Below are 124592 nucleotides of genomic sequence, written 5' to 3'. Positions count from 1 at the left end.
AAAACACACTGCAACACAATGACTCAACACTTTGGACAATGCAGACTTATTATCTCTTTGGACATGAATTGAAGAAAGTCTCTATTGGTGGGTAAATAAAATTGAAGAATTAAAGTGGAGAACATGAACATTGCCTTGGTGTTTAGTTGTTATTTGAGTACTTACATAACAAACTAGCAGTTATTTTAATATGAACCTTGAAGGAGATGTTATCACGATACTCTATGTACAAATGTTTGACTGGACTCCCATGCGACACCAGATATGGAACAGCCTGTATCACAGAGGTAACTTGAGAGGGATTTTGCCAAAGGAGGAATGTGTTTAGTTTTCTCCAAAACCAACTAGAGTTGCACATGGGATGTTTGAACAGCATTGAAGTAGGTCAATTTCTGTCTGGGCTGCCAAGGACACACTCTTTCATCAGATGGTGCAATTTGAGAGGGTAGAACTCTAAACTGGTGCAGCATTTAACCTAAGAAAAGTGAGTGATGTTACGATTTCAGCAGCAAAGAGATTAACTATGACTCATGTGTTTTGACTGAATATACTAAAAGTGGTTTCACAGTGAAGTAGTCTGGACAGCATTAAGACTGCAGAGATGGTGCAAAAACAGGCTATCAAGTATTGAGTGGCTTTCTTTGGTATTAATTTTATGGTATTATAGTTTGTTCCATGACATGACACAGCAGTGACTCAACTATTATTACTTTTTGAAAGCTGAGCTCTCGGTGTTGGGTTGTTTTTCCAAAAAAAAAAACAAAAAACAAAAATAAAAAAATGTAATTCCACCCACAGAAATCAGAAGCTGAATCATCAAAACATCCAAACAAGAAAAAGCAAAATTGATCTTGAATCTCTGGCAAATGCAGGATAAATGCACCAGATTAACATATCTTGTAACAGAAATAAATACTTTACATATACATGGCACTTGGTTAGCAAGGCTTAAAAGTAGCTTGAGAAGTAATCTTTTTGAATCCATGTGAATTACAGCATTGCAGTTGCACACCTCTGCTAACCAGTAACATTGTAGTTTTCACTCATGTCTGTCCTAGGTTTATGCATGAGTCTAAGTGGGTGATTGTGCCAGTAATGAATATCCATTCATAAGAATGAAACATACATGAGGTCACAGTGACCTTGACCTTTGACCTTTGGCCACAAAAATCTAATCCTCAAATATCATGTTCACAAGAATTTGGTGGGCAAGCAGCCAGCCAGCTGGATGACCCCTCTGACCCTGGCTATTCACAAAAATAAACACATAGCACGAACTCTTTCAATGAGACCAAAAAATAATCGAGACAAACAGAAGTCAAACTAACAAATTAGTGGAGAAAGTTAAATGTGAAACTATGATGGTATCATGCCATCTCAGATGTTTTCAGTGCCCGTATTCTTATGTCACCAATCACTGAGTTAGAATCATTCCCATGTCACATTTTGTATATGTATGTAATGTCTGAATAAACTGTTGATGGGAACAAATAAGAGAGGCCATATATTGCGAAGCTGGCCTGTGTAGATTCAGGAAAGAAACAGCATATTGACACCAGCTGTGGGTTTAAATGAGGACATCTCTGAACTGACAGAAGGAGCAGGGAGAATGAGAAGGACAGTGAAAGACAGACCCGATAGCCTTGCACTTAAGCACAACAGGCCATGGCTGCGTTGGCGTGGCTGGTTAGTTAAATTATAACTAAATGAGTCTTCAGGTCTTCCTGTACCTGCACACATGAACCTTTACAGTGTGTCGTCTTTTATGGTACCTCTTCAGCTATCATGATGTTCTTCAGACACAGGTGCTGCAGGCGGCTTAGGTGCTAATACTCATCAGTACATCATGTGTCCAGCAGCTGATAATAAATACAACATTCTCATACCTGCCATAAACGCTCGCCATAAAAGAGCAAAAGAGAGGTGAGTTGTCTTATCTTCAAACTTGAGTTATACAGGTGACTGTATTAACAAATATAATCACAAAGATTACATTTTCTGCAAAAGCTATTGTTTTAAAGTTAGATTTCTATGTATATCTTTATGCATAATTGGAATAAAAGTTAATCTTGCAACTGACCATTACTTACTATCCCCAGAGCCGCAACTGGCATAAACAATGAAGTAGTCAAAAGTTTCATAGAAAAATGGGAGCCTACGATAATGAAAGGGTTTTTGTAGGAGTTTGTGGCCAGGTTTCCGACAGAGCAGCCTCTCGGCACAAGGCTGTCCTGTCATGCCTGTTTCCTGCCCACAGGGTTGATGCAAGGACATCTGTTCCTGTGGGCAGACACAAAACAGTGGCACAGGCACAGTTAATCTCTGCCACAGCTTAATACCTCAGCAGACCTAGCATTATTTAATTAAATAAATGTCTTAAAAGAAATTACAAATGTCAAATAGTATGAGAAAAGTAAATGATAGTGTGTAAGAAAAAGTCTCAGACAACCAAAATATCAGCTACTCAGGAGCTTTTATTAGGCATCAAAATCCTTTACAAAAAGAAATTAAATTAAATTAAAAACAAGTTACACGTTTTTAATATTTTGTCCCCTGATATGTAATGATAACATAAATTCATACAAAAAGGAAAAAGAAACATTATCTTATTAGGAATAATAGAAATTTAGTTATATATGGTAAAAAAAAATGACCCACATCCATTCTCTTAATAAATATATAAACAATAAGTACTGAGATACAAAAGAAGGGATCATACAGATCCTTTTTTCAGTGGATATATACAACAATATCCCATTTAAAAATCATTTATACCAGTTAATTTGTGTTATATACTGTAGTAATGGCATTAAGAGGATTTTTTCTGAATGTGACTAAACCTTAATATCATTTGGCATTTCCAGAACAGTACTTGTATAGTTTGGCCTAGACATTCATTGACCTATTCCATCAACATTCAGAAAACTACTCTACAGGGGAAGGGTATGTGTGTTTTAGCATTGTTATGAATATATTTAGAAACTATTTAATACTTACAAAAGGGGCCATTTTAATTGATCTGAGGAAAAACATCTCTTACGTAATGTTATTCACAAACAATGCCTATCCTGTGCAGAAAAAAACAAATACATTTACAATACAAACCCTTTTTGTATAATAGTTGAAGAAGGTTTTACACACTAAATACTGCCAAGTTGTTTAGTAGTAATACACTGAATCACCGGGGCTCCATCAATCATTTCCTGTCTTCATTTGGTGGACTAAATGCCCATCTTTGCAGACTGTAATCAGTGCTATGGCTTTAGGAAAGATAAATGGATTTTCCTCATAAAATTCAAACATGTGAGAAACAATGCTGGTTGCATAGCTTGAGGTATAGCACCACCACAAACACGCTGCATATTTTGAACAAAATTTACAAAAGCAGGCACTCAAATCTGAGGCACAACTCAAATTATTACTAAAAAACAAAACAAAGGTATCACAACAATCAAATGTGTCATCACTTGTTAGTTCTCATGCACATTAAAAGTCTTAAAAATAATCAAAATGTATATAACATACACCTCTAATTAACATGCCTTAAGAGCTTTTGCTTTTTAAATATTGTTTTTTTGAGCTTTGTGTTTTGAAACCTCGACACTAACACAGCACAGACACGACTTGATTTAAGTCTCAAATCAAGTCCATAATCACTGCATAGCTAGACGTGTAAACCGCTCTTTGCTGTTGGCTCAATTTGTCTGCCGGCGCTCTGTTCAACATGATATCACCTCCTCCTGTCCAATCAGATTTCAGTGAGGGTCAGTTTGTACATGCCGCCCAGCTCCTCCATCGTGATCTGAAACGTGTCTTCGTTGGAGTAGTGTTTGATGATGTTGTCGTCCATATGGACTAGAATACTGTTTTACGACAAAGATTGGTGTTAACGTCTTGTTTGCTTCATCCTCATCTCAAACAAAACTAACTCTATTATTAAAATAAAATCGTCAACTGGTAAACTGGGTCTGTTCCTACAGCTCGTGATCAACTGATATTAATCACAGCAGCTAATGCAGTTTGATGGTTGATGAGCTAACAAGTCACAAATTAAAATGCAAAATACCTATAGAAGCATTTTTGATTGTTCAAATGTCAGTTTTGTTTGGTGTTTGGATTAAGAGTGTCTATTGTGATTATATTCTGCTTGACTTCTCTGTAAAAGGGATGTGGCACCAGTTGTTTCAGACGCTCTATAAATATGTTAATCGCTGATACTCACCCTTTTTTACACTTCTTGTACACCTTTCCAATCTTATCCAAAGGCAACTCATATTTCTCTGAGATCTGAAAAATACAAATTATAGACATTTTGTTAAAAGAATCACTAAACTATCGATACACCCATTTTCCCTAAAGTCACTCATGAGCTCTTTTCCTTTTTCCTTTCCCTTCTCTTTTTCTCGCTGCTCAAGATGCCTCCACCTGTTTTTTTTTTACACCCATCAGCTTCCTATGCTTTCTATCTTGACTTTACCACCACGTTGACAAGACCCAAGACCACCATGAAACAGGAATATGGAGTATAATACAAGCTATTAGTATCCCAATGAGCCGAAAACAACTTACAGCTTCCACCAGCCCTTTCAGCGTGGGATTCTTCAGCATGAGGGCATCAAACACCTCCTCTGTCTCCTTGCGTACATACAGCAGGACTGTGTAATGAAAAAAGAAAGAAGAGGCAGGTAGGCATTAAAGGAAGCACATATGTTCATGAATTGGACACAAACCTCAATCATCAGGCCTCTGGCAGAAGTCACTGGCAAGCGTACAGTGTATATTTGTGTCAGACCAAACAGCTTGACTGCTGGTTTATTTCATTCACACATACAGTATATTTAACCTATTAGTTCATTTCTCCATATAGCTGCAGACCATACTAACTAAATACACCCCCTGCCAGAGTGCAGGAGCACGTATCCAGACTGAAAGTAGTGGCAAAGGGCCCACACAAAGCACATTCACCATGATGGTTGTCAAGAAATACACACATACAAACAGAAGGGCAGATCCAGCTCTCATTCACTACACTCTTCTCAAAATAGATCAAACACTAAATCGATTTTCTGTATTCCAACTTTTTTGTAATTGAATATCTCAAAGTAGGCTTCAATTTAAAGACATAATTATGTGCCCAGACGTTTTCACTAGTTTGATCCATTTGTGTACATGGACTCAAACTAAAAGGGAAACAGTAAAGCAAGCCGTTGCAGGGTTTTTGTTGGCCCATATGTGTTAACACTTTTCCATTGGATTCACATATTTTTACACTTTGTTTTCAAAACAGTTAACGCACGTCATCTAAAGACCCAAACTGCACTGGATTAACTGTTTAACACAAAAGGAAAACACCTATTTAGAGCGGTTAGAAGGTACTTTGATAATTATAAATTTCTAAAGTGACTGTCTACAACCCACTGCACACAATTTTTGAACAAGCATTCAATTATGAGAGAATGGAGAAACTGAAGAAATAACACAGTACAATACTACAGTACAAACAAATTTAGATTTTTACTGCAGATTTGTATTGGAACAGGTCACCTAAAAACGTGCAGGTGCAGAGACACCACAAACTAGAAATATGTAAAGTTGTGTAATTTGTAATGACATGATATGATAAAACATAATGAAAGACTTTGCATTTCCTTTAAAGCATTTATTCATACATGTAGCATTGGAAAGAGCCTGCTGTGTGGTTATGAATAGGATATGGAGTAAAGGGCACGCGTCTGTTCTCATGTGTGTGCGCAGTGTGTGTGCGTGAGTGATCAGTGGTATTTTGTTAGGTCAGTGAAGGGCTCAGCAGTGTTTTTGAAAGACCTGGAATAATCATATGGCTCAGAGTTTGTTTGCAGGGGTGGTGCCAACCACGGCAAACACACATACATGTACGTGCATGTGCATGCACTTTAACACACTGACTTAGAGAAGAACATGGGTCAAAGACCCTTGATCAACATGTGAACAGCATCAGTTGTGCACACAACAAACACACACACACACACACACACACACTTACACAAACACACACGGTACCTTTCTTTGGTTCTTCCACTCTTGCCATTTTGTTCGGTGGTGAACTGAACTCATCGTCACTGAAGGGTAATCTCTTCATGCCCGAACTGCTGTGAAAACACAAATTACTGCTTAAATGACCTTAACAACCAGTTAACAGGCAATAAAACACACACAAACACATGTATGCATTTGAAAGCCCACAAGCATTTCCTAGAAACGACATATATATATATATATATATATATATATATATATATATATATATATATATATATATATATATATATATATATATATATATATATATGCAGGTGCAAAAGGTCTTGTAAGTTCAAAACAACTAAAAAGCAATTGTGAAAAGAGCACATGTGAAAGTAGAGCTTCCATGAACTCACCTTTCCTCTCCATCTTCTGCTGGGAAAGGCTGCAAGATAAACAGAAATTCAAAAAGTTACTCAAATGGAACATAAAGTTATGTAGGTAGTCAGTTAATAACACATTGTATAGTAACTATTAACCAATTCAAAGAGTGTGAGTAACCACATCCAAAAGGGTTCCCTGTGCTGACTTATTTTTTCTTTATCACTGAGAAATGCTAACTGTCAACACAAACAAATACAGCTGTCCAAGAGTGAAAAAAACCTGTACGTACACAGCTGGGAAAATATGGTCAAGATGCAGGTCTGAACCCTGACAGGGTCACAGGTTTCTTTTGTAGGGTCAAAAGATCATTTATATGACAGAATATTATGTATAAGTATATAGATTTGTTATGATAAATCTGGATAGTGTGTTGGTAAAATCACTGCCCTTTATAGGGGAGACCAGGGTTTGAACCTGGCTTTGGTCTACCACCCACAGGGGTGCTTAGGCAACACCTCCTTACGCTTACCCTGCCTTTGCCTTGTACCTTCACCTTGTAAGTTGCATTGGATAAAAGCGTCTGCAAAATGACTAAAGTTAAATGATATGTGAGAAAGAAAAGCATGAGTTCTCACATTTGAGAGGACGTCTGCAATGACTATTTCACACTGTTGCTTGAAAAACAATTGTTTCCAGAATAAATGACAGAGTGAGTGAAACCCATTATTTAAGAAATTTTTTTTTAAATTCTCGGAAAGCTGCTGTTTTTGAAGCCTTTTGGCCTGGAGTTATACAGATAACAGACATTGCTGTTAATAGAATTCTATTCTGAGAGGAGACTGAGTAAACTCAAAGTTTATCAGAAACTGATAAACTGAGCGCAGTGCGGACAGTTCAGTCACGTCCAATGGCATTGGCAACACCAGAAATAACTTCCTGTCCATCCCTTAACCTTGATGGTAGCAAAGTAAACTAAGTGAGAGTGATACATAGGGGTGAAAGAGTACTTTTGGTTGCTGTGCTCACCTGGGACAGCTTAAGATTTGACCAGCAGGGGGTGCTTAAAGTTCACAAATGAAGTAACTAGAGCATCCTAAAAACTATATGTAAGCAAGCCTGGTGTATGTACACAGGTAAGTACCATATGACATAACATAACAAAGCAAAGTGACGAAGGAGTGGGCTGCTGCTCAACATACTCCAAGCATTACACAGCTTTTATGCACAGGATCTGGGTTATTGGTCAGCTGTCTATTCTACACTTGTGTATCACTGTCTGTCTGTACATTACCCACAAATCAATAACAAAAGTGTATTCCTCTCTCCATCTCCAAATCTACCAGTTTCTATTATACTGTGTATATGAACAGATTAAGGTGGTAGTAAAGGTAGTTCTCAACCATCTGGTTTGTTTTGAGTCACTGGTAAATGATTCATCTGGTGAGTAAGCAGTCTGAAGTACAGCCATTAGTATACAGGACTCCTATCACAGCTCAAAACCAGAACTCCCTGTTCCTGCCAACTAGAAAGCAAGCAGGTCACCTCGGCCCAGCTGGCTTACGAGTGGGCGGAAGCTGAAAAACAAACTGTTTATGGACCACCTAAGATGCTACGAGTGGTACATGGCTGTAGCAAAAACATGTTTAGTCCCAAAAATGACATACAAATCATGTTCTGTGCTTATACTAAACAATAACTGTGCCTGTGATCTGTACTCACATGACGCTGGAAGGTAGAAAAGTGAAGGTCAGGAATGAAAAGAACAGGCTGGGTCTCGAGGTCGGTCATCATCTTGAAGATGGTCACATCGTTGCGTTTCTGGAGGATGGGAACTTTGACATCCACAACTGGGAGAAAAAAGGTCACAACAGGAAGCATTTTAATAAGTCTATTCACGCAGAAGCACATTTTAAAAGTATTTCAACTTGTATTATTATGGCCATCTAGCTCTAAACAACAATATTGGAATAACTATATATAGTTGTTATAGCAAACATGTTAACAAAATTGTAATTAATGGGAATTAAACATTCAGCAAGCCCATATCAACATTAATATATTTTGTGCAATGTTGAATATTTAAGTCTAATATTTACTCTGAGCAACTCTCGAGTGGCAAAATGTTCCGCTATGTTCACCAGCTACTTGCTATGTTAGCCTGTTTGCTCATTTGGTGCTGAACAGCAGCAGCCCAGTAAAACGTTAGGCTGAAAACAACTGCATGCTGTAGCTGGAAATGATGCTGATGAAGAGCAGTGATAGTGGACTAAAACATTAACGTTGTGGGCCCTCAAACCAAAACAATGAGCCAAAACAAAATGCACTATAAGGCTGAGGGTTGTTACTGGTGACCGCCTCTATTAACATTTACATTATACATAGTACTTTGACCTATTGTTGATATAAAAATATTGATTAGTGCTGCTTTAAGATCAGATATACAATGTATAAAATGTTTTAAAAGTCGCCTGTTTGTACATGTTAAACAGTGTAAAGTATGACTCACAGTTCAGACCAGGGTTAAGTTCAGTCTTCCCTTTCCGGCGGGACTGCTTCCTCTCCTCATCTCGGATCTTCCTCTCTGCACCCTTGTCACAGAACACTTTGATCTGGCAGTAGGCGCGGTGGATGGGCTTGTTGCTGCGGTTGTTGTAGCTGTAGGTGTCGATCTGCAGGTTCAGAGGGAGACCCTTCACCCCCTTCTGAGAGGAGAAGTCTGTGCTGAGACAGTTTACAGAGATGAAGATCTGTGGAGAGAAGAATGAGGAAGAAGACAGGACAAATGAGCCACAAGCAAAGTTAACTTCTTTCAAAAAAGTCCAATTTGCCCTGTATAATAGAAATAGAAAACAAACAGCTACTTTACTTACACTTTCATAATCATAATAATCACTTTTTAGCATTATCCCTGCCTAACACTGAATGCCTTTCTGCAGCAGAGCCCTTTAACCTTCAGTCCTAAGAGTGAATCTAGTGTACTGTGTTGCCCTCTATTGATCGACTTTAGTAATTGCAGGCTCAATGTGAAGATGCTCCTTTGTCCCCCCTGGTGCTTGTATTGAAAACACCTTATCATTGTGTCAACAAAACGCACACACCAACAGAACGTTTGAAACACCTAACAGAGCGGATCATAGGTGGAAACAGCAGATATGACCAATAATACATATATTCTTAAAAGGGAAACATTATCCTAAAAGTATTTGTTTGTTTTGAATAAATACTAGCTAAAGGTTATTAACCCTCTGGAGCATGTTTTATATATATATATATATATATATATATATATATATATATATATATATATATATATATATATATATATATATATATATATATATATATATACGTAACAAATTATTTTTATACTACTTTTAGCTTGAAGTAATATTTTAAGTCATTACCACTTAGTATTTGCCCATTTTTATAGGTGCCTTTGTATATTCTTATATTTAGTTAAAATGACCATCGTTTTGTGCAAATAAACGTATATTGTTCTATGAGGGGTAAAAAGGACATGTACTAATAAGAGTACTAATAAAACACGAAGGTACAGACAAAGTGCAGAGCAGAAATTGATGATTCCAGTGAATTGCCCTGGGGCAGGTAAACATAAGAGAGGAGTTGTCCTTTGCAAATACACCACAAATATGTATATACTGCAGGGTAAACCCCCCTAGGGTTAGCCACACGTACACACACATCTTCATCTGTCACCTAACACCACATCGATGAGATGATCAAACAACCTGGCGGGGCGATGAATACACACACAGTGAAGTCATCAACACACACAAGAGGATGAACATCCTATGGACACAGGCCTCAAGTCACGAGACAGTTGGACCCACATCCTGGTGTGTGTGTGTGTGTGTGTGTGTGTGTGTGTGTTTGTTTGGCTTTATTTATGTTAAGCGCAGCCTAGAGAGAGCTGGAGATGAGCCATGCGCCATTTTGTCTCTTTGTCTGCTTGTTAGCCTGTCAGTCCTCGTCCGTCTCAGGTTGTTGGTGAAACAGTGCGAGACGGCAACATGAGGGTCAACAGCAAATGAAAAATCAAGAGTGGAGCTAGGGGACAGGAGCTCCTCCTTTTTGTCGCCTTTCATTTCCTTTGGACACATTGGATTTTTATTTGACAACTTATCAATTAGGTGTTCATCCACCCCGTTGAGTTTCCTCATTCCTGCACTCTTTGTTGCTCCTGTCTGGTGTTTCAGAAATGCATTAACGCGCAGCATTACAACAAGAGAGACAGGCAGGTTGGACCAGTCAAGCTGTGAGCAGGAAAAGACATTCCCACGCACGCACACACACACTCTACGCAACCTGATTAAACATGCAAGAGGAGGGCTGATGACGTGACAGCATCCTCACTCTTCTATTTAAGCCCCTATTTTCTTTTAACGACTGTTTTGGAGGATCCCAACGAACACAGAGGCTGATGACCACCGACAAAAAGAGGTGTCAGTACCTGAAACCTTCATCCTGGTCTGTGGCAAAAACTGCACGGGCCATTTGAAAAAGAAGCAGCCTATTTTTGGCTTAAGGTTTTAAGTGCGTCGATGTGAAAGGTTCCGGGCTCTTATTAAGAGTTCACGTTAAGGAAGTACATGGAAAACTTGGGTCACCAGTGATCCTGAGAACTAAACATTGTATTTGTTTTTCCATGGAAACCAAGGAGGAAACAGAAGATTTCACACACAGACACACACACACACACACACACACACACACACACACACACACACACACACACACACACACACACACACACACACACACACACACAGACATCAGACATGCTTTTGTCTGCCTTGCCAGCAATGTCAGAAGCTGCCTTGTGATTTGAAGACAACATTAATCAGTTGCATAATTCTACAATGGTGTTTGTGTTTGTGTGGGTGTGCGTATGTTTCTTATACTGTCTTACTTTGGCCTCCTCATTGGTGTCCCAGGTGAAGGAAATGGCGTTGTAGGAAATCTCTTCGATGTTGCCAATGGTGTTAAAGCTCTCCTTGTAGTCAGCTGTAACAACAAACGAGAGACATTTAAAACTAAATGTCAACCACCCAGTGCTCCAGGTTTAATATCACTTTTGTCATAAAGTGACAACAACAGTGTCTCAGATATTACACTTAAAGACCTGCACATAATTAATGGTTAATTAACATTAATAAAAAAACCTTCTTACCGATGTCAAGACACCGCTGTTTGGCAGTGTGCTGCCTCGAGTGCCAGTACTTCCAGTGTTTCAGCTGATCATCTCTGCACTTCTCCTCTCCAAACACCACCATCACAACACTCTGGAAATTATATATCACACTCAAAATGTGACAATGCAAGACATGCAAGATATTTATCATGTGATTACTGCTAATAAGTTGTTTATTATCGGAGGTTTCTTACCCTGACTTTGGTGATGGGCTGCTGAATGCCTTTGTTGTCAATCTCCCTGAGGGTGATTGGGTAAAACTGACCCTTGTTGAGATATGTCATTGTCCCGTCACCTGTTTTCTGACGCAGAGACTTGGATGCCTCAAGAGTGTACTCAAAGTTATTTCTAAAAATAAAGGAAGAATCTAGTAAACATAAAATCAGAAAGTAAAATCTTTGCAAGGTGTGCTTTCCTTTATGTAGATAGTAATCGCTCTGTGTTGCTAGAGATGAAATATCAAGTTTGTTTGAAGTAGAAACAACAATGGTGGATCCCTCCTTTAGCTGCTTGAGCTAATTTGTGGCCTAAAATCAGAGTGGTGACAGAGCAGGGCCAGGTAACACCTGTGTCTCTCACACAGAGGGGACTCTGGTGTCTCCCCAGTGACTTCAGTAAATGAGGCTATTCTGTGGTGTTGTGTCAAAAGCTGAATGGCGGGTGGGAGTCGGACGGTGGGCTAGCGGCGGCACGACTTACCCCTGCACTGTGTCAAACTGAGTGTAGTCCTCAGGCGTCATGGAGGCCATACGTAACTGGAGATCCCCTGGGAAGGAAAACACCTGCAGCCCACAAAGAAAAAACACAGAAAGAGTCAGAGTGTGAAGTAAGTTACAGGAAAAAGAGGATGGTAAACAGCTACACTGATGATTTCTAAATGATTTCTTTTGATGCTTCCTGCAATTCGCCAGAGAAATAGTCTGCATTTTAATATCGTGCCTCTTTTTCCTCCACTATTTATCACATGTTATTACCTCATTCTTCTGCCTCATCCCAATTATATTACTTCAAATGTCTCTATGCTCTGTTGCTAACCCTCCTCACCTCCTCCTGTACTGGGGTTTTGTTGGTTTACTCTTTTCTAAGGTAATCCCCCTCCAGGTTAAAAAGAGGAGAGAGAAAGGGCTTTGGCTATTGTAGGAGAAAAGTACAGCATTTTATTGTGTTGGTGAGACAATGGCATAATAACACACTGGCCGCTATTTTGGCATGTTCAAATAAAACCAGGGAAGGCTGAGCCCACCGCTGGCTCCATGGGATCAGGTGAATATCCTATTGTCTGATAGGAGAGATCTGAGAGAGGAAAGGAGAGGAAAGCGAAAGAGAGGAGGAGGAGGAGGAGGGGAGGTCATAAGGAAAGCATTAGCTATTTCAGAAATAGGGGGATCGAAACACTCACCTCCTGGGAACCATCCTTGAAACTCTCAGAGAAGGTGGAGTCGGGGGGCGTGTTGTGGGCGAGCTGGCGGTCAAAGACGGCCACATGACTGTCGGTTTCGGCGCAGTTGTTTGGCACAGTCACTGAGAAGCCGTGGGTGGGCACCTCTGTTTTGACGGGCGGGTAATTTGGCACAGTGGCAATAGAAACTGTGACGGTCGTGTCTGAAAAGATAAAAACAAAAAACCCGCGTTTAGGTTTATGTTTTTTAAGCTTTTGGTTTTTATATCTGTTCATGTAATTCACTGTGAACAGACCTGGTGAAGGGAACTGGGACCTTTTGTCCTGGGCCAGCTGAAGAATATTGAAGGGCCCCTTCAAGACCTGGATCCTGTTCTCCATGCCAGCTTCATGGAGTGGACCGATGGGATGTCCGGGCGGGATCTGGTGTCTGCAAGAAAGGAAATGACACATATGTAGTAGTTGTTACCTATTATAATTCATGATATTCACCTATATCCTGCAAATTTGTTATTACAAAAAATAAATAAACTATTTTATATGATCTCACACTTACATTCAGAACCTTATTATTAGAACTTACTTTTAAAGATCTGTTTAATACTGTAAGTACTAAAATGTTCATGTGCTTTGTATTTTTTGTATTGTGTTTCATGTCTGCTGCAAAGCCAATTCCCATTTGTCTCATTTGATGAGGTCATGTTGGTAAAAGCTGTGTTTTACCTTAAACCAAAGCACAATTGGTGCCTTACCTGGAGATGAGGCAGGAAACAACATTGTGAGCAGACTTAAAGAGATTATAATGAATGAGTTGTTAAACCTGGACTCCACAATGTTCAGCTCCAATATACATGAATAACCACACACAAAATTAAGAGGATGTTAAAGAGCTTGACTCCTTCCATTCTCTCCATGTCGTGGTTCCCCTCTGCTTTTATTTTTAAAGGTGAAGGGGTGGTATTAGGCGAGAGCTGCTGCTTACCTTTTGTTGGGATCCACATCAGAGACCAGCGCGTCTGGCTTGCTCTGGGATATTGTTCTCTTTTCCCTGGGCACCTGTATGGGAGGGTAAACACAGCCGCTCAGCGTCTGACCACATCACATCCAACAACTCGGGTCATCCTGCTGTCAATATAGGCAGCCAGATCAGTTACATGACATAAGCTCTGCCTCACAGATGTTGCTCAGCAGTTGGATCGTATACTGTAGGTACAGATTTTGTAGCTGATCCTCTAATGTATGATTTGGGATTTATGACTGCTCCCAGATCCAGTATAAATTTATGGCAAAAGAAGTCTGAATTTTTCCTGCAAAGTAGAAAGAAAGTCATTTCTAATGTTTCCTTGATACCTTATAGTAGTCATAAAGCAGGCCGAGGGCAGCAGCACTGTCCTCGTCTCCGTTTATGCTCATCATGGCCTTGGTGGCTGCTGTCAGCGGGTTCTCCAAAAATGACTTCCAGGCTTCATCTTCTGTGGTGAAGGAGCGACGCTGGCCGCCATAACCCGGGTCATTCTGGAGAACCAGGACTGCACGTTTACTGTGGGAAAATAGGACTTTTATAATTTACTGTGCACAAACCAGTTATTAAGATATCAGTGATTCATTAAATGCAGAGATGCGCTCGCCCACGTGTGCATGTTTAAACAAGCAGGTATAGGCTCTAGGATTAATGTCCCTTGATTTGCTTTTTGAACATTTAACAGATTCCATTCAGTTCACAAATCCAAGTCCTCTAATCACACCCTCGTTCAAAACAGACAGAACAGGTTATAAGACAGAGCTCAACCATAGATCTTCTTTATCTACAAGACCTGTTGTTCAAGCTTTTCCATGATTGTGCAACAAATCTCAGCCATCGAACAACAGTGTCTCGAGTAAAAGATGCTCTACAGGCTCGTCCAGTGGGACGACTCTGGCTCGAGGAGCACTCATTGGCTGAGAGGCTGACCGCAAATGATGTATCTGACCCTGCTACATTCCTGTGTTTTAACATCACTGTGCTGTTGTTTTTTAACCCGTTGAGTTTTTTATGGACAGCCTGCATCTTTTCCTCCTCTTCCATCTTGTGAGGCTTTAAGAGCTGTTTTGTAAACAGCACTGGGTGGGACTTCTAAACGCACCAGCTTTTATTTTTTTGTTGTCTCAGCTGCTCAATATGATCTAAATTTGTCAAGATAAGCTCAGTGAACTCAAGTACGTGTCTAAATTTATATAGAAACCAAAATACAGGACCTAATTTTTAACAAGCGAGAAAATACTGAAGGTTTAAACAGTGATGTTAATTGTTTACAGTAAATTTTAATGTTTGCTGAGCTTCTATTTACACAGACGTGTTAGGTCTAACAGCTAGAACAAAGTAAAGTCATTAGACAGGCTCTTTTATTTAAAGTTCATCACGATCACTAGATTTACTTGCCAAATTTTTTAACACACACATCTATCGAACATCTTCCATCATCCATGCACAGCTTTTCTGCCACAACCAAGCAATTATGATGAAGTGTAAACGGACCGACTCAGTTTCCATGTTGAGTATCTACAACAAAAACGTCTTTTTCCTCTCAATGGTCAACGTTATAATTAGTAATTCTATATCTAATTGTCCTGTTCAAAATCCGCAACCTGATCAGATTCATTATTTACAGGCAATAAATCTCTACAGAAATGTAATCCATTACTAAAACAAAAAGGAGTTGTTTGTCAGAAGTTTTTTGTTGGATTTCATTTGTACAGCTTGTAATGAAACATCCATACACACTTTTATCATTTTAATGTGCATGAGCATAAAAACACACATATATACACTTAAGTTAACAAGTTAACTTAACAAGTTAAAACAAGTCTGCATTTGTCTGGCTATTTTGTGCTCCATGAATTTGGCTAAACATTTGACTCATATGGCGTAAAATCCACTAAAACCTCATATAGCCCTGTGCTTGCTTACATTGTCTGTGTCAGTAGTCGGGACAACGCCTAGCAGGTGTACAGTTTCACTCCCCTCAAATGTCTCCTTGTCATTGCCCTCAAAAATAAAAAAAACATCGACAATATAGACTCAATCATCTCTCACAAGACGAAGAACATTTATCTATTAATTATTTCTTACATTGAGCTTTTGCGCAAAACTCCTGCGCGTAAAACGACCTACAGAGACAGTTTTCTTTAGCAGACAGCTCCCTGCTAAGGTCCAGGTCTTATTCCTGAACAAATATTATTAACAGTATCCACAGAACTGTTAGAGCTTATAGCAAAATCAAACACTAAACCGCCCATCGCTATCACGGGACATTTTTTTTATTCTAACAGGCGCCTCTGCTCGCACGACAGGTGGAGATACACCTGTACAGGCTTGAACATGACAGGTGAAATCAGCGGCTTTACACCATGGGAAACTATGAGACTGAATCACTTTCTCAGACTTACAGCAGCGAATCTACCACTAAACAAGGAGCTGTGATAATCCAAAAAAGACGCTTGAATTCTAGACAAATACCAGAACACGTTTTAACAGAGAGCAGCAGCAGCAGCAGCAGGAGGAGGAGGAGGAGGAGGTCAGAGGTGGACCACAGTGTGGCTTCAGCTTCTAAAATCCGTCTGTGCCATGAACTCAAATAAGTGTAAAAAATCCCAACACATATTTAGAGTCAGTATTAAAACGCTATTAGTGACAAGCTGGTCGTTGTGCAGCAGAAAAGTGGAGAGTCAGGACAACTTACTTGTCATGCTCCTGTGACATCTCGGTCGGTCGAACTGGACTTTCTAGTTGGTACTGAAAATCCGATCCGTCTTCTTTACCGTGGTGAACTCCGCCGCTAACGCTGGATGAGGGCCGCGGCAACAAACAAGGTGTCCCCTACTGAGAGAACGGGTTTTGTCGGCTTTTCTGCTTTTTTGGGGCAATGCTGAGAAACTGAGGCCGGTTTTACCTGTGACAGGCCCGCGGATTGGATTACAGGTGAGTAGGAGGGCGGGGTCTCGCTGTGAGTTATCCTCTCTGAGGTCGTGATTGGCTCCCCTGGCTACCTACCTGGACCTGTACTGTGAGCCAGTGGAAGAACAGGGTCAAACAGCTGTGATTTTATCATATTGGGTGAGCATATTAAAGAAAAAAACAAACAAACAAAAAAAAAACAATCCCATGCAAAACAGGCAAAACTGTAACTGAACATTTGAAGTGATTCACAGGGAACTGCTGCCACTTTTAATCACTGCAGCAACATGTGCAGATATTAAAGTGAGAAACCATTCAGTCATTTGTATGATGGCTGTTATTCTACTTTAGCTCTGCCTAAGGAGATTTAATGTACTGAATGCATTTTCTATGTAGATTAACACAGAGCCAGAGACGGCTGTGGTCCTAAAACACTGACTCTGTAAATGATGACAAAGAGGAAGCTGTATTTAAAGGACACGTTGACAGTTTTTCAAAGCAGGTACCCATATGCACACTGAAACTAATTTTTCTCGCAGTAATCATTCCTCCTGTTTGTTTGATTCCAAGAGATAGCATGCTTCCTAAGTCTTTTTAGTACGAAAAGAAAGACTGGAGAAACTGTAAACTTCTCCTTTAGTGTGGATCACTGACATCAGATTAGTGCATCCTCAAAGCACACAGTCTTCTAACTAAGGCCATGAATGTATCACATACCTGTGCTGTTTTAGAGATTTGTAGTGTTTGTGGTGGTAAACAGAGATTATGGCGACCTCATTGCACCCGTTGAACAGCAGCACTTGCGCCTTTATCTTGTGGACACTTTTCCATCCCTTATTATTTTTATTTAATGTAATCCTTTCATGCCTTTGTTTCTTTGTAGGAATTAACCTCCTACTTCAATGCAAGTTTTTGTTTACTTTAAATCCATGTGTATCTAAATAGGTCTATCAGCAGAAGTGCATGTATATACAGCATGAATGTCTTTGTGCGAAATGCCTCGTTTTACTGGTGTATTTATTCTAGGTGATAAACTTATTGCTTACACAATGTGGCCACATGGCTGCGGTCCAGTTTTGCACCCTAATTTAAATACACATTACTTTATGAATACTCCTACCTGTGTTACTAACATAGAAAGTTGCTTACACTCTTCTGGTCATCAGATTACCGTAAGCCTGCACGACTCCAGGTAAAAATCAGGCAAATCAGTCCCAGAAACCTCCACAAACATCAGAAGTATGCAAATGAAATGGCACATTAGCATGCAACCAAATAGGGGGAAACTATACAGCTAGCTTTATGTCGCATCCTGCAGGAAGGACCACAGAACGGGAGCACATAGACTTAGCATCACAAAATGAGAGTGCTATGGAAGTTTCCTATATATGTATACCATAGAGAATAAGAAACATCACATCTGTCATAAAACCTCATTTGGGCTGCTGTATTTACGCTGCCCCTACTGAGATGAGATAAAAACAAACACAGGGGGCTTAACAGATGCAATCAGCCATATTCAAAGTTTTTCCTCCCAGAGACAGAAACTAATTCCCCCTCCCCCGCTCGCTCACTCTCTCTCCCGCTCTCTCTCTGTGACACACACCCTCCTGCTCCTGGATCCTGGTTTGCTGTTTATTTATCCCAATGGAAGGGCACCTGCTTCTGCTGGAGTTTGTTTGTGTTTGCACTGAGGACATGGAATAATACAGTAAGGGAGAGATGTGAGAAGGTGTGTGTGGTTTTGTATTTCTGTGAGTGCGAAGGAGGGGGGGGGGGGGGGGGCTCTGCTGCTGTTGGAGGGTTGAACAAAATGCTGACTTGACAAAATGCAGAGGCCAAACCACAGGAGTACGGATACAGAGTACAGATAAAAGAAGATGACTCAATCACTTGAGTAAAAGGGCCAATATCTTCATCCATCCCTAGGCGACCAGTACCAATACAACAATGCAAAATACTGTATTAAAAGACTTAATACTGCATAGTTTTTGTTGGTCCTAGTGGAGCTAGTTTCTGTCTGCTTTTACGAGGCTACAGTAATTCACTTGTCAACTGTTGTAGCAGGACATTACTGCATTGTTTCAGGTGGTTTAAAATGCTGCTGCAAAGTTTCAAGTCCTCACAAAGATCTCATGCATCTCTGACGTCTTATCAGGATTTGTCCTCACTCTACACTTCAAGTTGTGCCTCCTAAACTTCAAAACTGTCTGGTAGATTTAAGATTTGTGAGCACCGTAGACGTCTATAAAACCACCTCAAGACCCACCTTTTCACATTTGTCTTGCTTGCTTTTATTCATTTGTTTATGGGATATCATCTTCTTGACTCTATTTTAGAGCAAGTTGAAAGTAGGTAAATGGAAAGGTAGCGTCTGCAGCAAAAAGACAACTGCAGCACACCCAGGGCGGGATTTCTACAGTTAGTAAGTAAGTGCCCAGTAATGTGAAGAGCAGAGCAGTAGAGTTTAGGCTTTGTGGATAACACAGTGAGATGCCAAGAGAAATGAAGTGCTGTAAGAAAGCATAGACGAGTGGACAAGCACAAGCCAAACATGTGTCAGCGCAACGTGGATGCACATGGCAGAGTTTCCAACTGTTTCTAACGACAGAAACCCTCCAGGACGTGTTGTGTCATTACTGCCAATTACAGCCCCCCCATTCTGTCTCCCGTTCCTCTTTTCCACCCCTCTTATCCTATCACTCTTATCCTAGAAGACAGTTAGATTTTAACGCCATCCCGCCACAATCCAGGCCTCTAACCAGGATGAAAATAAGATGCAAATCTATCCCCACTTTTCAAGCATGTGAGCACTTGTCGGAGCTGTATTGACTCACGATGGACCGTCAGTTTAGGTGCAGCTGAAATTGGAGATAAAAGTAGGTTGTTGTTGTGAACAGTGGACAAGCCTCTGTGCACAATCAAACAGTGCTGTAATCTTTTAATTGACAGCAAGGCTTAGTCCGAGTAACCGATTACCTGCGGTTTTCATCTTTCCCAGATTAATTCTTGATTTCAAAGTGTGTGTCACAGTGGGTGGCACGATGATGCGTGTCAGCTCACCGAATCCCATCCAATCCCTGATTTGGTATGGTCTTCCTATGTGTATCTGGTCCCACCTTCAGAGACATAATTATCAGGGTTAACGGATGATTCTTAATAACCAATAGCGTGTCTTTCTCTATATGCCTGCTGATGGACTGATGGTCTGTCCAGGGTGTACCCCGCCTCTCGCCCAGTGAAAATTAGGAGGCTCCAGCTTTCCTGCAACCCTTCAGAGGACAAGCGGTTAAGATAATGGATGGAATGGATGGATGATGGTCGTAACGTTGTGGTGGTGTTTTGCTGAGGCTGGGGTTAGATGGTATCACACTGTTTCCCACTGATGACAGTAAAAACAGTCACTGACACTGAGGGCATGGCAGACCCGCATGCTGCTGCGCGATTCCTAAAACACTTGCAAGCACGCTAATGCACACACCACACACACACATACACAGAAAGGAACAGGTCATTGGTTTTTCAGGTGTAATAAGATTCTGGGATTCTGGATGAAGTGTTTGTGTGTGTGTGTGTGTTTTGCTTCACAACAATGATGTTTTAACCCTGAGCTGTGGATGTTACTGACCATTCAGTCTAATTAAAGAGACCGTTATTATTAACAACATTATGGTGCAGACAACTATACTGGACTTTACAATCTGTCATCATGTGCCTCACAAAGAAACAATAAATAATATAATCAATAATCCATCATTATCTATTTTGTTACTTTCTTCTATTCATGTCAATTAATCATCAACTAACAAACATGATGTGTTATGTATGAACATGCAAATAGAAATACAAGGAAAGGTTATCTAGATTAGTGTAGCATGTTTTACTTTAACATGTTTGCATTTACGCAGTAAATAGATTAGATTTTTATTGATAATTTACAGAAAAACATAAACAACACTTGCTACAAAACATGACCATGAGCACAGAAAAGTGAAAAACAGAAAAGTCATTATTAATATGTGGTCACAGTTAATGTTTCAAGAGTAAGAGCAGTCATGGAAGAATGTATGCAGTTTTAAAAGAAGTAATAATACATAAAGGGAAAAGTCTGTTATATAAAAAATCTTTTTAACACTGTCGTCAGTCCTTCATGTGTCACACTGTGATATGTATTTCCATTGCTGTAAAGTGTAAAGTAAATGTGTGTTTACACTTGTGCGAGTGCATGTGACTGCAGTTTGACGACCTAACGACCTGAAAAGATGAACCGTTGCTGTGGGATTCAGACACCCAGTAGATGACGACACCTACAGTAACCTGAGCACTGTGTGTGGCAGCTCTACAGGTTCAGACATTTCAGTGAGTAAACGCAGAGGGATGTTTCCATGTAGCGTCTGCACAAACCAAACTCAAGACGTACTCTATTACAGTCAGTTGGAGGAAAATGTCTTGTATTCCTTATCTCTTCACTGTCTCTCTGCTGCTGTGTGTGTTGCTATGCCTGTCTGACTAAAACTCTGTGTGCTTTGATTTATGTTTAATCCTATTAAAAGTGACACCTTGTTGACTGTTTTGTGTTTACAGTCAGCTATAAGTGTGAGGTTATTAGAAGTAGTTGAGCTGCCTGGATGTTTGAGGAATGCGAGCAAACAGAACCCACAACATTCCTGCATGGTCATGGACATTTCAGCAAGCTATTTATTTTTAGGACTTACGTCCATGGGAGACTTTGTCGCCTTCATTCACAATTCACAAGGAAGTGTATTTCATAAGCGAAGCAGGCCAATGTCGTGAAGTGTGACAACAGAAGTCTTTCAATTTATCTGCAAAAAATGAAAGAATTCATATTAATCACCTGTCATGGTTCATCTCTTATTGATGGAAAACTGGTCTTCTATTGTAAGACTGAACTCAGTATTTTAGTGAAAAGGCGAGTCTGCTTATGCAAATAAGCTTCTGTTACTGTAAGATCCTGATCAGATGATATCGTATCAGTTTGAATGCCTCAATTGCCTCAGAAGAAGGTGGTGGATTGTCTGGATCTGCCTGAATACCTGGATGTTTACAACCTTTATATGTGGCATTATAAAATCGGGTTATCTTGTGTTGATAAAGCTCAGTCCAATCTAACAAAGCAATCACAAGAGGAGAAGAGATCCAAATTGTTACAGACAGCTTCGTGAAATAATATAATAATGATGTGCGTGTTGTTTAATTGTTACATCGAAGTTGAAAAGAGTTGGAGGTTTATGGATGGAACAAGTGAGGCGACTGAAGGCGGTTACTGTTGAAGAAAGCGTGGGAGACTCTGTCAAACAAGCTCTGCCACTTGTCACCGGTTTCTGCCTCCCAATCTGCCCAGTCCAGTTTTGTATCTGTCATGATTGTTTATAAGTCACCTGCAAAGGCAACAATCACAGCCTCCTCACTTCTTTAAGCACTAAAGGGCCCCTCATGAGTGCTGTAGTAAATTATAAATTCAGAGATTATTAATTCTGCTGCACTGCTGTGTACGCAACATTTTATTGTTGTAGCTAGTCAAGTGTTCCCCGTTATCACTGAATAATTTCTTATTAGCTGATCGTGTGTTTTATCCTGCAAGGAAAAATCCTTATAACGTCTTCCTAATAAATCAAATAACTAAGTAGCTTTCAGATAAATAAAGTCTAGTGATTTTTCTTTCTCCCTGAGATGTAGTCGAGCAAAAGTGATAAGTGGTGTGAAAAGGAAGTACTTGCGTAAAGTAATTCAAATTTGATTTTAAGTGAAAAAGAATACTGAGTAAATGCTTAGTCACGTCTCAATAGTGTAAAGGTAGTAATACCACAAATAAAAATACTGTACAATTTCCTCAGAACTATACTGTAAGTGCATAGATTGGGTAAATATGTTTATTTAGTTGCTTGAACAAAAACCAAATGCAACCAAACTGCACAGTTGTTTCCCAGCAGTGAGGGTCTTTTAAAAACTCAATAGGTACATCACCAGTTTGAGAGGGAACTTGTTGCTTACATGTTTCCGGGAACATGCGTGTTCACGGTCACCCATATACACAGATATGTGGAGAAGAATCCTTCCTGAACAGATTTGCTGTCAAACCTGATATACATCCTCAACGTGAACCAGGAAACAAAAGCAGAATCTCAAATGTTTTCTGGAAAACGTATTTGCTCACAACAACAAGTTGACATTTACATTTATTTTTGTTTGAATTTGATGTTTTCATGAAGTTACAATATCACCTCATGGATAAAACCTTGATCTGTGAGGAAGATAACTTCTTTTTCACTTCCACAGGCATCAAAATGATCACGTTTAAGTTCGCTGACCTAGCGTAGTTCCTGTACTGCCTGTTGTTAGAGACGTTGCAACACTTGTCCAAAGCTCATGAGGCCTATTAGAATCATATGCAACCTGTGATCACTGTCTAAAAGCAAGTTCCTTTTATGCATCTTTACAAGAGAGAAAACCCAATGAATTGAGAATAAATGAGGTGATAACACACATAAAATCAAACCACCTTTCGTTTGATTGTCCTCACAGTGACTGAAAGATGAGAACGTAAGATTATTGATTTGACTCATCACGACAGTCATCCATGCTCACACTCACGAACGCAGTCTCAGATTTGATTTCAGACACCGTAAGCCTAATCTTGGAGGCATGTATGAACCTGCAGGAGTTTCTGTTGTCTTCAGGCCAACGGTTGCTGCCGATTTTCACATTGTGAAAAAACTGTTTCAGTGAAAGCCATTTATCCTCTCCGCTATTGTTAGTTTATTTTGTAGCATGCAGAAAAGCGTTGACTATGGTGCAACAGTGAGCATGGATTTTCAGAAATTCTTTAGAAATGGTGACGTGGAATTTAATTGTGGTATCCTGGTTTGATCTGAGGTAAAGAGGATTCCTGCAGTGAAAAGTAAAACATGAACTCCAGAGGAGCATTTGGAAACATGTGACAACGACATCCCAAAAAAATGTGGGTTAAAAACTGCCACTGTCAATGTCAGGTCCAAACAGGGAGAAGAAGAAAACAGAGGAGTTTCACTTGACGTAGGGCCAAGACACTGAGCCTGAGGGGGGTGACAAACAGGAACGATTGTGATTAGACTCCTTAGCATATTACATTGAACATTTTTCAAGTTTACTCCTTGTAGTGTGATATAAAGTTCATCATCTGCAGAGTCATGATGAAGAGCCAAGAAATAAAACATATCCTCACCTGACCCAGAGCATGGGTCACATGCTCTAGAAGATTGGGTTTTCAACAACCAGAAAGGAATTTATAATTATTGTTTAACTAATAGATTTGGACCATATTAATAAAGGATTCTGTATTACTCCACAGCCAAACTTTGTTCCAGGCAGCATGAGAAGCTGCTGAAGCGGCTACGAGGTATTTAGAGCTATGTTTTACATATCATAAAATGTGACACAACTGTCACATTTTATTTTACAGGTGAATAATTTTCTATTGCAAGTGTAAGAAAAAATGGGGCATGAGAAACAAAAAAGCTTTATTTATTTATCAATACATAACGTGTCCGACTTTAACATGCGCAGCCTGCAGAGTCAGAGGGAGAGAAAATGCTGCTAAAACAACATCTTAATGTGGACGTCTTTTTTTTGTTGTAACTGATCCACAGACCAGTCAAACCAGCAACACCTCTGCCTTTGGTCCATCCCAGGGTGGAGCAGACAAATCACTGCTGTTGACAATCTGGATTAGGCTAACCGTCGCCTTTGTTTCACACTTTAGTTAGTTGGAAACAGTCGAACAATTGTTTTAAATTTTACTTTGGTGGAAAAAAAAAACAGTTTGAAAAGGAAGTAAATTGTGTATGTCAAAATGTTTATTTATCCTGTCAATGTCTCCTCTTAATTTATATCAGTATTTTTTCTTTACAATCCTCGCTACAGCCTATTGTAGAGCTGTTTACTGATACCATGCATGCAAGTATCAATCTGAAATGACTTAATGAAACAGTTCACCACTGTGGTGAAACCAGCATTAAAATAACACAGCACCATTGCAGACTCTCATCAACCGTACAGCAGATTTCTTTTGCTAAATAAAAACATTTTTTTTGGGGTGTTGGAAAGGTAAGACAAGATGTTAGCAGTGTTTCTTAACTATAACATATCAGAATTGAATGACAATTAAATAAGCATACTATGTCCACTTCTGCTGGAAATTAAAGGTGATAAATTAGATAAAGTGCGTCCAAGAGTGATCAACTGTCCAATAAATTAAATAAGAACTAGAAAGAAATGTAACAGGACAAAAAGAGGTGTGAAGTCAAAAGTGGTCCTCCAAACAGCACAACTTTCTCAGTTGAACACTTCATCTTCATCTGAAAACAGCAGGAAATATTAAAAATGCCATCTTTGTCAGTGCAGCAGTGCAAGCCGAAGGCCAGGAGAGGGCGATGTATGATAACATTTAAATTAACCCCCAGCGCTCAAACACACTCCTCTTACTCTGTTTTTAATGAAACAGGTTCTATGACATTCGTCGTTTTCCCTGCTCCTACGTGCTTTAAGTCCTTTTCTGTTGTAGCTTCAGGCAAGAAACTGCACACACACACACACACACACACACACACACACACACACACACACACACACACACACACACACACACACACACACACACACACACACACTCACACAGCTTCATACAACTAAAGAGGGCTTTATGCACCCTCAGTCTTTGCTGACCCCTTCTATTTTTATGCAAATGTCTTCCTGTAGGACAGTGTATAGAAGCTCTTGTGTATGGAAATTAGTAGTGGGCTCTAACCAACGCTGCAGATAAAAGACTATGTTTATAATACGAGGCTTCTTAGCTAGGAGGCCTCTTATTGGGATAATACTCTGCTTTATGTTTTACACACACACACACACACGCAGCACTGTGTTTGACTCTCTGTCTCTTTCCTTTCTGTACTGCTGTCACTCGTTCATGAATATTTCACCGTCTTCCTTCCCCTGTTGGGTTTTGCTCTCGCTGGCTGCTTCTCTCTTTACTCTCCTCTTCCTCTCGTATCTTCTTCTCCCGTCCCTTCCTCACTCTTTTATCTTGATGAGCATGAAGCAGGGGGGGGTGTTTGGTATCGATCTGTTTGTTCCCCAGTCAAAGCAAAAACCAGGGGTTATCATCCCAGATTGCACGTGTGAACAGGATGAAGGAGGGCAAACATCCAGGGGTGCTCATTTGATTCATCATCTGTGTCCTGCTGCAAATTCCCCACCAATTACGACTGTATTTAATTGGAAAATACCGTCCATCTTTTCTACACATGCACAGTCAGATAAAGAAAAAGAAGACAAAGAGGATGGACAGATACTCCACTAGTCACAGGAGAGGAAACAGGAAACAGGACATCAAGACGGGAAGTGCAACAACATCATTCACTCCCCTGCTGCTCCTCTCTTCCTCCTCCTCCACCTCCTCCTCCTCCTCACTACTTACACACAGATGTTACCATGTAATTTCCCTCCCTCTCAATCCTCTGCAATTTTAAAACGTAGGCATGCCACCGGTAGCCATGGAGACCAATATGTGCCGGCTGTTTGAAATGCATTCACAGCCATCGTGCTGTGAAAACTGGACTATCCCACCCACTACAGCCTGCGTTGATCCCCGTGACAAGAGGAGTAATGGGTGCTAATGTGGTCGACTGTACACACAATCAGTCGAATCCAGGAATAACATCTCATCTTGTTAATTTTACAGTAAAAATCACAAAAATATGTCTTCAAATGAAAAGAAATTGAAACATTAAAAGAGTTTTGAATCTATCCAATCACACATACATACTACTTCGCCTACTGTAGCTCCAGTTGTGAACCTCTGTGTTATGGTATACACATACGTTTATTTACTCAACATACCATTGTCTGTTTTATGCATGTGCTTCTTCAGTAGCTGGATTTAAAGAGCCTAACTGAGATCAGGGCTGCAAAATCACTTTATCTCACTGCTTTATTTGCAGAACGACTGGTGTATTTCCATATTTTGGGATGGATCTATTTGTCTTTGTGACTGCTGGAAATGGTTCATTTTCTTCACTTGGATAAAAAATGTATTGTTTAGTTTTGCTGTCTAAGGTTGGACTTGATGTTTGCTCCAGTGTCACAAAGGTTGTTTATATCATTATTATTGTCCAATATATTGTCCATTGTTGTCTATATATTGTCCAATGAGGTTTTTTGTCACTATATACCTCTGTTATTTCTTACAGGGCAAATTTCATTTAACTATAATAAAATGTATATATATATTCTAAAAGATGGATGTTAAATTATTTGCATTAAAGCAATACACTTGTGTATACAATGTTTAAAAGTGTGGTATTTTTATTTAATCTAGTTCTGGCAGATCTGTTTTTGTTCTGTAATCATGACACCAGATTTCCTCTTATTGTACAGTATAACATATTAAACTGTTTTGCATGTATATTTTGTATTACATACCTATACCACCCACCTGTTCACACTCACATCTCCCTGTCTTCTGTCTGATTCCTCTCTTCGTGTCCTTTCCAGTTATCTGTCCTGTTATTACTGCCAGGCTCAGAGTGTTGATGTTATATCGAGAATACAACACACATCAACATCAACACTCATGGCTATAGAGGGATAGAAATCAACTGTTAACAGTAGTCGACACTATAAAGACACGGACTTGCCCTTTATTCTGTCATTCTTCATTTGTGTGTGTGTGTAGTACCAGGTGTCAGCCAGATTACTAACCAGTCGGCGGTGACACACTCTCCTGGCATCCTCCCTCTGTCTGCATCACCCCCCACCCCCCTCAGATCCTGTCTGTCCCTGTCTGACTCTCTTCATCTGTCTCTTTCTCTCTGCTGTATCCACCACACAACCTCGCTGCCCAAAGATCACACAGGGATGGTGCTTAACATGTCGGTCGGTGTTTTTACACAGTCTCTATGGCAACAGCCAAAGTCAGGAAGCGAGAAAAAGAGACGTTCAGAGAGACGAAGGTTCGTAGAGATGATTCATGACAGGATGCAGACCATTTAAGGATCTGGGAGTGACAGGGTTTCACAGGAAAATGCTGAGATTTTACAAGCTGCTACTGTCATTTTGCAGACTGGTTTGTCAGGTATAAGCCTAAATGTTCAAAATGCCTCTCACTGTTATGCAACAGAGTCCAAACAGCACAAATGGCAAGCTGCAACCATACCATACTTTTAAATCACCCTCTAAAATGTTTTCAGGCATTGTAGTTGCCATTATTCATGTATTTGGTTGACAGACATTGAATGAATAATTAGGCTAAATTAAAACTGTAAGGGTGACATTCATGTGTGTACCAAATTTGATGACATGATAGTTCTACACTGGATGCACACCATCTGAACATAAAACATGATAGGGCACCAATGATTTATAGTTACAGTACGTACTTTTATTTTTATAGCTACTATTTATATACTTTGGCAACACAGACGTGTGAACATAATCAAATTTGTCTGTCACAGAGGACAAGTAATACAAAGAGGTTTACACCAGTCTCTAGTTGACTATGACTGTGTTGTCATTCACCAGTCACTATCTAAGGTATTGTGAAATATGGTATTATAGTAACTGGGGATTTATTTTTCTTGTACGTAAATGATACAATGCATTTGTATCATTAATATAGTGATTTTTATCTGTTTTAAGGGTAAAATTTTTTTGTTTCAGTTTCAGAGGAGAGGAGAGGAGAGGAGAGGAGGAGAAAATAGAAGCAAGAGCAGAGTGCTCGTCATCAGAGTAGAACGTGACCCGAGGCCTGGGCACAGACTGAAGTGTCTCTCTGTCTCTCTCTCCTCTGCCGTCTGTGTTTCACAGCCTTTGAGCCAGATTACCTCAGTGAAACACAGCTTTGTGTCGACAGTTTTGTGCCTGCCGACAAAAATCATTCATCACAAGTGTAAAAGATAAAGACCGTGCAGATTTCCATCTGGCCGAGTCTAATATTGTTACATAATCAGCTTAAAGTAGAAAGCAGCCTAAAGTTAAGATATAAATTATACTCCTGTCATACACAACAGCACTGCTATTGTAAATTAAAATGGTTAATAAAATCTTTAAACACTGGTGAAACAGATTCAGGCATGAAATTTCTTTTAGATTTTCCCCATTTGGATGAGAAACCACTTCATGTTCAAGCATTGTTTCAGGGGAGATAGTGACTTTACTTCCTCCAGGGATATCCTTTGTGTGTTTATAGCCACAGGATATTTGTACCAGTTCTGGCTCCACGCCTGTTCCAAATATAATACTTCATATAGTAAATTTTACAGAAATAGTGAGTGATCATGCCAAAGCTGTGCCTTCTATTGTTTTCAAATGTTCATGAAGTAACTTCGAACAACACAGACCTACACGTTTTAATCTGATCAGTGTGGTGTTTGAAAGTTGACCTCAGATATTCAAGATACCGTCTCTGATTTCAGTTGTATCATACGTGTCCATTGTTTTTTAAATGATAACAGCGTGGGCGGACAGCTCACATTGCCATGGTGACAAGAAACACAGCAGGAGGTAAAAAAGGCAGAGATGAAGCGTTGTGTGTAGAGTATTATGAGAGAAAAAAGGAGAGTGGTAAATGAATTGATAAGTGATAAATTAAAAGACGTGGAAATAAAGAAGCTTACAATAAGACGTGGGGTTGGTGAGGATGGCTTCTTTTACAGTACCTTTCTGATGGAAGCGCACTGTCTTAGAGAAAATGTCAACAACTCATCTAATATCAGCAAGTTCGGCTGAAGAGCCTTGGTGTGGTGGTGACATTTAAACACGCCCCCGGACAGACTACGCCCTGCAGTGAGCCAAGTTAAAGAAATAGTTTGACATTTTAGAGTAACTGTCTTATTCACTTTCTTTGTGGGAGTTGAATGGGAGGATTGATCCACTCTCATCTTGCGTTTATAGTAGATGCGTTTGATGACTTCTGCATAAGTCACTTCTAAATGTGAAGCTACAGCCACCAGTGAACTCGCTTAGTTTAGCTTAATGACTGCAAACAGGGCTAGCCTGACTCTTGTGAAGGTAACAAAATGTACACTATAAAACAGTTTATCTCATTTTCTGAATTTGTAAAAACAACACGTTATGGTTGCAACTGTGGTTGCTTGCAGGTTACTCACTGCCCACGGCCAGGAAATAGCCTTGGACAAGATGTTTTTTTTAAATACTTCTGCTTGTTTGGGCTGTTAACAAACAAGAAATAACAAACTATGTTTTATTTAATGACTTTTAGTAATGTCAAAGGTAAACACTTATGGCCTGCCTATCTGTGTCTCCGTCAATGTGCATGATAATGTGCGTATACATACTCATATTCACTAAGTGTGAATTATTTTGTGTCTTTTGTTTTATAGGTCACCACTGAAGGGTCCTTTTTGGTCATTTTAGTGCTAATGCTGACCTGTATTACCTGCTGTGTCTCATACTGTGTGTTCTGGTACAAGCTGTACCCCGCCACCCCCACTCTCTCTTCCTCATTCTCTGGTAGGCCTAGTCTTTATTAGGGCTGCAGTCTGACCCGGCTAGCTGTTGCTAAGTTTATCTCTGTGTCAATCTGTGCCCCAGAGGCATGCAGAGGCAACCCAGAAAAGACAGAGTGCACTGTCAGAATAATCTGGAGAGGGAGGAGAGAATGAAACCTCATGATGGCCTGCTTTGTTTTACGCAGGCTACAAGCTGTACTGCACTGCGGGCAACTGGGACAGAGGACTGTGGCACGGGTGTGCATGTCAGCTACTGGTTTTGTGGGTATTAAGTGTGACGGTTAAGTGTGACAGGCCACTTGCATCACACAACAGTAGCCTCAAAAATATTAGCTTCAAATCATAGCAGCGGGCGTTTTAATCACTAGAAATGAGCCCAGTGCCCCGTTACCAGTGACCTTTCTGCTGTTGTTTGCCTGCAAAGCACTGGAACCGACTCAGCCACTTAATAATTAACACCCCTGCCCCAAACCATTTAATGTGGTCTGTTCGAAGTATGTCACAACGCACTGTACTGTGTGAATGTCTGCATAATAAGCTCATGTGCCGCAGCCTTTTCTGTGAATTAAAAGATAGGGCTTGTTATATAGAAGAATAAAGAATTCGCCACTCAAACCGGTCCAGGACAGTACAGCACATGCACCAAATTGTTTTAACTGGTGCACTGAGATACTGCAAACCTATCAGTCAATATATCGATCCAATATGAGGCATGCTTGTGAATAATTGAGTGTGTGACCTCAATGCAGTGAGCTAACATCATCACTGCACTGGAAAAGCCCCTCCGGCCAGATCTGGGAGATCTCAGCTTCAGCTATAACATTGAATTGTAACTGGGTTTAGCTCTCTTTTTTTTTTTCTCTCTGACATAATTTTGAAAAGGGATTGCACAACAGATTCTTTCTTATTACATAATACTTTAATAAGAAGGGACATGTTGTGTAGAAAGTCTCATAAGTCATCACCAGCTGTCTTCACAAATCAGCACGTTGTGCTTGTATGTGGATGTTGCTGCTCGTGCTGCTACTAGGAACAATAAAAATGATCTAATCTAATCTAATCTAGTCTAAAACTGATCATAGTAAGGATCTACTTGCTGATTGCCAGAACATAAATCTTTGTCTAGATTGTTATTTAATAGCCCAACAATTAAATATAATTTCATATATAAAATCACATCTCTGGTATTTGTCTTCATTTGGTAGCAGGAGTTTTCTCTTCAGGCATGTTGAAGCACATTCAGGGCAGTGTCTATTTGCCTGCTGGCCCAGTGGTTGAGCTCCACCCTTTGATGACTCATAAAATAGTCATGACTTACAAAAAAAAAAAAAAAAGGACATCCATTAAGGTTGGTGCGCTTTGCAATCTTGCCCATCTTTTGGTCAAACTCTTGCTGTTTTGTTTGTTCCAAGAACCTCCCCCCCACTGCATTCATTAGTCATAATTTGCTCATCTGCAGCAGCCACACAAGTGAAACACATTACAGTGCTTGACTGTGGGGGACACAGCCACAAACCGTTCACCTCACATTTGAGTAAACCTCAGGGAGTGGCTGGTGTATCATAAAACCAGCTTTAGTTACTTTCCATTTCAACTTACCTCAACACAGATGGGAAAAGGAGAGGCTTATGTGATAGCCAGACTCCATGCTTGAGCAATTATATTGTCTGACAGTAATTACATACACCTCCTTGATAATGTCAACTTAAATGTCCAAACCAGTGTGTAAATATTTGATCGACTTTGGTTTTAATTTGTGCATGGGTTATTTTCAATGCATGATGCATTTCAATTATTTAGGTATTTTTCTCAAGCTTAAGGTACTTGTAGTGTTTCCCATGTATTTATTTTACAGTACTAACATCGTTTTAAATTTTTACTATCACGGATATTCTGTGGACTCTTAACGGCTTAATTGATTTATTACAATGGCAGTTGCCTGTGCAGAAGTCAGACAATAAACTAACTATATGTATCAACACATATACTGCTCAGTAGATTATTATGTCAGCGTATTTGCCTACTGATTAAAGACGCTGAACAACATTTGAAGACTTTGTGCTCTCTGAGAGGACTCCTGCAGTGGTTAATACAGATTATCCAGCTGATTCAAAGGGTACAAACCTAAGAAAATCAGTTATCTGACTAACATTCAAGTGTGGATTTAATCTTGTCATCTAATCTTTGTAACAACCAACTGCAGCACCCCCAGATCATAGCACTGCCCCCACAGGCTTGTACAGTAAGCACTAGGCATGATTGGTGCATCACTTCATCTGCCTCTCTTCTTACCCTGATGCGCCCATCACTCATCAGACATCCAATGCACTCCTACTGTAATATCACGCCGAGGCCTTTGCCCTCAGAAGACACATGTTGTTATCATGCACACTTTCTGGGAGAAAGCACTCAGTCTTTTATTATTGTCACCTCTACCTGACTGCATTTCTGTGCAGAGCTGGCTGCATTTCATATCTGCAGGTTGACACAGGAGTTCACCATCCCTCCTGTCTGGTGTCCTGACAACATGCATGAGAGTGTGTATTGGTATTTAGTTGGTATTTGGGTGTGTACTTTGTACACACAGTGCAATAATGCTTACCACACAGACAAAGAAATGTTTTCTCTGGTGGTGACACTGAATGTGTGTTTATGGAGAAAGGGAGTACATTGTAGATTTTTCCAAAGCCAGCAATACAAAGCAAAATATATTAAGGAAAAGAAGGGGAATGAAAATGAAACAATGTGATAGAGACAGCTGGCAAGTGAGAGAGAAAAAGAAGCACTACAGCCTACTCCTATCACTGTTTCATTTGGCCGAGTCTCTGGTGTTAGTGGGAGTAATGGAAGCCCACTTGTTGTGTAACACCTTTTCCCTCCTCCACACTATAACCAAACTCTGCTACAACAAGGTTGAATCACAACAGCTTTCATCTTCTAGTGTGGGATACTTCAAGTTTTTTTTGTTTTTTCTAGCCCAGTGCTATTCTTCTTACTCACCTTTTTGGATTACGTGCTTCATATGTGACTATAAGCTTAAAAGGCACTCTGTGCTGTTGAGTTTCAAATCTTTAACAATGAGCTTGGAGAAATGTGGGGAAAATCACTTTGTCAAACTTTTCGGCACTGCAGCACTTATATAACATCTGAGAGCAAACATTACATTTTTATTTGATACGTTTATTAGGTGAGGAACTATTACCTTGTCATATTGCTTACAGTAAGAGCAATTATTGATTTCTCTATGTTGAATTGCTTTTCTGTTGACCTTCATTGCAACTCTCTAGGGTGCTGAGTTTGAGATTGGCTGCCTTGCATTTCTAACTCCAGGATTAATGGAGACAGTGATAAAACAGCCTATGCATCAGCACCTAATGGTAACATTCCTCTATCCAACACTGACACCTTTTTGGACCAGGCTAATAAACTCCACAGCTGACTTAGCCAATGTGACTTTAAGCCCATTTATACAACAGAAACCATCAATAATTCATTATTTTATAACATTTCTACAACAGGAAAACTGACAAACATGTTGTAATCATGATTTTTCTCATATTGCATCCTACATTACTCATCTGCATGAAATCCTGCCACACTGTACTTTATTCAGAGCTGTTCTGCAGCCAACTGCCACTCCACTCTGCAGCAAGGTGGAGTGATGCTTGGCGGATGAACCTCCAAGGCTGAAAATGCTGCAGCATGGTGTATCTGTGTGTGAGTGAGACAGAGAGAGAGAGCATGCGAGACTGCTGGGAGACGTCAGTGTATAGACATGTTAATGCTGGTAATTCGTCCACACTTGTTTAAGAACAGGACTTGAAGAATATTGTACAGTTCAAAATAGGCATGACTCTGAACAAGAAGCATGATTTTCTGCCAGTGATGAGCCAGTGCATGTCGAGCATCCTTGGAAAGGCTGAGTCAGTTGAGAGAAACACAGAGTAAGTGAAAAGAGAGATGAGGGAGTGACACGTGGTGCTGAGCAGACTCCATACATAATGAAAGCAGAGCAGGTGGGAACAGACAGAGAGGCAAATATCACAGAGGACACAGTTTAAAAGGTACCGAATCTTAATTCACCAATAACCTTTTATAAAAAAGTGCATTTCAAGAGATGTCAGAGTCTTTTTTCTGCAAGCAGCTTTGAATGTTGATTACAAAGACTAATGTGGTAAAAAAAAAAAATACAGTGGCAAGAAAAAGTATGAACCCTTTCAAATTTTATGATTTTATGGTTTTCTACATTAATTTGTCATAAAATGTGATCTGATCTTCATCTAAGTCAAAAATATTAACAAATGCAATGTGACTAAAATAATAACACAACAAATTAATGTGAGCCATGCCTCGCCAAAATAAGCTTTCTATGATCAAGAATTTTTGATCTACAGTTAAGCAAACAATCTACAAATGGAGACACTTTGGGACTGTGGATACTCCACCAAAAAGTGGGCAGACAGTGGAAAATCCTTAATTTCCTCCATTCCCAACAAGATGTGAGAATGAAATGCAGCAGACTGTATAACATGCACATATATCTTGGTTTGGCAAGAAAACATTACACTACTGAATCATATGAAGGTCCTCCCTACCCTTTAGGCATCAAAGAGTGATTATTCACCTGTCTCTGGATGCCAAGATATACAGTAAGAGAGGAGAGTAGAGGAGAGGAGAGGAGAGGAGAGGAGAGGAGAGGAGAGGAGAGGAGAGGAGAGGAGAGGAGGACTGACTTAATAAATAAAGCTTGGGTTTACTAAATCTCTACAACAAAAAGTATTTACTGGGTGATGCACTATTCATATATGGAGTCAATAAGACCATGAATGCAACCTGTATACCAACATAACTATTGCTAAATTTTCCATATAGGATACAGCAGGGCCTAGCACATCACAACTGTTTAAAGAGCAGTGAATTCAAATGTACACAAGCCGATTTCTAGTGTGAAGACAGATACTACTAAAATACTTGTGTGTGACCAGACACATGAAAGGTGGTTTTAATTACCTCTAAGCTGGCAGCTAGCACACAGTGTGGAGTGGAGACCACCTTCTACTAGTCAATTAACAGCTACAGCCTACTAAATAAGCACAACGATGCCTACAATGACAGCAATCACAGTGTCAGTGTGTGTGTGTGTGTGTGTGTGTGTGTGTGTGTCATAGAACACACACATTAGAATGCCTTTGATGGCTTTGATGTGAATTCTGTGACACGTGCACTGTTCTGTGACATCATCAAATTCCAAGTGCATATACTATAGCTGTTTCTTTCTGCAATCTTCATTTTGTTTTCACTCTCGACAAGTGACTTCAAGACTACATAGAGAACACACAGCGAGGATCCTAATACTAGAAAGTATTTAAGTTCGATTTAAGGGAAAGAAAAGAAAGAAATTTTCTACAATGAAGCCATCTCAATCCCAGCCATGCAAGTCCAACTCCATTTCACCTGATTTGCTGCCCGTAATGAACAAATATTTTGAAAGAATCTCTGATGCAGCAAGCTGCGAGTCATCCGCAAAAGAAATTGTGTCTGATATGTTTACCGAAATTGCACAGCAAATATACACAAGTGTCGTGGACAATGTCAGATCAGAATTAGACAAACAAAATCAGCTCAGGAGCATGTCTCAGGATGATCTGGAAAACTCAAATTCTGGAAACTTTGCTAGTGCCCTTCAAGACCCAGAGGAAAAATGTGCAAGGGCCGAAAAGCTGAAAGAATTAGTAGAGAAGGAAGTGTCACAGAATATAAACGCAGTTTTGTCTGTGGTCTCTGACAACTATGTTGGGTCATCTGACCTTGCTGGTTCTGTCAGTTTCTGCAACAAACAATGTCTTCGTCAAAAGGTGTACCAAGCTATGGAGTGTCTGGAAAGATTCTTGATAAGGGTGATTCTATGTTACGTCGACGTGACAGTTTCACCGACACTAGAAACCCCTCTGAGCACAATACCCCAAATCTCTGTCCCCTCAGCCACTAAAGCTGTGAGTGACATTCTCATCAAATGGTCCGGTGAGACACCAATCATGGCAGAAAGGGATGAAGATTCGCCAGTGCCTTCTAGCATCTCTGTAATGGCTGATGAGACAGCGTGTGAAATTGTTACAACCATAATCGATGACCTGCATAACCCAGACTTTGGCGATGTTGCTGGAAGCAGTGACAGTAAGGAAAGCAGCCCACCAAGACCCCCTTTTAATAACGGGTTAATATTCCAAAAGGTAAGAAACTTTTTTGCCTCGCAGGCTGCACCTTCAGAAACAGATCACAAAAAAAACTTTTTCAGGTTTGCCAAGGAACAGTTTGACAAAACGATGGCAGAGCTGAAGAACTCATTTAGGATGAAAGTCAAAAACTCTCGAGATTCAGGTGGTGCTCGTGTTAGAGTGATGGGCGTTGATTACACCGATGAAGAAGAATACATTCTACCAGGAGCTGTTCCAGAGACACCCAAGTCTACACCTGAAACTGGCTGTCCAAGCATGAGAGTGAAAATGATCAGGCTGAAAAAACAGCTGTCTTCACCAGTTGATTTTGAAAGCATCAAAACTGACATTGACAGTTTGTTTGATAAAGTAAGGCAGGCACAGAAATGTGCAGGAAAGGACAGCCAAACAATGGGGATCCTCATGTGTAGTGGCAATGTTACAGACTTTTCAAAGGAGCTGACTGATAAAATGTTCAATCATCTGATGGCAGACCAGACTGATGAAATTCCCATTGCTCCAATGGGAAAATGTCTTTCTGATTCCGTCATCCCTGAAATCTGGAAGAAGCTGGACAGCAGTCAGTCACACTTATCTCCTATAGCTCTGTATGCCATGACTAAAGACGCAGTGACACAATTCTTGAAGCAGGTGCTACTTTGGATAGAGAAAGATTTTACAAACCAAGACAAACCAAGTTACAGAGAGGAAGTGTCTGGTGCACTAGCTGAAATTGAAGAGCTCATCGGAAATATGCTAACCTCACCGAAAGAAAAGGATACCATTGATTATACCACCCTGAATATCAGGCTCAACCTGTCTTCGACCCCCTCTACTGAATCAGTCTCTCTGCCATCACCAGTGTCTTACCCAAGTCCTGTAGGATGTCCACCCTCATGTGCTGAAAAGTCAGGTGAGGGACTTCCAGCAGAGATCAGCTGGACATCTGATATGATTGCGGACAATCTCATCACCTCTCTTATGATGAGGGTCGCAGTAAAAGCCCCTCGTAAAACCAGAAACGCCCTGGAAAGAGAAGATATCAGTGGAATCATCAGCCGTCTGTCAGACAAGGTGAAGACTGAGCTCAACAACTGTGGCTCTCCCGCCAGTAAAATCAAGGACAACATTAAACAACTCAACAAGGCTGTGGTTAAAGACCTTCTCAAAGAGTTTGGCTCCGCAAAGACACTTCTTAAGGCTGCAATGGCATCAAATGATGCAACTTTTGATGATGCTGTGGTGAAGTATCTGAAAATCCATCAGAAGGACCTACTTGAACCACCACTTAAGAAGACAGCGGCTGCCAGGTTCTTTTCAGCAGTGAGAAAGGCTCTGGTCAAGCCCTTTCAGTGCTGTATTGTCAGCAGCTGAGCAGACTAAAATCTGCTTTCTCACTGCTCCCCAGCTTCTTTTAACATCTCGAAGCATGTTGTATTCATCTTGAGGGAAACAATTTAATAGGTTCACAAACCATCACACCTTCCACCTCGACGACGAGGTGGAAAGTAATGGTGGCAAACTTAGGACCTGGCAACTCCTTTCCTTCAGGATAAATACAACCAATTGACCTTTTGCACACTGGGCATTTTGCCATATGATAACAATGAACTGGATCAGTTTAGGTGTGTTGGTTATTCCAAACAACATTTAAATTTAATCCAGTGAAGCTGTTTGATGGTTGAAATGTCCAATGTGAGAAAGGTCCAGGACCACACGGTGACTCAGTGGCTAACACTGTGGTCTCACAGCAAAAGTCAGGATTGAACAACCCATCCTTGATTTTGCTGGGTGAAGTTTACATACTTCCCGTGTTGGTGTGGGTTTACCCTGGGTGCTCCAGTTTCCTCCCACATTTTTAATCAATCATTCATAATAATCAACATAAAAAAAATAAAAAATAAAAAAATAAAATAAAATTGCTTGTTTATGTCTAGATTACATATTTATTTTATACAATTAACAAGATGACTTTGCACCAGTGTATTTACTTCTGTTGAAACTTCATTAACACTGAACTCAAGGGACAAAGCTCAGTAGATCTAGTCCACAGAAACATGAATATTGTACACTATATCATGACATTACCCACTGATAGCGTGGGTAATATCTTTTTGTAAATTGCAGGTATTTTCAAAAAGAAAGCTATGTTTTTTTTTAAAAAAAAGGGAACACAAAAACATCCATAAACAAGCAAAATGGAAAGGAAACCAATTAATTTGACAAATAGACCACCTTTATCTAAAAAACAGTCCTAATAGTACTTTGCAAAGGATTACAAATGGATGGGAATGGAATCCCTGGGTCATACCCCTAATATATAAACTCAAACTATGCCACTATAACTAGAAGTATCAGTGTTTGGTCTGGGTTTTGTCTTCTAAAGCTCAGGTCAGGAAAAAGACTTCCTCTCTTTACATTTAACTTGAGAACTATTTTCAGTCTTTTGTAATGGAACAAGACAGGACAAATGTGTTTTCAGGTCAGGTTTGGGCCTTAAATTGAAAGTAGCCAGATGTGCTTATAGTCTCATTTTTAAGCTCGTGTAGAAATCTACTCTAACAAAAAATCTCTTCCACCACCACACATTTGATCTCCTCTTCACACATGACATTTTCTCTGGTTAACATATCAGATGTATAGACACTGCCATGCTGCTGGCTAATATCCAGACAAGTAACTCAAAACTGGAGCTGAAGCCTTGGGATTTCCCAACCTATTAACCATTGCTATTTATTGTCGCCTGACCTACTGTGGACAAGAAGCTCTTCACTGAGAACACCATGTTTTATGACTCAAATAGATGTCTCAGTCCTTAGCCTAGGTGGTAATTCAAATATAGACTTTAAAGTTGAGACAGAGGACTCAGCTGTGTTGATTTGGGGTTTCACATATTCACAATGCATAAGGACTAGATCCTCATAAGTTTCCTGTTTGAGTCCCATAACGTAGATTTTTCTATTTTTTCCCTAATGTGGATACTCTTAAAACTATATGGTTAACTTTCTACCCTGAATTCCTCTGAGTCAATGTGAGAAAAGGTTTGCTGTGTGGTTAGGGGTGCCATGGACAGGATGTCTTTATGTTATTTCCTGTTGAGAGCAGTAGTAGCTCTCATATCCTGGCCTGCAATTTGAAAGAGTGTCTTTGTGCACTGCCTGTTGTCAGCAGTGACACCACATGCATATCAGTATCTCTAATCTCTCAATGGCTTCTCCCAACTAAAGCAGGTGTATTTGCTGTGAAAACACTGTTTCACAAAATCAACAGAAAACATAGCCTACATTAGCTTCATATTTTTGGAACGTTAAAAACACCATGAACACACAGAGTTGATACTGAATCTGAAATGAAACTGTCTGACGGACAATTTTCAAATCATGTTGGGATTAGAGTGATTAAGTGGTTTCCCTCACCCATCATTTAGTAACAAATTCATGACCACAAGGCCGGAAACTATTTCATCACAATGTAGAATTATTATTGCATTATTAAAATGTTTTCTACACCAGACATTAAATATGATTTTTGCATTTTTGGACTAGAATTAGAGCCATTTTGAACCACTTGTCGAACTTTTGTAGTGGGAATTATAGGCTGTGTATGGCACAAATGAATGATTTCAAATTCAAAATTGAACTACTAGCCCATGTTTGAAGAAGAGGTTTGTGTGTTTTTTAGTGTTTAAACTTTGGAGAACAAAAGCAGAGCAAAAATCTAAAGCGACCATGTGAAAATAGAATAAATATGGTTTCACCTTTGAAAAATAGTCAAATTTGTTTGAATTCATCTGAATCTTTTAATGCCAGTAGATGTAGTAAAAAAGTGACTTAGTGTAAAGTGACTTAGATTTCTCTGTGATTCAACGAGACATTTTCCTTAAATCACTTGTGAACACTCACTGCCAACAAATCTCCAGACCATATCAGACAGCTGGCTTCATCAGCGGGGAGTCAGTGTGAGAGCAAGTCTGCAGTCAACCATGAAGAAGAAAGGAGTCAAAACGTAAATGACTAACTAATGTTTTTTCTTCTATTACTTTCTCCTTAACAGTCCGTGTGAGTGGTTATTGTGCACTAATCCTGACTGACTGTTTGGCCTCTTCCAGCTAAGTTTTTGATCAAAGCTGGACAGTTGTTGTGAAGGGTAAATAACACATCTGCGTCACTAAGCACACAGAATATGGGAGAATTATTAGGCTGTGATACTAGCATGTGGTAGTATAGTATACAGCAGGAAGAAAACTTTAACTGTCCTACTGCATGTTAAATACATTTCATGTATGTATATTCTCAATGATGTCGCTTGACCATTAAGATAACAACTGTAGGTTACTGACACATGAAACATGCCGTGCATGACCCGCATGTCCACTGCTGATCTAAAGTGGCAAAGGAACTAACAAGAGCAAGACATGCCTCGGATAAACTACACCCTCTGGGTTTTCGCACATTGTGTAAGCTCATGCCTTTTCATGACCTCAGAGGCTCGTCATTCTGCCTTCTTCTGTGACTGGTGTGACTGAGAGGTAAAGCGAAGAGGGAGTCAAGCAAGCACAGAGGTCAGAGTGAGAAGTCTTTCCAAAAGGATATTCTAAAGAACATAAAATATAACATATAACATAGCTCTGTGACACAGTTGAAAATCAAGATATGGATTTGCAGACGTTTTAGTGTCTTGCCATTTTGTGGCTTGTTAGAAAAAGGAGTTGACAAAACACAGCAATCTCCTGGTCCATTTAGTAGCTGAATTGGCATTTCTGATCATATCATGTGATCTGCATCAGCAGATTGAGTTTGCTCAAGTGTGGTTTTTGAGCACTTTAAGTTTTTTTGTAACTAAACTGGTGCTCCTTTAGTGATTTCACAAGATCCCATATGGGATCATATATATTGTCAACCGTATCCATTCAAAGACTAATACTAGTACTGTATATGAACGTGTGCAAGTGAGTGCATGTCTGCTCACCTATTGACAAAAGGTTTCAGGTAGAATTTCAGCTGTCTAGGGTTGGGGACATTCCCGAGTAGAAAGTGATCCCTGCTTGGATGGACAGAGGTCAAGAAATATGATATGAAATAATTAAGCTAGAATAAAATATACAGGGGTGGAAAAAAGAAACCAACAACATCAACCTGTCTAAAACCAGACAGGTAACTCTTTGCAAAGGGGACTTGACTCACTGGATGAAGTATTGCAAGGAGTGGAAAGGAAGATGAGACAACTGAATGGACAGACTATGAAGCAGGGGCCACAGAAAATGTCCTCTTGCTGACCTTACAGAAAGATCCTCCCCTGCACACGTGTGTGTGGCAATAAATGCATGCATCAAAACAAGGATGAGAGGATGAGAAGGGCCAATCATTCTGCAGCTAAAAAATGTTATTAATGTCGTTGTCCCACATCATGGTATAGGTCAAATGGAGAATATTTCAGTCTTAACATCATAAGTGTTGCCTCAAAGGCAACAAATCCGCTGTGTGCTAGTCAAATTCTTCTGACTAAACACTCTGCTTTTAAAACCAGATAAGGGACATATTCAGTTTTAAGATAAAAGCATCTGCCAAATAACTAAATCCAAATCTAAATCTAATATAATGTAATTTCATTTGTCTGAAACAGGCAAACAATGCCCTGAAAATGTCAGGCACTGTGTTAAGCAAATATTACTCAAACAAGTGGGAGATGGTCTATGTGGGTTGTCTTAAAATAATCTACAGTGTGTTTCATGCTGATGAGGGAACATGTCACCCAGTTTTCATGTTTTGTTTAACAGTTGTTGGACAAAAGTGGGGGATTGTCGCACAAAGGTAAACCAATTATAGAGACATGATGGTACGTGAATGTAATTAATAGAAAAGTATAAAATACCGCTGGGTAAAACTTACAAAATGAAATTAACACATGTGAGTGTATGACTAAGGAGTAAGTGCCACACCCGCCTCCAGCGCCCACATCGTGTGAAAGGAGGCAGTGATTGGATGAGCATCGCCATGGCAATGCGATGACGTCTTCATCCCTTGCTCTAATTGGAGGAAACCCCGTGGCCCAAGTCGCTGCAGCGTTCCGGTCTGTCAAACTATCTTTAAAGGCCCGCCTCTTTCCCCCGCGCTAAACAACTACTGGTTTACACCGACAAACTTTCCTGTCGATCGAGCGAAATTACAATTTACTATTGGACAGTGTACGTTCACTTGGACCGCCCACTTTCAGCACGCTCAGTTAGATTGTCGCTGCTGCTACCGTTCTTTGCCTTTCTGTTCAATCGCTGAAATCGGATCAATTTGTGGAGGAAATTTGGACCTCTGTAGGTCAGAAACGACTATTTTATTCTTTTTATTTACATGTATGAACGATGGTTGATTTCTAAACAGAAAATGTGTGGTTAGTGTAGTGTTTTTAACTAGTAATGCTAATATGATATTTTTTTTATTGAAAGGAGTGGCCGATGTAGCCAATGCTAGCTAGCTGCTCCAGACAGCTTTGTGGCGGGTTGCCTTGCGAAATGGGGCTTGTCAGCAGATCTCTGCTTCCGATGGTCGCAGCCAAGCTTAGCTTTGAAGCAGTTTGTTGAGATGTTGTTGTACACTGATTTATTATAAATCGTGTACGTTTGTTTTAATCAAAACGGGCTGGTAATTTTGTAACTAAAGGTAAATGTGTCTGGATTTTCTTCCGCTCGACGTAGCGTTATTTTAATTACTGCTGTTGTAGCACTGTCCAGCTAATAATACCTAATGTCGTGATGACCTGACGGATGGTTTGCCCTCCGTTTCAACACCCACTTATTGTATCCACTCTCTTTCGCAGCTTGTAACGTTACTGTGGGGACTACCACCGTCGATCCCTTGCTGCAGCTATTTAACTCAGCAGTTCTTGACTGTCATATACCCCTCGGATTTCTAAAATATAAAAACTATGGATAGAACGGATCTTATTCAGAAGGCCAAGCTTGCGGAGCAGGCTGAGCGCTACGACGACATGGCAGACTGCATGAAGGAAGTTACAGAGAAGGGAGGCGAGCTGTCAAACGAGGAGAGGAACCTGCTGTCCGTCGCCTACAAGAACGTGGTTGGGGCGAGGCGGTCCGCATGGAGGGTGATGTCCAGCATCGGACTGAAGACCGAAGGGTGCGAGAAGAAGCAGCAGATGGTCAAGGAGTATCGGGAAAAGGTGGAGAAAGAGCTGCAAGAGATCTGCAACAACGTTTTGGTAAAGTATCACATTTTAAGTCTGCAGCATTAATACAGTGAGAGATGGAGACCAAAGTAGTCAAAATACTAAAATCAGAGCTGTGTTGGTTCACAGCTGGTTGAATTTTATTGAATTAAAACTCCTTTAATCGGCGATGACTTAAATTGAATTGTGATTGCATCATTTCTAGGTAATGTCTATTGTAACCTAGCTATTTAAGGTTAACTTACATTAAAAATATGAAGTGAATTATTTGTTAAGCTTTATTGAACATAATTGTTGACATTATCTGCATTGAGTCTTTAATGCTCATTTTTTGGCACACAAAATGCAAAAGAAAGGTGAATAATAATAATGTGTGTCAAATGGCATCTTCCTTGTTTTCTTTGAGCTCATCTGTTACATAAATATGGCTCCTAAAGCCGGAGAGGACAAGGAAGCATTATGTAGTCCTCCCACTGTTCCTGCCTTTTGGGAATCTGCATTTAGAACAATAGGCTTGAAACCTTGTGAGGGTGTGAACTGACAAGAGGTCACAGTGACTACACCAACAAGGTGTGTCTGAATGGGTGGAGAGAGAAGTCGGGCTACACACAGGAAAGATATGCTATATTCTGTGGTCTGTAAAGTTCTGCTACGTTCAGTATTCATGCAGTCCCATCTGGCACTTAGAGACATAATGTGGTTAGCCAAGTGCAAGAATTTACATGCATAAATGACTCATACTCGCCCTAAAGCCTAGTTTGTCCTGATCACTAAAAATGACCAATAAGAATGTGCTTGCTATTACAAGTACATTAATTCTCAAATATTATTTTCCACTTTTCAAGGCCAAGCTTTACTGGAATGCTGATGGTGTTGCTTTTACCTTTTGTTTAATGCAACAGCAAATAGTGGGGTTTTACATTATTTCTAGCCTGCTTCAATAATGGATTAGAAAAGATCTGGGTAAAAGCTTAGCTGTAAGATCGAGAACATTTCCATGAGCTGATGTCTTTAAAAATGCACTGCAAATCTGCAGGGGCCATTCATTTTCCACCATTATTCTATGTGTGTTCCTAAGAATTTTCACTGCATGGTTGTGAATTAGCTTTCAGTATCTGTGCTAGTGAGTGTTGACTTAGAGTTTGTCAGCAGATGAGGATGAGGGTGTGTCTGTCCTCATGCCTTAACTTGTCTGCAGTAGCCTGACAGGTTAGTTTCGCACCCACAAAGGCAGAAGAGCAGGGACCACAATAGACAAGCTGCTTGTGGGTTCCAGTGCCATTTCCTGCTTAGTAGTCTGAGACTATATGGATCTCAGCTGAAAGCATGTCATCTTTTCATGTCATGTTGAAAGTTTGCAGAACAGGACTGTATATTGACATTTGAAGCTTTAGAACAAATAAATGATGAATCACGTTCTCTCAATTGGATTTCCAGTGTACAAATGTATTCTAGTGGTGGGACACAACACTAGCAAATTTAATTCTTGTGCCATTCTGATTATCACATTTGCAAAGAAAAGTAAACAAGACCATAACCCAATAGCTAAAAGCCCAGTAGCTAATTGTGGTGTTGCTGATTGAATTAATAATGGGGGATTCATCCATGCTTGGAAAGTATCTATCAGATCATGCTAGACGTTTAAAGATGTACACACAACCAGTTAGACTTTTATCCAGGACACTATCTTGTCTTTTGAGCTTTGGTGAGTGAAAGCTTTGAGAACGAGACTACTCACCATCTTGTCTATTGTGCAGAGCATGCATTGAACGAGGAATGCTGAGCACTTGAGAAATGCGCATGTTTCATTTTTGAGCCAATCTTTGTGTCAGTAAATGACTGGGTAGTGGCTGTTGGGGTGGGTTTGGCTCAGATTAGGGCAGCTTTCTTCCAGTATTATAAGTTTTTATGTATTTATTCAGAATTTAGATAAGTGAAAATAAAGAGGATTTTTATCCACTGTGAACTAAGTATTACATATATCATGAGTGTCATTAGGGTTGAGCTGTTGGGAAAACATTCTGAGTGAAATGGTTAATCTGCTTTGTAAATCAGTTAATGGATGTGATTTGTTCTATAATTTACCACCATTAGAGACACCATTTTCAATGTTTGACTCGTTTTGCAATTAAGACAACAAATTGTAGTTTTTAGAGTACAGTTTTTTTAGTCTTTTAGAGATGATCCCTTAAAGCTGCACTGTACATTTATTGGGTTTTTGTTACATTTTGTTAAGACTTCTAATCTAATCTAAGGTTGTAAAAATAAGTCTGACAGTTCTGCTGTATAGTTTCTCATTAGGATCAAGATGTAAAAACTGAAGGTAGCGCTTCTGCAGTAGTAAACACATCATTGAACATCTAGGCTAAAATCCTGCTCTAGGTGCTGTCTTTGATCTAATTTCTCCACTATATTGACTAGACAGAGATGGAACTGTGTTTGTTTTTTTTTTTTATGTATATGTATATGCTACAAGCATGGCTCTTTTTTGAGCTCCGTAATGTTATGTAATCATTGAGATTACAACACTATTTGTTGTTCACTAGACTGTACTAGTATAATAATCTTGGTTATATTTCAGTAAAGTTGGTTAAAATCAGCAATAAGGCCGTTGTCAGCACTGATACATCAATCTCAATACAGTACTGAGGAGAACAGAGTGCTCTTAGAAAAGGGTGTGAAATCTGGGACAGGAGACAGCTAGGGACACACTAGAGGCCTGGCCTCATTGTGGACAATTTCAAGAGACTTGAAACTGACACACAGCAAAACATTTCTTACAAATGACACATGTGCTTGACTCTGAATATAGCAGAGCTGTACTCATTAATAATGGAGCTGGGCAGCTACTGAAAGCAAAGGGAGTAGTGCTCTCTGGTGGAGAGAACACTCATATGTGAAACCAGGCTTTTTTTTTTATGGTGTAACATGCAGTGTGATTGTGCGTGGTTTGTTCTCACCATAATTTCTGCCCAACTTGGCACAATTACAGACTGCTCTGTAAATATAATGAGACTCCCGTTTTGGTGACAGACCTGTCAACATGTAGTTGTGGTTGAGTCGACTGTCCTAAAGAGTTTTAATGTTCAGTATTTCTTATGTGCATCTAATTAAATTGATATCTGATGTTTTTTGTCTTCACAGAAACTGCTGGATAATTATTTAATTGGAAACTCCACAAATGCTGAGAGCAAAGTCTTCTATCTAAAGATGAAGGGGGACTATTATAGATACCTTGCTGAAGTTGCCACTGGGGATGACAAATCAAGTGAGTTTACCTTTACCTTTACGTTTTATAAAAAACATCAGCATTTCAAGTTTTCAGTTATTGTTTAATTTGCTACTTTGCTTCTCTTTTGTTTGCATTATGTCGGGGGGGGGGGATCTTTAGCATGTTTTTTATTATTATTTAATTTTTATTCATTTCTTTTTTTTAATATATGTATGTAAGTTGCACTCAAATCTGGGCCCTAAATAAAATCAGCCAGATTTTGTGATAGGGCTTAGAGCTGGAAACATCATTTTCATGTGTCATGGTCGAGTCATCTGATGGGAGACCACAATGGGAGTGCTGGGTAGATAACCGAGAGTAACTTTCCCATAGGGAAATTGTATAATTGCATAATTTCTTCACGATTTCCCTATTCAATGTTCTTCTAATATTAAAGTGTAGCGTATTTAGTGTATTTAGTATGTTACATGTCACATTATCTTTTTTTAAGATAAGTAAAATGGTAAAAGATTAATGTTTTTGTGTAAATTATTGCTCCTGGCTAAATTCTTCTAAGAAAAGCTGTGACGGTGTGTCATGGTTTTCAATAACTTAGCCACAAGCCTACTGGTTCCTATTGTAGATGTAAATAGAATAACAATGGTAAAAAAAAAATTTCAATTTCGAGAAAGGTTAAACTATTTTCTTAAACATCTGGCTTGTATGAAAAGCGTATTGGGAACTATTTCCATCTTTTGTATTCCCATCTGTTGTTTTAGTAAGCATATTCAAAATAGACTTCAGTGTCCTCGTTCACATATGTGGCACAGAGGGATAGGATGTCAGGCTTTGGCTACGTTGATAATACTTTTTGGTCTGATGAAATATTGGTTGGTTTTAGCTTTTGTTCGGAATTGTTTAAAACGATCTATTATTACCAGTCTTTTTTACACATTATGGAGGATAATCTCACTCAGATTTTAATGATTTTGCAGATTCATACCACTCTCCTCATAGTGCATTGAATGTGCTTGTGAAACTTCTGAAACTCAATAATTCATTTAAAAACATTTGGTCAGAACAAACTTCAAAAAATATTACCAGAAATTGACTGAAGTTGTCTGATTTCTTTCCCTTTTTGCAGAGACCATTGAAAACTCACAGCAAGCATACCAGGAAGCATTTGACATCAGCAAGACTGAGATGGACCCCACACATCCTATCCGCTTGGGCTTGGCTCTTAACTTCTCTGTCTTCTTCTATGAGATCCTCAACTCCCCAGACAAAGCCTGCGAATTGGCCAAAAAGGTCTGCAGAGGTTTTTTTTGTTTGTTTTTTTTGTTTTCTTTTTCTTTTTTTCACCAAAGTTTGTCACTTACCCCTAGATGTTTGCAACATGTTCAAAGTGTTAATGCTTGTCTTGTTGTTTTACAGGCATTCGATGATGCTATTGCAGAGCTGGACCATCTAAATGAGGACTCTTACAAAGACAGCACTCTTATCATGCAGCTCCTCAGAGACAACCTGACAGTAAGTGTTCTGCTTTCACACAACCATCACAAAAATAATACTATACCGTGAAAAAGTCGTAAGAATTGTTGCCTGAATGCCTGTTATCAAGTATCCGTATGCTTCAAATAATCTCATACCACATGATGTTTGAACATGTCTCGATCAAGATTCATACAAATTCATAACGAGTGACTTAATCTAGTTATTTCACTGTATTCTACTGCATTTAAAACAAATGTTTTCTCTCCTCAGTTATGGACATCAGACAATGCTGGTGATGAGTGTGAGGCTGGAGAAGGAGGAGATGCTGGAGAAAACGACAGCTAAATTAAACAAGTCCTCAGTGTTGGGTCATCTCCAAAAACAACAAAAGGGAAAAAAACTTTTTACACATCCTTCATTACTTATTTCTCCACTCAAACATTCTACCAATGAAACCCATTGCTGAAAAGAGTTGTGTAAGGAAATAAATTAAAGAATAACTTGCTTCACAATGCAGATTTGGACAACTGGTGAAAAGAGAAGCCCTCCATTCCTTTGGTTTGTGTTTGTCTTGGCCTTCCCATTTGTGCAGTTTCAGCTGTAGAAAAGTATTAGCTTTACAATGGTATCAGACTCCTAGCTCAGTTTAGTGGCAGAGAAATTGAAGTCCTATCATTGAACAACTTAAAGCCTAAATTCTATCACCTTGAGGAAGTGATTTTTCCATTGATAAATGACTGTAACTATAAAACTACCCCCTCCCCACCCACACACACAGTAGTGTGTCTTGTCTCTACATTTATGTGGTACAGTTATAGCAGTTGAAGTCCGGCTTCAAACATAATTTTCATACTGCAGGGAAAGCCAGTACACTTTAAAAGCTGGCAGTAAATATTATAATACAGCCAAGTAGTGACCATCTGTCAAACCCTCACTTTCCGCCCCAGTAATGATGCCACTCTTTCACTGAAGCATGTCTGTTTGGGGGTGAAATGGGGCTTGTTTGTCTGACCAAATGCAGGGACTTTTTTAATGTGGGGAAAAAAGACAACTCTGTCATGCATGTCTCTTGAGATATTACACTGGAATGGGAACAATCGCTGTAACACACACACAAGTCCAAGTGTCAAGAAATTTCCAATGCAGGTTTGTACACATCCTACAACAGGGTGAATTGTTAGTCTGTCCAGTGATTGTCATTAGAGATTTGGACCACTGTTGTTTTACTATTCATTCAATTGTAGTCCCCAAATGCCTTGTGGAACTGTTTGAATCCCTATGTATCAGCTATGTTCAACATAAATAAAACATTTTATAAACCAAGTCATAATTGTTTTTTAATCATTTTACTTGCATATTAATTTTTTTTATGTGTGTGTGTGTGTGTGTGTGTGTATGTATCTACAATGCACCATCTATGTATGAAAGGGAACATTTCAAAGTAAAATAGATATAACAAGAATGTATAAATTTTATTTAATAAGTAGTATCTAAGTGCATTTACAACTGTTAATTTAATTCATTCTATTGGCTCACTACATTCCAGAGAGATGCACGTTTTAGTTTTACTCCACTTTAGATTTAAATGGAAATACAAAATAGACCTTTTAAAATAAAATGCACTGTACTGTTAAAGACTGAACTAAATGTTCATAGATACTTTAGTTTTTAATATTTATTTTGTTAGAAATTCATTTACACATTATAATTTTACATACATTTTGATTGACACACAGTAAATAAAGTGCTGATTGACCTCTATGAGTTGCAACATTAAAAATCATCTTGCATATTAACTGTTTGAAAATAATGGTAATAAAATAATCAGACAGGAGCAGTTCTCTTACATGCAAATGTTTGTTATTTCAAGAACATTTTGCCTACTTAAGTGAGGCTGCAAGCAGGAATTTTACTTTTATTTGTTGGAAATACCACTTTTACCACGAGTATTTGATTACTTCCACTGACATCAATAAATAGATGCGTGTAACGCTTCAAGAAGCCTTTCTGGATACAACTACAGTTTAAAAATGCTTAATTACAAACAATAAATCTTACTTAAGTGTAAAAATACAGTATTGTAATCAATACTAACATACTTAGTGGAAAAAGAAAAGGGAAATACATCCTATATGTTTAGTCCAAATATGTACTTATTTGAAAGTATAAGTATTTATATTTTGTTGTAATAATGTATGTATTATTATTGTATTATTATTACAAAGGGTGCAGTCTTTAACAGTGTACTATATATTTTCTTGTCATACATTAGTAACTCCCAGTAACGTAAAGCTAAAAGCGGATGTTTTCCACTCGGACCATTTCCGGGTTGCTCCGCTAACGTTAACGGTCCAGACAAACGGACAAACTTGTGATAATGACTCAAATAGCTGACTGAGCTGCCTGAAAATGAAGACCATACTGTTAATTGTGTTTGTGGCCTTTTGTTTGGTCAATGGTGCCATTAAGTCAAGAGTTTCTACAGAGGAGAATCACGAAGAAAACCCGGAGTTCGGTGAGTAGCTTAACGAGCTAGCCCAAGCTAACGTTAGCGCTAAGGTAACGTGAAACGCCAGTTTAACCGTGTTTGCAATTATAAGCATAAACTGTAAATCGTAAATTGATTTCATGTGTGTTATTTGGGATTCCGCGTTATTGTGATAACAAACCGCTAGCGTTACTTGTTTTATCACCCGTTAAACCCTGAGGTCATGGCGAGCAGGAAGCAAGTTGCCAACTTATTTTGGGATGAACAAACGGCACTTTTATAAAGTCGTGTCTGTTGTCGCCTCTCTGTGTCCTCCAGATTTTTTAAACTCCATGCTGTCAGATTTTGAGGTGTTGCCATTGTCAGGCTTTCAGCTACATTCTGTAAGGAAGAGGGACGTCCACACCCAGTCCCACCTGGAGCGTCTGGTGAGCTTCAGAGCCCTGCACAGGTACAGCAGCGCCCTCACGTCCGATACAAGTCTACCTCAAAGGGACAGTACAGCTGTGAAGGTTGCAGATAAGGCATTTAATTTATAAGTAGAATATGATTTGATTGCCATATGACCACTAATCAACGTCCTTTATTATCTCTACTAAATACTGACAGATGTATATGTGACACAAAAGGGCATTTATTATTTTTACTCAACTGTCCTGTACACAAACTTTGCTTTTAGTCTTTGTCTTTAAACCAAAAGGTGCATTCAAATTGAGTATTTTCTTTAATTGTTGTTGTTGTTTACAGCACTAGATAACACCCAACACTAAATGTAGTATAACTGTTCACACTACTAATAGCTGTCAGGTTAGCTTGTTTAAGTAAATGCAGACATTATGATAATTATTTTATCTTTTATTTTCACCTCCAGGAATTTCAAGCTTTACCTGACCACCAACACAGACCTTTTCTCTGACAACTTCAAGGCTGTGTTTGTTGATAAACATGGGACGGAGGAGAACTATGATGTTCAACTTCAGAACTATTTCACTGGACATGTTGTTGGTGAGTGGATGGAATAAAATGTTTTAAAAAATATTGAAATATCCCAGAACCTGCATTTTTCTAAATTGTTAGTTTGTGCAAATAAAGCAAGGTTTGTCAAAGATTTGCACTTTAAAGACCTTAACTCGATGCAACATGTTGCATGTTAAATTTGAGAAGTTGTGCTCAAATAACTTGTGTCAGCAGTAATTATAACATAGGGGTGGTGATGATGTTGCCTAATTTGGGTAATACTGACTTGTGATAGCACACTGATGTATCTGTACATGCTTTTACTTAATTGATTATGATATTTACTTTTTATGGGTCAAGTCTTTTAATGATTTTATCCTTGCTTGTTTTGTGTTTGCAGGAGAGGAGAATTCACGTGTACAGGCACATATAGATGGAGATGATTTCTCTGCTCACATTCTAACTAATGAAGCAGAGTACAATGTAGAGGTAACAAAATTGCATTCGTTCATAGAATACTTCCAGAAAAAATAATTGGATGCAATGCAATAGTGTTTTCAGTGTGTAGTAGCTTTTATCTACTTTTTCTACTACTTTTCTGTATTACAAATATGATGACTAGTACATAGAAAATGGTTTACAGCTATTTGACAGGAGTTTTCTGTTTAGTTTTAGTCATTGTCCTTTCCTTTTCAGTGACATTTTAGTCATTTATTTTAGTCAAGATTTAGTCAGTGTTTTTGTGATTTAGTCATAGATTGTATGAAAAACATTCTGCTATGAACTTTGAGGCCTAAATAATGGATACAGATATTATCCTTATTGAATATACAGGTACGGGCACTGGGTAAAACATTAATAAATGCAGCTAATAACGTTCTCATTCTCATAACCCTGCTCTGAACCCGGGCTTACACACTTTTATTCTGGCTATCCAGCCCTTGTGGAGGTTCATGGACTCCCCAACTGATGGCAGGTTGCTGGTTTATCGCTCTGATGACATCAAGAATCTGAGTCGCATTGTATCTCCAAAAGTTTGCGGTTATATCCATGCAGAGGCAGAGAACCTACTTCCACAGACTGTCAAGAGGGTGCAGCAGGAACAGGGTGAGTTGTGCTCTATTGGAAATGTCTTAAAGAAAGATGGAATATATAAGGTTTGTAGATCACAGCCCTGGTGCAGACTAGGCTCTGTGCTATTTTTTTGTGGATGGTAAAGACTAGATTAAAAAAAAAAAAACAGTAGGAGGATAGCAAAGGTTTAAGGTGGAGAGAAAGGAGGAGGCTGTAGTAGTGAGACAAAGGAGGTGGGTGTTACATTCTGTAACAGTCACTTTAATAAAAGCCTTTTTATCCGTACAGCCGAGCCGATCTTATGCACACAAAACAAGTGGGTATTATGTAAAAACCGAATGACTTTTGATATTTTTTGTGCCGCTTTGAAAATGTAGAATATACATAGCATATAATGGTGATGACATATCAGAGGAGATATTTAAGACAGCTCACACTGGATCTTGGTTAAAAGCACTCAGAGACATGAGTTGAGGTGAAGGTTCTTACGGAGGAGGCATTAAAATTCATGGAGGTTCTGCTGCCCAGTGAGATGACTCCGAGTGGCTGTGGAAGCCAGATCATCACACACCCACACTTGTGAACAGTGTTGAGCCAAGTACTGTATATAGTGTGATGTAATGCGCAAATGGGATGTTTTCCTGTTGTGCTTTTCTCTTATTCTTCACATCATTTATGATGTATGAAGTTGAAGGCCTTTCTCCCAAATGTTTTAATAGCATTTTCCAATGTGTATCATAAATAACAGCCTATTTCAGTGAAATTCAACTTTTCTTCCCTAAGAAACAAAGTATAACTCAAAATGACAGGTGGTGAAGACCTGAGGTGATGGTGACGATCACAGACCCACTGCTCAAATTAGATGGGTAAACCTAACAACATTGTAGAATCTGTATGTGAAATTGGTTTTCATTTCTACTTGCTGCCACATATAGCAGTCACAATGTTTGAATGTTTATTAAGCACTCAGGTCACTACTTTAAAGTAACTGTGGTTTAATTGTGACTTGGAAAAATTGACGCAGAGCTTAATCAGTTCACAGGCAAACAAAAAAAAAAGACAAGTTGCTAAATATAAAAATGAGGGCAATTAACAGTGGGATAGTAGAGCGTGGCCTCATTGTTTAACTTCTTGATGTATCTGCCTTTAAGAAAACTTACCCTTGACTGATATGCATGAATATGCATTTCCTATGAATTTTGTCTTGTAGAGTACCACCACAGAGAGAAGAGACAGTCCCTTGACCCCAAGAAGAATACTTGCCCATTGCTGCTGGTTGCAGATTACCGCTTCTTTAAACACATGGGCCGTGGACAAGAGAGCATCACTCTTAATTATCTGGTCTGATATTATTTTATGCTCCTACATAAAAAACTAAGTTCAGTAACAGAGGAAGAATTCAGCATGTAAAGGTTAAACTTGCACCCAAAGGGTACTAAATTAAAGAGAATAGAAGGAGAAATAGGTTTTACAAAAAATTAACACATTTTTTTTATAATCAGCATTTTGTTAATACTAATTATCTAACTATCTATATTTTTCTTTTCTCACTTCAGATTGAGTTGATTGATCGAGTTGATGACATTTATAGGAACACAACCTGGGCTGATGAGTTGAAAGGTTACGGCGTCCAAATCCGTCAGGTGTGTGCACATCAAAATTTGACTTTGACCAATTTATGGCACCTCAGCATCAGATTACATGATAGCTTTGTTTCATATAGTGTCCTTACTGGAAGTGAGGCTGAGAATAATGCAGTCCCTCAGTGAGTTTGAGAGCAGCGTTTTTTTTGAGGAACTGAAAGCTTTTGTATTTTTCTCGTGGGGTAATTCAATTTGTTCCACAGGCTTTGGGAATGAATGGAGACACTGTTATAGTGCAAGTCTCGGGTTTTCTCACTGAGAAGATATGCATTAATTTAGCTACTTGAGTTATTGTGCAATCTTCTTCTTTACTTTGAATGTCCAAAAGAAATGGTGCCACTTTTAACACCAATAAAGTAAATGAAATTTAAAATACAATAACCATAGGTCTGAGATTAGGGCATTTCCAGCAACCTAGGTTGCAGTTCACTATAATTTATAATTAATAAATTATTTGAGATGTATTATTTGTTTGTGCTTTCTGCATCCTGAAATCTGTTCAGATTTCAGAACAGGTACCACACATTATATAAAGATACCATTCATAATCAGCCAAGTTTTGCCCAACACTTAAAAGAGTATTGTTTTGTAATTACACAAGAGGAATTTATCATTAATGATGCCTTTGGTCACTATTCTCAGATCATTATCAACAAGGAGCCTACAAAGCCTCCCTCAGACCAAGCTAAGAATGGCTGGGTTCATTATAACATGGAGAACAGCCCTGTGAAAGGAAAAGAGGTCTGGGATGTGAAGAAACTTTTAGAGGTAGGAGAGAGAGACCGATAGAGGATGTTTTTGAGAATGTTAATGTTCTTCACTTATGTTTTTTTTATTTTTACACATCAATAAATCTCATTTTGACAAGTTGGTAGTTAATAGTTTTTGTATCTCTCAGCAATTCAGCTCAGACATAGCTGACAACGCCTCCACAGTGTGTCTTGCCCACCTGTTCACCTACCAGGATTTCGATGAGGGCACACTGGGGCTGGCCTACGTTGCCCCTTCCAAACCTAATGCCCTCGGTGGCCTCTGCCCAAAACGTAAGGACACATACCTTTGTGGCAATATGGCCATTTCTTGAAAAACCATGTTACCAAATCAGTGAACTATTTTACAAAGTCACCTAACTCAGTTTGTGTGTGTGTTTTTTAGCCTACTATCCATCTCAGTCTATCAGGAAGCCCAGTTACCTCAACACAGGCTTGACAAGCACCAAGAACTATGGCAAAACAATCCTCACAAAGGTCTGTTTTATCTTCAATCATCATCTTAGAAAAACTAATTATGCGTGTACTGTTTTTCTTCCAGAATGTTGTGCAACATGCTATGTTGTGCAGCTCACACACCTTTTCATGTGGGTGTTATGAGTAATTATGTAAACCCTGTTGCATTTTGACACCTCAAGTATCAGTGTGCGGCTTGCTCTACTGAACAGTTTACAGTAAAGTTTCAAAGCATTAATCTGCACCGGGGGAAGTCATTGGGTGATACTGAATCTGTACTGTCTTTGCTGTAATTGCATATTTTGTACACTCATCAGTGAAATTAGTGGTATTATTATTACAATGTGCTCATTTGTTATTAGTTAACCAAGCAATATTTTTTAACACCAACAGAGTCTATAGACAGTGCTGAATTTGTTGCTGAATAGAATTTGGGGCATGTGTTTTTAATTTATCCAGTTGTAAACAATATGTTTTATGAGTAAATCTGGTGTGTTTTTGTCCCATCAGGAGGCGGATTTAGTGACCACTCATGAGTTGGGCCATAACTTTGGAGCAGAGCATGATCCTGACAACATCCCTTTTTGTGCTCCCAGTGATGACCAAGGAGGGAAGTTTGTCATGTATCCCATTGCTGTGAGTGGAGACCACGTCAACAACAAGGTACAAACACGTCAAAAATGCTAATTGAAACAAACAACAGAAGGGTAACTGTCTCCTAACTGCAAAATATATAACAAACTATTCTATCAGTTAAGATACACTGAGTTAATGTTATGAAGTGCAAATGTTTCTAAATGAGCTGTTCCTACACAGCCTAGTGAGTCATAGTTGTTCTTGTGAAATATAATGACAAACAGTAAATGTACTGTGCCTCCTGAGCAATTGCGCTCACCAGCTAATATGCAGGGCATTTTTGCTGCAGCGTAAAAGTAGAAATACAGATTTTTATCTGATGACTTTTTCTGCATGTCAAGTTATCTGCAAGGGTTAAAACAAACTCTTATGCATGAATGGAAAAATAAACACACAAAGGCTATGAAACTATTCATTTATCTGTATATCTGAGCTCACTGTGATCCAAAGACACTTTGCAGATAGAAACAAAGAGGATCTGCTCCTAGTTAACTTCTAACCTATGTAATGCCCATTCTCTCCCACAGCGTTTCTCAAGCTGCAGCAAGACCTCTATAGAAAAGACGTTACGTCAGAAGGCTCCTTTGTGCTTCAAGGAGAGAAACAGTAAGGTATGTGGGAACTCCAGAGTGGAGGAAGGGGAGGAGTGTGACCCTGGGCTACTCCACCTCAATGACGACCCATGCTGTTCATCTGACTGCAAATTCAAAAGTGGTTCAGAGTGCAGGTATGAGGGCTCAAAGACAAAATTAAAACACAGTCATCATTAAGATATTAGAAAACGTTTGAGTCACATAGATTCACATGATCCGATCCAATTTCTCTCCACAGTGACAGAAACAGTCCTTGCTGTAAGGACTGCAAGTTTGAGAAGGCAGGAACACGGTGCCAGGAACCCATTAATGCTACCTGCAAAGGCACATCTTTCTGCAGAGGTGATCGCCATCTGCTGGTTAAATATGAAAACTGCAGCAAACACTAGGAGGCTATTTGCAGTGATCTTGGGCAGCTTTTTAAATGACAAATTAAAAAAATTATCTTAACCTTCCCTTTACATCATAGGAAACAGCAGTGAATGCCCACCTCCTGTAAACGCAGAAGACAACACTGTGTGTGTCGACAATGGCCGATGTCGGAAAGGAGAGTGTCACCCTTTCTGTGAGGCCATGCAGCAGCTTCAGTCTTGTGCCTGCAATGGTAAGAACCTGTAATAGTAATTTGTTACAGAATCAGGGATAATTTTGCAAGACATCAAACTGGTAAAAGCTGGATGGATTGTGTGATTAACATCATGAGTCCCAGCTGTTTGAGCTAACAAACAACAGTAGTAGCAAACAGACTCCAGAAATAGTTAAAATATAATATTTTTAAAGAAAAAAGCTTTTTTAATGCCTGGAAAGTTTAGATTAGATAGGTTCCTCCATATGGCAGTGCCTTGTTGAAAACAATCTAATTACGTTGACATGCGATGAGCTAACATGTTGCTCTGTTTAATCTTGACAGTATCTGCATGAATCTGTCCAGTTTGAATCCATCTTTTAATCACTGTTCTGGGAAACAAACTGATGTGTAACTAAATGATTTTCTCTCCTGCTTCCAGAGACTGATAACTCCTGTAAAGTATGCTGCAGGGGAAAAGATGGCAAATGCTCTCCCTTTATTCAGAGCAGTGGTAATTTCCTTTTACTTCGCAAAGGAAAACCCTGCACTGTAGGCTTTTGTGACGAGAACGTGAGTCACCAAACCCTTTGTATTTTTTCATTCCACATACGTGGTTCCAGCTGCCCCTACCTTATTTGCATCATGTTTATTTTACTCATTTTAGATATTAGCACAGAAAGAGCTTGCAAAATTATTTGTATATTACAATGAGTTTAGTCACCCAAATTGCTTTATTTGCGTGCTTGGAGCATTTCAGTTTTCTCTTGTTAAAACAGGGAAAGTGCATGAAGCAAGTACAAGATGTGATTGAGAGGTTGTGGGATTTTATCGACAAGCTGGACATTAACACTTTTGGTAAGTCAGTTACTTCAGGCCGCTTTCAACTTTTAACAAACATGTAAACGCGAAGCATTAAACTTTTAAATTTAGTCTATATTGTTTGTCTATTACAACACAGTGAAGGGTAAACACAGGTCATCTGTTTCTGTCTGCTCTATTTTTACCCCACTTCATTAGGAAAGTTCCTGGCTGATAACATAGTGGGCTCCGTCTTGGTGTTTTCCCTCGTCTTCTGGATTCCTCTTAGTATCTTGGTTCACTGTGTGGTAAGAAACATTTGTACATCACTTGACACTAGTTTCCAGTGTCTTTGTGTGTCATGAACCCCTCTTTCTAGATTCTGTAGTTGAACTAGGGAACCTAATTCTTGTATGGTGTGAAGTGACCCTGTTTGTTTCTTTTTTGTAGGACAAAAGACTTGACCAACAGTATGAGGAGAACACAAAGTCCATTTGCTACCCTCCAAATGTAAGTTCCCTCTCCTATGATCACTTGTCATTGTGTGCACTAAAATTGTTGCCACAATAACCAAACTAATTCAATTCCATGTTGCTATTTTAACTGACCTATTTAGCAAGGATTGGATAAGGAGGCATGGGGGTTGATTGTTCAGGTCAAAGTGTTTGCATAAAAAAAAAAGCAAATTAACTTTTAGGTTTCTGCGTGATCTTTTACCATTAAAATTAATGGTAAAAGACCACCATTAAAATTTAGTATAGTATAAATCCTGCTGATAGGTTATAACTTTAAGAGTTTTTTCTATACATCAATTATTTCTTTGACATCCTTTATGTGCTACTGCAAAACATTCATGTTCTGCCTAATATTCCCAAGACAGTCCTGATAATTCTGGTTCTTCATTGGCTCAGGGTTTAAATGGTATGAACTAGTCTCAGGTTATCTATTAGTAGGGGCCTCACTGTCAAAGCTGGGTTCAAGCTGCAAATGACCTGTCCATCACTCTTTGCCTTGGCCCTTTCCATTCTCATTGGAACTGCAGCAGATGGTGGAAGTTTGTAGTAGAGCTCCCGCCATAGGTGAGTGCGTGTGCCGTGGCTTGGTGTTTCAATGCGTTGCCATGGAGTCCATGATGATGCATGGTCATTGGCCCACGTTTGTGATACTCCTGCAGTTGCTTACTCCTTGATGTAATCACTGATCTAGCTAAACATTTCCAAACCTGAAACTCACCTGTCTTTCATATGAGAGATCAAGTGAGAGGGGCTCAAAGTTAAACTAGATGTTTAACGTGACTGAAAAGTGTGTTCCTCTGCCCAGATGTTATCTTTACTGAGTCATTATCTGATCAGAAATTACCTCAAGAAAGCAAGATTGCATTTTAGGAGTATTCAAACAGAAAGAGGACAGAACAGGTCGCACTTGTTGTCTTTTGTGAAATCAGATGAGGTGTGTGTCAACATTTTAAGTTTGCATCTGCTGCTGTTCAGCCACAGCAAGAAGACGGTAATGTCCTTTAGGTGATTGTTTCTTTTACTTTTTATCCATTCTTTTTCTTTTGTAATGACTGTCTGCACTGTGTTATGTTCTCTTAGGTTTGATTGGGAACATGGGAAGACTGAGGCAGCATTCCTCTATAGACTTTTCTCACAGCACATAGATTGACTTTTAATAACAGGAAAAGCACAAGATCAACTAATGACAGTTCCACTAGATCTTCTTGTAAGCCCTCTTACTCAGCAAGCATGAATGGTATCAGGGCCCTCATGACTCTAAATGGACTGTAGCCACTAGTACACCTGTTTGACAGCTCAAATGTGCACTGTGAGAAAGGTTTATTTTACTCATTCTCTCTTTTACTGGGAGTATTGGGGATAATAATGAATAGATAGCAGATATCTAAAGAGAATCTCAATAATACCATTGAAATAACATGAAAGTGATGATAAACCTGTTTTATTTGTATATTATATTGTAGAGTTTAGGAGAAATATCTGGCTGTCTGATTTTAACAGAATGTAGTAAAAAGGGGATTGATCTCACCTCAGTCAGAGACAACTATTGATGTTCGTCTGTCTCACATGTTATTATTTTTGTTCTTTAGAGTCAAGAAATGCTGAGCAACCTCGAGTCAGCATCCGTGCGCATCGTCAAGCCGCCTCAACCTCCCTCCTCCTCCGGCGGCCGGACCGTGCCCTCCTGCCAGCCCCTGCAGCATCAGCAGCTGAGCCAGGTCGGGGCCCCTCCCGTGGCCAGCAGCAGTACCCTGGCCCCCGGTCCGAGCTACGGCCTCACCCCGGACAGCGCAGGGGGGTTGCGGATGGCCACCATCCAGGAGGATCCCAGCAGCGACTCTCACCTGGGAGAGGAAGGCCTGTCGGACGATTTCACAACCGCAGGAGCCTGCTCGTCGGTTACGAAATCCTCCTACGAGGATCTGACAGAAAAGAACCCACCAACCAAGGACCGGCGGCGCCTCAAGAGGCAGGACTGCATTGAGAGTAAAGAGACAGAATGCTGAGAGCAAATGGCCAGTACTTTGTTTGAGAGCACTAACCTATATGTGATATGTTTTAGGGAACATGCTATTCTCATAGCTCAAAGATGTTTGTTGGTTAGATTTGCTGTTCATCATCACCCAATGCAGTCTTTTAGGCAACGCTGGGAGATCTGAGACTGTCTGTGGAAGTAAGTGTACTGTAGAGCAGTTCCCAAAACATATTGTAGATTAGGATTATTGAGTCATAACCCAGTAGCTGAATGGGTTTTGATTATGCAGGTGTTTTCAAGAACAGTAGATAAACACTGATTACACACCTCATTTCAAGAAAAGCATTAACTCTGGAAATGGGGTTTGGATATTTTTCCCAAGGCTTTATCTGATTTTTATCCCACGGTGCCGTGTGGACCATAAGTTTAAAAGAAAAATCATTTTAACATCCTCAGCATTATAATTTCCTCATGAAATTCTTGTGAACAAAGTACTTTTCTACTAAACTAAGTACCAAAGCAATGCAACTTGATGTTTGCTTTGCTAACATTATTAACAAGTGAAAGATGTTTATTATTCATTCATTATTATTGTGGCAGTGGTTATTTTCCTATTAACCATTAAACATGTCAGTGTCATGTCAACAAGGTGGACACTGAACTGAAATCTCTGTCACAGCTGCACTTGAAGTATTTTTCACATCACTGGAGATCTGAATTTAGTGTTGTACTTTGGTGTGTCATCGGTCATTTATTTAAATACTACAGGCTTGTATATTTTGTCCCTTTTGTACTTCAAGTTTTAATACTGTTCAGTATTACACTTTATGTCCAATTCGAAGTGAGAGATTATATTATCTGAAACTTGCGTGACGTTATTATAACATGGTGCCTTTCCTGATTTTTGTGCCTAACTGTTCGAGACTCGGAGAAAGACGGGAACATTCCCAGTAAATGAACATGAATTTAATTTTAAAAGAACCTGTCTGAGGTGTACAAATGTTGAATTTCTACTTGATTTTCTTTCTTTGTACCACTGTAGGTTATGCACCTCTCCCTTTTTAAATGCTGTCTTGTTGTCTCACCACTGTTGGCTGTTACATAATAAACTTGTAAAATATGTATTTAACTGGTAGGTCAAAACAAAAACAGACTAACATTAACATTGCAGGATGGATGTAATCTGTGAAGAAGCAGCTGATCTGCGTCCTGTACTCTGATGTGTATATTTTTAATGTTTCAATGCATATAATGTTCCTTTTGTAGTTTTTCGCTTGCATTATGTACACAAATCAAAATAAAAATCTTTATTGTGCATTAAAACATTTGAAATGCAGTACTGGCAAACACAAATCACAGTTGATTTTTGTTTCATATGATTAATGCAGTCCAGTGTCTTGATCTTTACAGAATGCCAAGCCTAGCAGGATCAGCTGTATCTTGTAGAAATCCCCCCTTAACAAATATCCACCAACCTCTTCTTCAGTTGTAACAGAGCAGGCTGCTCTCAGGGCTCTTGGCATCCACATCTCCCCAATAGGGCAGGATGAACGGCAGGTCGGCCACGCGTCTTTCTAACAGCCCCCACAGGTGCTGGGCCACAAACTGGTTTCCTTTCTCTGAGAGATGTAGCCCATCAGAAAGGTAGATGGTATAGTCCTGTCCAGCAGAGAATAAAATCATTTTTATTAAATGATACATTAATAAATTATACATAATTTTGGTGACCCAAACCACTGATGTGAATTCTTTTAGTTAAAAAGAAATTTCATGTATTATATGAAACAGAGGTTATTTCTTGATAGATTATTTCAGGAACTGAAGTATTAAAATTTTTGCTCTACAGAAACAATTATTTCTCAGCTGCTAAACAGACATAAAATAACCATGTAAATATGGTCATTTAAAAGCATCTTGTTATTTTCGAGTCATTTGTTAATTCAGATACCTGAAATTGAAAATAAACTTTCTTTAAGCTGCTGTCACAAAGAAACAGCAACAATTACTGGTCCTCACCTGTCCATCTTTCTGCATGAGTGTCCAGAGGTCCAACACTTCTGTGCCACACTGACCAGCAGCCTGGACACACGCCTGAGCATACTGCCCTGCTACTGAATTGTGACGATTAAGAGGACATCCTGGAGGAGACATGACAAAGAGGCTGTTGTAAGTCCGCAATCTAAAAATATCTGTGACAATAAAATAACAATAGAAAAAATATTAATATGTTACCTTTGAGGATGCACTCCTTCTCCCAGGATGGCTCATGAAGAGGTGGAGGGGTGACGAAGATAACTTTGTCTTCTGACACTCCAGCTGAAGCGAGAAGCCTGCTGATCTCCTTCAGGTTTTCTGAATACTCCTGCAGAGGGACGTGCTGTTGAGGGTTTTTATCTGATCAGATGAAAGAAAGCAAAAAAAAAAAAAAAAACAAAACAAAACATAGAAATTATTGATAGAATGTGAAGTAATTATATTCTTTATGGATAAAGTCAATATGCAGGACGTTATGATAAGAATATTCAAAATCTAAACAGCAGAAGTCGAGATATTCTGATCTTTATTCCTAGTTTGAGTCAAGCTCCAAACACGCTGAACCATGCACTTCCTATAAAACAAACACTAGTCACAGCCAGGACACAGTTAGTTAACGGAGCCTATATATATTCTGCACTGCAGAGGCTGACTGAACAGCTGATGATGGTTAAAAACGACATGAATAACTGTGGAGTTATAGCCAGATCTTGCCACAGCTCCACAACCAGCGGAGATCAACTGCATCATACGGACTATACTATCAGAATAAGTCGCTGTGGACCAGAGATAACGCAAAAGTAGCCCCGGAAACATTTGAGCCAAAGAAGACAAGATTGGTTGAGACTGACTTCAGAGAAATGCACAGCACTAGTAAAGAGCAGGTCTGTCAGTGAAACGGTACCTTCCAGTGCACAGTCGTTGGCTCCAAAGAAGACTGTGACAGCAGCTATATTACTGTCTGCTGGGTTTTGACTGGTGATGAGGCGAGGAAGAACTATCTTGGCCCATCTGGAGTTGTATCCAGAAAGTCCCCTGTTTACAACATCACACTTTCTGCAGGCAACATAAAAACGTAGGGTCAATGAGGACAAAAAGTTATATTAAAAATCACAAAAACAAATATATAAGGAGGTGCTCACCTTGCAAGCTTGTTAGCTATTTCTGCACCCCAACCATTAGCTTGAAACGAAAACTGCAAGAAACAAGAGTGTTAATTCTAAACTTGTGCTAGAAAGCTAGCAGCACATGCTAACTAACTAGCAAACTAAGTGAGTAATGCAGACAAATGCAGAATACTACACTCTTTAAAGCGGATTTTCAACGCAGCAGCTTACCTGTGTAATGGAGTCGCCAAATAAAATCACTTTAGGCCAAACTACTGTTTTGGACATTGTGGCTCTGTAGGTAGGAGCTGCCTGCACAGATTTAACTTCCGGGATGACGTATTTCCGTTCTTCACAATAAAAGTCTTCACATCGTGGCTGTCTTTTTTTTTTTAAACATGGTAGATATTCTGCAGAAAATATTCTTGTTGGGCAGATAACATATTATAAAAAAATAAATTTTAGAGAGAACAAAGTTAGAGAACGTGTCTCTCTTTTCCACCTAACCTGGTAAATATCTTTCAGATTGGGCTCCTTAAAGTGTCAGTGCTTGACAGCTAACCAATTGTGTTATTTAATTTATGCCACACATACACCTGTCTGTTTGGATTTGTGTATTTTTATTATTCATTTCATAATTCATATTTAAATGAAATGAACCTTCATAACAATTTGTTTTTTAAATGGAAACACATATACTACCAGTAAAGTGTGTATTACAAAGTAGTAATACTAAGAAAGTTATGTAATTATTAGATTTTTGATAATAATCTGCGAATGTAATGGTCGTAAATCAAAATAGAGCCAAACATCTACTACAGTTTTTACCATCGGTTTCACATGGTGCGATGTTTGACTTGTATTCTGTGTGTTCGCCGCTGGGGGCGCTGCAGTGAGATGAGGCTCCCTGAACTGTTCGGAAGTCAAGTTTTCTTCTTCTTCTGCTCCCTGTAAATATGGCGGAGGTCAGATTGTGTTTTGGAACAGGAGCCTACGGATTTGCACATAAAATATCTAATGGCAACTTCTTGGGAAGTCAGAAGAAGGCGAGTAAAGCTGCAGCAGGGGGTTCCTGTCTGTCGGTCGGGTCTTTGGTGCGTGGCATTCAAAATGTCCACCTGTGTGGAGGTGAAAATGCTGCGAACACACCGACTGTGGGACTTTGTCAGGGTAGTTACACAAGAGGACCTCCACCAAACATGACTGCTGGCAAAGTAGCTGACTATCACGGTTATTTTGGGCCTAAAGCAAATCCACTTTCTGAACAAACTCGGACTCTGTTTGCTTCCAGCTCTGCCCTTCGACTCCAGGGCCTCCAGGTCAGTCCAAACTTGTTTTGGGGACAAGGGCAGTTTTTGTCCATCAGAGCTTACAGCGGCAACGGAGCTAGATCGGAGCCTCTTTACAAAACCAAAACAGGATATTATGAAATCCTGGAGGTGTCGGCTACTGCCACTCAAGCTCAGATAAAAACAGCCTACTACAAGCAGTCCTTTATCTACCACCCAGACAGAAACTCGGGAAGTGAAGAGGCAACCACCCGCTTCTCGGAAATCAGCGAGGCCTACACGGTGCTGGGAAGCAAAGCACTGAGGAAGAAGTATGACCGGGGACTGTTGAGTCAGTCAGACCTCACAGCCACAGCCAGACCCTCCGCCAAGGACGCCACTGGCAGCACCACGAAACGGCAACAGGAGAGCAGGCGGTCTGTTGTGGGCCAAGATATTCGGGGAGGCATCTTTGATTTCGACAAGTTTTACAAGTCCCACTACAACGAGCAGCTGCAGAGACAAAGAGACATTAAAGTGCGCCAAGAGGAGATGCTGAAGATGAAAGAGGAGGCCATGCGCGACGAGCAGCTTCGCAGGTTGATGGAGGTGGGAGTTGGGGTGATGCTGGTGCTTGGTCTGGGTATAATAATCAACTTGAAACAAGGGTAGAAATCCATCCACATAAATGATGTAGAGAAAGAAGGTTGTCCCAGCTAGGAAAGCATTGGACACTGAAGGAAGGAGTCAAGTACTGTTAAGCTGAAACCTCTCACTGTCTTGTCTCTGTAGCAGGAGACACGAACAAGTAAACATCAGTGAAATACATCTTTTAGTTTGTGTGCAATAATAGCGTTTTATTTAGATTATATTCTGGTCCTGCAAGCTCCCAGCCAGGGCAGCTATTATGAGCAATGTTGTCAATTTTTCAAGATCCAATGCAAACAAATTTGCAAATTGACTGCTTTTCTGTCTTGTGACATTAAAATGATTATTGTGGAGTTTTGGATCAATCTGATTTTATTACTTTAGGCATTTTTTTCACCGACTGGCATTTTATGAACTATATCGTTAATACTGACAGTATTCATTACCTTTCATAATATGGATACACTGTTCTTTTTTTTGGAATCTGTATTCTGTACTGTTGGTCTGTCACTCCCATTATCATTCACATGACATCAGAAATTCAAGCCCTGGGTGATATTTATTGTAAACGTCAAGGGTTCTGTTGGACAAATGTAACAAATAAAGACTTTGTTACCAGTGCCATTCAGAGTAAAATGACTTTTACTCTGATCTTTCATTTCAGTTGATATGTACTGACATTCTTAAATAACATGTAAATCTGAATATTATAAGTTAATTAAAACAATTTTAAAACACAAAAACTGCTAACTTAACTCAGTACAGTAACTTAAAAGGGTTTTAAACATTATACAGTACACATATTTAGTGCATTTAAAAATTCACATCACTGCTAAAAGTAAAGACAAATCTGTCCTATTAGTGCACATTGGCAATTGCAGTCAGACAAAATGAGGTGCATTTAAATACAAATAGTTACTGAATAGATAGTAAATAAAAGTGCTGTCATTACCAAACAAAACCATTAAAACTCGATTAAATGCTATTTATGTAGCTTATTCATTCTGTTGGTGGTTCTATGGTTAAAAAATGAACTTGGTTCACTGGATCAATAAATTAGTAAAAGGCTGATCTCCTCTTTTCGTAATAAATTCACAAAGTGGGACCAGCATTGGCTGCTGAGGCCTTCAGCTACATCAATCCAGACCAGGCATAGATAAAATAAAGATTGTGAAAACAATATGAAGTATGAAAGACGGTGAATTAAACACTGTTCTGGTAGTGTAAAATTAATTAGTTAGACAAGTCACTGGTTTCCAGTCTTTAGAACACTCGTACAAGCATTTGGATTCTTTGTTTCTGTATCTTAGATAACAATAATAATAATGTCTAGCTTGTCATGAACATGTCTGCAGACCTGCAGGCTTGTCTCCGTCCTCAGATGACAGGGTTGAGGGCATCATACAGCCGCTGCACCGCCAGCTCCACCATCTCTCTCAGGGAGTCGTCCTCAGTGCATTCATCGTCATAGCACACAGACTAAGGAGAGGAGAGAAAGTCAATGACAAAGAGCAAAAAAAAAAAAAACTAACAAACTATAAAGCAACAAATACATCATTCTGTGTATCAGTGTGACAGGATAAAAGCTCCTCACCCTTGTTTCACAGCAAATGTGAACCGTCTTCCTATCTACTGTCACAGAGATGTTTTTACCGTCACTGAAATCCACACATTCTTCTCCAAACATGTCCCTGAAGACAGAAAACGACAAAGATTAGCTGTTTATTTGAGGATTTTAATCAAAAACCCATATTAACAATGTCATACACATGTTAGCATAGGTATGTTGTAGCACTCACTGTAACATGACTTCTAGTCGAGATTGGAACACATCCATGTCCATCACGGTACTCTGCGTCTCCATGACTTAAATATATAAAACTTTGATCAATTGAGTGAATTACAAAATTCATAAAACCACACAATGAATTAGGCCTGCTCAGTCATAATAAGACAGGAACTTGGCTTCGTCAAGTCTTGTTGCCCCTAACAACATGAACAGATGTTTACAGTTGGTCAAACTGACCTTTCTGAGCCTTTGGGTTCGACTGGACTTCCAGCACCACGGTGGTCACAGCATCAGCATACATGTCATTCAGAGGGTTTGCGATCCACTGAAACAGGATGGCAGTAATCTATTTGTCTTTTTGAAAACCTTATTTGTGTTACAAGCCCATATTTTTGGTCTAAGCTTTGAACCACCTTTATCTACTGCATATATGCTTTACCGCAGTCACAGGACAGGATATAAATCATGTGACCTGACTGCTCACCTCCAGCAGCACCATGCCGGCTGTATGGATCATGGTGATGTGTTTGAAGATCTTCAAAGTGTTCTTCTCCATTCCATCCAGCTCTTCTACATCATCTGACACAGAGAGAAGAAAGAAAGAGTAAGTGCATATCTTGTGAGAGTAAAAACAGCTGTTTCCAAGTTGCCCGGTGCAAATGAATTAACATGGCAGTCTTACTAGTGAGGTTCCTCAGATGGCAGACAAGCAGTGAATAAGGTCCAGTGAAGGGGATGGCCTGCGTCTGTTTCACTGTGCTCATGGCCAGCTCTGTGTACGCTGTAAAACAGACACATCCCTGCATGACACCATGCTGCACAGGGGTCTAGGAGGGAGAATTTGGGAAATTTAGGGTGACTTACTAGACAAGTCTGAGGGATTGAGGATGTGGTAGTTGAAGTTTTTCTTCACCAGTATGCCTGACACCCTCTGACCTTGAACACACTTCTTGTCAGCCAGGGAGCCCATCACCTAAACGGAACATCAGCTTTTAATCACAAAAACCACAATAAAACACCTAATCAACGATAATGCAATGGGGAAAATGGTTTAATTCTTTACAGCACATTAAATGTTTTTTTTAATAGGGAGGAAAAAAAACTGCTGTTACCTGACCTTGGCCAGTTTTTCTCCTCTGAAGTTGAGGGTGACAGCTTCTGTGTTACGGGGGTTGTGGACTTCAATATGAACCTGGTCATTATCCTCATACTCTCTGATCAGTGCAGCCTTGAGACGGGCCATCTCATTCTGCTCCCCATGGACCAGGATCTGAGAATAAACAAGCAGTCCTCAATTACAGTCAAGCTTAGAGCATGTTATTCACAGCTTCATCTTCTTTTTCTTACCACATGTGGCGGCTTAAGTGCCCTGATGAACTCGCTGGTCTGCTGGTAGTCTGTGTGAGCAGAGAAGGAAATGTAGTCCACTGACATCTTCAGCTGCAGCTTCTGTCCCGACATTGTGGTGATCTCCTCCGGCTCAGACATGATGTGCTGCAGAGTATAAACAATAAATGTAGATGACCTGTAAATAACCACACTTTTCTGAAAGAAACTGAGAGCTATAATAGAAATCATATCATAGAAATACGATTCTAAATATTATCAATGCACTTCTGATGAGACAGATGAGTGCAATATATTAATTTACCAACCTTGGCAAGTGTGCCCTCCACACAGTATCCAGCGATGATGACCCCGTTCCTCTTATCAGTGCACCAGCTCTCAAAGAGCTCTCTGGACAATCCACTCTGCATCATACCTGGAGATGCCATCACCACACTGGGACCAATGTCATCAAAGTGATCCATGCTCTGGAAGGAGTTGAGACCACAGTTACATATATTCAACTACTTTCGCATTTAGTTAGATATTAGTACTAGTTACTAGAAATAACTTTTGTGTTTCTCTACCTTGAGATTGCTGATATGCTTGAAGACAAAAGGGTTGTTGATGTTGATGGCTTTGCGAATCTTGTCATTCATTGCGTTGACATAGGTCTGGTACACAGCCATGCACTTCTTAGCCAGGGATGAAGCATAATAGATGGGGATGTCATGGAGCTCTGGGTGGTTCTGCCAATACTCATCTACAATCAAGTATACAAGTAGAAGTAAAGAAAGGCATACAAAAAAATATGAAGCACTTTCTTTTGGTAAAGGATCATAAATAATAGTGTGGAGGCTAACAATGAGCAATATTATAATATAATATAAAGTTAGAATAATAATACAATAATATTTCTCACCCAGGATGAGCAGCAGTTCCTGGGCTCGTCCTAAGGCAAAGACAGGAATCAAACAACGGCCTTCTCTGTTGACAATGTCATGGACTGTGTTACAGAAGCGAGCTTCTCGCTCCTCCCTCTTTTCATGAATGTGGGTACCATAGGTCGACTCCTGTGGAAAGAATATAACTGAATTTACCATGTGTTTCATCACATAAAGCTATCTTTCATCAACAATTATTTAAATTCAGAGTCATACTATGATAAGAATGTCAGGTTTGACACTGGGGATCTCAGCTGCCATCAGATGCCTGTCTTCTTGTCGGGAGAAGTCTCCTGTGTACAGCAGCTTCAGTGCGAAACACAGACAGACAAAGGATTTGTTTAGCAAACAAAATTTATAATGCAGCAACAAGATTATTCAAAAACAAAAATGTCAAAAGCCACCAGACAAGTCAGAATCATTACCTTGACTCCAGCTATTTCAATCATGAACATGGCAGCTCCCAGCACATGCCCAGCGTGGTAACACCAGAACTTAATTCCAGCCACCTCCTTGACCTCGTGAAAGTTGATGGTTTCAATCTTATCCATGCTCTCCTCCAGGTCAGTCTCAGTGTACAGCATGTCATCTGCAGATATGTTGCTGCAATGAATAAAAAACAAAATTACTGTAAATTACAATGTAAGTCTGGAGAGCAGAGTGTTTCTTAGTAAGACAAGTGTTTTTGCTTCTACCTCACTTTGACGTAGTCTGACAGTAGCCACCGGTAGATGGCCTTGGTGGCGTGGGTCATGAAGGTCCTGCCTTTAAAGCTGGTCTTCTGGAGGAACCAGGGCAGGGCTCCACAGTGATCCAGGTGGAAACTAATAAGAAGACACATCAACATCAAATCACAAGTTCCTAATCAAAATAACTAATACATCTGAACAACAAGGGAGTTTTCTTGGTGATACTGGTGCAGAAAAACACCAAAACAGGCCAAGACTCACTGGCTGATGAGCAGTAGGTCTATCTCAGCTGGGTCGATCAAGTCTATGTAGGGGAGAGCGTCCATTCCTTCCAATCCTGGGTGGATGCCACAGTCTAGCTGCAAAACACAAATATTACTCTACTTATTGCACCAAAGATAATCCAGTAATTGAAAATAACAACTGCAAATATATTGTCAGGCAAATTAACCTAGAGTCAGGTGCATATTTTTTTACATGACACTTTCTTACCATAATTTTCCTTCCTTTGAACTCCAGGATGATGCATGACCTCCCGACCTCCTGACCCGCTCCTCTGAACATGAGGAAACAGCATTTTAAGCTAATGTGACATTTATTTGTTATCACGGTTACATGAAGCAAATAACACAAGTGTATAAAAAACACACAAATTCACTCACAGCGGACGAATTAGGAGCTGGTCACTTTCCTCAGCGGGTACAATGACCTCCACTTTGCGTTTTGCAGCCATGTTTTGCGCAATGTTGCAGGTTAAACCAAAAATATAAAAAACAAATCTATCATATTAAATCTTATTGAGCTTCTCGCTGAATGAATCAGAGGGGGCGGCCGTGTGAACTGAACGCTTCCGGTGGTTTGCCAAAATATGTCCGGCGAGAAACAAGGGCGTCTGTTGCATGTTGTGTGTGTGTTCACAATATTATTCACAATATTAAAACAGCAGCGCGTTTAAATATATAAAATATTTAAAATTGTCTACGTAGCTCCAATATAATCTATATTGTCCTCGGATATATATCTAGTCTTAAACGCGCGTTTTCACTTTGTCGCGTCCCCTTTAAGCGGTGCTGGGTGGAGGCTGTGAAACTCAAAGAGAAGCCAAAGAGTCCAACTAGGTAAACAGAAAGCGTCTTTAAAGAACATTTACTCTCATTAAATCGGAGGAAACTAGAGGTAAGACGTGTCTATGTCATGTCCGTGTTTGTGTTTGTGTTTTACAAAGTCTTAGGTGTTCAACTTGAGCGCGGAAATGAATGTGGTTTGGATAGATTTTACGCTTGGGTGCAGTAAGTTGGGCATCATTCAAACATGGACTTGTCTTTTAGGATGTAGTGTTTTCTTTCTTTCGTTTCCTGCTTGTTATGCAGCGTTTTAGTTTCAGCTATTTACTTAATTTATGAGATTAAAAAAAAAAAAGTAACCATCCCCCTTATGTATCGTATTTGTTATGGGGGAGATGCTCTTCCTCCTCCTCCTCCTCTTCCTCCTCTTTCATCACGAAGAGAAGAGAGATATTTTAATATACTATTCATGTTTACTCTGTCAAATGGAGGTAAAAGTAAAGGTTGTTACAGTATCAAATGTAACACACAATCTGAACCATTGTGATGTAAGAAAGTATAAGTTTTATTAACTTACAGCCATAATGTGACGAGCTGTGCAGCTGTCACAGGAACAGCCATGCTAAGCTATGCTAAAGGATTATTTTGTAGTTAAAGGTCTGCACCCTCATTCAGCCATTATTAAAAGTGCAGACTACACTGTGCTCTGCATTCAATTATTCATCCTCTCTGTTGAGACTTGAGAAGGCTGCCCTGTCTGTGTCTCGCACAGTGAGGTCTGCGATGGTCCAGCTCAGCTAGATGCAGTCGTCATGGTGAAGGATGTTTCGGAAGGTCAAAAAGCGCCACAGCAGCAGCAGCTCGCAAAGCAGTGAAATCAGCACCAAGAGCAAGGTAAAAACACTCACACCAACACAGAGCTGGTAGAAAAAGGCTGCTGTCTCCTTGATTTACTCACCCAACCACCCTCTTATGTCTCTCTGTAGTCAGTGGACTCCAGTTTAGGAGGGCTGTCCAGATCGAGCACCGTTGCCAGCCTTGATACAGACTCCACAAAGAGCTCAGGTCAGTCAACTAATGACCTTCCTGAAATCCACAGTTTTGACTCCTCTCCTCTTAGTCATACCTTCCCTCTTGCCCCTCTTTGATTGTTTGTATGGGTGTTTATAGGTAACAGCACATCTGACACATGTGCTGAGTTCCGCGTGAAATATGTGGGATCCATTGAGAAGTTACAATTTGACATGAGCAAGACCCTCCAGGAGCCTCTGGACCTCATCAACTACATTGATACTGCTCAGGTAAAGAGCAGGAGAAAGACAGAGGCACAATTCAAGTAGCAAGTTTTCTCCAGGATGACTGCAGTGGATATGACGTCCACAATAAGTGGCACAATAAATATGCTTTTGATTTTTTTTTTCTCTTACAGCAAGATGGAAAACTGCCCTTTGTGCCTGGAGATGAGGAGATGATTCTTGGAGTTTCCAAGTACGGTGTCAAAGTGGCCTCACTGGACCAGTGTGTGAGTAGCAAAGCATTAGAAAAGTGATAGAGTGTGGTGCTTAGAGATTAAATAGTCACTGATTAGAATCTGCAGAATTCATCACAAAAAAACAGCATCATTTGTGAATCCAACTCAAATATTTCACCCTTCACTACTGTGAGCACACTGATGGAGGGTGATTGTCTCTCTTGACCACATATTCAAATGATGAGAAAGAACTTTGTGCTAACAGATCAAATGTTTTTAATCGCCAGGACGTGCTGCATCGCCACCCTCTCTACCTGATAGTGCGTATGCTGTGTTATGATGATGGTCTCGGCGCAGGGAAGAACCTCCTGGCACTCAAAACCACTGATGCAAAACAAGAAGGGTGCAGCATCTGGGTGTACCAGTGCAGCAGCTCTGTGAGTGTGGCCAAGTATAAAAATGCTCTATCACTTATCAGTGGTCATGTATCATATTACTGATTGGTGTTTTTTCTCTTGTCCTTCTAAACAGGAGCAGGCTCAGTCTATCTGCAAGGTGCTGTCAGCTTCTTTTGACTGCGCTCTGACGTCAGACAAGTCCTGAGGCTGGTCTAAAACAACTGCTATAGGAACAGCATGAACCACCATAGGTCCACTGTAATTGCCAAAAATCTAGCAACTGTTTTCCTCTTTTACCTCTTTATCTTAAACAGCTTGCTTGAGGGACGTGCCTTTGTGCTGAAGGTTTCATCCTGCTTGAAATGTGTTAGGTACTGTCACCATGGCGTTATCCTCCGTTTGAGACAGAGCCGCTGTGAATCATTTCCCTTTAAGTTGTTTCCTTTACCTCACGTCTTCCTTTGAAGAGCAAAAGGGAAAATTAGGATGTAGGGAAATGGCTGCATTGAAAACACCTCTGGGACACAGAGCTGTTAATGTTTAATGTAAAATGGTACGTCATGTTGTAAACTAAGCTAATTCATGGGAGACATTAATTAGCAATGAAGTGACACGGTACACAGATTTGATTCTTCAGTTTGGTTCTCTGGTTAGATTATTGTTGTGTGTTTTGTTTCGACTTTTTGACTCAAAGGTACATTACAAAGAGGCAGGAACTGTGCCCCATCTCTATATTTTGTTCCATGTGTGAGGTGAATCTTACCATTTCTTAAATTCCTTTTCACTGCAGACTTCCTGGTACCAAAATATTGATGTGTTTTTTAATGCTTGATTTCATCTTTCAACTTTACATTTAGGTCATAGATTTGTTGACTCCTAATCGGCATTCTTTTATGGAAACTATGTTTACGCTTGCACATAATTAAAAAACCATGCTCACCCCCACCCCCTTGTTTTGACCTTGGCCCAGTTAATAATGATTTGAAAAAGTGCGGAAAAAAATTAAAGATTTCATCTGGTACGACAAAGATGAAAACATGTTTTGCTTTGGGTAAATATCGTCTTGATTACACTGTATGTTGTCTGTTTTCTTTTAGTGTCATGCTTTTAATGGTGCATTTGAAACGTCTAAACTATGGGTCCTCCCCCACACTGAAACTTATAAAATATGGTGAAATGTCCCCATTAGATGGAGCTCTTGCTACATCACTTGATTAGCAGCTTAAAAGAATGAACTGTAGTTGTAGTTTTGTGCAATGTACTGCCAGAAAAAACAAATGCATCATAAACTCCACAACGCTCCTTAAGAAACAGACCAAAGCTTCGTTATTTCATATTTTATTATTCCAGTTTCATTGTCGCATGTACTTGCACAATAGAGTTAAGAGTCGATGCAGTGATCCACAGACAGCGAATGAAAATGAAATGAGTTTATTTTCCCAGTTGTGTGTGGGCGAGTGTATTTGTTTTTCAGCACACACACGCACACACACACACAGAGGTCCAGCTGAGGTTCTACATGTATCTGCTCATAACCACAGTGCATTAAAAGACATTTACAATTAAATATGAACAAAACCAAAACTATGTACATGAATAGATTATTAAATCTTCCTGTTGAATCTTCCAGTGAGTTAATATTAAACACGATAAAGAGAGGGTATCTGCTACAGTTCATGCTTCTCCTCTTGTCATTAACAAATAGATGGAAGGCTCTCAGTTCTGGTTAAATGCGTAAATATCAACATTATGAACAAACAAAGTTGCTCTGCAACTGAAAATGAAGTTAATTACATAGGATGTTCTATATTTATTTCACAATGTTATACATAAATTTGCCTTTCTACATGATGTGACCTTAGAGATATACAGATATGAGAAGCTTAAGCTGTAGGAAGTATACATCTCGATGTCTCGTTGTATAAAGTTTCAAAGATGGAAACTTAATTTAGCTCTTTTATAAACAGAAACAAATCACGTGTGAGTCTAAAAGGCAAGAGGAAGCAACAAAAGTCACAGCTAACTCCCACTTTATATCTATTCCCACACTTTTTCCTTTCTTCAATGGTCTTTCATTCTCTGCTTATTCTGTGCAGACAAGGCATGCACACACACACAAACACACAAACACACACACACACACACAAACACACACACACTTCCTACTCCTCTAATAAGGCAGATGACAGGCAAAGACAGCCTGAGGTGTCAGATTCAGCATAAAGGTAATTACCGGCTGCTGCAGCTCCACTCAGTGTCATCATTTTATCAAAATACAGCATGGGAGGAAGAACTGAAGTGTTGCTTTTGAATATAATTCTAAAATAGTACAAACATGATGTGGAATTCATTCGCAGCTCTATTCCTCACACAGGAGAAAGGGGCTTCTTTCAGGTGCGGTATGTTGAAGGCTATTTTACATGCAGCATATCCCTTTCAATGCCAGTCCGTCTTTGAAATACGGGCAGGAGAGCGCTGCCTTGGGTGCAGCTCCTAGCATATCCCAGGGTTAACGTAGCACCATAAGGGAAACCTCCACGCAGGAGGACTACTACAGAGTTGGAAAGAAGCACCTAGCAGCAGATGGGCTTTTAAAATTTGCTCATGCACAAAAGGTGGAATGTAAGCATGTTGACTACGTTCACATTTACAGTTGCTAGTAAGAAGAAATACATTGCTGTAGTCTATCAGTACTCTCACTTCAAGAATCGACTGTACAATACAGCCGAAAGGAAAACGCACAAAATGAATACTGTACATATAACCTTCATTATGTCACGTCTTATGTTGTAACAAGGATAAAGACAAAGGAAAGTGCATTTATTGTGAGAGGTCATTTACTACAATCATTGTTTTGTTTTTTGTTTGTTTTTTAATCTTTGAGTCTTTGTCAGAAACATTAAGAGCAAGCATTAAAACCACACACAGTCCCGTGAGTCCTCGATGACTCCCAGACATTCTGGCACAAGTTGCAGCCAAGGTGACAAAAGAGCAATGACACTTCAATAAGCTCACTCAGGATGACGGTGAGGATGAAGAAGAAGAAACAGGATCTGATGATGACGACGACATAGAGCATGGGGGAAGACGGTGGTGTTGTGCTGGCTGGCAGACACCGACAGGTGAAGGAGGTAAGCTGCATCCTGGGGCCTTTTCTGAGAACCTTCAGTCCACGATGAAGTGCACGAATGTAACAGGGAAGGCTCCTCTTCTCAGTGGATCGCCTTCGATGTGTCCCAGCTGTAAAGGAGGAAGACAGAGACACACAACAGAATACCTTAAACGTTAGTTGACTGGGCCTCTAAGTTCTAGGTATTTGGCTGATTTTAACTAAATAAATGATCTAAAGCATACACAACCCTAAAACACCACAAAAACTAACAAACAGGACTAAGACATAAGATCCGTATTGAATCTGTTTAGATGTGTGACTTTACTAGTGCTCGGTTTGGACTGTTGAGTTGCTATAAATCATAAAGTTCTGTTATTACAACACGTTTTTACTTAAATTAAGTAAATGTGTTTTTACTTATGTATAATAAGCTCTTGCTGTAACGATATGTTAGTCTTATAAATGTGCATTTTCATTTTCACAACATCCACCGCTACCAAACAACAACTAAACAACACACGTGTAGTAAACCCACTATAAAAGGCTACATCACAACAAACACCTCTGGGATACATTTAAAATTACTTTTCCACAACATTATTACCTTGGACGATAAAGAAGAGAGAGAACTTATTATCTCCATTTAAGTCATTTTTAACGTCTTCTACACCTGAAAATAAAAAGCTATGACATGTTTCGGATCCAAAAAAGGTGTTTATACAGTGCAAGGCTAACATGACAGGCCAATGAGCAAAAGACAAAACAGAAAAAGTAATGTGTTGACATAATCTGAACTGAACCCACAGCAAATAAACCGTGTTACAAACAACTTCTACAAACAATAAAACACGCCTTCGTAATTTTTTAACCCCTCATTGTATTTTTATACGAAGAAACTCAAAATGAAACCTGGTAGTTTGAGTCATTTCTAGATAAATGAGCTTTCAAATAAAACCCCACAGTGATTGTTTGTGATGCCTCATTACTGCTCTTTCACGTCAGTATTAAAAAGAGTGATAACACTGCTGCATCCAAGACAGAGAGGAAGCATGGCGGGGACCTCCGGGGACTCTGGGTCCATGCAGGGACACGGGGAGAGAGTGACTAAATACGGTCATTTCTGCAGAGGTGGATCAGAGGAAAACAAGTTGCAGCTGGTCAACGTTCACACAAGAGGCTCCACAGAGGAAGAAACAGCCGGAGGGGGGAAAAAAAAGGAGGACGACACAGAGGAGGAGGGGGTGAGGAGGTGTGAGCCAGAATGAGCTCATGGCTTTTTTTTGCTTTCGGGCACCATGGTTACAGAGCACACTGACATCCACATGAAATGAGACCAGAGTGGGACATGGGTTGGAAGTGTTTTGTACTTTAATCTGAGCTCGTGTGAAAGTAATAAACACGCCCGCACATCCAATCTACAGCATGAGAGATACTCACCCACCACTCCTGGTCCTCCTCTCCATCCACAACGATCACCTCGCCCTCAGAGAAGGTCAGCTCGTCTGGGTTGTCGGCTATGCAGTTGTAGATGGCTTTCACTCTCTTTGGTCTCTGCTTCTGAGAAAAGGACAAGACATATAAGTTGACAGACATATAAATGTTTTTTTATTTACGTTTATATACTAATATATTAGTTTATGTACGTGTTTGTGTGGAGAAAAAAAAATATGAGGAAAATATAAAGAAAATACTGAATTAAACTAAAAAAAAAAAAAGGTGTTCTTTCTTTTTTGTTTATATCATACTAATGTTTATTTTTATTATTGGGAACTAAGGCCAAGTCACACAGACAGAGAGAAAGCTCTTGCTGTTCTGTCTGTTTTGCAATGACTAAGTTTTCTCTCATTTTCATTTATTATTCATTTTTTCCCTCCACTAAAGTTGATTTGTAAGTTTTTCTTTTTCAGAATTGAGGATGGAGGGTGTTTATTCGGAGTGTAGTGAGGACATGCAAACATATTTTGGGCTATACCTCTAGAATTGACTCATCTGTGACACTGGGCCACAAAATGAAGACAGAAAATTCCTATAATAATTTCAAGACTCTCTACTGACTGACAAATTAGGGAAATGTTACTGTTCTTTGCAACTGTAGACTAAAAACTAATTTTCAACCTTAAGGACACGAAAAGAAAACTAAGAACATGAGAAAGGAAGCGCGCTCTCTCTCTCTCTCTCTCTCTCTCTCTCTCTGCCTGAGCACCAAGTGAAACTACAGGAAGGAAATTTACTGCACAAGCAGACACTGGAAACACTGAGACAATAGGCTGATCTGAAGTGTAGTGAAGGGAACTGCACAACACTAAAAACCCTACAAACCATGAGTTGTAAAATTTGCAGCCAAAAAATCATTACAATAATATCAATGAATAAGCATTTTACAATCTACAATACACAGATGATAATGAGAGGAAGAATGTGGGACTCACTGGGTAGGTCTTCCTCGGCATAGGGGCTGGAGGCAGAGACTGACCTACAGAGTTCTGGGGGCATCCTGGCACTTCCTTAGCTGGAACAGGAAGAGGAAATTATATCACAATGACAACAAAACACTCCACTTTTCCACAGAAAAAAAAAACAGGATCTGACAGATAGTAAAACTGTGTGAAACTTTGTGAACACGGGACAGACACAGATTAAGCAAGAATTGATATTTTGTCTCTTATCTGTTTACTCACCTGGTCTCTCGATAGACTCTGTTCGATTCAGAGGTCCTCTGCTGAAGCTTTTATCATTGCTGCAAAATGAAAAAAAAAAAAAAAAGCATATATCACTGAACACAAAAACATATTCTCATAAACTTAGCTCTAGTCATAAGCAGCCGATTTATTGCAGCCCTGTGGGAGGTAAAAACACAAAAGGGCGACTGTGGAGGAGAGTTATTGCTCGTCTAGCTCAATGCAGTTTCGCCTGGAAGCTAATGAAGCGGGTGAGCTCGAACCTTATGGGAAACAATCAGCACATTACAAGACAGGCATACACAACAGCAAGATACACAACCCCAGGATAGTGCATGATGTCCTTGAATAAGTGGAGTGAATTATATAAATCTATTGTTTCCTTTGCTGGGTCAGTGAGCTGGAAAAAGACCAGTGAATTAAATCTGGCCACATGTTGATGTTTTAGTTTCACAAGCAGGGAATCTGAGAAATAGTTTGAGATGTGAACAAATACAGTGCATATGATTTGATAGTTTTACCCTGCAGGAGATTTTGGGGGCACTCCTCGAGATCCCAGTGGACCCTGCCCCGACTTGGGTTGTATGTTCAGAGCTTCCATCTTTGCCACAGGAGGAGGAACCAGAGCTGGAAAACACAGTGACAGACAAGTTGATGTTGTCTGTTTAATTTTCTTGACAGTTTTTTTTCTGCTGTTGCATATTTTTGCACCTTGTCCACAGTTATTATGTATTATTTGTGCAGAAAATTGCTACACACATTTTTAAGTTAATGAGTTTTGTACAGACTGAACTGGACTCTATAGATAAGGCTAACAAGCTTTTTCACTCTGGGAACCGTCCAGTCTGACGAGAAGGAACAGGTCTAGTACCTCCAGTTGAGATGAGTCTCATAGGTGGGACAGGAGGGTGCATGTTAGGGGGGTCTGAGGACGACCTTTGTCGTCCAACAAGGTCTAAAGAACCAGGCTTCCAGCTGCTGGACGCTGAGGACTGGTTGAGCCCTCCCAGACTGGATATCTGGACTGAGGGAGAGAGCCAGAGAAGAAGGGGAGATTATGAAGAGGGAAGAGCGAGAGAGAATGCACTGCACTTTGCCAGAACTAGCGTCCACTTTACAAGTAATTTCTATTTGAGTGTAAGTGAGAGTGACACTTCATAGGAAGAGGGAATGTGCAGAATGGGGGCTGAGGCAAGATGAAGTGGGCAACACAGCTGTTTGTTTGTCCTATGCTCTTTGGCAGGGATCCAGACAACTACTAATGTTATTAAAGACTGACGGTGGTGAACTTGTCATGAGTCTGTTGGCCTAAAGAACAATAATGAGCAGCACATAAAACTATTTTTATCAGTAAAGGTTTTCCATTGATTTCCATCAAATAATTTTAATCTCCTTTCTTTTTCATTAAATTAGTAAAGTTTGCTATTCCAAACCACTTTGCAAAATGAAGAGAAATCCCCTTTAGAGAACCTTTTGAGACCATTAGGATTTACAGGGCCAACTTCCCCTAGTCCAGAGGTCAACAACTTTCTGGAAAAACAGCCCATCCATCTGTCTGCAATGTGACTTTGTCCTGCTTCAGTAGCCAGAGACATCTGTGGTATTAAAATAGGTCAAAATGTCACTCTGAACCAGAGAGTAATTAAAATAAAGGCCTTGGAAACAAGTGATACAGGGCCAACAGAGACACTGAATCCAAATAAGGTTGTTCCTCTATTGTGCATTTCAGAAATATCCACATACAAGAAAGAGGTCAGGTTCAGGTCAGAAAGGTCAACAGGTTTAGCAGTTCAAAAGGAAAGTGATATGACATCCTGTATTTATCTAAATCAGATTTCTAAATTAGATGTACCTATGAATATTGTTAACTAAGTGCCTCTCCTATCTGATGCTACAGTGTCTGAGCTCACCCAGGTTCCTTGGGGGCAATGGTGGAGCAGACATGGTGGAGGACTGAGGTGGGCTGGTGTTGAGGATGGTGCCATATGTCTCATTGTTGACCAGGTTGGGCATGTAGGCACGCGGCTTGTCTTTGGCGAGGCTGGCGGCATCACGGGCTCCAGAGCCCAGGTTGGACTGGAGGTGGGAGTTACTGCTTGGGGTGTAGCAGCTGACTGGGCGCTCGTCTCTGCGATGAGGGCTGGGCTGGAGGAGCAGCACAGGGTCAGAGTGGGCCAAAGGAAGAATATGCATGTGTGGATGTGAGATATGTGGTTACGTAACCTAAGATTGTAACTAAAAAATGAGCCAATCATAAAATAATGTGCTCTAAAACCAATGCTGTGAGCTCATATGCACTAAGACCACAACTGAGCAAACCAATTTCCTTGCAGCCAGTGAAGATCAGCATTTAGGGAATTTTCTTACCCTGAATTCTGACGAAAATACATCTTTGCATGAGCCCACCAGAGGGCTCTTCAGGATGTTCTTTTTCTGGGCTAAGCTTTTCTTTCTTCAATCATTTGTATATTACCTTATTTTTGAAATCTAGATACAGGAAATAAGGGATTGTTATTGTTATCATCAATACAAAGCTGTCTGTCACCTTCTCATCCAGGTCTTCGTCACTCTCATCCAAGTCTTCGTGCTGCAGACACCATTCATACTCAACGTGGACGTGGGCATTGAATTTCCCTGCCAGCGCTTGGTTTAACTATACACACAAACAAATCCACATACGTATGAACACAGGTGAAAGACATTGTTTCAGGAAGTGGCCATATTTGCGAGCATAAGCCAGGTCTAAACACAGTAAACTCACCAGCTCTTCACACTGTAGGTGTTTGAGCCTCCGAGCGATATCCAGGGGTGTCTCCCCGGCCTCGTTAGCTGGCAGGGAAAACAAGAAAACATATAATCACTGGTGTATACACATGTCACATAAGCACGAACACACAATCTCTTTTCACGGTGAAATGAGAAATGTGTAATTAGACTGATTCCCACACTGAACAACTCTCTATCCTCCTCCTCTCTGTATCCATTATCTGGCTGTGTTGGTGACAGTCCGTTGCTGGTGTGGTTCCTTACCAATCTCTATGGAGGCCTTTCCCCGCAGCAGCAGTTTCAGACACTCGCTGTTGTCGGTGAGACAGCAGTAGTGTAGCGCTGTGCTGCCTTTAGCTGTCTGCTTATCCAAATTCAAGCTGCCGAGGGACAAAGACAGAGAGAGGGGAAAAGTTTAAACCCCAACACTGGAGGCAACACTGGCTTCTCCTCCTCAGACCCTCCACTCAATGTCTAAAAATAAGCTTGATTCTATGTTTTAATTTAGTGGTTGTGAAATATGTGGCACCATTTAACGCTATTCTGTTTCCTGTTTTGCTATCCGTACCTGTTCTGAGTGAGAAAGTCGACAATGTGAAGCGATGTTCTATCCACCAGTCTGACTGCGAGATGAAGGGCTGTCTCTCCTTGCTCCTGGAAAAAAAAAAAAAAAATTTGCATAAAACCCCATGGGAATATGAGGTGGTCGTAGAGAATTACGAGAAAAAAAAAATACAACAGCACGTTATGAATAAGAAATCAAACGCTTTGTAGAAAAACCCTGGTGTAAGGTTTCAATGTCACAGTTTGATTATTTTGTGCACTGACATGTCCGTTGGCCAGTGGTATGGGCTCCATGAGGTCCACTCCCTCAGCATAGACCTGGATGAGAGAGAAAATATCTCGAGCCTTCACTGCGTCACAGAGGGTGTGGAGTCGAGACGGCGCATCAGAACATTTCTTCCTGGCAAAACGCTTCTCCGTGTACTTGGCTGTGATGAAGTCTTTCCTCGCCTGCCTGGTAGAGGACACGAGGACACAGATGTTCGATTGCAGCTGGTAGATTCTTGCATAATCTGCGGCCTTTACGTGATTGTGTGGCTATACATTAAAACAGATGCTGAAGCAGTAAAATCTGGGGATAGTACTAACTATGTACAATTACTGTGGTCTAACCATCAACAGAACAATTTCCCTGCTGTCATAAGAACATAATCTAACACATCAATATTAATAAAAGGCTGAGTAAAACTTAAAATGCCAGATAAGATCAGTAATTTGCCCATTATACTAATGAGAAAATCTGTTTAGTAAAACGTGTTAATATGTCACATCAAGGTGCAAGGTGCAGCTGTCGATTGGCTGTGGCAGAGTGTAATGCGAGACAAGTGAGAAGGCAGGAAAAGTGGAGGAGAGAGAGAGAGAGGTGAGACGGGGGATGGAGAGAGATGGAGCGTGGAGGAGAGAATTGCAGGGGTGACTTACATGTCACTCGCTGGGTTGGGTTTCACCACATTTTCAGCACTTAAACAAGCCTCCATGATTTCATTAAAGCCTGCATTCCCCACATTCTTGGCCAGCTGTGGAGAACACACACACACAAACACATACACAGACACACACACAAATTAAAACTAGTTATATCCCCTTTTCTCCACCTCGTCTATTAATTTCAAAGTTATCAGTTCAACTCACACCTCCGTCAGGACGCGGCACAGACTAAATTGTGCATGTGGAGCCTTATAGACTGCACAACGCCCGTCTGATTGTGGCTAACATGACTGGCGTCTTAACACCAAGGAAAGCAATCATGACTGGAAGCATTTAATCCAGACTGTCCCACGGGCAGTAAATCTCTCCACCAAACAGTGATTAGAAAAGCCAAGCGAAATCTCAGCTATTCCGAGATTTCCCGAAGTCTTGGGGAGGAGGAGAATGAGGCCAAAGGGTGATGCTATTGTCCGTTCTTCTCCTCAGTTTCAACTCCTGTCTTGATTTATTGTCTCTCAGTCCACCTCATTATCCCTTGCTCGTCAGTCCCTGACCTCTCCTCTTTTCCAATATTCCCTGCCTAAAAACCTCCAGAGAGATCTGTATGGAAAATCCATACAATGAAATGACTCAAAACGGGGGACGTGAGGTGATTCAGGGAGAAAACAGGTATCAAACGTATTTACCAAGAGCTCTGAGGTACTAAGCACATCCAGAGTGAGTGACTGAATTCTGGAGTAGTGGACTCCGAGCTCCCTGTGGATCCCTGAACACTCGATGCAGGTGAGGATGCCCAGGTTGGTTGACAGCCATGTCGGGTCTGGAAGAGAGAGAGAGAGAGAAGACTGTCAAAAAAATGGAAGAAATAAAGCAATGAATATGGTTGACACATTATCCTGCAGCAAAGAAAGCACTAACGCAAAAAGTAATTTCTGTAGCACGTGAGCCAACTTTGATGTGTCCTTGTGAAAAGCTGTGGGGCCTGGAAATTTAATAGCTGCCTGAAGGGCTTTTTACTATCTCACAGGACAGAATGTCAGAGGAAAGTGACCAAGACAAAATATAGATAGTGTGTCTGTGAGTATGTCAATACAGTATGTGGATACATACTGGATAAAGATCTGGAAAAAATTAATAGGACTAGAAAAAAAAGACTTAAGACTCCAACAGTGTCTCAATCTCCATAAATTGAGAGAATCCAGTTTGAAAAATGCTGAAACCAGTCTGAGCTACAGCCTTAACTAAGATCATAACTGCGGTTTTGCATGTTCTAGTTCCTATAACATGCAAACCACAAACCACAGCAACCACAGTTTGTAATTTATATGCTCTAATGTATCTAAACCAATGCTATCACTTTCCAGGATAGCAGAGTTTTTACAATGACGTACTACCTTCCACACAGCTAATTATTTCTGTTTATTTATTTATTGTAGTCTTAAAGTTTGCTTATAACATATCATTGCCTAATATTTTGACAATGTCAGCAAGCCAGAACTTGAAGGGTTTTCTGTGCCTTTAAAATCATCACCTCTTGAAAGTACATTAGCCTTTTGCCAGGATTTCTCAATTTCCAACCACAGAACTGTGTATAATAACTGTTAGATCCTGGCTAATCCTATCCCCATGTCAGGAGATTTAAATAATTAAGGAAGTTGCTCCTGTGGCATCATGCATGAAATGTACACAGCACAACTCTCAGTTTGGAAATGCGACACATATTGTCTCCAGTTGCTGTGCGACAAACAGGTGGTGCAACAACAAAATATCACCGTCAACATCTCTGCAAAACCTCCTACTGCAAACTGAAGCATGTACATTACACTGAAAAGACGTCCATCCACCTGTTAGTAAAACAGTAAAAGTTCTATTTTATTAAACAGTTCTGCAATGCAAATATAATTGTTTAGTATGCACCTCTGCCAACTCAAACCACTTGTACCATGGTAGGTTTATTACCATAATTACTGCATTTTGTGGTAAGAATATAGTTGCAACAGCTATAGTGGTAAAGTGGTTTGGAGAAGGCATCCATGTTTTAGTACACCGTCTCCAGCATGTGAACACGCAGACGCAAACATGAACACACATGCTAATATCCTGGCTCCTCACAGATAACGCCAAGAATATTGGAGCAGGTCAACTGGTTACATAATGTTTGCTGATAGTAGGTCTCTCCACATTTATGTAAATATATATATTAAAAAAAAAACAGTCATTTCCAGGTCATATTAATATGATATCTGATGGTAACTGAATTGAACTGAAATAACTGTCTTGTGCTTGTAATGATTCAGCAATAATCATGCTACAAGTGTAATGACACAAAAATTAAACTACTAACTACTGTAGTTTACCATCTCATTGAGTCTGTGCAGGTTTATCTGTAGTGATAACTGAATGATAATTGCTGCTAAGAAGACTCATGGTATGCTCTGGAAAATGTCAACAATAACATAAGGTAAATTTGAGATGCAGTTTGGATGCAAAAAAAAAAAACACCTCCTTTTGATCATCTGGTGTTTGAAGATCATAAAATGTGTTTTGATCTTAATTTGTTTCAGTCTTTGCCACTCACTGGGCGCTCCGCAGTCACAACACACGTCATTTCCCGTCATCCTCTTGACTTCTCCAAGGATGGCCTTGGTCAGCTCCTGCACGATGTTGTTCTCACCAACATGCTGGTCCCCTTTAAAGGCCTGATTCAAGGCCTCCTCCTTACTGTTCTGTAGCACTGATATCCAGCTGGAGGACAGGAGACAGGAGGGGCACAGAGGAGACATGAGTCAGGCAGACAGAAATGAGAATAATGACAGAGAAGGAGAAGATGTACGAAGAGGAGGAGGAAAGTAGGTTGAGAGGTAGGAATGGGAGCAGCTGAAGCAGAAAGGAATGAGAGGAAAAGGGAGGGACTTAAACCCAAAGGGAGATAAATGAGACTGGAGTAAAAGGCAGTTAATGGACAGGAGGTGTAAGATAAAGACAAGCCCAAGTGTCTGAGTGGGTGTGAAATAGGAAATGTGTGGAACGTAGAGTAGGTGATAAACACACATACACAAGCACACTTACATCTGACAGTCCTGGTCGTCCTCAGCTTGAAAGTGATACGTTCTGTCATCTAAAATAAAAAAAATAAAAATAAATGAATGGCAGAACAAAGGAGAGAAAAAGGAAAGGAGAGAGAAGACGGCATTAATCACAGAGGAGTGAGAAGTGAAGTAAAAGCACAGAGCAATTTCCTCCTGAGGGCACTAAAGTATCTCACTGACGGGTCAGACTGGGGGTGAACTGCTGAGCAGAGAACAACAAGGAAAACTCTCTTAGCTCTTGTTTCTGTCTTCAGATGTGAAACACTTACTAATAACCAGGGAGACAGGACTATTTTTACACCAGAGTGTCCAAAGCAACTTAAATTATGTTGTGTCTCCAGGGACGTAAGCTTAGCCTCTTCCAACTCAACATCAGTATCTCTTCTTTGTGGAAAAACTGGCCAAACCTTAAATTACCACAAACTATAATATCTCTTGCATGCTGTTGTTCTCCAGTTTTCTTCCTAGCCCTTATTTCCTGTCAGCTCTCTATTGGTAAATGAATTAGAAGAAGCATTGAGCCACTGATTCTATATAAACCTTGTGTTATAGTGTATGTCAGTCTTTGTTGATTTGGCTAATCCTTCCAGTCTTTTGTTTGCTGTTGTGTCATTCTAGCATTGAGACTGAAAGTTTAGGTGTGATGAATGTGCTAAAATATATTTATTAACATCAGCTGTTTAGCTTGCTGCCGCTCGCTAATAGTAAAACATTTGCAATCCAATTTAAGCCTTCTGGAATTGAGCTAATTAAAAAGAGGCATTAGAGTACAACAACCACTGAATGGAAAAAAAAAAATAAAAGAGGGAAAACGTGGTCTGTAGAGGGTAGAAACAAAAAGATAAAACAGAGGGGCTATGAAGTAAAAAAATAATGTAGCGGAGTGCATAAAGAAAAGACTGAACATACGGGATATGAGGTCAAAACTCCTCTTTTCTTCAGGATTGTGTTTCACCTGGCAGGTGAGCAGGTTGAGTTTAGCTGGCGGTCGATTAGCCTGTCAGAGAGAAAGAGAAGAAGCACAGACAGGAAGGGAGTGTGGAGTAAAAACAACACAAATGAGTCCGCATGTTGCGTTTAACTATATCTGACTGCTGCTCGGGCCAAACGAAACATCTGATAATCTGCTGCGAGTGAGATGAACAGTGTTGTTGAGGGAAGTTGGCTGGGCCAGAGTTAAATCTTTATATGGGAACGAACAGAGTTAAGTGAGACTCAGTTAAGGCAGCGGTGTGAGAAGAATCTTAATATGAGACTTTGGCCTGGGATCTCTGCTGCGCACTATTAATGTATTCATGGCAAATTCAATGACCAACAATAGAGATGGTCTACAGCCAGGGCACCAACATAAAGCATGTACAAAAGTTGAAATGTGTGTCATGTTTTCTTAGAGCAGAGGTTAAACTGTGTTATCGTTTGCTTACTGTGCCATGTGAGATAGTGAGATATCCATTCTTTGCCGTGCATTTTCTCTTTTGCCAAACTTTCCTCAACCTGCAACACACAGAAATCATTATCATGTCACATATACAGTAACAAACTGAAGACTGAATTCCTAAAGAAGACACAGTTATGATTTTCTAAAAAAGCACATTACAAATAGTTTTACACTTATGTCTGTCCAGACTTGTGTTTTGCCTTAAACTCAACACTTCAACACACATTATATAGGAGTACATTTGTTCTTTTAAAAACTCACCCATCACTTTTCTTGTAAAGGTACCCACTGCGCTCTGTACCGTGCTCCTTGTTCCCCTGTGGCTGGTGCAGGCTGTAGGTGGTGCTCTGCCGCGCCTGTGAATCCTGAGGTAACACACAGAAAAACAAAAATGACACATCAGGATTATTCCACAAATTAAAATATATAACATATGAATATATAATAGAAATAAATATAAAAATGAATAAATAAAAACAGGAAGGCAGGAGCTGGATTTAGGATTTAGTGCTAAACCACACTGACCTGAAATGCCACTGAAGTGTTAAATTGCTCTGATTTACACTCAGTTTTTACAGTAAGTCGCCTGTTCCTCTGAGACTTTCAACACAGGAATGGACAACAATAGGAAGACTGCTGCTGTGAGTCTGAATCATTTTGTACACATAAAGGAGAAGTGAAAATGAGAGCAGCTTTCACACTACTGGAATGAAAACCTGCTTCATTAGCATTTTAGTCTCATCAGTAAACTGCAAGTTATCAGAATAAAAAGATCATATATATATGGAATAAAGCCATAACTAGATTTAATTTAAATTAATTATTTAAGTGGCTGCAATGTGACAGCAACTTTCCAAACCGGGTCAAACAAAGGCCATGGTATTGTGCAAATTATGTCATTTCCTGCCTGGAAACAGTGTGGGAAACCCAGAAGACAGCTCCTGAAGGCCTGCATTAATTGTCCTTTAATGATTTTATTGCCGTTATCAGCAGACGCACAGATAACAGGATTATAAACATTTTTTTTAGCAGCACAACTGCAATGAACTGAAGCACTGACTCGTGACAATGTCATATGTGAACAAACACACAAACGATCTGCTGCCATAAAAGAAAACAAAGCAAAACCACCGATCGAGCTCTAAAACTGAAATGACACCACAATGAGAAAGGGAAACACGTTTTGTCAAGAATTCCACTTACTCTCCTAGACTTGTTTCACAAAAGACGGAGGCAGTGGAGGAGAGAAGAAAACATTCTGCAGGTGAGACCTTGAGGTTTTGCAGCATATTCAGTAGCTCACTAAGCACAGGGCTGGGGTTAGCAGCTTAAGACTGATTTAAGATGGTCTTCAGAAGAAATTAATTTAGACGTGCTGCGTAAATTGCATGAAACACTGTGAAAACCCCAACCCTGAGTGAGTCCTGCATTTACTAACTAGTACATTTGATTCCTGGGTGAGTTTGTTTTCCCTGTCAACATGCTTACTGAAAAAAGATGCAGGTTAATATATTGCATATAACCTGAAATCATGATATTTGACATGCACTTTGACATTGAAAGGTCATAGAGGACCTTCAGTGCTGTGTTTGTGTGTGTGTGTGTGTAGTGTGTGTGTGTGTGTGTGTGTGTGTGTGTGTGTGCGTGTGTTACCTCCTTCTGCTCAACCTGTAGTGCTGATTTGAGGACATCTCGTAACTGAGTCAGCTGCTTCCTCTCCTCATCCTGCACCTGCTTTATCTGTTGTAAAGGAGAGTTTGAGAAAACAGGAGAGAAAGAACATGAAGAACATACATAAAGTTTAAAACAGAGGCAGAAAACATGTAAGAGTTAAGAGAAACAGTGCTGCTGGTGTTCTGACCGTGTGCAGATCTGTGGCCAGTTTCTCTATGGAAGGCTTCAGGTTGTCAACAGCTTTCAAACCATCCTGAAAGAAACTGAACAAGGAGCGCATTAGTGATTCAGCATTAGCATTTTTCAAGCTAGATAATCACAAATAAGCAAAACTCTGACTCTGCACATTTCCCAACAAGTCAAGTGCAGAGTAACACTGAACTAAACTGGAGAAAATGTTTTGTATATTTACAGTATGTCTTACTTGCACTGAGCGTGGAAGTACTTGATGAGATTCTGCAGCAGGTCCACCCCTTTCTTGATTTTGATCTCGTTGACTTTGAGGAGATACTGTAAACACATTCAGCATAGATCCACAGACAGGGTTCAGCCAGAGGGGAAGACAACTTGTGCTCCATCTTAAACATATACATCTCTTTCATCTCATTCATTCTCTGTAGTCTGTGCTGTTTTTTGATGTTCTGCTTTAATGAAGCTTCACTTGAAAGATTTTTTACTTTGAAGTATATACACACACATATATACATACACACACACACACACACATATTAACAACACAGACCAAAGATAGTGAATGTAATGTTAGATTAGTATTCCAACAGGTTTTACAGACGCTTAACAAGTTTTAAACTATGCCTACGTGTTATATGCTCAATCCCTCCTAACTGCAAGAGGTAAATTCATTATTCTAGAATAAAACTTGTTTTATAATAATTTTTTTATTAAAGCACTTTAATTAGTCAAATTACAATGCAAATCATACTAATTATTTTTCTGACTAACCTCACACATCTGTAGTTGAAAGAATCTCCTCTCCTTCTCCATCTCTTCAGCAATTTCTGCTCCGCTGATTTCTGTCCTGATCATCCCATGCTGCCTTGCATGCTCCTTCTTCTCCTTCTCTATCTTGGTGCTGCCAGAAAGTAGCATCACAGATTTCAAATTGCAGACAGTACATTCATGTTAGCACCAAACACACGCATATAAACAAACAAACAAACAAACAAAAATCAGCCCTGTTACTGCCTAGCTTAAAATAATAGCTAAATAAGGGAATCTAGCTGCCCTTATGCTCCTATTCTAGCAAATGAACTGAAATAGACTGGAGATGATGACTTTTAAGATTGGAAATGATTGGGATTTTTAAGATTTATGCTGTAACAGTAATATCAGTGTGTCTCGTAAGCAGTCCTTTTAGAATTAAGGTATTTCACATTCAGTCAATTGTTTTTTTTCTTTTAGTATTCTGATGAGGGAACCACTGCATTTCACCCAGAGGAGACATCAACACTGATGTTTGCCTATATCCAACAACTACACTAGATGCACAGTAGTTTTAAACCATTTAATCTCTTTTCCTTGCCAGATTTGAGATATAATGAAGCAAACACATTAAAGTACTTTGTGTCAGCACAAGAGACACATCAGGTTAACTGCACAGATTCCGCAGAGATTAAAATGACCTGTTAGTTTAAATGCGAGAGTATCTGAACTGTCAGGAGACGGGTTAAACTGCACTAACACCATCTGTGCTTCTGGAAGGTGTCAACTTTCCCATCATTAGCATAAAGTTTGTTAGCAAAATCTAATTTACTGTAGGTCTGATGAAATAAATGGTTTACATCCTATAATGTCTGGCAGACAGTATTCAGGGCTGATTTTTTGTCCCATAGGCAATCAGAAAAACACTTCACATAAAAGAGGGGAGGCACCAATCCATGCAACAAGGGCATTCTTTTCCATATGCTGCGTTTCTGACAGCATATCTTCTACAAAAAGGATGCAGCAGTTTGTTCGCTTGTGTGTTGGTTTCTGTGACTGATTGTGGTTTGTGAGTTGTCCAGTCTGGTTCACGTGCAATAAAACAAACTTCACCACCCTCTGTTGAGCTGTGTTATGTACCTGCAGCTCGGTGAAAGACATACCACCACATCAAGTCAATTCTTCTGTATTCTTGATGCAGCACAGTAAATATCTAGTGGCCTTCAAGCAAGGTGATTTGGATTTACTTACTGAGTTTCAGACTTGAGCCACACTGAGCAAACTATGTTAATATTATGTTAAAATTCACAGTAATGTAGGCAGCATGTAAAGAAATAAAATAAAATCTGGCATGTTCACAAGATTACTTAATGTAATAGTGTGATCAAATGCTAACCTTGACTCGAGGCTTGTTTGTTTAATGAGCTACAAGCAGAAACTGAGTCATGGTGGGAAAATACACTGTTAAAACCAGTTCCTCTAATTTTACTCAAAATAAAAAAAAAGAGTAAGCAGTGTGTCTCTACCACCGTCAACCTGGTTGGAGAATTTAAGATGAACAACCTCAGGGACAATAAAAATAAATTTCGACAGCCTTCAGTTTTGGTCATAAACGTGCTATTTTGCCTGTGTGAGCGTGCCAGATTTTATTTCACTGAAACTATTCTGCTGGCCTCTGTCAGCACATGAATCTTCAGCCTTGACAGCATTACAGCATCATCAGGGCTGTGACTAATAGAGAGACACAGGTTAGCCTGGCTGTTTGGCCGCCAGCCAAACCGAGTTGTTCAACCAATGATGAGGCAGAGAATCCGTTCACTTTTAATACTGTCAGTTCAGGAAGAGAGTCACAAACTAGGAAACAAAGCTCAAGATACAAGATTTGAGGCCTTCCTACATGTGTTGTGCACCTAAATTTAGGAAGAATAACCTAGTTTGGTCATTCAATTTAACAATAAACTTAACTGCTTCCTGACTTAACAGCATTCAAAGTGAGATGAGCCCCAAACAGAACTCAAACTCTGGGTGCTGGATGCAAATCAAATTAGGGAAAATCAAACATCAAGGCTGTGTCAAGACCAAATAATCTTTCTGTATGTCTGTGAATATGAAGACGGTCTGTTATCCTGATAGCAGACAGCAGAGAGAGACATGACCAGAGGATAAAGAAGAGACAAGAAGAGCGGCAGGATATGTTTGGGTGGTTTTCCATTTTGGCAGAAAACTGGACTCTATTAACGGCCTTGGTTTTCCATCAATAGAGTCAAATCATAAGAATAAGTTGGGATGGAGAGGAACAGTCACATAGCATCCGGCTGAACTCTTGATGTCAGAACAAAGTCTGTACTGTCTGATCAAAACGGCTTGGAGAGAAGATGTATTACCCTTTCAGTAAAGAATGTCCTTTGCAGCTTGGAAAATATATGAAAGTGCTATAAAAAAAATAATCATGTGTTCTTTGCATGCACGATCACAATGGAGTCTCAGTGTAGAGGTGGAAAAAGGTGACAGTGAGAGTTATTCACATTATCAGGGAGGTGTGGACAGATAATCAGAAGGGGAGGTTATAGTGATAGAGTGGTTAGTCAAGACGAGGCAGACAGAGACATGACAACACCTTCAGGTTAACACACTGTCTCACAGATGTTATACGTCTAAACTTAAAACCTATAAATACTAAAATCTACAAGCATTTCCTCAGCAAGTGAACAAGTGAACTAAAAGCATCAAATGTCTACTTGTGCTTAGAGCTGTTTATTAGATACAGTATACTTAGCTTCTTACACTTTTGTTTCGTAGTCCTTCCATGCTTTGTCAAAGGGCTTTTTCAGATCCTGTGAAAAACAACACAAATAAGAAAGTTTAAGATCCTAAACAAAAGCAAAGGAATATACTGCTGAAATTTAAAGGGATGGACTATTACAACAAAGGCTCTATGAAAGCCCCCAAATGGACTTTGTTGTAGTGTAGTGTGAGGAAGAACCATGTGATGGGATTAAAAGCTCCTGAGAAGTTACTAAGTAGACGATAAGATGACCTGTTGACCCTTTAATTAAGGATTTTGGTAATTGTTAGAGCATTTTCAAAAGAAAAAGTGATTTTAAAATAGAAAATCTATGTAGCAGGTCCTGTAATGAACTACGTTACTGTATGAGTTTGCAGGTGTGTGTTTCATCACAGGGTGATTCAGTAAGCTGATTCAGTAAGCTGAATCACCCTCCTCACAGATGTAGAGCAGCCCCCAGCTGTCTCAGCAGGGAGCTGGGTGAGGTTACGCTAGAGGAATTTTTGGAAAGACAGGAGCACTGTGTGATTGTTTTGACATTTGTAATGAGATTCCTCTGGTCACACCGATGACGGGCAACACAGATTTCTCATTGTCACGGGGCGGCTTCGGCAAAACGCTTGATTAAACAACATCTCTACTGCTGTGGTGCTGATTAAATAGTGATTAAGAAGAACTAAATCAGACATTACATGGTGCAATTGGCTATGTCACTCCATGAAAAATACAATCTAACAAAACTGTTACCTAGTAAAACATCCATTACAGGCAACATGATGACAACATGAAAGCCAGGCCAAAACCTACATGAACACCTGTTGAGCTTTGGGAGCAAAGTGAGATTAACACCCACTCATGTCTGGTTTACTGTTTATTTGTAAATGTCTGTAAATGTGAAAAGCACACATATTTCTGTTGGGCTGGACAAACACCTTATGGCTTTAGTGCCATTGTTATAGCTCTGGAGAGGACGCTGGTCCCGCTCTTGACCCCTACTTCAACAGCAGACGAGTGGGTGTCTCCACCGGTCAGCCAACAGGATCACCATCCGGTTCACTGGGCCAAGTCATTCACTCAACCAGCTCAAGGACAGAAACCAGCAGAGGAAAGAGACTATGAAAATACAAAAACTAAAAAACCACAAGCGAAGAATGAGCCTGTGAAGTAAAAAGCAAAGGCAAAAGAGGAAGCTGGTAAAAGAACCAACTGCAGGTCAAAAGGAAGCCAGAGAAAAAAGAGAGGGTTAGCGGAAGGAAATGTCAGAGCCAGAGAGAGGAGAAAAGTGGCAACAATGGCTAAAAATACCAGACACGGGCATTGCTGGGCAGGGAAGGGCAGAGCAGAATAAGCCAAAACACAGGGCAAAACACTTCCTGAGCGGTGAGCTCTTAGCGCCTTCATTCACTGTCTGGCTGAGTCAAAAAGACAGAAGAGGATGTGTCTTGACAGCAGCCACCTTTTGCAAACTTATCACCTCTATACCGCACAAGTCCAGGAATAGCAGGAGATGTTAAACATTCCTCAAACCTTTTCCTACGTCGTGGCAAAACTAAGAAAAGATTCTTTCTGACGCACAGTCCCAAATGTTGCTTTGCTTTTTCTTCCATTGTCACACAATCACACACTGTCATGGCCGACAGTTTATTCTTGAGCGCCCCACAATCAGGCTAATTCAGTTTTTCCTCTCTCCCCGTTTCCCGTCTTTTCTTCCTGTCAGTACTTATTTAAATGACACTTGTGAAAGGTGCTTTAAAATAATTTTTATTTCTGGTCAGTGACAATGTCACGCTACATGTCAAACATTTAAACCACAATTCAATTCTGTTCACTTCTACTGAATTTGCAGTGGAGATAGAAATTTGGATTAATTAAATAACTATAAATGAGTGAAATGACCCTTTAATCTACTAATACTGCTGCTTGTAAAGGCTTCTCTCACCAGATACTGATGCTGTTAAATTTTTTTATTGTTTTACTAGTACGATAGTTACTGAGGAAAAGTCCTGATCATTCATCTGCTCCTATCCTACATCTCAAACAGCAATGGTGTGTGGGAGGTTTCCGCTGTTCACGACCCAGTGAACCACAATGAATGAGTCCCCCTCCACAGCCCCTTTTCCTACACAAACACAGCACACTGCACATCAGTGGCACTGTCAGTGAACAGTGATAAGCTGCTATGACTCACTGTGAGTTAGAAACACAGACTAGTCAATAAGCAGAGATGTTCTGCTGCAGGAATGACATCATGCGTGTGTCCACTCCAAAAGTCCGTTCGTGGCAGAACAGAGTCATGGAATCAGCACTTTCCATTTTCCACTGACTGTGAGTGTATGTAGCGCGTTTATCTTCAAGAATAACATCATCGGGTCCTCAAGAAACACCACCTAAGCCAATTTTCTTGAGCCATAGTACACTGATGGCTCTTCAACAATCTTATCTCACTTGTTTATTTATGTTTTATTACACATGAAATACCAATTTCCCTCTGTTGTGAGAAAGCCATGGAGGTGTAGTAGATGAGGTGGAAAATTATATCTTTTAGGCGATTAACAGCAGTGACAGGTTGTTACGTGGTAGCCCTCTAGTCACAGAGCCATTAGCAGCGGCCTCCCCCGGGGTTAGTTCATCACACTCGCAGCCAAAGACAGCACTGGCAGAATATTAACAAGCTCAGATGGAACAACAGCCACTAGAAAAGCCAATTAAGTCCAGAGTTAATTCAAATGAAAGGACAGGTGACTATTGTAGCTGCCATACAGAAGCAGTAATTGCAGAAATACTCAATTGCATTTCTTTTATTCACACTCAACTAGAAGTAGGAATAAAACTTTTAGGGTCTTTCTAGACATTTCGTTTCTTATCACACTCCAGTGAGTATTTTCCCCAACTGTAATTTGTCTGCCCTCCATATTCAAAAGATGTTGGTGTTTTAAAGACATCCCTCTGAAAACTATACACAATTCATTACATTAAGTCTAAACAGTCTGGACTTCTTCCTACTGGTTCCTTTTCCAACAGGTAGTTTCCCTGTTAAGAGCTGGGGTGAATGAACAGGTTTTGACTTAAGAGGAGGAAGATGATGAAGAGAAAAGGAGAGACGAGGTGAAAGCTTTAGGCTGCAGAGGAACAGGTTTGGAGGGAAGGTGTCATCCATCACTTCATGTGCGGACGACTAGCTCTCTCTCTTCTTGTCCTTAGTTTACATTTCCTGACACTGCACTGTGAGCTTAATGCCAAAAGTTTCCTGACATTACAACAGCTGTGACATTTATGAAAGTGTGTAAATGTGTGTGTGTCCTGAGTTTTAAAATAACCAGCAGCTCATTAGCCCCCTGTCATTGGGGTAATGAGAATCATCCGAAGGCTAATGAGCAATAAGTGGGTAAGTATTACAGATGTGACTGGCTGCCACTGTCGAGCTGGAGATTTAGGGGGTGGGGAAAGGGAAAAAGAGACAAGAATATGGGGGCAGAGATGGCAGTGGAGTTGAGAGAGACAATACGATTCAGGGAAGAAATAATTAAAAGTGAAGAGAAAAGCACAAAGAAGCTGAAAAGGAAACATTGCACTTGAGAGACGCACAAAAAGAGCAACAAAGGAGGAAGGACAAGTGGTTCAAAAGGTCGAGAAGAAGCCAAGTGGCCAAGGGTCATGAGGACAACTGCCGTATCCATGGTAACCAGCCTCATTAGAGAGCCGGCTTAATCGCATCATACCTCGGCGAAAACCACAGCCAATCATGTGCCTTGAAAGTGAAAGTTCACAGTCTGCAGCAGACAGTAACAAATCCTGATTGCATTAGAGAGCTGCTGAGACTGTCAACGAATGTCTGTCTGGGTTTAGTCTGGTGGAGGACACACAGGAACAAATAACTAAGATGCTGATCACTTTATTAGGTACGCCTGTATGATCGAATACAGTGGCAAGAAATAGTATGTGAACCTTTTAGAATTTCATTGTTTTCTGCATTCATTTGTCATAAAATGTGATCTGATCCAAGTCAAGAGTATTAACAAATATAATGTGCCTAATATAATAACACAAAAAAATCTGATCTTTCATGTCTTTATCAAGAAGAACTATAAAAACCTCATAGTTATAACTTCTCGGTTTTTGTTGAAACTGTCAGAAATGTGATAATTCTACTATATGCTGATTATTGAGGTCATAGTGGGTGATGAAAGTACACATCACGTTGTGCGATTATAACAATAACAACTTACATTCATGATGAGTAATTGCAAATATCATACTAATACACAAATGCACACAAGTTACTGACAGGATAGGTCTGAGGTTGACCTGTGTGGCTTCATGCTAAAGCTTAACTATGGAAACTCAGAGTCCATCGGCCAACTATCAATTTCCACACCACTCATTTTTCACTTCTGTGTGGAAGTGGCCTGAGGTAGATCAAAGCAGCTTGTTATTAACCATGTTAGTGGGACCACAGTGCTTGAAAGATATTAATGACTGTTGCTTCCAACCACTTTGAACAAGCACTACAACATCTAGTTTTAAGCTGCAGTCAATAGAGGCAGATGGTGATTAATATTTACATTTTATTTTATCTTTGGCGTTTGACTAGATTTAATCACTGTCAGGAAAAAAAGCCTTTAGTGTCGATCAGCTTTTTGTTTTGTGTTAATTTTTTATAGTTCCCTTCCAAAAGAAGAGGTTATAAATACATTAACAGAAAAAGTATCTGCTTCCAGATACAGTCTCCTACTGCATTCAGCTCAGGGCATATATATATATTAGTGTGTGACTGGAACTAATTATCTGCTAATGATACATGGATGATTCTGTGCTTACATCAGCTACATTAACATATGGCCCAGTCTCAGTCTCTGATGATTCAGCATAAGGCTCAACTCTAATACAGGAAAAGACGGCCGAGCTGTTGTGTTTTCTTACCCCTTTGACTCCCTTCAGGTCTCCTTTCAGGAGACTGTCCAGAGGAAAGGTGATGATGTTGTTCATGTTTTGGAACTGGAGGAGAGGGTGGGGAGAGAGACGTAAGCGTTAAAAGGTTACATCAGAGGATTTGAGCCTGCGGGGGTAAGTCAGGGCCTGTGGACGTGTGCTGATGTAATCAAGTCAGTGATACTGTGTGTGTTAGTTTTCCAACAATACTAAACACTTAGCAAATAAACAAGATAAAATAGTGAAAATATCACAATCACTGAATCAATCCTACAATGAGTTAATTACACTTTGCCAAGTCTTACTTATACCTTAAGCTTTTGCACCCTGTTTAAATCCCAAGACAAAAATATAAAACCATCCATTATCAGTGTGCTTTGCAGGTTACTGTTAAAGCCTGCCTCTGTATGTAATCATGTAATCTAGGAAGCCAGAGCTCACAAGAGCTTTGACAGATTACATCTTTACATTCAGGTCAGACAGCAGCTCATATTTCTTTAATATAAGGTGTTGAGATAACACTAATACAAAATCCCAAGCTCCTGGTCTCAGTGTGAGTCAATACCAGGTCCAGCAAGATGACAGACCTCACACAATGGTGTCAGATTTATCTAATAAAGCTCTAGCCTTGGAACAAAACCTTGCCGGCTTTAACAGAGCCAGCCAGAGCTGAATTAGATCCAGAAGATATTTGGTGTTACAGTGGCTCTTTGGCCATCCCAGTGGAAAACTAGAGCCATCTCCTGAGGACTTTAAGATCAAGCCGGACTTGGTATTTGCTCAGTGTGTGCATTAGAGAACACACACACACACACACTCACTCAAGGGGATTGAGACAATTAGGGACAGGATGGAAATCTTTCTTTGTCCCAGAGGATTTTACCCATCTACTCCTCCGACCCACAAACACACACACACACTCAGGTACAGAGTGTTTACGCACCAGGTTTTTAAAGAGTGCAGTGAGCTCCTTGGTGAAGACAGAGAACTTGAGGAAGGCTGAACCCAAGTCAGGATCATCTCTGTATACGCAGTTTTCTCCAAACTTCTCCAGGGCCTGAGTGTACTGCTCCTCGTTCTCCACGTGGGCTGGAGAAAACACACACACACACACACACACACACACACACACACACACACACACACACACACACACACACACAAATACACACGGAGAGGTCAGCACTAACAGGTAGAAAATCGAAATCAAACCAAGGTCTTTCACTCTGTGATTATTACAAGTCAAAAATCAATCACTGTGTATTAATAATAAATGTTTTTTCAAGTGAACAAAGATCCACTTTTCTGGCTGATCAATTCTTCCATTACAGTTCTAGGTTTTCCCTGGGAAAGTGGTCAGAGGTGGTGGTAATCACTGTCCTCCACAGGCTGGTCTGTTTGTCTCTCAGCTTTTTAAAAAAAGACAAGATTGTCTTTACTTGTCGATGTGATTGATCAGTCAATTCCCCTGCTGTGCTGCACCACACAGATTAGGTCAACTAGTCATCTGATTTCAATGCAGTTATTAATGATCATTAAAACAAACTCACTCATTAAACACATGGTCTTTATGGTGTCATGCAGCACCACTGTTCATTTCCCTCCATCAAGCTCAATCAATGTCACACTGCTCTACAACAACACTGTCAGACTTGCAATGAACAGCAAGCAAACCAAATTAATATCTTTTACATGCCAAAATCTAGCACCCACAATGCAGTCACCTCACTCAAAGATTCGAGGGGGTCATTAATAGTAGCAGCCAATGTAGCCTTGAGTGGTTAGCCCTAAGCAGAGATAAGAAGTGGTCTCCTATTTCTGTCATTTACCCAGGGAAGATGGAAGTCTTGCAGTTAACGAGTAATGAGTAACTAAATGTAAATGTGAATGTAGTAGAGATGAGAACCTAGGAAAGTTGCAGGTCACCCTTGTTTTTCATAAATTACTCCTGTTAACTGCAGCTGAAAAAAGCCCATTAATCACTTTAAATCACAAATTGTTAAGCAACAATTTTATTTACCATTTAAGTAATTAATCAGGGAAAAGTAGACAAACTTTAAGGACATTAATTTTATTCTTCTCCATCTTCTCTTGTAAATTGAAACAACAGCAGTTCAAGGAGACATCAAACAATAAAAATTATTGGAGGGGCAGTGTAATCATCTGCAGATGAAGAAAAAAGTGTGGAGCAAATACATTAGGTCTATTGGTTATAATTTCCACCTTCATTAGGTATGATCAGATCTATGCTGTTCCACCCCTTGCTCAGCTTTAGTTTCAGATTTCCATGACAAGAAACACTGAGGGTAAAACAATAGTTTGTTCCTAATAACGGGGAGAATAGGAAACGTTAATTAATGATGTACAAGCAGAAAAAAGAAAAAAAAAGCACTGAATTAATCCTCAAAATAAAATTAACCCCAGTGAGTCAGCGGTCGAGGGAAACCCACAATCTGGTCACAACCTAAAAGCCTCAAGTGGCGATGTTAGGCTTAGGTGGTTTCACTTAATACACTTTCCACCAGACCAGGCAGCTGATAACAGCTAATGCCACCGGGACAGCAGCAAAGCGAGAGATGAGCAAACTGTTGCTATGACGACGGGAGATATGGCACAGGTGGAGTTTGTCGGGGGGATGAGGGGATGAGAGAGGGACCGAAACAATGAATGACACCTGTTGCTACAACAAGAGTCAGCTGTTTATGAGCTAAACACACACATACACACACACACACACACACACGCACACACGCGCACACACACACACACGCGCACACACGCGCACACACGCGCACACACACACACACGCGCACGCACACACGCACGCACACACACATGCGCGCGCACACACACGCACGCGCACACACACGCACGCACACACACACACACGGGTAAAGAGCAGTCAGACACTGGTTCACAGATGTGGCAGGTTTATAGATGAAGCCGGATAAGCTCATGTCTCAGCTGCAGAGATATCCATCATGTTATTAAAAGGGGAAAGCTGAGAGCCTTCGAGACACTACCTGCAGACCTCCTCACATCAGACAAATCTAATTTAAGCATCAGCTGATGCAGTGGCCGTGCTAAGTGATAAGATGCACACGAGGGCCCTACAGTTTCTGGTTTTTAAGTAAATATGAGATGATGAGCTGTTTTTCCCCACCGCAACTGAAAAAACCCCCGACTTTTTTCTTTGATAAATTCATGTAAGCTTTATTATATTTTATTCTGTAAAATGAGAATTCTTTTTTTCTGAAATTAAATATTAACCAGAGATAAAACAAATCTTACACATGAGAAGAAGAGTGCTCAAATAATTGATAATATTATTAATAATAATCAAATGTTATTCAAATCAAGTCTCACAAAATCACACAAGATTTTATCTTTCACCATTTTCTAGCAAAAGTAAATGTCATAATCCTTATGTGCAGGACTATTCAAAACTGTGACATGTGTCCTAAGAGATTTAATAGAAAGCCATCATTCACACATCAGCGCCAGTTGCTTGGTTCGAGCTCTGCCAGGCTCAGAGCCAACAGGGCGGTGGCCCGCTATTGTTTTTGAAGTGGCACAAGAGAGCTCTGAGCTCCCCCTGGGATGCTTAGAGAGTACATGTGTATCAGTTGTAACACGATCTAAACACATCACTCATGCAGCCTACGGTAAAGAGCGGCTTTGAACCTCAAAGGGCCGCATGACACTCTGAGCTAGTTTACCTAGCAACGAGCAACGTGGCAGCTGAAGTGAGACACAAGGACAGAAGAGGTATTTTCATAATTAGGAACACTAAACAAATCCTGATAATTCAGTGTTGTCTTCTACGTGGTGTCTACACATTTCTACCACGCTAAGCTGGAGTTCAGGGGCTTTCTTAAAGAAACATGGGCTTTACATGACTCCAACGTGAGCTTAGAAGAGAGTCAACTATAGAAATTAGCCTGACTTCTAACTTTTTAATCATAGCTATCAACAATTTGCTTGAATTGACTATTATGATTATGATATTGTTCTTCATGTAAACGTCATGTGTAGGAGTTTCCATGTGTTAAATAACAAGCAGAAACATTGTTTAAGGTTAAAAAAAAAAAAAACACTGGAAAAGAGGTAGTGAGTGGTGACAGACAAAAGCATTTCTGTTGTTTGACCTCAGGAAACAGTGACCTTGTGTTTACTGGAGTACAGAAACCATAACACTCTCTCTCACACACGCATACACACCGCCTGCTAAAAACCAGTCGTGTAATACATTCTTCACTGTATTACCTGTAAACACACCCCCACACCCCCCAAAATGTACAGCTTCCAGACATCTACTGAGGATTATCTCACTTCCCAAAGGCTTGTTTTGCAGTTTCTTCCATCTCTCTCACACACACACACACACACACACACACACACACACACACACACACACACACACTCTCCCTGGGTTTAATCACCAGATAGCAGGCTGGCCTGCGCTTCCTCTCCATGTTTCTCCCACAGTCATTCTATCACACCCAGCTACATCAGGCCTGGTCAGCTGACACGCTGATGCTCACTAACACAATGTGCGGCCCAGCTCAGATCAATTCAATATCTCTCTGTGGATTCTGTGAAAATAACACTGGTCTCCACATGCACTTAACAATGTGGACGCTGGCACAGAGCGAAGTGAGAGTAGTTCACTTTTGTGCACAGAGGGCAGAGGGAAAGAATTATGGGGCATATGACAACAACAAATAAGTATTACAGTGCAGAACAGCTGTTTATGTTTTTGGAAATAATTACAGTAGAAGATTGGACAGGCAGTGCCTGTAAAATTCTTGTTGAAGCACATAACACTCTTTAAAAACTTTTTATTATTACATTTTTTTATTTTCATAAAAAACATCATAATAATGATAATGATACTAATGATAATGGCATATTATTGTTATTATTATTATTATTATTGATCCTCTTAGGGGAAGTTACTGTTGGGCAGCTGCCAGACAGAACATATTAGTGCTCCTACAGTGTTTGGTGTCGGACACCTCGACAAGTAGCTAGGAGGAACCGTGAATTTAACCATTAACCCTGCGCTGGGTAGACGATTGCTTTGAGCTACTGCCACCCCAAGCACACACAATATGCTAATTGGTGAGCTGGACTGCAGATTTGTTCACCTTGACAGAGCAAGGCTAGCCGTTTCCCCTTGTTTCCAGTCTTTATGCTAAGCTAGGTTAGCCATCTCCTGGCTCTAGCTTCATACTTGCCATTCCCCCTAAGATATTCATCCAGTTTAATTACATTGGAGTCTCATTTTCTCGGTTACCTGGCAGCTGAAAGAGGAATGCGTGTGTGTGTGTGTGTGTGTGTGTGTGTGTGTGTGTGTGTGTGTGCGTGCAGCGGTGACCTGGAGGACGTGGCCAGCCTAGACCATGAAATTGAAAGAATTTTTCCTGATGCACCACAAACTGAGTACTGCATTATTCAGCAACTTTACCCAGACATCCCGGCCACCTATGGGTGTAACAGCTGGAACATGGTGTCACTCGTCTGCCTCAGGTTGTTATCTGTTCGGCAGTTCTGTCCCAGCAGCTCTGCTGAGCTTCAGAGGGGAGGTGAGGGGGGGGGTTGAGATGCTGCTGTTGGTTTATGCATCAAAACCCACAAGTTGACATCCTGACAGGACCCTGCAGCTACACATGCCTCTATTGCCAATCTATTCACTTTCCCTGTAGCTCTTCATTTCCCCCCAGCTCTTTCCGACCGTCTTGTAAAAGCCATGGACTGGTTAAAAAACTTATGTTTGTAAAAGTTTATGTATGTATGTAAAAGTTTATGTTGCTTGCTTGGTCTCTTAGTTCTCATGGTGTGGTAACTCTTTTATTCCTGTCTTTACTGTAACCAAACTTCCACCATCACCCCCAACTGTTTCTATCCTCTTCTCCACCTCATTATTACTTTTCTCTAGCGCCATAGCCAAAAATATCCTTGCTAGGTGGTGGGTTTCACAGACAGTCATATGAGGAGTGTATTCTCTGAGTGTTCAATCAGTCAGCGTTCAGGCTTCCTGCTGTGCATCTCATTATTCAGAGTTTATTCCCATCATCCTTCCTGGAGAAGCTTCTGGAGAACCCCCTCTCTTACTCTCTTTTTCCAAACATACAGATGGCATTAATTGGCTTTTCAGAGTGGAGCAGAACTGCTTCCTTATACATCAGCATTTTGAGCTTATACATGTTATTTACTATGTTACAGGCCAATTTAGCTATAATGGGGTTTGTTTCTGTGATTTTATTGTGTTTATTTTAATAAGCTCATAAGATAATTCAATCTTTGATACAATTGTGTATGAAGTCTTTTTTTAGATTTAAAAAAGACAGATATTATGTTGTATTGTATTGTACTGTACTGTACTGTACTGTATTGTATTGTATTGTATTGTATTATATTATTGTGTATTTTTGATATAGTGTTTACTGCAGAAATACAGAATCAGGTAAGGATTTGTTGTGTGTTCATTACATTTGATCTACTAAAACGATCAGATCATCAAATAATGCAGCTTAAAGACTACTAATTATTTGTACAACTGCCTTGTTTAGTCTGGTTGAACTGAACTCTGGTCCCTTTTCCCCCCACTTAGTGCAGTTTGAACACAGTAATCTCAATGGTTAACAGGTGTTAACCGAACCAACCGCAACAGGACACACTCACCTGTCGGTTCAGTCAGGTGCAAAAGAAACTCTGGAGCAGAGATGCATTTTGGTTTGGTTTGGATTTTTCTATGTTTGCAGAGAAACTGAACCAAGTTTACAAACTGGTCCATTGATTCAGACCATAGGAAATAAACTATAAGTTTAAAACATTCAAAACCTAATACAAAGTCCATTCATTCTGTAATGGTCAGCATGTGATATATCACACACATAATTATGATCATTTTTAATCCAATTATACATTTATGTGTGTTGTTATAAAAATATCTGGATTTACCCAGACACAAAACAGAGCTTCATGGCTGTATTCAAAACAGAACAGGATCTGGGCAGCCGTTCCGAAATGACTGACGGTAACAAAAGGTGACCTGAGTTAAAACAAGTTTCTCTTGGCAAAACTGTAAACAACAACATTCCCAGCAGCATTTCCACAAACAACACAATGTTTGTAGTGTAGACACTGATAGAAATCTGTCCAGCCTTCATACTTCATGCCTCAAGGCAAAAAGGTTGATTTTCTTTTTGCTTTTTCCCACAGCAGATAATCTTTTTCTTAATGAAAACAAACTTCAACTGCCAGCAACACCTGCAGTTCCCATCCATGTGTGCCCTGCTGCACTGGCCACACAAATGCAAATGAGGGTGATTTATGGACAATTCAGGCATTCTTTTTGAAAAACGGAAAACTGAACAGGTTCATATTCCTTTTTTGCATGTGCACCTGCACAAAGACAAAATCAGGCTGTGACATCCTGGGAGTCTGGACACAAAGAGGCAATATGTACATTTTATATGTAAACGCATGCTTAACAGTGTGTCCGCACCCACACACAGAGCATGCCCCTCCCCAGCTGTTCCTCTGGGGGTCTGGATCAGACAGCTGTCCCTCTGGTCTAAACAGAGCTCACACTGTTCTGAAAAAGACATGCTCAGCACATTGTTTAGAGGTCTCTCACTCTCTCTCTCTCAGCAGGGTTCTGTCAGGCAGGCCAAACAAAAGACACTGGAAACACCCAACATTGGCACAGGCAGCCACAATGAGCCTGTTAATAACACACACACACACAGGATAAAAAAAACTACTACTACCAGTGAAACAAGGGTATTAGGGATGCGGTTAATAATCATTTTAACAGTTAATCTACTCTTCATTTCCAAGACACAGGACATACAGTGTAAAAACCATCAATTACCATTTGATTACTTTAACAACAAAACACAATAACATTGCTAAGCTTGAAAACAGGCATTACCTGTATGACTAATGTGAGAGTAGTATGAAAAGGATATGAAAATACTGACTATAAGGACAGACTGTAGGACTCACCCAGACCAGATGCGTAGATTGCCTTCACAGACTTCTTCATCTTGTACAGTACACTGCGGTCTACATCCAGAGCCTGGATTGAGAAAAAGATAGAGAAGTGATGAAAAAGGAAATCATTCAAATATTAGTCAGTAGAATTAATGTTGCTATGATGTGTATAATATACTGTATCTTATTAGTAGTGGTAAATTTAAAAGTGTAGCACAACTACCCACAGAACACAAGTGCTGCATCAATGATGCTAGTGAATGTTTTTTATGTGTGTCCATATTGAGCATGGCTATATAACACGGGAGTCAGTGCGTGTAGACGTTAAGGGCAACGGTGGAACAGCCGGTCATTAAACATCAACTGAACAAAAAATGTTTTCATTGTTATTTGTCTATTATTCTGGGTGACTCCAGATTCAGAGGGCTCCACCCGCAGTGCTGAGAGTCAGGGGTTCGCAAAACACCTGCTAATATAATGCATTTGGATATAACAGCCCTACAGTCTCACATGAGCTTAGAGTATTTGTTAACTGTCCATAGACTGTCACAGATGTGGATTTCACTCACAAATATTCAACAAGGATTTTTGTCTTTAAGGATTTAGTTTGTGTTTTTGATGACATTGTTTTTGGTCCATTTTCTTTAGACCACATCCTGAAAAATGTGGCTGCATTTGGTGGGTACAGTTTGCTTGTTTAAACCTATGCCATCCCCACTCTCTCTGCAAGTAATGCATTATTCAAGGAAAAGCTAAGAATAGACCAGTGCTCCCTCGTCAGTTATAGTGTGTGTGTGTGTGTGTGTGTGTGTGTGTGTGTGTTTATCAGTATAATAGCTTGTAGGACAAGAACAGTGAGCATCTGAGGTCTCTTATATGAAGGACATTATTCTGGGGTTGTATACACACTTTCACATGCATTGTGCTTCGCCTCACACACTAACCGAAACAAACACTGAAAGTGCAGTGGAGACTATGCACCACTGTACCAGTGATGAGTTAGGGAATCTCTCGGGATGAAGGGGATTTTGGTAAATGAGTTTTAGGGACTTTATTAAGTACATCCGTCTAACCGGGCCAAAGTCGACACCACTTTTCCCTGCCCTGCTCCCCATCTGACTGACACATATTGGATCCCCTGGAGCCTCTGAAAACAAAAAGACACAATGGCTCCCATTCAACTGCAAAATGCATATCAATCCTGCACACAGAGCAGACACACACTCTCTCCCTCTCTCGCTCTCTCTTCCGAACACCACTAGATATGATGACAAAACTTGTTAAATTAATAAATCTGTGCTGTATTAATATCTTAGCTGTGAGCAGTTTATTGCAAAATGAAATAACTACTCAGCACCTAGTTTTCCCCAGAGTTGTAAACGCACACACAGAATATAAAGAGAGAGGACACAGGAGGGAGTCTAAAGGGACATAAATATGACATAACTTAAGTGTCACTGTTGGAGCGATCGGAAGAATAAAAGAAGAAAATATAGCTCAGGGAAAGGACAAGAACAGTGACAATGTGCTCTTTCACTATTCTACCAGTGGTGGTTCACAGGGGCCACCTATGAAGTGTGAAGGGGGAGATCCAGCCAGGCTGTTGGGGTATACAGTTACAATGGCAGTGTATCAGTACGGAGGCCTAATGCAAAAATTTAAAAGTTAAAAGCACATCCATCCATGTACATGTATTGTCGGATCTCTTTAACCGTCTGCTTTATGAAGCAGGATTAGATTTGAAATAAACATTGCAACCATTTCTCTTGTGTGAACAAATATGTGTGAACAAATATGTAATTTTCCAGACACCACTACTTGGTGAAAACAAGACGTGCTAAAAATAAAATCTGGTGTCTTTTAAGTAGGGGAACTGTGCAAATTAAAAGAAGCCAACCAGAAGCTACTTGTTCCTCTGAGTAAAAGTAGGACTTACAGTGCTGTGGTTTTAGTTCCTTCAACTCGTGTTAAATGACTCATCTGTTACATCTGCCATTATCCCATTAGCTCTGTCTGGCTCAGACAGACTCACTGACTGTAACTCCGACCCCACATAGACACATGTGTCTGCATACAGGTATTCCCAAAACAAACACAGACACAAAGGCTGAGAAAAGTACAGCTGTTCTACAGAGAATCACTGGCTGCTGCCTCCGCCTGTGCTGCCAAACCAATCCAACCACACACAGATTTTAAAACGTAACTGGAGAAAACCAGTGAGAGCGACAGTAGAAACCATTTAAGCCTAGTTAACATGAGATTAGATAACGACTTATTGTTTGTCCACACTCAAACGAACCCATAAATATGGCACCTTAAAGTGCTGCCTTCCTATTATTGATTATCTGATGCTATGAGTGCGTTTGTAGAGGATGTGAGGTCAAACGAGGGTGAGCTGCTGAAGTCAAAGCGTGTAAGTGTTTGCCAGCTGCGCAGTGCACGGAATCACTCACACACCAGACCGAGTGTGTTTAATTCATAATATCCGAGGAGAAGTGCAAAACTGAATGACACAAGACGATGCGTCAGATATGAACTATGTAATGAATCTTTCTGTGTTTAAATATTTGTTAAATCCAAGTTGCATATAATAAAAATATGACAAAGGGTGATGAAAAGCAGAACAGCGCAGACACATGGACACTGAGAGCTTGATTCATGCCTTATATTGGTTATCCATTCAAAAGTATCACTGGATTTAGGAATACAAGACGAAACTTTCAAACATAACTTCTAGGAAAAGGTGTCTTATGTTTATCTTAAGTAATTACAGTAGCTCATGTCTTCCAATGAGAAACATACAGCATAAATAAGCATAGCTCGCTTCAAGGCTAACTAATTTAGCGACAAATAAACTGCAGGCATGTGTTAGTGGTTGTCAGCACTGTGCTGACGAGAGACAAGATGACAGGGCTGCTGTTCCTTTACTTGCTAAAACTCTCTGATTGTTGGACAAAAGTAAAATCAACTTTGTCAACAGGCTACAGTTGACACCACTAAACTACAGAAGGATCATAGCAGCGACGACAGGCAATGCTGACTCAACGACAGCCTTTTGAAGTTTACAGACAAAGTAGTAGTAGTAGTACTGCAGTAGTAGTACTGCAGTAGTAGTTGTTCTGCAGGGCTATAGAAAAACTAGTAATACAATAGCACACATTTTTGACTTTCCACAACTTAATGGCCATTATAATGTAAATGTTAATACAAATTTATTAAATCAGCTAATAAAATAATTGGTCAAGCTCTTACTATGACGAGCTCAGCTTGGCTCCCTGGGAGCAGTGAATGTTTTCATGGTGGGAGACAAGAGATTTATAGCAATCTGTTCACTTTGTGACTAAAGCTTTTGGTGCATATGCTGCATCAGCACAGTCAGATGGCAGCTATGTGTTCTCTGCTAATATCATATAACTTTTTTAATACTAGAAGCTCAGTGCCAGCACCTGTTGCATACACTACAAAATGTTTACATTCAGATGACCCTACCATTATATAATCTGTATGTACAATAGTCGCATTATAGCATCTACATCTAACATCAAGGACTATGTTCATGTTTTCACAGGCAATGAAATTAGTGTCAATACGTAATCTGCTTGATAGAATTAACCTCAGTACGACAAACTGTACGCTGATACACTGTATACATCAACAGACATACCTGCAACTAACTAATAAGGCTGATCTAAGCCACTCTTTGACCTCCATCTAATGTCTGTAATCAGCCTGTGAATCAATTTGACCAGTCAGAGCTTCACACACACATTGACATGGACATCACAGCTCCCATCGACCCAAGGACTCAGGCAGTATTACGCTTCAGCAGACACTTTCAATCTGCAGAGAGTGGTCTGACGGGGAAAGGGGGCAGACAAGGGGAGGGGACAAACAGGGAGGGTAATAAACCAGCTGAACACAACAAACACACTGTCCTAAATCACCAACTCTCACACGTGCACACACACACACACAGTGGTCACACATCACACATTTTCACACATTTGCACTCTGATTTGTTGTCCAGGGTTGAGTGAAGTGACTCTTTCTGAGCACCAGACCACCTTTTGTGTGAGCAGTCTCGTTTGTAGCACAGGCCGCTCTAAAATTATGCACTTTTAAAAAAACTATTGAGAGAGAGAGAGAGGGGGGGGGGGGAGAGAGAGAGAGAGAGAGAGGGGAATTCCACTGCTGTGGAGCCTTTCAACCGTGCAGGATAAGAGCTGAATCCTCGTCGAACCCTGCATCTTAGCCCGGGGCTGCTTCACAAGCACCCTTCATATGACATTACTGTGGAGTCAGCATTTTTCCATCTACTGATACCAGCTCACAGTAAACTAAAGTGGCCCTTCTTCTATTGTTCTTCTTTTCCATCTCCTGCTGACCATAGTGGGGTGAACTGGAGGAGAAACCCAAACTGAATTAAATTAATCCTCCTCTTAAAGCATGACATCATCTTCATGATTACAATCGGGCACCATCTGCTTCAGCCAATCTACAAAAGGCTATCACAACACCGCTGGGTCATGGGGGTCGTTGTTACAGTGATCCATTCACGTATGGTCGTGCATCTCCTGAATAGCAGAGTAACATGTGTCGGGTTACTGATGTGTATGAGCACACTATGGATAGATAATATCTAATGTGTGTTTAGAGGCAGATAGAGAGAGAAAGATAGTTATAGATAATATAAGATAATATTATTAATTTAAGTTCATACACAAGCCAGTAATCTCTCTATAACAGACTTTCAGAACAAGAATATGCAATTATTTTGAGATGGACAGATGATGGATCCAGAAATGAATAAAACGCGAATAAGAACAGGCATACAGAAAAAAGAAGTTAATCCTTAAGAGATTTCCTTCTCCCCGGCTTCCTAATCAATTCCTGTTGGCCTACCAGTTACCACAACTAACTCTGGGGGGAAACAAATGTATTAATAATTTCTGTACAAACTAGCATTTTTAAATGCCGTCATGAGGCTGAGCTCAGATGGGTGAGCCCAGTGTTCAACTACAAGGACCCAAACCAACACTAATAAACGCACAGGATTTGGCAAGGTTTTCTAAAGCAAAAAAAAAAAAAAAGACGTTAAAGTATCAGAGGAGGTTCACACGTGCTTCTCATAAAGCAGCTGTTGTCCACTTTCAGAGTCAAATATGCAAGTCCCTTTTTTGTTCTTTCACACAAGAGAAATTCAAAGCAAATTCAGTTCAATTATTCAATTATATGGTTTCTAATAATCTTATTTGCACTGAACACCTCCCTGTTACCTGTTGAAAACAAGACTACTAAGTTAATAATATTATTAATTGATTAGCAATTAAATTGCTGAATACTTTGATTAATTAAGTGCCCATTACGCATTTCTAGAGTCCAGTGTGATGTGTTTAAAATGCTTGTTTTCGCAACACAACAAATCCCAAAAAATTTGTGAGCATCTTTGCAGCATTAATTATAGCTAATTAATGATTAGGGCTATTATAAACACTTCAGCTACTTAGACTGGTGTTTAAGTTGTGAACACATGAAGGAGGTCAAAACCTCAGACTACAAAAAGTGAGTCCAGCTAACAAGCCTGTTTTGTCGTGGGGGTCTCCACCTCTTTCTCTGCCGTCTGTAGAAGAAAGACATTCCTGGATGATTGCATGCTGGAGTGACTGACTGACAGACAAGACGTAGACCCAGCCCCATTGTTCCTGCCGGTTAACTATCTGCTGATGACAGCATGTCTGCTTGGCAAGGCGCTTTTCTCAAAAGCCCTTTCGCCATGCAACGTATACACACACACTTGCAATTTCAACAAAAGGCAGTCCAATTCTCCCAGTCAATATTACTATAGTCCCCACCACACACTTCTTTAAAGCTCTCCCACTCACTCACACATACAAACACATCTGGATTCTCTCTGGTGTCTCTTTATAACTTGTCTACCAACACTGTCAATCCCTATAAGCCACTCTCCTGCAACAGTCATGCAAGAAAACAGTACGCCACATACTGTGGAAATCAATAAGAAGGCAGCAGTCTGGGATGTAATTATCCAATTTATCTGGCGCAAGTGTGGGAACGATATTTGACGGTCATGGCAGGTTGTAAACCATGTTGCATTGAGGAACCAGATGTTACACTATAAAACCAAAGAAACTTCACTCCTCAAGGAAAACTGAAGAGTGTGGTAAAATGGCAGGTTCTTGTATAACTTACACACTGTCATAAACAAATAAGTCATAAATAGACTTGCTATCACTGTAAGCGTGTTAATTTCATCACTGTCGCATGGTCTGTCCACACTGACGGGAGAAGCAGCAAAAAGTGAAACAGGATCTTTAAGTGAAACTCATCTATGCCATTTTCGTCTTTGTTCAAATTTCAAATGTATGATGGCAGCACGATATCTGACATATGAGATACCTACAGAAAGCCAAATTACATCTAAGCAAAAGTGGTTAACAGACAACCACCAGTTCTATATCATCATGTGATGAGAGGTTCTGTGCTCTGGGTACAGTACCTAACTACAACGCTTTGGCTTTAAAGAAGTCAGTATCGTTGAAACATTTGCGTGACCTTGTCTGAAATGACATCAGTCACAACTTTTCTAGGCTGAAACCAGAAGATCCAACAATTCTTTTGAGTGACAAAAATACCCAAAGGTGAAAATGCATAAATGAATTAAACTCCTCTGTTTAGCTTGTTTTTTCATCCTATTAACGTTAAATTTACCATTAATACCTTTGAGGTAAGTGGTGCCAAAGATTTTATTGCCCCTTTACGACTGCACGCTTTTTCGTCCAATGCTCAATTGCAGCTATTCACATCACCTATGATTACAGATGTGGTCAGACAACACTTTGTACAAACTAGTTCAAAGGCTGAGCATACCCTGGCCTTAAAGGCACACTCCATTACATGTCCTTTTAGTAGCTGACCACCTACCCTAACATCCTCCCTTCTTCGAGCATAGCAACATGTGGCATCATTATAGGGTGTTAATGACAGGACACAACATACAGCTGCATAAAATGGTGTTTAGTCTGTGCTGGAGGGACATGCCGATATAATACCCATTTCTGTTCTCCTATAGGTCAGCCAGCAGTTGCAATATATTAGGTTAAACCTATTGTATAGAGATTTTTCCTGTACAAAAAAGAACACATATCATTAGTGGACATGTCAGCGAGCAAGTTTTTCTGCAGGTGTGTGTGTTAATGCTCCGGTGTGTCTTCTGCTTGCTCGCTCTCATTTAGACACACAGCTGCTGTCCACAGCTCCACATGTGGCACAGTCAGGATGAACACCAGGGAGGCTCTCTCTCCTTCAAAATCCACAGAGGAAAATCTGTGACTCATTCAAAACATATGTCAAATATACAGCTCGGCTCTCCGTGCATTAAAGAGAAGGAAGCTTGTGCTCACGTCAAGCTATACACTGTTCACAGTTGCATTAGAGAGTCACTGTACGCCATACAGTCTTCATCTGCAGTCCACTGACGTATACCATTCCCCACCTTCTCTCCATGTTGAGTGAGGGATTAATAGAGTCGACCACTAACAGGCCAAGGTTGTAAGGTTTCTGTGACTCTCAGACAAGTTACAATGTGTTAAGTCAGCGCACCCAAAAGGAGTATGGAAAACTCCAACATGAAGTTCAGTCTGAGTGTGGGACAGAGAGAAAGGAAATGGGGAAGGTGCTTTTTACTGACTCATAGGACACATCTGACAAAGCACTTTGAAGGCAAAGCTGCTGTACACTCTACTACAAAGCTGACAAAGCTGTACAAGTTAAATAAAAATGGAACCATGTGAGCCACATATATATCATAAACTCAAGTTGTTTCAGTGCAGGGTGGTCGCACACAGAAATAGTTTGACTGGGAGTTATTCAAATATCTCATCTACCTACAAGCCCTCTGGCATTTAGCACCAGGACACTTGGTGCTTTATAGCTCCTCGGTGAGCACTACAAAGGCCGCTGGTCAAGAGCTTTAACCACCAGCTGCCAGAAATCACACTGGGATGACAACATCAACTGCGTTACTTTAAGTGTTGAAGAAAACACACTTTCATGTCAACTGCTGAAGTCTTTTTCAAGGTATTTTACATTTTCCTCTCGTGGCTGTTTTTGCTTCATTGACCTCTTTTAAAGAATTTCCTTGTTCTCTGCCTTCATCCATCCTTGAACACATGAACACATAAAAATGACAGAAATGAGGCCTCAAGGCGCCAAGTTTAAAAACCTGTTTAAATGGTCTCACTGGGGAGTAGTTAATGAAGTTTATAAACTAGCAGGCGGCTGATAAAACCAAGTTTAAAGGAGGGGCTGATAAATAAAGACCAAATGTGCAGCCCTTTGAGGTTAAATGTTCTGACTTCACTTAAAAGATTTTGGCTGTTAAACCAGCAGCATCAGAGGCAAAGTTACCCACGGTGAGTATATGATATCTGAATGAGAGAAAATTACCTCCTTCCTCATAGAACATACTGCAATAAAACAATACAGAGGCCACTACTGAGGGCTTGAGATCACACTAGACTTGCAACTTTTTTTTATATATATATATATATTGAACTCTGCTGAGAAGTTACAGCATTAAAAGGGTTCAGCATTTACCTACCCCCTCCATAAAATGGACACTAACTGAGGGGATTCAAACTTCACTACCAAAGCATTCTCAGGCTAATACAATCACTATGGTAAGGCTCAACCTTTTTGTCCAGAACTGCTCCAGTGATCTAATTAAGGCCCCAAATGAGTCCTGAGGAATCACGCTAAAACTCTTCATGTTTATGTTTTCCAACAGGGAAAAAGTCTGAGTCCATTCCCTGAGTGAAAGTGACTGCAAGTCAGAACAACTGTGAGGATTCGCCCCTCCCACCTGACCCTGGCCCCAAACAGAGCCAAGTGTCCTGCACTACACATCAATGGTGGAGTTCATTAATGACGAGGCACGGCCTGTCAGAGAACAACAGCCATTGACAGGAGCCATTTGAGACCATATGGGCCCGGCTACTCTAATGGACGTGGTGTGCTTTATGCTCCCATTTACCCCCAGCACCTCTAGTGTCCAAGCCACCAACCTCTGACATAGAGCTGTGACTCTCCCCTTTCCTTTGAAACAGACCCACAAGGCCTGACAGTGGCAACACGTCAGTGGAGCCCCAATAAATGCATACAGTACACTAGGATAGACACATGCAATCGTGAGTAAAATCAAACCACATCCTCACAGTCAAAGCCCATCAGGGGGATAAGAGAGATCATGACTTTGAATCGACTGGGACAGGCTGGTGACCTTCGCCCCTGGCAGATCCATGGGGAGGAGTGCTGCATCATAATGAGGGCCTGGCCAGAGCCTGTCCCCGGTTGATAACACACACACACACACACACACACCGCACTACTGGGCTTTAGAGGCTGAAGAGACACAAACAAAAGTCATGTGTCAACTACTGAAGAAGAAGTCCTTCATAGAGGATGAAAAGGAGGTTTGTGTTAAAGCTTTTCATCAGAATTGGGAACACAAATGAGAAGTAACTGCTTGAGCACCCTCATCCCAGAACAAAGCAATGACAACACAAGAAATGCATCTTGTACACTTAAAAAATGAGCATTTCCTACATCAAATCCAAGAGATCTCACTGAGGATTTTGAAGAAGTGATGTAGTTGGCTTTACTTCAATGCATTTGACATTCTCTGGTGCATTTACTATAGTAATGCAAAGTCAAGGGACACTGGGGACAGCGGATATAGAGTGAGGGTGAAGGAAGGATACAGAACTACAGTCATCCTGCCAGAAATCCCATTTCAATTATAGGAAGCATTAAGCTTCTTAGGTGGTAAACTGAAGACTGGCCAGCATGGCTGGGGGTTTGGGCTGCTCACTTGGGTCACACCGCACATTTAGGCCATGTGTGTGTCAGAGCTTCTATATCCACCCGTGTGCCCCTAAAGCTATTAGATGTGGATTGTCCCTACACGATAATCCTACTGTCTGAAGCCTTGTTAAAACTTTCCTCCAGGCCACCTGTTCCATGGCGCAGCTGTTGTTATCAGTGAGACCACAGCCGATCCCGCCAACCATGCCTGGAATGGGGGGAGGAATCAGGGCAGACGAAGGCCAGGCCTTCCCTTGGCCCAGGAACAACTCCGCTACAACAACACAAGCTGACAGTCTGACACATGGAAAGAGTTACGAGAACACACTTGCCTCCAATTGGTAACACATCAGTCATAAATTTATTGCACCTTAAATGAGACATTTCAACATAAACCAGCAGTAGAGAGGAGCAAGTGTTTAGTTCTGCAGCCAGTGAAGCAGCTGGAAATTGTGATACCATCTTGTGTTAACAGATGATAAGGGATAGTGTCAAGTTAAAACATGTACCTGAAACAACTGGTGGTGTGAGATTAAGCTTAGAGGTGCTATAATGAGATGAGCAACTAAGGACACTCACAGCAGGCACCCATCAACTGCTTCTTAACCCTCATGAGTTCATTGAGAATCTACTTATCGTTTTACAAACCCCATTACCTTATTGTACACCAACATCAGGGATGCTAGAAACAGTCTGTGAGAAGCAGACTGGAGGCTGGGCTCCGTAGTCTGTGCCAGCCATTGCTTATGCATGTTGTGAATACCATCACCATTCCCAGAGGTACTCCCAAATAATCTCTCTACAAAAACCAAGCAGCAAGGCAACATGCCTTACCAGTGCATAGCTGACATACCAGGGTGATAGACTGGGTTGGATGAAATAATAGCCAGATGGAAGACTAATGACGCAATTCTTCAGGACCCTGAACCCTGCTGAACAGCAGTAATGGTCCAATGATAGCTGACTTGGCTAGAAATATTATTATTCAACAGCAAAAAATAAATAAACTGGACAAAGGGATATGTGACAAAAGGGGTGGGTGGGTTTTGGGCACTATGTGAGCAAGGACTTTGCAGCAGCTCAGTTTTCCATCTGTGATACAGGTCTACTATTAGCGCAGCATTGTTAATTGTTATTTGGGGTGCAAGCTTAAAGTTTCTACAATAATCTACATGCTTAAGATTAAATGAACAAGTGTGTAATTAAAATGTTGGGAGCCAATAGTAAGATCTCATGAGCTTTGCTAATGCTCAACTTATCCACAAAAGTCCACACAACCGACCCCCCGGGGCGCTCAGTGTCATGGTAAATCAGAGGCTTTGGCTCAGTAACATCTCCTGAGAGTTATAAGGTGCCTTAAAATATTCTTTGAACAGAGGACGTACTGTTTTATCACAGAAGAAAAGACATTTCAAACAGGATTGTGAATGAGATCATTTGAAACCCAAGTTGAAACAGTTTCTAAAGAGATGGATGATCTGCTGCCTTTCTTATTTTATATCAAGTTTTATTAAAGGTGTTATATTGTTGTGTGTGTGCCATTTTGCATGTTTTTCTATTGACTTCTATTGAGACTCTTTACAATTGCCTGTCTAGGGGTGAACATTGCAAACTAATGTAGTTTATGAATGCTGTGCCGTGGTTACACTGCTGACAACTGAAAGCTCTCCTCTCCTCTTCTCTGCCACTTGCACGTCATTAACTTTATGTCTTCTCTCCACTATAGTTGTGCTTCTTCTTCATTGCACCATTCTGCACGTATTCACGGTTTCTTGGCTAATGTGCAGTTACAGGCACTACCAAACTGCCAAGTGTTGTGTTAAGTGTTTGCTGTTCTTTTCTCTCTCCAGTTTCCACTTATCCCAATGGGTCAAGGCAGATGACCACGCAACCTAAGCCTGGTTCTGCTGGAGGTTTCTAGATTAAAGGGAGGGGTTTTTCCTCTCCACCAACACCTAATGCTTGCTTAAGTGGGATTTGTTGGTGTCGCTATATAATGCTGTAAGGGCTGAATTTCATTATGTTAAGTAAAGTGTTAAGTGTCTTGACATAATTCTAGTTGTGATTTGGCATTGTATAAATAAGATGAATTAAACTAAATGCCAAATAGTGATAGTTGCTGCTCTTGCTGCCACAAGCCCTAAAACACACTGCAGTCTACTGTATGAGTTAGATCCGCTTTATATGCATTGTATTTAGTCCGTCGACACTTTGAGAGGGCTGTTAATGTACAACATTGTGATCCAAATAACTGACCTACTCTGTCTGAGAATTAATAAACCATAAAGCTTCAAATGGCCGCCACAACTGCTCAGTGAGCTATAAGTGTGCCACTGAGATATTGCACAAAGATACCTGCCTTCATACCTGGTCTAGGAGTGGACGCACTCGAGAACTGTTCAAAGAGACAACGCTATTGATTTCATCATTTCACTCTGCCTGGCAGGGTTCAGTAACTGGGGCATTAAAGCAGTCGCAGATACAAATATAGACCTAAGACGACTACAATGTGCCAGTTTGTGGCCTCAGACAGGCATGTGTACTTTCATAGGTTAGACAAAAGCAGAGTTTAGTTGTTGTTGTTTTTTTTAACCAAGATCAATACTTAACACAGAGGCCCACCTAGTCCTCAGGGTACTGCCTTCTGTAAATGGAACTTGTGAGATCATGTTTTTACACCGAATGTTGAGCACACAATTGGTTTGTGTTATAGCGGTTTAACTCAAGAAAACACTGTTGTAGGGGAACTGACAAAAAAAATAAGGTTGTCATGTTTTCAAATTTGGAAAATGATATTGTTGCAGAGCAACTACTCTCCATTCATCAGATATTCTTGAAGAAAACTATGAAGGGAAACAAGATCCTGGAGGTCAAATTTCTGAAAACTGTGGACTCTGCTCTCTCCAGAGAAAAGTCAACACTGTGGTGGAAGAAAAGCCATGGAGGTGGAACATCCTCCTACTGGATAAACAGGTTTTTATTGTGTGGTTTTACCTACACACACATGCACACAAGCTCTCTGAATGACCTCTTAATAGCTAGCACTTTAAAACTACTATCCTAATTAAGATTATGTCAGATGCAATTAAGTTTAGAAAGAAATAATTACACAACATTGGACAGCCATTGACGTAAAGCCTCTGAGTGCTTGAGCCTCCTCTCTTGTTAATGTGCCTCCAATAAACAGAAGTCAGTTTCTAAGATCTTTTAAGAAGGTGAGACTGTGAATACGTCTGTTTTTTTTTAAATAGTTTTAAATTGTAAATATAGCTCACGGGAGACTATTTCATAAAACAGTCAGATAAACAGGAGGGGAGAAGCATGTTGTTAAAGAGAAGAGGAAGTCTTTTACAAGGGGAAGGCTAAACAAATCAACAGGTACAGCAGATGTGTCTGACACTACAAAACTCTTTATTTAGCTATAACTATTGACAGAAGCAGCACGCTATAACTCATGAGCCAAGAATCTGAAGTCATCATAACACATTACAGAACAAGACAAAAATGTGACAGGAAGCTTTGGTACGCACGTCACAAAGTTAAAACTGCACATTGGAGCAGATGCTCTTCTGTTGTTTGTTTTTATTACATTATTGATGCGTTATTGGTAGTATTTTTTGTGACGTATTTACAGATTCTACTCCTACAGAAACACAGTACACTAGTCTATGAATGTTTTTTTTATCCCCAAAACATGACTCAGCAGATTCATCCCCTGTTCTCATTGATGACAGGGGCAGAGGGTCCTTGTAAAGCAAGCAGGACTTGAACATGAACTCTGCACTACTAAGAAAATCTTCCCTTGCAACAACATACACCCACACATAAAATAAAGTTATGCCCACCAGAACAGACGTAATGGTGTTGTGCTTAAAGAACAGGGTGTATAAAAGTGCATAAAGTATATTCTCATGCAATTATTTACACATATCAACACCGATCTTAAATGCCAATAACGATATCAATATAATATCTACAACAGGAAACAGTAGAGCAAGTGCTTCTGAAATGATCTGCTAGCTCACTGCAGCATTACAAAACACAGTCAGCCTGCCCTCAACTGACAGCTGAAGGGTAAAAACTAACAAGTGAAAGCTTATATAACAAACGGAAATCCTAGAAAACACCAGGATCAGCATGAAGTCTGAAACTCAGCACAATGCTGAAAACAGCAAAAAAATACATTTATTTTAATTTATTCTACATGTATATGTAGTATGGAGATAGAATAACATGTTATCTAAGAGGGTAAAGAAAGTCACCTAGTTGGATTTTAAAAAAGGGTAAGGGTATTGGAAATAAGAGCAAATTATACCCTTCATCTACTCGTGGATGCCCGTGTGTGTGTTCAAATGTAAATTGGTTTGCTTGTATGTGTTTGAGACACGAAGCAGGCCGGCAGACAATGAGAGGAAGTGTTCCCCGTCCACCGCAGCGTTTAATTGGTCAAACAGCCCAAAGTGAGCGAGGTCTTGTTGTCACAACAATAAGGCCTTGTGTTCGTCGAGCTCCAGTGCGGGGAGGTCAATGAGAGACAAAAACACACTACTCCACATCTCTGCAATTCAGCAGCTTTAACAGCAGCGGAAACAAAGCTGCTGAATTGGATTCTCAACCCAACAATTCCAACCCCACAAGCCACCAATTACAACTGAGTGACTAAAAGAAAATAGAAAAAAAAGAGTTAAATCCACACACTTATTTGCTTATTTGAGTGCTAAAATCACAATAATAGCTAAATTGTTCATTTAAAACAAACAGCAGCAGAGATTTGAAAGAAACGTAGTGTGTAGAAAGGTGGCTGGCACCCAGGTGGAGCACCTGTCAGCCAGAGCAGGTGCACGTCTGGCTTCTCGGCTCAGTCCTCCACAAACACAGGTTAAAAATAAAGCCACAACCCCAAAGGTGGATGATTAGGGAGCTTACGGTTTAGTTGACACTGAGCCCAGATGTGGATTAGCTGAATAAAACTGACACTAGACAGGTATAAAATCCATTCAATGTGGATGGCAGCTAAAAGTACAAGTCACCCGTTAATATATTCTCACTAACAGAGCAAAGACACAGTAACACACATAACACACCGAGCTACTCATGTGGGAAATTCTATTTTTACCATCAGACAGGGCGAGGCTCTGCTATACAGCACACAAAGTAGGGAAACTACAACAAGAGAGGGAGGGAGAAAGGCGGAGGAAGGCTGTCAGGGAACAGGGCGGAAGTGTCCTTCCTCCTGATGACCTGCATGTTCACGGAAGAAGACAAAGTGCTCTCTGTTGACATACAGTGCAGTGCGGCTGTAAACTGGGGCAAGGGCATAACGTTTCTCCTCTTATCTCTGTGGGAATTATTATTTTGCCAGAATATGTGCAATTACCATTACTGCAAAATGATGGGAGTGTTGGAGATTGGATTTTCCTCTCACTGTGCACTGTATAAGTTTGCAGCCTACTCACCTTGCACCTCTTTTCGCCCACTGTGATTCATGATTGTAAGCTGTGTAAATGTGACTGACTTGACTATACCTGCTCATGTTGCCTAATCCTTGAGGGAACAGACCAAATCCAACTTGTTGAAAGCTATAGTGGCCCACTATTGAACCACGACAGTAATTACCAATGCAGAGTGTATGACAAAAGGAGTATGGGGCATGAGAGATGGGTAGAGGTGCAGCAGAGGTGACCTACTCCTGGGCTGAGACAGATTTATGGCAGCTCTGGTAAAATCAGATGCATATTCTCCCTTTGCAAGAAGGATGTTTTATTTTGAAAGGGTTTGTGTTATTTTCTAATAGGAAATGTTGCCAAGCATGTGTAAATTTGAAGGTAGAGTCATCAACACTATATTTTATGTTTGCATTATTAACTGAGTAGCATGGAGGACAGAAACCCCTGTCCCACCAGATCCACTCACCTCCTCCAAAGCGGCCACTGTATTCCTGCAGTGGGACATTCTCGTGGTGAAGTTAGAGGCAGTCGGCGATTTGTAGTCTTCATTCGTCTCTGCCACAAACTCTGAAACTGTGATTTGGTCCGGCATAATTAATCCCTGTGCTGATAAAAAAAACAAAAACGGCGGAGCACTTTTCTTAATCTCCCCTTTTCGGCTGTGCAGTTTTAAGACGGGAAAGTTCACAGCTGCTGCAGTAGTCGTGGTAGTGTCTTTGAAGGTGCCCGCGGGTAGTGAACCATCTCTGGGTATGTTTATGTCATTCCCTCGTTTGCTCCCAACACAATCCAGTGCAGCAGTAGTGGTGGTAGTAGTGGTGGTGGTGGTGGTGGTGGTGGAGGTGGAGGTGGTGGTGCACGCTGGACCGAGGAGCCGCAGCGCTGCCGCTCACACCGCGCTCTGCTACAAGGTGATGGATAGGTTATATCCCTCCTGCCTTTACGCCCGCTACTCCCTTCCCATTCAGTTTCATCAGCCGTCCACTGGTCACAGAAGAAAGTCGACTTTCCTCTATCCTCTCTCGGTTTTTCCCCAAAACCTCCGGCTGAGCGGGGCGACAACTTCTTCCTCCAAACCCGGGGAAACAACAACCAGGCGTTTCAACGGGAGCGCAAGAAATTGACAAAGGTAGAGGAGGAGATTCAATGGACGCGCAGCAGCCAATGGGAAACAGCGGCTGGTAATTAGGAGCCAATCAGGATACGCGGAAGGCGTGAACTCATGCTGCTTTCACGGGCTAGTGGTAAATCTATCGATCCTTGTAGTAATTCTAATGTGCTGTGTTAAAACCTGACTTAAATGATTAGGTTCAACATGGATAAAGCACCCAAAGCATGTGTAAGTAATTTTATATTCTTGATACTTGGTAATACTTTCTCTAACACAGACTATTCCTAATTGGGGATTTTAGTGTGCATCATTAGTTAAATGTTGGTTAGCAGCATTTTCTGCTGGTATCACCTTGATGTGTATATTTTATATAAGCAATAAAAGAAAGATGTGCTTGTTTAATTGAATAAGACCAGAAAAACAAGAAAATGTGCCAGGTAGAGTTGAACTTAATAATTTCCTCCCTAAACATTTACATTTATTTTGTGCAGATACACAAGTTCATAATTTTCTTGACTAGTCTTCCTTTATCACTGGTTACTACTGGTCATGTATATCAATGTAGATCTTATTCCCAGTAAGAAAAACATTTTCAGGTCTGTGTTTAATTTTATTGTGACTTTTGTGCACTTTTATGATTATGTGTACAGATGGTGGTGGAGTTTGTTAGCAACGGAGGGTCACACACTGTAGGAGGTTTGTGCATAGATAAAATATAGCCTGAATTCATGGTAATTTATTGGTTTTTATTGTTTATATTATAAATTTAGTCATGCAGCACTCACCATTGTGGCAAAACTATTGATTTTTGTATATTTTTCTCCTCTTTTTAAATCAGTGATTTAAATAACTAAATTACACAAAAATACAGAGATTCACCAATGTATAGCCCATAACCCAGAGTTTGAGAGAACACTTTGTTTACAAAGATTACAACCAAATCTTTCAAATATGTGTTTACAAATTTGTTTGACATTTTCAGTACGTGCTATGTGAAGTTTGCATGTTTCCTACAGCACGTAAAAGCAGCATCTTGATCACAGCAGCCATAGTTCTTAAGGTGGAGATGAGAGAAGCAGTCAAGTGTGTGGAAATGATGGTGTACAGAAGTGGGAGTGGGTTTTACTATGTAGTGTGCTTCTGTGCAAAAGTCTGTAAGATGAGCAGGTAGCAGCTGTTAAAGACTTTTCATGAATGGTAAATGGCAAATCCTCTTTTTCTATTCTCTCACTGTCAATTTCATAATGTTGGAAATAAATGAATTCACATCATGTGCTTCATTGTACGTTTAGTGAAAAGTACATACATTAAGAGCTTATCAACTGTCTCACTTAGTTTATTATGTGATCAATGATTTTGTGAAGCTAATTGTTAATAATGTCACACTTCTAATGAATAGAGGAACTTGCCATAAGCCCTAGTAGGATCGGCACTGATGCTGGTAATGAGGCCTGAAAGTGGGCTATCACAGTGTACAAGA

At 40.2% G+C, this 124592-nt stretch overlaps 8 protein-coding genes across 15 annotated transcripts; 4 read left to right on the top strand and 4 right to left on the bottom strand.

Moving 5' to 3' along the window:
• Positions 1-2885: 2885 nt before the first annotated feature.
• Positions 2886-16900, bottom strand: grhl1 (grainyhead-like transcription factor 1). Of its 5 annotated transcripts, XM_026339315.1 has the most exons (17): positions 16492-16690; positions 15943-16020; positions 14346-14535; positions 13978-14051; positions 13292-13425; positions 12996-13198; positions 12296-12378; positions 11791-11944; positions 11576-11687; positions 11315-11409; positions 8891-9131; positions 8104-8231; positions 6417-6445; positions 6040-6128; positions 4570-4655; positions 4223-4287; positions 2886-3863 (listed from the first exon to the last, which is right to left on the bottom strand). In XM_026339315.1, the coding sequence occupies exons 3-17, from the start codon at positions 14409-14411 to the stop codon at positions 3749-3751; spliced, it is 1674 nt and encodes a 557-aa protein (XP_026195100.1). In that variant the 5' UTR covers positions 14412-14535; positions 15943-16020; positions 16492-16690; the 3' UTR covers positions 2886-3748. The 5 variants fall into 5 exon arrangements, with proteins under 5 accessions (XP_026195100.1, XP_026195095.1, XP_026195098.1 ...); XM_026339310.1 differs by lacking the exons at positions 15943-16020; positions 16492-16690 and adding an exon at positions 16715-16900; XM_026339313.1 differs by lacking the exons at positions 15943-16020; positions 16492-16690 and adding an exon at positions 16715-16900 and having other exon boundaries at positions 6040-6125.
• A 25954-nt stretch (positions 16901-42854) lies between these two features.
• On the top strand, positions 42855-49877 carry LOC113148259 (14-3-3 protein beta/alpha-1). 2 transcript variants are annotated; one of them, XM_026339888.1, is made up of 6 exons: positions 42855-42981; positions 43481-43882; positions 46994-47117; positions 48205-48368; positions 48495-48590; positions 48825-49877. In XM_026339888.1, the coding sequence occupies exons 2-6, from the start codon at positions 43589-43591 to the stop codon at positions 48897-48899; spliced, it is 753 nt and encodes a 250-aa protein (XP_026195673.1). In that variant the 5' UTR covers positions 42855-42981; positions 43481-43588; the 3' UTR covers positions 48900-49877. The 2 variants fall into 2 exon arrangements, with proteins under 2 accessions (XP_026195673.1, XP_026195674.1); XM_026339889.1 differs by having other exon boundaries at positions 42882-42977.
• A 980-nt stretch (positions 49878-50857) lies between these two features.
• Positions 50858-62364, top strand: adam17a (ADAM metallopeptidase domain 17a). Its single transcript, XM_026339773.1, has 19 exons — positions 50858-51069; positions 51361-51493; positions 51914-52047; positions 52400-52488; positions 52938-53106; positions 54284-54414; positions 54630-54716; positions 55359-55484; positions 55615-55759; positions 55872-55963; positions 56453-56605; positions 57106-57305; positions 57410-57513; positions 57641-57775; positions 58179-58309; positions 58516-58594; positions 58757-58845; positions 58988-59047; positions 60642-62364. The coding sequence occupies exons 1-19, from the start codon at positions 50964-50966 to the stop codon at positions 61056-61058; spliced, it is 2580 nt and encodes an 859-aa protein (XP_026195558.1). The 5' UTR covers positions 50858-50963; the 3' UTR covers positions 61059-62364.
• On the bottom strand, positions 62320-64498 carry iah1 (isoamyl acetate hydrolyzing esterase 1 (putative)). Its single transcript, XM_026339774.1, has 6 exons — positions 64399-64498; positions 64204-64256; positions 63966-64117; positions 63260-63421; positions 63044-63165; positions 62320-62686 (listed from the first exon to the last, which is right to left on the bottom strand). The coding sequence occupies exons 1-6, from the start codon at positions 64453-64455 to the stop codon at positions 62510-62512; spliced, it is 723 nt and encodes a 240-aa protein (XP_026195559.1). The 5' UTR covers positions 64456-64498; the 3' UTR covers positions 62320-62509.
• Positions 64499-65095: 597 nt separating this feature from the next.
• Positions 65096-66436, top strand: LOC113148661 (dnaJ homolog subfamily C member 30, mitochondrial). Its single transcript, XM_026340430.1, has one exon. The coding sequence runs from the start codon at positions 65124-65126 to the stop codon at positions 66105-66107; it is 984 nt and encodes a 327-aa protein (XP_026196215.1). The 5' UTR covers positions 65096-65123; the 3' UTR covers positions 66108-66436.
• Positions 66437-66554: 118 nt separating this feature from the next.
• LOC113148660 (cleavage and polyadenylation specificity factor subunit 3) lies at positions 66555-71649 on the bottom strand. Its single transcript, XM_026340429.1, has 18 exons — positions 71494-71649; positions 71324-71387; positions 71093-71190; positions 70838-70966; positions 70568-70745; positions 70359-70448; positions 70121-70271; positions 69786-69961; positions 69528-69686; positions 69220-69366; positions 68990-69142; positions 68737-68845; positions 68555-68653; positions 68357-68451; positions 68110-68197; positions 67883-67949; positions 67678-67774; positions 66555-67562 (listed from the first exon to the last, which is right to left on the bottom strand). Exons 1-18 carry the CDS (start codon positions 71562-71564, stop codon positions 67461-67463), a joined length of 2073 nt encoding a protein of 690 aa, XP_026196214.1. The 5' UTR covers positions 71565-71649; the 3' UTR covers positions 66555-67460.
• Positions 71650-71818: 169 nt separating this feature from the next.
• itgb1bp1 (integrin beta 1 binding protein 1) lies at positions 71819-74836 on the top strand. Of its 2 annotated transcripts, none has more exons than XM_026339281.2 (7): positions 71819-71949; positions 72668-72789; positions 72882-72960; positions 73066-73196; positions 73325-73417; positions 73654-73803; positions 73898-74836. In XM_026339281.2, the coding sequence occupies exons 2-7, from the start codon at positions 72718-72720 to the stop codon at positions 73967-73969; spliced, it is 597 nt and encodes a 198-aa protein (XP_026195066.1). In that variant the 5' UTR covers positions 71819-71949; positions 72668-72717; the 3' UTR covers positions 73970-74836. The 2 variants fall into 2 exon arrangements, with proteins under 2 accessions (XP_026195066.1, XP_026195065.1); XM_026339280.1 differs by having other exon boundaries at positions 71822-72007.
• A 250-nt stretch (positions 74837-75086) lies between these two features.
• Positions 75087-123092, bottom strand: asap2a (ArfGAP with SH3 domain, ankyrin repeat and PH domain 2a). 2 transcript variants are annotated; one of them, XM_026339278.1, is made up of 28 exons: positions 122468-123092; positions 106685-106757; positions 99612-99757; positions 98660-98734; positions 93739-93788; positions 90976-91105; positions 90437-90522; positions 90200-90275; positions 89992-90078; positions 88600-88703; positions 88325-88394; positions 87810-87897; positions 86881-86929; positions 86390-86556; positions 84498-84631; positions 83806-83900; positions 83149-83338; positions 82889-82974; positions 82585-82700; positions 82316-82383; positions 82100-82207; positions 81465-81699; positions 80426-80578; positions 80076-80181; positions 79555-79613; positions 79306-79385; positions 78314-78433; positions 75087-77004 (listed from the first exon to the last, which is right to left on the bottom strand). In XM_026339278.1, exons 1-28 carry the CDS (start codon positions 122591-122593, stop codon positions 76930-76932), a joined length of 2952 nt encoding a protein of 983 aa, XP_026195063.1. In that variant the 5' UTR covers positions 122594-123092; the 3' UTR covers positions 75087-76929. The 2 variants fall into 2 exon arrangements, with proteins under 2 accessions (XP_026195063.1, XP_026195064.1); XM_026339279.1 differs by having other exon boundaries at positions 78314-78430.
• Between the last annotated feature and the right edge of the window lie 1500 nt (positions 123093-124592).

The sequence above is a fragment of the Anabas testudineus genome, chromosome 22 (assembly GCF_900324465.2).
Source record: "Anabas testudineus chromosome 22, fAnaTes1.2, whole genome shotgun sequence".
Classification (NCBI taxonomy): domain Eukaryota; kingdom Metazoa; phylum Chordata; class Actinopteri; order Anabantiformes; family Anabantidae; genus Anabas; species Anabas testudineus.
Note: the sequence above shows the minus strand (reverse complement) of the source record. Positions and strands in the feature narration are given on the sequence as shown.

Bases quoted from the DNA above. Each gene is read 5' to 3' on its own strand.
- LOC113148660 (XM_026340429.1), bottom strand. From the start codon at position 71,564: ATGGCTGCAAAACGCAAAGTGGAGGTCATTGTACCCGCTGAGGAAAGT. The intron at 71,388-71,493 runs GTGAGTGAATTT...CCTCATGTTCAG, and splicing joins CAGCTCCTAATTCGTCCGCT to AGGAGCGGGTCAGGAGGTCG. The intron at 67,950-68,109 runs GTCAGTTTGACC...TATATATTTAAG, and splicing joins GAACCCAAAGGCTCAGAAAG to TCATGGAGACGCAGAGTACC.
- adam17a (XM_026339773.1), top strand. From the start codon at position 50,964: ATGAAGACCATACTGTTAATTGTGTTTGTGGCCTTTTGTTTGGTCAAT. The intron at 52,048-52,399 runs GTGAGTGGATGG...TTGTGTTTGCAG, and splicing joins TTTCACTGGACATGTTGTTG to GAGAGGAGAATTCACGTGTA. The intron at 58,846-58,987 runs GTAAGAAACATT...TCTTTTTTGTAG, and splicing joins GTATCTTGGTTCACTGTGTG to GACAAAAGACTTGACCAACA.
- asap2a (XM_026339278.1), bottom strand. From the start codon at position 122,593: ATGCCGGACCAAATCACAGTTTCAGAGTTTGTGGCAGAGACGAATGAA. The intron at 86,930-87,809 runs GTATGTTCAGTC...TTTTTATTTTAG, and splicing joins GAGTTTTGACCTCATATCCC to ATGACAGAACGTATCACTTT. The intron at 79,386-79,554 runs GTGAGTAAACAG...TTCCTGTTCCAG, and splicing joins AGAGTCTATCGAGAGACCAG to CTAAGGAAGTGCCAGGATGC.
- iah1 (XM_026339774.1), bottom strand. From the start codon at position 64,455: ATGTCCAAAACAGTAGTTTGGCCTAAAGTGATTTTATTTGGCGACTCC. The intron at 64,118-64,203 runs GTGAGCACCTCC...TGTTGCCTGCAG, and splicing joins ATAGCTAACAAGCTTGCAAG to AAAGTGTGATGTTGTAAACA. The intron at 62,687-63,043 runs GTGAGGACCAGT...TCTGCTGGACAG, and splicing joins TCATGCAGAAAGATGGACAG to GACTATACCATCTACCTTTC.
- LOC113148661 (XM_026340430.1), top strand. From the start codon at position 65,124: ATGGCGGAGGTCAGATTGTGTTTTGGAACAGGAGCCTACGGATTTGCA.
- grhl1 (XM_026339310.1), bottom strand. From the start codon at position 16,734: ATGTCACAGGAGCATGACAA. The intron at 13,426-13,977 runs GTAAGCAGCAGC...CCTTTCTTGCAG, and splicing joins GATGTGGATCCCAACAAAAG to ACACCAGATCCCGCCCGGAC. The intron at 12,379-12,995 runs GTGAGTGTTTCG...TGTGGGCTGCAG, and splicing joins TCAAGGATGGTTCCCAGGAG to GTGTTTTCCTTCCCAGGGGA.
- LOC113148259 (XM_026339888.1), top strand. From the start codon at position 43,589: ATGGATAGAACGGATCTTATTCAGAAGGCCAAGCTTGCGGAGCAGGCT. The intron at 47,118-48,204 runs GTGAGTTTACCT...CCCTTTTTGCAG, and splicing joins CACTGGGGATGACAAATCAA to AGACCATTGAAAACTCACAG. The intron at 48,591-48,824 runs GTAAGTGTTCTG...TTCTCTCCTCAG, and splicing joins TCCTCAGAGACAACCTGACA to TTATGGACATCAGACAATGC.
- itgb1bp1 (XM_026339281.2), top strand. From the start codon at position 72,718: ATGTTTCGGAAGGTCAAAAAGCGCCACAGCAGCAGCAGCTCGCAAAGC. The intron at 72,961-73,065 runs GTCAGTCAACTA...GGGTGTTTATAG, and splicing joins AGACTCCACAAAGAGCTCAG to GTAACAGCACATCTGACACA. The intron at 73,418-73,653 runs GTGAGTAGCAAA...TTTAATCGCCAG, and splicing joins TGGCCTCACTGGACCAGTGT to GACGTGCTGCATCGCCACCC.